The 144179-nt window shown below is 40.7% G+C and overlaps 1 protein-coding gene across 1 annotated transcript; it reads left to right on the top strand.

Moving 5' to 3' along the window:
• Nucleotides 1-41995: 41995 nt before the first annotated feature.
• Nucleotides 41996-118002, top strand: LOC124607362. The gene is made up of 8 exons (XM_047139669.1): nucleotides 41996-43691; nucleotides 43781-45072; nucleotides 69234-69512; nucleotides 69829-70314; nucleotides 86893-87050; nucleotides 89965-90030; nucleotides 114674-114713; nucleotides 117355-118002. The coding sequence occupies exons 1-5, from the start codon at nucleotides 42336-42338 to the stop codon at nucleotides 86996-86998; spliced, it is 3519 nt and encodes a 1172-aa protein (XP_046995625.1). The 5' UTR covers nucleotides 41996-42335; the 3' UTR covers nucleotides 86999-87050; nucleotides 89965-90030; nucleotides 114674-114713; nucleotides 117355-118002.
• Nucleotides 118003-144179: the final 26177 nt, after the last annotated feature.

The following is a 144179-nucleotide window of genomic DNA, read 5'->3' on the forward strand; positions in this document are numbered from 1 at the left end:
TCCAATGTTTTTGTAAAATGTTATGAGGTGCCCCTGGCGCTAAGGTGGATAGGAGGAATTCGTCTGGATAACGGAGCGTTACTGCGAACAAGAGCAGCGTAGTATGAACAATCAGACCTCGTCCATGAGGCCTTGGGACTTTGTTGGAAACTGGCATGATCGCCTTGCTTTGGGCCACTTGTCCTGTCAAGGGTGAAGAGGTGTCGCCTCCACATGTTATCTGAACTTGCGGGGTGAGCTCAGTTATCTCTTTAGCGTGAAAATGATTGCGTCTCGCCTCAGTCTTACTTAACTTGTTGTACTAGTGTACAATTTTCAAGTGGTTCGACGTTTGCAATCGGTACATTGTCGAAATTAAGCGATGGCACATTATGTCATTCTAGTCTCTTCCTCGTGCTGTACTTGAAGCGTGTCCTTATCTATTGTACTTGCGAGAGCAAATGTCATATTTGTAATCAAAACCTATACCACTAGCACCATTAACGCGGCTACACGTCACAAATTTACATATTTTACCAAATAGTACAAATAACATGACAGTCAACTTATACGCTATGACCCTCAGCTTCTGAACGAATTTCACATTAAAAATCCATGACTCATTGCCATTAGTTGAAAACGCCAGGCAGGAAGAAGAGGTTGGAGAAGTAAAGAAAGAAAAGGGTGGGAGAGGCAGGATTACATCAAATTGTTAGATAAAATTATCAATCGTGGGAAATGAAAGACTGGCCATTCTACAGCAGGACAAAAAGCACCATGGAAAACTGAGAAATGAATTACGAAGATTATCTGATAAAGTTACAGGGAAATGGATGAAAAGTCAGTATGAGGAGACCGAAGGACCACAAGCACAAGGTAAATTACAAGAAACGTACAGAACAGCTAAGTAACCAACAAATAACTATCGAAGAAAAGTCAGGAAATAGGGTATAGTCAATAACAATCGAAAACTGAGACCACGCAAATAACAGGACAAACATATAATGTCAGGGAATTATATGAAACACAAGGAGATCGTACACTAGTATAATTGGAACATGAATTGGAATATGCCAAAGCAGACTGTGGGCCTAAGATATTGAGGTGGGAAATGGAGAAAGCCATTTAGGATCTCTGAAAGAGGAAAGTAATGACTGTAGTAAAATACCTGTTGAAGCACAAATGTAGCGCTAACCTGATAGACCAATCTTATCACTGGATATATGGACATTCTTCCAGGCGATTCAGTTAAAACTATTTTAGCGCCTTCCCCTAAGAAACTCAACACCACAGAATGTAAAGATTGTAGGATAAACTTCTGTTAAGCCACATTTTGAAGGTCATGTGTAGGCTTGTGCCCAAAACACTTGTGAGGACACTGACTAAAACGTAGGAGAGAATCATTTTGGATTTGGAAAAGGAACATGAGATCCCATTGGATATCCGAGGATTATAGGATGATGATTACAAGGTTTCTTGCAGTGCACTAGGTGCACTCCAGTTGTTCAGACGGTAATGTTACCCCGTACACGAGTATAGTTGTTGTTGTTGTTGTCTTCAGTCCTGAGACTGATTTGATGCAGGTCTCCATGCTACTCTATCCTGTGCAAGCTTCTTCATCTCCCAGTACTTACTACAACCTACATCCTTCTGAATCTGCTTAGTGTATTCATCTCTTTGTATCCCTCTACGATTTTTACCCTCCACGCTGCCCTCGAATGCTAAAATTGTGATACCTTGATGCCTCAGAACATGTCCTACCAACCGGTCCCTTCTTCTTGTCAAGTTGTGCCACAAACTCCTCTTTTCCCCAATTCTATTCAATACCTCCTCATTAATTATGTGATCTACCCATCTAATCTTCAGCATTCTTCTGTAGCACCACATTTCGAAAGCTTCTATTCTCTTCTTGTCCAAACTATTTATCGTCCATGTTTCATTTCCATACACTCCATACAAATACTTTCAGAAATGACTTCCTGACACTTAAATCTATACTTGATGTTAAACAAATTTCTCTTCTTCAGAAACGCTTTCCTTGCCATTGCCAGTATACATTTTATATCCTCTCTACTTCGACCATCATCAGTTATTTTGCTCCCCAAATAGCAGAACTCCTTTACTACTTTAAGTGTCTCATTTCCTAATCTAATTCCCTCGGCATCACCCGACTTAATTCGAACACATTCCATTATCCTCGTTTTGCTTTTGTTGATGTTCATCTTATATTCTCCTTTCAAGACACTATCCATTCCGTTCAACTGCTCTTCCAAGTCCTTTGCTGTCTCTAACAGAATTACAATGTCATCGGCGAACCTCAAAGTTTTTAATTCTTCTCCATGAACTTTAATACCTACTCCGAATTTTTCTTTTGTTTCCTTTACTGCTTGCTCAATATACAGACTGAATAACATCGGGGACAGGCTACAACCCTGTCTCACTCCCTTCCCAACTGCTACTTCCCTTTCATGCCCCTCGACTCTTATAACTGCCATCTGGTTTCTGTACAAATTGTAAATAGCCTTCCGCTCCCTGTATTTTACCCCTCCCACCTTTAGAATTTGAAAGAGAGTATTCCAGTCAACATTGTCAATAGCATTCTCCAAGTCTACAAATGCTAGAAATGTAGGTTTGCCTTTCCTTAATCTTTCTTCTAAGATAAGTCGTAGGGTCAGTATTGCCTCACGTGTTCCAACATTTATACGGAATCCAAACTGATCTTCGCCGAGGTCAGCTTCTACCAGTTTTCCCATTCGTCTGTAAAGAATTCGCGTTAGTATTTTGCATCTGTGACTTATTAAACTGATAATTCGGTAATTTTCACATCTGTCAGCATCTTGGAATTATTATATTCGTCTTGAAGTCTGAGGGTATTTCGCCTGTCTCATACATCTTGCTCACCAGATGGTAGAGTTTTGTCAGGACTGGCTCTCCCAAGGCCGTCAGTAGTTCCAATGGAATGTTGTCTACTCTCGGGGCCTTGTTTCGACTCAGGTCTTTCAGTGCTCTATCAAACTCTTCACGCAGTATCGTATCTCCCATTTCATCTTCATCTACATCCTCTTCCATTTCCATAATATTGTCCTCAAGTACATCGCCCTTGTATAGACCCTCTATATACTCCTTCCACCTTTCTGCTTTCCCTTCTTTGCTTAGAATTGGGTTTCCATCTGAGCTCTTGATATTCGTACAAGTGGCTCTCTTTTCTCCAAAGGTCTCTTTAATTTTCCTGTAGGCTGTATCTATCTTACCCCTAGTGAGGTATGCCTCCACATCCTTACATTTGTCCTCTAGCCATCCCTGCTTAGCCATTTTGCACTTCCTGCCGATCTCATTTTTGAGACGTTTGTGTTCCCTTTTTCCTACTTCATTTACTGCATTTTTATATTTTCTCCTTTCATCAATTAAATTCAATATTTCTTCTGTTGCCCAAGGATTTCTACCAGCCCTCGTCTTTTTACCTACTTGATCCTCTGCTACCTTCACTACTTCATCCCTCAGAGCTACCCATTCTTCCTCTACTGTATTTCTTTCCCCCATTCCTGTCAATTATTCCCTTATTCTCTCCGTGAAACCCTGTACAACCTCTGGTTTAGTTAGTTTATCCAGGTCCCATCTCCTTAAATTCCCACCTTTTTGCAGTTTCTTCCGTTTTAATCTACAGTTCATAACCCATAGATTGGGTCAGAGTCCACATCTGCCCCTGGAAATGTCTTACAATATAAAACCGGGGGTCCTAAATCTCTGTCTTACCATTACATAATCTATCTGATTCCTTCTAGTATCTCCAGGATTCTTCCATGTATACAACCTCCTTTTATGATTCTTGAACCAAGTGTTAGCTATGATTAAGTTATGCTCTGTGCAAAATTCTACCAGACGGCTTCCTCTTTCATTTCTCTTCCCCAGTCCACATTCACTCACTATGTTACCTTCTCTCCCTTTTCCTACTCTCGAATTACAGTCACTCATGACTATTAAATTTTCGTCTCCCTTCACTACCTGAATAATTTCTTTTATCTCATCATACATTTCATGAATTTCTTCATCATCTGCAGAGCTAGTTGGCATATAAACTTGTACTACTGTAGTAGGCATGGGCTTCGTGTCTATCTTGGCCACAGTAATGCGTTCACTACGCTGCTGGTAGTAGCTTACTCGCACTTCTATTCTTTTAATTCATTATTAAACCTACTCCGGCATTACCCATATTTGAATTTGTATTTGTAACCCTGTGTTCACCTGACCAAAAGTCTTGTTCCTCCTGCCACCGAACTTCACTAATTCCCACTACATCTAACTTTAACCTATCCGTTTCCCTTTTTAAATTTTCTAACCTACCTGCTCGATTAAGGGATCTGACATTCCACGGTCCGATCCGTAGAACGCCAGTTTTCTATCTCCTGATAACGACGTCCTCTTGCGTAGTCCCCACCCGGAGATCCGAATGGGGGACTATTTTACCCCCGGAATATTTTACCCAAGAGGACGCCATCGTCATATAACCATACAGTAAAGCTGCATGCCCTCGGGAAAAATTACGGCTGTAGTTTCCCCTTGCTTTCAGCCGTTCGCAGTACCATCACAGCAAGGCCGTTTTGGTTAGTGTAGGAAGGCCAGATCAGTCAATCATCCAGACTGTTGCCCCTGCAACTACCGAAAAGGCTGCTGCCCCTCTTCAGGAACCACACCTTTGTCTGTCCTCTCAACAGATACCCCCCCCCCCCCCATTGTGGTTGCACCTACGGTACGGCTATCTGTATCGCTGAGGCACGCAAGCCTCCCCACCAACGGCAAGGTCAATGGTTCATGGGGGTAGGACGAGGATAGTAACATTAATTTATGTCTTTGTGGGCACTGCACCGCTGATTAATTATCTCCTTGCAAAGCTACGCAGTCACGCTGCCTGTGACAATCACAACCCATGGAGCGGCAGTGCCAGCGGGATGAGAGATGCACGCTTAAGTAACTGTGCACTAGCAGGAGTTGCGAGTTGCAAGTTGTAAGTCAGTTCGAATTTAGCTAGGGAGTTCGTGCAAAACATTCATCATGTCTTGTCATTGAGTGAGGTAGAAACAGTGATCAATAGATAGACAGTGATTAGTCTTCAGCAGAAACAGAAGAGCGAATAGGATTATCGTGTATGGACAGAGACCACCTGACAAGAGATTTGACTGAATACTGTTAGTTTGGAATTGTTCTTCGAGACAGAACATTAGTTTTCTTCCAATTTTAGTTCAGAGAACATTATTTAGTTTGTGTTCATGGAAATGTAATCAATGAGCTAAACCAGCATTCTACAGTTGTCGTAACCAGCATTACCAAAGTTGAGTAATATATTTCACTACTCGCTGTTCTGTGTTAATTTCCACTGTGTGTGTGCTGCTCTAGAACTCACGCATTTGTCCTACCAGCGCACCTGTATTAGTCTTTTTCAGTGGCAGCGAGATTTCCTCCAAAGTGGACGATCCCAGTCCACAACAAAATGCTGTCTTTAAGCAAAGCGATGTGTTCCAGACACTGACTGCTGCAGTCGACGACCCATTCCAACATAGCACCCACGACAGTGAGCTGCTTCTGTGCTCTGACCTATTTCTGTGAGGCAATGACCATATCCTGAGACGCTGACAACACTTCGATATTCTACCGTAGGGTGGAGTAATGTGACAGTGTTACGTCTTCCATATAATCAAACCCCTAACAACAGTATCTGCACCTCCCTGGGGAGATGCAGTTATCGTCTGACAGTTGGGCCTAGCTAGGACCAACCTGTGTCAGACGCTGCCGGGAAGACAATGATGTACCTGTGACGTAGCTGCCAACACTTTCACCGGGCCTCTAACCCTCGACTGCTGCCTGACAGCCAAAGCCCTTGGAAGTGCTGCTTTCCCCTTACCACCAAACCTCTACCCGCTTTCTGATGTCCCAGGGCTTGAACTAAGATTCCCCCACCCATGCACCACCAGTGCCTGATGCAGCCAGCCATAGCCACCCAATCTCTGGTGTGGAATTTGGGGCACTGAGTCGCTCTGTCGTCATTTCACCGCTTTCCCTGGGACAATGCAGATGCAGTGGCTGGGTCTTATTTCGTCTCTCACTGTACACGTCTGTTTAGTATTAATGTGACTATGATCCTGCCTAATATTTGGAAACAATAACTTTCCATTGTGGTCTGGCTTCGATAGGACAAGACTGAAGTAAGAATTGTACGACTGAATATTATTCTGAATATTGTCTTTGAAAAGTTACTTAAAATCACAACTACCATTTATGGGGCAGAACATGGTTTATATTATTTAAATTCTTATCAGTAGTATGGGCCAAAGGTGCTGTTCTTAACTTGAATATGAAAAACTATAAAGACTGAGAAAACATGAAAAATATCTTTATGAAGACGCCCTAAAGTCAAATAATTTTAGACGTTTCCTACTGTACTGAAAGAGGCGAAAATCAATATTTGAGTAAATTTGAATTTTCTGCATAGTGGTGCATGTGTTTGTCCACCAGAGATCTTCTTATAACTTGCAGCACCGCAGTTAGAAAATGATAGAAATGCGGAAATAATTAAAATCATGACATGGGAAATGCAAGATTTCTATAAATGAAAACTGGATGAATATCTGATACGCATAATAATCTTTATGTACACAATTTCACACATTAATCCCATTTCATCAGATACAGAGACTGAGAGTGATGGCAGCTACTGATCCCACTTTTTTATTGCATAAATACCGTTTTCAGGGACAACACTTCATACACGTAGTTATAATGTTCAGTGCACAGATTTTTTATTCACATTTGACTGTTATTCGGTTTTGTACTCAGATTTCACTCTTCCATGAAACGTTTCCCACATTGTAAATAAACTATCTCACTGGGATTCATGGTCACAAATTCTGTCCTTTCATTTGGGAGCGCTAGGCGCATACTTGTCAAATGTCTCTGCCTAGCATTTCATCTGAACTTCTCTGCCACCTTAGGACATAAACATTTTCTCTGCCATAGTTCTTAAGGTTACATTTTCATGTTTATTGCAGTGTTTGTACATAGATACACTTAAGCAACTCTCCATTGTCTTCAGTTTTATAGTGCAGTTCGTTTGTACTGGTACAAAATTTTACAACTGTTTACAGGTTTTTGAACTTTTCCTGGCAATGTTGGGGATAGCTTGTATATTATGGTATGCTGGGGACTATCTGCATTTTATGCTCCTCCATTTGGACAAGGGCTGAAGGAAAACCCCAGAAAACACCAGCAGAGCAGACAGGCTACTCCACAAGATTCTCACATGTCACCTATTTCAGTTATTATAGAACAAAATTTCAAAATTTGAATAAGGTTCAGAAAAAATTGAAACTTTTACAATTAATATCACTACAAACATTACTTTGGAAACAATAAAATTTCATCAATTTAAAGGCTTTATAATTTAGTCTTTTGATTATTTAACTGTTTATGCAAAATTCACAAGTGTTGGCACACACACGTATGACGAAATTTTCAAATTAGTGTTTTTGTTATTCATACACTTGAAAATGTTTGTTAATGTGGTGGCTAAATACAACAAAAATCTCCTTGGTTTACACAATAGTATTTGAATAATGAATTTTTATCAACTGTCATCCTCTTGAAGTATCATTGAATTTCGTTGAACGCCATCTATGGTTATCGTGGAGTAGGAGAGTCTGAAGAGTTGTTGAGGGAGGCACATGCTGAGGCCCAACCACTCAGCAAGGAGTCCCACTTCATCAACCAGAGGCTCCAGCCACTGTCCCTGGAGCGTAGCCTGGAGCCTACTAAGGGACAGCTGAGGAAGAAGGAGTATCGAGACCACGTAGCAGCCTTTGTGGCTGCCTTGAAGTTGCGGTCGCCTCCTCCTGTGGCCCCACCACCCAGCATTCCCTGACCTCCTTCTCCTGGCTCTGGTATTGGTACCCCATTGGAGGGTGTTATCTGGGGGGTTCCAACATCGTTACTGCATCACCTCCTCGTTTTCAGGCCCTAGGTCACATCATCAGCCTGGGGCCTGGAGCACCTCCCAACGTCCTTTGTGGGATGCTACCAGCCATCCTAGACGTAATGAGAAGATCTCTTCCTCTGATACAGGAAGGAGCTGCACAGCACTACCACCGGCCACCACCTCCACCACCTGCTCTCAAGAAGAAGTGGCGCAGATTGCAGTATGTTGTCTTCAACCTGTCATATTGCGAGAATCAAGATCACTGCATCAGGGGACTATTTGATGGGACACAATTTCAATGCTCACAACCTGTCGCTGGGTCCGCTGAGTTGTGGGTGAACTCAGAGACCAACGGGCAGGCTGCAGTCCCTGAATTAGTCCCTACTTCCTGGTTGCCGCGCCGTGGCCTTCTTGGACATCTGGGCACACACCAGTGCTGTTGAAGTCGCTGCATTTCTTTTTCCACCTCGTTCTGCTGCAGGTCCTGATGGCCTCTGTGCATCAAGGATGCGCTGTTTTCCTTCCAGTCTTCTCCTCAAGCTCTTTAAACTTTTTCTGCTTTCCCATGCATCCCCATCGCACCTCCTGTGTTCCCGTACTGCCTTGCTGCCTAAAGTGGCTGCACCAGCATTCTCCACTGACTTCCATCCGATCTCAGTCTGCTCAGTGCTGGCTAGGGGCCTTCCACAAGGTATTGGCTGGTCGCCTTAGATGGCTCTTTGTCGTGGATGGTCGCCAGCGGGCGTTTATTTCTCAGAATATGATGCTCAAGAACACCTTTCTGCTGGACTTGGCCATGACTGAGCCCGCGAGGTGCTGTCATTCTCTCTTTGTTGCATACCTGGATGTGTCCAAGGGGCTTTCGGGAGTGGCCCTGAAGTCCTATGGCTTACCTGAAGAATTCATTGGGTACATTCAGCGCTGCTATGAGGGGGTTGAATGGTTCAATGGTCATCTCTAGGTCTGGGAAGTCATCAAGTTCAGTGAGGCTGATCCATGTGATTAGGCAGGGGGATACTCTTTCCCATGTCCTTTTTAATATCTCTCTTGATCTTGTACTGGCTAGGCTTCCAGGCAATGTTAGTGCCCAGATTGGTGATTGTTGAGTTTATGCTGCTGCCTTCATGGAAGACGTTCTCCTGTTTGCTGAGACGCAAATTGGGTTGCAGGAAGTGGTAGGTGTGGCGGTTTCTGAACTTGGGGATCTCAGTCTCCAGGTCGATGCAAGGAAACGTTTCTCACTCTCTTTGGTTGCTCTGGAAGACAGCCATCTTGACGTTGCGTGGCGAGGTGGCACATCATCAACACTCAGGTCATTGCTGACTACCTGGACATGGGCAAGTGTCACCTGGAGAAGATCGCCTAATACAACATCTCGGCTACACATGAGGCAGTCCATGCTGCCTGTCCAGCGGCTAAAGATGTGGCATTCGTCTCAGTTTCCACCAGTTGGAGAGGGGTCTTGGCCCTCAAGTCAATGGAGAACCTTCTATTACATGACTTTCAGAAGAGAGACTTGAATGTGATACTAGTGTGTGTACTTACTGGGACACTGGCTTGTGCAAGGATATACGACCGTATGATGGCGTTTCGGCCAAGGGACAGGGTGGCGTTGGTTAGTCTTTCGTATAAGTGTTAAGTGTTGCGATGCTGCCCTCCACTCTGCCCAAAAGGCATAATAGGCGTTTTTAAAGTGTACCACCATCCTTTGTGAAATGTCTTCCTGTAAAATTTGTATGCATATCTAACTGCATTTTGTAATTGTGAAATTTGGTATAACGCCCAGTCAGAACACACTGTCAGGTCATGGAGCTGCATGGCTGGAACTCTTGTCAGTTGGAGTCTTGTGGGTGTTGCTCCCTGGTCTGGTGTTCGGCATTGCAGTTCGGCTCATCCTAAACATGTGCATGAAATTAAAGTCACATCATTGTATTATATTCTGACTAGAAACAGATATAATTTTGCTGTGAGACAGAACTCAGTATAATGATTATTCGCTATTATTGTAAACTGCAGAACCAGTTTCAATTACTGTCTATCACATGGCAGCTGCGTGTTTATGAGCGTCCTCACAGGCTGTAACATGGTTGATTTTCATACTTCATTCGTTAGGGAATTCATGAATAATCTGTTAACGATTGATGCACTCTTTAGTCTTTGTAAAACATAGCGCTTGCCACAGTGTAGGCACTATGTAAGTGTCCAACTACGGTGACTGAGTATGCGCCACACACTGTCTTAGAAACGTTTTTCCCCCATGAACATGTGTCACTCATTCATTAGGCAGAAATAAGCATTGTTGTCACAGAATAAGTTCCATCCATTCCAAACACATTGGCTCTTATATTTTGATTGTAGTCAACTAACACTGTTTTTGCGTAGCACTTTTGTTTCGGTTCACACAGTTACACTGTGTTGTCAGGCGAGATTGAAGCATCAATAAATACAACCTTCTCAGTCACCACTGTCCTTGCTGTACCTAAACGTAAAATGATGGCTTGCCACGGTTTGTACATCATACTGGCAAACGTACAATATTACACCTTCTCTCCCACTAACCACTATTAATTTACAGTCACAATTAGCGCAAAACCATTCATCCTGACTGCTGCCACTAATACACTTTACAAGTAAAGTTCACATTCGCACAGATTAGCAATTTACAGTATTTGTTCAATGTCAGTTTCATATATATGAAATAGTTCACATTTCGATACAGTTATCTGAGCATAAGCATCAATGTAAATAATGTAAATATTTATTTATATTCTTTTCATGTCTTACTGCACCATGTCAACTTTTTCTGATCAGTTGATCCTCAGAAATGGAATCCAGACTCTGGCCTGACTTTACCATGATTATCTCTTATTATTTGTTAACTAAAATAATATCTTGGCCTCATGTATTGCCATTATTAACCTACACGACTGCCATGCATGTTTTGGTTTATATTAAAAAATACTGCAAACTGCCTTTCCTACAATGAAGTTAAATTTTGACATAAGTTCCACAACTGAGCAAAAGCATGCTCTCAAGTGGCATGACTTCGTCTAAATCGGATATATCTTTTATACATGAAATTCTCATGGCATCAGAGATGACTCATGGCGCTTTTAATGTGCTAATAAGCCACACACATGATTGTCCTTCTATATAATTCTATCTGATCATTCTTTTCTTATATGGTTAGCATCAATGAATAGCACTAGTTACATATACAGTATTATAGGTTTAAAAATGCTTATACATTTGTTCCTTTAGGTGATGACTGCTAAATCAAAAATGAAAGATAAATGGAAAATTCTATTTACAAATAAGGTCTTTTTCATTATTAAACTCCTTTCCTTTTAGTTCAGCCCATTATCTCAAAACAGAAATATGAAGTTACTTTGTCTTAATATGCTTAAAACATGGCAATCTTCTGTCACATATGGACTTATTTGCACCACAGATGCACATTTTGCGTTCTTGCTAGGCAATTCATAAGCAATTAAGTAATTACCAGTCATTTACAACTACTACAAAAATGAAAATTTTTCATACACTTGCATAAAACACATAAACATGACAAAATAAAGCAATACGCAAACCCTATATCATCTGTACCTGGGTGTGTTACTGAATATACATCTTCAAATCTTTGTAAGGGTACATCCTTTTATCTTATTAGTTTCCGCATCTGCCAAAACACAACTTCAATTGTATGATATGTCTATTATGTTATAAGGTCTTATAGGTCATTTGCCACTTCTTGTCCCTTTTATTTAACAATGTTTACTTGTGATGGTTTTTTAACAATACTAAGTCGCATAATTGGTAATTTACTGTCTTTTGCACATGTGCAACATATTTAGCCTCTCTCATTTGTGCATATCTAGTTAAATTCCCTAGAAGTTCACTCACTTTATCCTCTCCAGAGTTATCCATTCCTGGCAGTCCAGGCAAAGGCAATAGCTATACATTCATCTCACGTATATCTGACCATGATCTCGGATAGTATGTAGCCCATCTCTGAGTGGGGTAGGTTGTTAAGTATGTTTTCAAATAGGGTTACTAACTCAGCCCATCTGGTGTGCTGTTTTGATGCATATGTTCGCAAAAACGATCAAACACTCGAAAAATCCTCTCCACTGGGCTGGCCTCCATATGGAATCTTGGAACTAAGGTATGCTTCACGCTGTGATCAGCAAGGAAAGCTTTCTATTTTAATTCGGTGAAGTATGATGCATTATCCAATAGGATAGCAAGACGTTTTCCAATTTTTGATATGTAATCTCTCAGGATCTTTTTAATTATAGCATTTGTAATTGAATTCTTCATTGTAGACAATGTTAAATATTTTGCAAATTTATCATACACTGCTAGCAAATATTGCACTCCATCCCTAGCTGTGTGCAAAGATCCTGCAACATCCACTGAGACTAAATTTCTGTAGGAATAATTACTTAGGTAGTAATAATGTGATAGAGTTCAATCTTGCTTGATCTATTGCTGTACTCTCCCTGCTGACATGTGACCATGGTCTTAAAATTTTGTCCACTATCTGCTTAAAGTTCAAAAAGTGACAATATCTGCCTATGGTGGCTACACATTTTCCAGTGCCTATTTGGGCCCAAGAATTGTCCATATGCCAGATGAGGCTTTCTAAACACATGATGGCTATTTAAGCACATGAGACTTCAGAATTAGTGCCCTTCCTATAAAATGTGACATCGTCTTTTACTTTGTAATGGTGATTTAACTCATCATTTAGGTTTTGTCTTATTGTTTGTTTAATCTTCCCCCATGTTGAAAAATATATTCCTGTAGTCTTGATCTTTTAACAATTGAACATCGTATTTTAATGCCTGCTCCACTAACTCAGCTAATTCTGGAAGACGTTGTGGAAATCTAGATAAGACATCGGCCATTATGTTATCTTTTCCATTAACATACATAATTCGAAAGTTGTATCTTGAACAGCTACTGTCCATCTGGCCAGCCTTGCATGCAGCAGTTTACAGGTCAACAAAAAGCTCAAAGTTTATGGGTCACAGAAGACTTTCTCCTGTTTTCCACACATGTATTAATGAAATTTTTGCAGAGGCTGCACTACTGTTAATGCTTCTAACTCTGTGTCAGAGTATGATCTTTCACAGTTGTATACAATCCTGCTTATGAAACCATTTATTCTTATCTGTTTCTATTATTCTCTTCATCTTGGAACAAACACGCCCCCACACCATATGAAGACATGTCTGTCTCCAGCCAGAAATCGTTTTTCATATTAGGATGGTGAAGAATGTCCGAGTTTATTACTGTGTGCTTAATATTTTTCAAAACTTTCTGGCATTCATCCGACCAAACCCATTTGGTATTCTTATATAATAGATTCAAACATTATTGTTGAGTATCTGGTAGGGCACAAATTGTTGGAAAAAGGCTATGAGGCCGATAAATACTTTAAGGTGTTTCTTTGTCCTCAGGTGAGGGAAATCCTCAGAGGCCTTCATTTTCTTCAGATAAGGACCTATTCCGAGATGAGAGATGATGTGTTGCAGGAATTTTATTTGCTCCCTCACGAAATTCGATTTTTCTAAATTTACCATTACACCAGTGTCTGCAGACTTCCTCAACACTCTTCCAAGTAAATGAGGGTGTTCTTCCCATGTGAAGGTGGCACTCAGCAAGTTATCAACATAAGGAGTTACCCTGCCTAGTAATTCAGGTCCTAATATGTTGTCTAAAGCTGTTATAAACACTCCCACACTCATATTAAGTCCAAATGGAAGTACCCTCAATTGATAACTCCTGCCTCCAAAAATAAATGCAGTATATTTTCTTGAGTCTTCCGTTAGTTCTACCTGCCAATAAGAATATTTTAAATCTTTTGAAATTTAACATTTCACTCCAAAGAATTTTTCAAGGTTTTCAGGTCTAGGGCGAAATGGTACTACTGTTTTATTAATATCCCTTGCATCTAATACAAGTGTGATCTTTTCTCCTGATTTTCCTATGGTGACCAAGGGAATGCTGTACAGTGATAAAGATGGCTCCATGATTCCCTATTGTACTATTTTTCGTATTTTGTTAATAACAACTTCTTTCTAAGTCCACAGTACAGAGTGTGTGGTGTGACAAAATGCTTCATGGGCACAGCCTCAATGTTATAGGTATATCCTTTAATTATACCCAGCTTTTGAGAAAAAATTTCTAGGTATTCTGATGTAGCTGATTTAGATTTTCCACTGTTGCTATTCCAATAACCGGATTACTTCACCTTAGAGCTAATAAATTTCAATCTCCCAAGAGCATCTACTCCTTCAGTGTTTGAATAACTACAGTTTTTGCCCCATAATATACTTCACCTTAGGGCTAGTAAATTTCAATCTCCCAAGAGCATCTTCTTCTTCAGTGTTTGAATAATTATAATTTTCGCCCCATAATACCATACTAATCTGTATTATTTGCAGCCCCTTGCACTTTATCTGGTTACTCTAACAGTATTTGCCATGTATCTCTTCATATTGCACCATATCCAGCCAGTGTTCCTCCCACTGTGTTCTTTAGGGGCTACTAAGTTACTCATTCGAAAGGTCAATTCGAGCCTTTTTCTCACAATGGAAATCGCACCCTAGAATGCAGGCCACTGACAATCCCTTTAACATGGCAAAAGAGCATTTGAAGGCTGCTTCTCTTATTATCATTTACACCTGCAACTGGTGCTTAATAATTTGAGACTATGCACCAATGGGTCCAATCACCTTCGGATTTTGTACTGGATATGTGGGATGTTTCTGTGCCCCACTTATTGTTTTGAATAGGTCATAAATTAGGACAATGGACACTGCTCCTGCCTCTATGCACACATCCTTAGGTATTCTACCTATTTTTGCTTATATCACAGCTTGTTTCACAGTTTCAGTGCTTTTTGCACTTAAGTGGTTCTGTTAGCAGTTCTGTCTGCATAGCAGTACCTTCGTTGTACTGCAGCATGTCTATGCTTTCATGCCTCCCTGAAGGTGTGGCCCCTCTCTACCTGTCAACCAGCAATGTGGCCAAAATCAATTTGCTGGCTGCAGGGAACCTGGATGATTCTCACCCGTCACCTCCATGATTCACACATTCTGGTTTGATTCAGGCCAGTGTGGTTGATTTGTATTCATGTTTTGCCTTCAATTCCTAGTATTATCTCAGTATGTATTGTTATTGTCAAGTGGTAGCCTTGCGTTCAGGTTCCACTGTGGTGCATAGTTGTTGTGCCATTGGTTTCAACTATTGTGCCTTTGCGGGTTGTCATTATGCCTGGGCTTAAATCCATAGTCATATCTCAATTTATGGTTAAAATTTGGGTGTCTATTTCCGTTCTGCAGGCACCCATTCCCTTGTTGATGTTCAAAATTTTTCCCATTGACATTGTTACAGTTAGTATTAAGGTATTTTCTTTCATTCTTACTCAGGGAAGCTTGGTTGTTTCGACACTCTTTACTTATTTTCATATTCTCCTGTGCGAAGTCTATAGATCTAACACAGAAAGGTACTTCTCAAGGTCATTCTCTGATATATTAATTAATTAATGGTATCTTTAATATAGCCAGGTAATCTTAATTTCAATTACTATGGATACCTAGGAATCACAGTGTATATGTCCACATGTTCCAAAGTTACACACATAAATACAATCACTTTAAACAAATAGCACAAAAGTGACATATACAGTTAACAGTTTGAAATATTCCACTGTACGTGATCATGAATGCTTTACAAAGATAAAAATCCCTTGTTTTTGGTAATGACTCTTCTTTCATTAATAATTATCTTAAGTGCAGAATTTTGGCAATATCCACTGTGGACAGTGTATTATCTGCTGTACTATCAATTGTGATATCATGCGAAAACAAGAGCTCATGTACTTTTGCTCTTACCTTAAGTTTTTGTGCATTCGTCCTTGGCTTTAAATTTTCTATTTCAGTACAGCGTATCTCTTATTTCAGGGTGTATCAGTTTTTTCTTCAATTTCCAGTGTGGGTCTTTCCTCACTATTTTTCAGGTTTAGCATGAAAGAAAAATTCCATCAAAATTAATACATGGAATATATGCATGTACTAATAATACATATATACATACACAAACACAGACCCAGACACACACACACACACACACACACACACACACACACACACACATTTATATATATATTTATTTAATCACGTCTATACGTCTATTTAGCATTAATCTGACTCCAAGCCTGCTTAATATTTGAGAAAAATAGTTTTCTGTTATGGACTGTCTTCCATAGGACAAGAGCAAAATAAAATTAAAAGTGCATATTATCTTTGAAAAGTTAGTTAAAATTACTTTATCACCATTAACCGAACGGAACATAATTTATGCTGTTTAAATTCCTGGTATCAACTTTCTTGGTAACCACCATCAATCTATTCGGAAACTCATTTTGCAAGTGTAATGTACTTGATCGTTTTTGTAGTGATTATACATTATGTTGGAATTGTTAACTCTAGAGTGGAAGGGTGAAAGGAAAACACAAACAGATGGGATGGATCTGATAGATCCAACATTCTATTCATATTACAAAATAATTAAGATATAAATTTTAAACAGCAGTGCCAGATGCATTTAAGTGGTTATTAGTATTTAAATTTACCCTACACTTCCTTAAAAATAAGGTTCTATTCCTCTAAAAACCTGAAAATTAAATTTTTCAGCTTCTAAAAATTCTTAAACATTTAAAACCATTTTCGGAATTTTAGAAGTGTTTGTCCATAAAACTTATGAATTTAGGGTTGTTACATGCAGTAATTCACATTATTACACATTTTAGTGCACAGTACGATCAAATAAAAATGGTTGTCATCGATCGAAAAGCCCATGGATGTACTGTTGGTTCATCGTCTCCAGTGGGCACAATATTTCGGCGATCAGGCATGTCGCTATCATATCTGCAGTTATGCGGATTTTGTAAAACGCTTCGACAACTTCAGGGTGAACGACTCAGATATCCTACTGAGTTTTGACGTCATTTCGTTATGCACCAGGGTACCTCTATGAGAGTCACTAGAGCTTATTGGTCAGAAACGTGATGAGAAGACCACCGACCTTTTCAGGCATGTCCTGACCTTCATGTATTTTCTGTTTAATGAAGAATACTATGACCAAACGGAAGGAGTCGCAATAGGCAGCCCGCTCTTGCCTGTGGTCGCGAATTTGTATATGGAGTACTTCGAGGAGGAAGCTTTGGCGTCATCCAAGTGGAAACCCACGGCTTATTTCCGTTATGGGGATGACGTGTTCGTCATCTGGCCCATGGAAGGGACCAATTCCTTGACTTCCTTACACATTTGAACTCCATACATCCCAACATCAGTTTCACAATGGAGACCGAAGCAAAAGGAAGATTACCATTTCTGCGCGTCATGGTCACGAGAATAGTAGATAGCACCCTAGGCAACCTAGAGGGAGGGGGGGGGGGTGTCTGAATGAAGTCCACACTTACCTGTGTTTTGCACGCAACCTAGCTGCCAAAGACGCGCACTATTATAGGCGCAGAGTGTGTGCACAAGTAGCTGGAACACCTTAGAACTGTCTGCAAAAACGGGTACCCAGAATGGCAGATTAGGCGCGGTATCCGCCTCACCATTACAGTACAACCTGTGGAGGTGGAAGAAGCCACGAAGGAAGAGGCAGTCACTGCCTTTATACCATACTCTGGCGGACTATCGGGAAAACTCGGCCGCATATTGAAGAACCATCGAGTAAAAACGGTCTTTTGCCCACCCAACAAAACACGAACGTTATTGGGAAGCATCAAAGACTATCTCGGTTTGCGGAAGACTGACAATACCAGAATTCATGTCATTGGTGGAAGACATATTGGACAGACAGTGTGCTCTGTTGACGATCGTTGCCAAGAACACCAGAGGCACACTCGACTGATGTGTCCCAACATGTCAGAGTACTGTTGGTCCAAGAATCATGAGATGGAGTACGAACATACCAGGATCTTGGCATAAGCTTCCAAATACTGGGATAGTATCATTAGAGAGCCCATACAAATTCGTACAGGGACGATCTTATCAGACGAGATTGTGGCTATATTCTTAGCAAGGCTCGGGGACCAACTCTTAGCTTAATTAAGAAGACTCTCTGCAAATGTTCGGCCGCGGATGCGGATCGTGGACGGAGCGGCTCTCAGGGGCAACGGATATACGTTGGCCATGCACCCTCTTGAGATCAGTTCGTCTGCGCACATGACATTGGCAACATGTTTTTTCGCCAAAATATTTTGCGTGTTGGACACTATGAACCGACAATACACCCGTGGACTGTTCCATCAACAAATACGCCTGGAGAAGCTAAAGAATCACATGGTTGTCATTCTGTACTGAACCGAGCGAGGTGGCGCAGTGGCTAGCACACTGGACTCGCATTCGGGAGGACGACGGTGCAATCCCGCGTCTGGTCATCCTGATTTAGGTTTTCCGTGATTTCCTTAAATCGCTCTAGGCAAATGTTGGGATGGTTCCTTTGAAAGGGCATGGCCGACTTCCGTCCCTGTCCTCTTACAGAACAACAGCCCCTAAAAAGATACATTTCATCGACTGTAAGGCATTCATCTGTTGTATAATGTAATCTACAGTTTTTTTGTGAATCCCTCCATAACATCACAATAAGGGCCAAATCATCATTTTCTTTTATGTTCCTCTCTTGTGTGAGTGTTATCTATTCTAACACATCTCAAAAGAAAAGGAAACTTCACTATGACATATTTGAGGAACGATTTCCGCTTCTGTGCCAGAAGTGTTCCAAAATTTTTACATATTCGTTTTGCCTTCATGAAGAATGCCAGACATGTACAAAGACTCAAAAGTGCATTAAACAACTCGTTTTTTGGTCACTTTTATAAGGAAATTTACATGATCTGTGCAAGTATTAATGCTCTCTGATATCAAATCGAATAAATCATGGCCAGTGAAAATCTTACAGCCCTTGATAATGGTGTCAGCATTCGTGGCTTCACCATTAACACCAGGAAAGTGCGTAAATATATTGTGACATCTGGTGTGAACATTCTGGATGGGTAAATTTTTCAGCCATTTATTTTGTATGTCTCTCAACAAATAGTAGGGAGGTGATTCACTGGAAGAGGGATCCCAACCAATATCACTAGTTGACAGATACTCTCAGTGTTAGTGAGTGAACCACTCATTAAGACCTACCTTAAAAAAAAGAAATACAGCCCACTGACTTTAAATGGACACATTTGTAGTTATGAAACCAGGCAACAGGCTATCCCACTTGTGACAATGCAGAACAACTCATAACCAAAAAAGTTTCTGCATGTTGGATATGGATGTACAATAAACTTACTGGTACCAGTTGAAGTTAAAGCAACAAAAATGCAGGGGCTGTTCAAGTAAAGTGTTCCACAGCTAACTATTTTTCTGGAAAATATTGTAAATGTTAATTAATCAATTAATAAATATTTACTTATGGCTGTCGAGTTGTGTGTTATGTACATGATTTCTTAATGTCTGTAAGGTATTTCTCTGTATTGTTTGCAACATGCTCCCATCATTTTTCATTCTACCACACATTATTTCATTTTACAGTAAAAAAGGCTGCATACACCTAATTAATGAAAGTATACATGTAATGCAATGTCTGTTATGTTCTTGTAATTTTGCAAAATCCTTCATTTAACACACTAAATTGTAAATATATGCAGCTGACTTGTCCAACATTGGACGTAGAAATTGTACAATGTTGTGATTTAGTGGATCAATAAAATACAATATAATGCATTCTCAATGATTTCGTTTCTGCCTAAGATTCGTATCTGGAGTTTGAGCACTAAAAGAATTCATCTAATGGAAGAAAAAACCTTGCAGCTATAGTAGTAAATAAGTTTATTTTATGGACTAGTTTCAGGACATTATGGTTCATTCCCAATGTGAGCAATTTGAAAGGATCTTATGGGCGCTCAAGGGCGAGGTTATCAGTGCAAAAATCCGAAGTTGTACAAGTCTTGTACATATGTAAGGTCAGATCACTGCACTAATGACAGTAATAAGACATAGCATTGCTGTATGAAAAATGACAAATGATGTTTCAAGAACGTGTGTGACACAATACAAAAGGATGAAATACTGACCATCCACCATGCCCCTCACAGTGGTTTGCAGAGTATAGATGTAGATGTATATTGCCAATTCCAAACTTCTGAAGATACAGAAACCTAGAATTGACCCTCAGTATTGCATATCTTTACTGATGTATATGTCTTGTATGTTACTTTTCAAGGGCGCATGTAGCCAACTCTTTTGACAATTTTAGTAATTCAGCTGTCAATAACCAAATAGGATGACTAAAGTCTCTCTGCTGCTTAATTTGTATACCACCAAATGAATTCTTTGCTTTGAACATGGAGATATAACGCTCCAAAACCAGCCTGTAAATAAAAGTATAAAGTAGCTGTATGGTCATTCCCCTCCCATCACTCTTATACAATGAAACTCAGGCTTGTGGACCTATCAAATTCGGCGACAGTGTGGATAAGCTTCAATAATAAATCTGAAAGAATGTTAAAATTTGATCTTTTTGTTATTTATTTGAACAGTATCGATGCACCAACGCAATCAATCCTAGATTTGTAACTGTCATTTCGTTATGTCCTATATGGATGACAAGCTATAACTGCGCTTTAAATTGGCAATTTATCTGAGTATACTCGTAAATTGCAACCAGTCTGTTTTCTGATGCGATTTATTGCACCACTAACTAGTTTTCGAGCCACTGTGGGGTCATCATCAGATGTTGATGTTAAGAGAAACGTTATATCGTGTACCAAGTGCAGCTAGATGCTGTTTTGATTTGCCCTGGATATCACGACGGGGTGCACTCACCATTACCACAGCGTCTGGCTGCATTTCGTCCACGTTCCTGTACACACCTGCTTCCTATGATGAGTCTGCAATGGCTCGCAAACTAGTGATGGTACAATAAACCTTATCAAAAAACAATAAAAATAATAAAGCGACTGGTTGCACATTTATTCCCAAATAAATTGCCAGCTAACACTATCATGTTTGGAAGTTATAAATCGGAGGTCAGAACCACGGTCAGAATAAAAAGTTGGTATCAACCAACGTCTACTCGTATCAACTATCGAACTTACAAGGAGGTTGGTACAGCAAAATGAAGGAGGTATATGATATGTAAAAGAGCGCTATTAACGGGAAATATTTCCTTACTTGCTGTTTTAAGAATTAGAAAAGTACGTTTGTTAAATCAATTACAACTGTATAACGATGCAAAAGCATGAAATACAATGAAAAGTGCAATCGTTTTGCATGTACAGTGCAAATAGTGTCTTCGACTATCTTTGACAGGATTCACTTCTAGAATCTTTGCTTCAAATGATAGTTGTGTCTTTGTGATATCAGAGTGTGAAGAAATGTAGTGAACGGTTTTAGTTGAAATTTGTTGTTTTGTAAGTATTTGTGTCAGCATTATCCATTGATCTAGGAAGATAAATGGCAGACGGCATTGAGAAGCGTTTAACGGATATGACTAAAGGAAGTCAAGATGAACCAGAGGAAGGCGAAATTTGTGATGATGAACCACAAGAAGAATTGAAGTCTGTAGAAGATCAAAATTTGTCTACGATTGTGCCATTGCTGAAAAAGTACTATCCGGGCACTTCTGACTTTGTTCCTCGTAGACAGTGGCAGTTTACGTCTCGTGAAGTCGGGGGATTTGTAAGGGAATGCAGAGGAAGACGGAAGAGCGCGCATGACAGAACAAATTTTACAAGACATGAGATAGTTACTTCGCCTTACCTGAGGCCATGGGGAAAAGGAGATCCAACTAGAACACATTGTGAGTGATGATTGTAAATGTTACATGTGGACAGTATGTAGTAAACATGTTTGCTCCTCGGTAGCAGTTAGCAAATACTGTGAACACGACCGTATAGTTTCACTATAAAGGGTCCAAGAATTTTGAAGTTAAGGCAAACGAATGCGAATTCACGTTAGTGTTATGAGTACTTATATCCGCTGTTTCATTATTTACAGTCCTTTGTTTACAGTGTAAGTATTTTGCTGCTGACGTATTTACAGGTATAGACATGCGATTAGTGTGCCTCGTATACGTTACTTGTTTAGTACTTTATCAGTTAATACCAGTTTACTTGACGTGGTTTGACGTGAATAATTTTCGTAGTTCGTTTGATGCAGGAATCAGTTTAGTTTCTTGTAGAGTGTAATTCTCATTCACTGTGTATTGGTGGCTTTTACTTTGTATTGCTGCAGCCTAGCAAGCTGCATTGGAAGGGTTTGCGAAGACTGGGAACATAATCTTGTCATCTGTGTATTAAAAAAGTCAGATAATTAAAGATATGAAGAGTTTTCCATGTTTAAAGCATGTTAAATCTTTGTGAATAATATTAGCCTAGTGCTCCTCTGAAATATCAGTATTGTGCTGATGAATTTATTGTTGAAAACTGGGAAGTGCACTATGTGTTTCACATTAATGGGAAAAATTGATACCATACACATACACTACTGTAAATCACAACTGGATTTAATTTTTGTTGACAGAAAGAATCAAGTTTCTTTTCCAGAGCTAACTAGTAAATTGTCACACTCAAACTGCACCATTGGGAATGTGGTAGTTGGCCATGGTAAATCTCTCTCTCCTTCCCTCCCCCTGACTAATATTCATTGTTGGCATTGTCCTGTTGGGTAATATAATAATGTCGCCCAAGCAAAGAGAGATCAGAACACTTGACCTCCCCTCTTAAAAAAATCCACAGCATTTTGTGGAATTTGGTCATAGTGCCAGACTAATTTGTAGAATCAGTGGCATACCTAGGTTAGGTTGAAATGCGACATAAGCAACAAACTGTAGTGAACATGTAGCTTTGAGTGAAATGAAATGGAGGGTGGTAGATGGCTGTATTCAAAGAGAGAAGAAATGACCAAGTGACAGTCTAATGTAAGGAGTGTATGTGACACTAGAAAATGTTCAGAGGCAACAAGGATACAGCTAACTGAATATTGTATTACATGAATTAGTATGGAGAGAGCTCTTTATCCATCAGTGGATATCAAATGGGTAACAGTATTATATTTTAGCTTTGTGCTTGATAGAGGCCAGTGGTGTGGAACAGTTGCCAGCTTGTACCCAAGCCATATGCTCAATGTTGTGTGCACACCAAGAAAAAGGTGCTACCAACTGTTATAACACTCTTTGTCAGAGATCAGGCAACATAGTTAGCATGTGGTGCTGAGAAACAGCTGTGACTGACTGACATATCTGGCCTTACTACTCAGTTCACCAAGACATCAATTACAAAGTTATTGTAACTGAAATCAAACAATAATGCAGCGTAAATTCTGTTAATTTTATTTATTTATTCATCCGTAAACAAATTTCTTTGTATGGATGTCGTCATTATACGTACGTATGTTCATTATTTAATCACATAAGCTATGTATATTACACACACAATTTATCATTGAATAACATAATGCAGAAGAACCTGCTTTAATCAAAAGAAATAGATCACAAGACTCCTCTAATACTTGGGTGGGTAAATTACAATCTAGAATGTCCACTTTATAATTGATTAACCTGATTATTTATTTATGCCAATTTTATGCTGCATGAATTCTCTAATCGAGTAAAAACTAGTTTTTGATAAATGTTCTTTAAGGAATGCTTTAAATTTACAGAGTTACTTTTGGCAATTTATTGTATACCTTGACACCTTGGTAAAACATAGTGGTTTGGCTTTGTTTTATTCATTCTGTCTAGCAATTACTGTTTCTGGTTTGGTGATCATGTATGCAGCTGTTTGCTAAATATTGCTCAATATTTTTGTGAATAAAAACTGTAGTTTGCAAGATATGTTCACTTGCGATTGTCAGAGTACCCCAGTTTTTAAATAGCTCACTGCAGTGTGCTCTTTGTGACTCTTGCTCATTATTCTGATAGCTCATTTTTGCAATCTGAACACACATTTCACATTTTGGGCATTTGCACCCCAGAATGTTATGCCATAACTTATTATAGAATGTATGTGTGCAAAGTATGTCATTCTCTGGCATGAACTATTGCATGCAGTGACTAATATTCGTAAGGCATAGCATGCTGTGGTAATTTTTTTCCCAAGCATCCTAGTATGTTCATCCCATTTTAGTTGTTGATCAACATACATACCCAAAAATTTTGTGCTGGCTACACATTCTATGGTTTCATTTTGAACTTTTTGTCATATTTGGTTTTTTCTTTATATAGAAGTTTGTTATTAGTCTTTTTCACATTAAATGTTACTTTGTTGTGATTCTTCAATTTCTCCAGGCGTATTTTATGGCGAAATAAATCTCGGGTGAATAGCCTGGTGTGAGTGTGAATAGGACACAGCATTTCGGCAATTGACCATGTTGCCATCATCAGGTGCGCTGATGTACTGACCGGCGGTGGGCCGGGGCCATGTACCTGGACCACGCGTGGGGCGCGGACCGCACCGGTTCATTGGAGTTGCCTGAGAGAGGAGCGGGAGGGGGATTGTCCTATATATACATGGCGCCGGCACACCGCCGGTCAATACATCGGCGCACCTGATGATGGCAACGTGGTCGATTGCTGAAATATTGTCCTATGCCCACTCATACCGGGCTGTTCACCCAAGATTTATTTTGTTACTTTCTTGTTATTTGACCAGTTGTGAACTGCCGTAAGTGCCTTTTCAGCTTTTACATTTAACATTTCTGGTGTCCTGTCTGTAATTATTATATTGCTGTCGTCAGCAAATAACACTGTTTCACCTTGTGTTACCCGCTTTGGGAAGTCATTAACATAAATGAGAAATAGTACTTGGCCTAACACACTCCCTTGAGGTACTCCAATTTTCAAATATTCTTCATCTGAAAGATGTTTCACCAAATAATTTGAGCTACTTGAAATTTGAGAAATCTCCACCCTCTGCACTCTGTCTGCAAGGTAAGATGTAAACCATTTATTTACAACTCCCCTGATTCCTAGTGCTTCAAGTTTACCTAGTAGTATTTCATGCTCAACTGTATCAAATGCTTTACTGAGATCTAGGAAAATGCCTGTTACTTGTCCTCCTTTATCTAGGGCTTCTAGAACAACTCTTGTAAATTGTTCTATAGCTGCTTCTGTTCCCTTTCCAGTCCTGAAACCGAACTGTTCTTTGCATAGGAGTTGGTATTTATTTAAGTATTCCATAAGTCTGTTTTTCATAATAGTTTCCATTATTTTTGAAAAAGAAAGATAGCAGTGAAACTGGTCTGTAATTCTCTATATTTTCTGTATCACATTTTTTGTGTATGGGAAGAATTTTTGCATGCTTTAGATAATTAGGGAAGCAATCTGATGAGATCGACTCATTTATAATGTCTGCTAAGGGTTCTTTTATGCTGCTAATGCAGTCTTTTAGTACACACATTGGAACTTCATCTAAACCTGTGGATGATTTACTATTGAATTTATGTACAATGCTATTGATTTCCTCTTCATTGGTGGGTAGCAGTAGCATTGTGAGAGATACATAGTTCTTTGCCATTGTGTGTTGTGTTTTAGGATGCTTTTCTTGCAGATTTGTTGCTATATTACTAAAGCAGTTGTTTATAAAGTTTGCCAGGCCTTTATAATTATCTATTAAACTACCTTTATTTCTAATTTTTATGTTCATCTGCTTTGATTTTGAGTTAACAGTTTCTTCTTGTGCTATATTCCAAATGCTCTGCTTTTATTGTTTGAGTTCTGTATGGTCTTTCCATTTTGGGTTCTCTTTTATTCCTGCAACAGTTTTCTGTATGTCCTCTTGTTTTGCATGTTTATTATTAGGTTATCCTGAATGAAGTTCACTTAGAGAAAAGCCTTGAACTTGGGGCTTGAAAATATCACTAATCATCTTAAATCCCTGTGGAATTCTGTTGATAGCAAGTTTTGGAGAGTAACACTCACTTTTGAGAACAGTTTACAAAAACTGTTCTCCATAAACATATATTATTTTCAATGTTAATTGACTGGGACCAGTTTCCTATTTTTAACAAGTGAACGTTTTCAGGGAATACAATCATACTATTTTGAAAGATCATCTCTCACAATAGCTTCTTCCACATTAAGTTTGAAAGGAAAAAATGTCATGGCTAGCACATCTTTTTGCCATTCTACTATGAGGGACTAGAAATCCCCTTCCTCCTTATTTGGCATCTGTCAAATATGATGTATAATATTGTTGGTGTTGCTTCAGTTGGTATGTCTTTATCTGGACGTAGCAGCTAGCAAAAAGGATACAGTGTACGATTCTCCATTGATCCTCTTCTTCTCCTTCTCCTCCTCCTCCTCCTCCTCCTCCTCAAAGCTTACCATCTGCATGTATTATGAGTTTTCTCTTGGAGCAATGTGACATAAGCATTTAGTGTGAAAACCATTCGAAAACTGATTTGTCATTAGGTTAGAAGCCAAACCAAATAATGAACCATGCAAACAACTATAGTTCAAGAAGTAAAAACAAAGTTTAAGTGTTTGTGCCATGTAGCCAGCCATGTGGTTCATGGAGGTTCTTTGTTGGTTTTCAAGGTATAAGAAAGACTGAAATGGTAATCAAGTGGAAGACAGATGGATATCATTAAAAAGTGTATGAGTAAAATGAATTCAGGTAACACAAAATTGAAATGGATGGAGAAGTGTAGAGGAATCTCGTATCTGGCAGAGGATGTCAAATGGTTGATGGTATACATAATTCTTATATTTGTTGGGTATTCTAATTATTGTATATAGCACATACTATGATCCGATGACATTCAGTAGATTAATGTAGCACATTCTCTGTTTTAGCGTTTCACAATAAGATTCACTGTTTGAAAATGATGAATGTGCCACATCTGTCATTGTGGCATTTGCGGTATCCTTTCTTTCTCCTACACAATCAGAATAATACATTCGAAATTTTGCCACAACAAAGAACATGAAAAATGTAAATTGCCCATGGATGCATGTAAAGATTTGATAGTTTTAACATTTATGGTTATGGTATTGGGAAACGTGTACTTCATACCTGTTAAGGTATTACACCATATCAAGAAATGAAAATTTGCAAAGAAAATACTTTATCATATAGACATATTGTGGATGATGCCAGAACATGAAGTGTCACACCAAGTCGTCTAGAGGTTCCCGCATGACCATCATAGATTTTGTTAAAAATTTTGTGTTCCCCATGGATGTAGGTACAGTTTTACTGTTGCCAGTACAATACTTGCAGAGGCAGTCATTTGTTTTACCCTATAGTGCAGCTATCGAAAGTGCACCTCTGAGTTTCTGTCAACTTTGAGACATGCTTCTGGCAGTATTTTCATAAGACACAAAACTAGGCCTCTTGTGCAACTTTTTGCACTCTTGTGTGAAATAATAAAGAAATATTTCTTGAGCAATTTTCATATAGATAATCTGAAGCAAAGTCTGCCAAAAAAATAGGTAGATGCTTGGAAAAAAATTAAGTTTACCTTTTATCTTTATGCAAATAATTGCAGGATTTGTCTGAAACTTTGCCTGTAAGGACAAGGTCTTAAAATATAAAATTTCATTCTCCTATTTTCCGAAAGATTGAGGGAAAAATTGATGATTTTTGTAAGCATGCAAAAAATAGGTATTTCTAGTCCACTTTAAAGAAAGTCTTCTTCTGGGTCTTTTAGACTGTTTTCATTAGAAATAACATGTTCTAAACCATCTAAATAATTGGATTTGGTTTTGCAATGTGAGCATATAAAGCTGAAATAAAAAACAGGAGGTACATTGAAAATATGCCCATATTCTGCTGGAACTCAAATTAAACCCAACATATTTTGGTACATTCTACAATTGTTTAGTACTCTCTGGTGAAGGTAATATCAAAAGCGCTGATGACAAGGAAGAAGAACTAAAAAGTGTGGGGGGGGGGTGTCTCACAACTTGTGACATACTTCACCTGTTTTTCTGCCATAATAACTACAGAACAGTCACATTGTTTAAATTTTGGTGAAGTTCACAGTAGTCCGCATGACATTTTTGGAAAGGATTCATGTTCTAGAGGACTATGGTTTCTTTTTTTCTGTGCAGTGTGCGATACTATTGATGTACTAATTTCATTCCTGTTTAAAGTACAGCATATTTTGTTTCCATATCTTGCAGTTTATGTGAAGCATTATTGTATAGATGTAAAAATAATATAAATGCGTTTCTGTTCTACATCGTGGCTTGTCCACAGCTGGATTCTTTAAAGGGGAAAAAAAACAGCGTCCCCACCGGCATAGGGGTCAAGCCCAATAGCTGTAAAACAGTAGGGTCATTTCCCTGTCTACTCACTAGGGACGCCCAGCTCGGCCACAAAAGATTTCATTGAAGTTTTAGGTGAACATTTGCGTATGTCTTTAGTGAACATTGGTGGAGCTTAACTTTTGTCGAAGCAACACTGGGTGAGATATAGTCACTTATTTATTACCAGGTGAAACTTTGCAGAGAGTGAGCGTGAATTTCTGGCGACTTCGAGCTCTCAGGAAGTGTTTGGACAGTAATGCCAGAAAATTTTAGCAAAATCACCCGAAATAATTGGCATCCGATAAAATTTCAGTGGTTGATTTGCAATATAGTGTCTTCAACATTGCTGAATACTGTATAGAGAATGTGCTTGAAGCTGCTGCAATGCTACTTCCGATACTAAAACTCATAATAGTGTCAGTATACCATGCTCCAGATAGTGACAGTGAATTATTTACGCAGGTCTTAGAAAAAATAATTTTACACTTTGAAAAGTTAAGCAAATATAGAATATTAATATTTGGAGACATAAACATTGCTATACGGCTAAAGACATCAAAGCAGCTTTATCTACAGAATATGTTAAGATCACATGATCTATATTGCATTAATAACAATCCAACAAGGCAGTTATCCTGTCTTGATAATGTTATCACCAGTGTTGAAAAATATCTGTATGAGCTAGGGTTGTTCAGTACTTATTTTCTTTCAGACCATGAGGGAATATGGTTAAAATTAAAAATCAATAAACCTATATCTAACTGTCCCAAAGCAAAGCATATCAGGCTACTGTAAGATCAAAATATTGACAACTACAGGGCACAGTTGCAGATGGTTAGATGGAATGACATCCTACTTGATAGTGAAAGTGTCGAGGATACATTTACAGTTTTTATCAATATACTCGCAGACATTTTTAAGACCTGTTGTCCTAAAGTTCTGAAAAGAAATACGGCAACAACCAGAAAACATGACTATACACCCAAGTGGTTCACACCCGCTCTGCAGAGGCTTAGAGCATTGGTTATGATTTATTATGAAAAATATAAAAATCATGGTGCAGACAAAGCTAGTTATATTAAGTTAAAGAGTAAATACAGATCAGAAATCAGGTTAGCAAAGTGTGAGGCAAATGACAATTACATTAATAATTCTGGCAACAAATGTAAAGCTGCATGAAATGTTGTAAAGACGGAACTGGGGAGAAATAAGAATTGTAAAAGTGATGACTGTGATGTGAATATCACACCAGATGAATTCGATGCCTATTTCGTTAATGCTTGTGACGTAAGTTCGTCTGCTGCAGCTGAGACAAACAATAAACGTCAACAGGACCTAAAGGAAGCTGTATCTTTCCTACAACATTTGTAACACATTTCTCCTACATGTAAATGGAAAGAGGTCCAGTTAAGTGATATCATGAGATCAATTGCAAAATTAAGAAGTTCAAGAACAGAAAACATTTATGGTCTTTCTAATTTTGTAATTAAAATAATAGGAGATATAATAGCATCTCCACTCTGTGTAGTTGTAAATTGGATGTTTACTAGTGGTTGTTTCCCAACATGTTTAAAAATGACAGTGGTCACACCACTACACAAAAAAGGAGACAAGTCATGTCCAAGTAATTATCGACCAATTTCTCTTATACCCATTCTATCAAAAGTAATAGAGCATTGCATGCAACTCCAAATCCATAAGCATCTATCGGCCAACAACCTCCTTAATGATTCTCAATTTGGATTCAGACCTATGTTATCAACTGTGAAGGCAGTGGAAAATATTATTTCTTTCACTTTGTCTGCATTTGAATCCAAACTTTCTGTAAATGCCACACTTGTAGATCTAAGTAAAGCTTTCGATTCTGTCAACCACAGAATTCTATTAAATAAGCTCTGCTTGTATGGTTTTGAAGGCAAAGTACTATCTCTGATTACGTCTTATCTGAGTGATAGAAAACAAATAGTAAATTTTAACAGAAAAAATCAAACACACTGGGTGTAACACGAGGTGTGCCACAAGGGTCTGTGCTTGGACCCTTGCTTTTCATAATTTATGTAAATGATTTGTCCAATATGATGCCTTGTAAGTCCATACTACATGCAGACGACACCACCTTTCTTACAGTCGATAGGGCCTTGGACATACTCAAGCGCAAAAGTGCAGAACAACTCAGAATATCCAGTGTATGGTTCGGAGCAAATGAATTACAAATTAACCACTCTAAAACTGTAAACATTCTATTCAGCCTATGTAACAATGACAACTGTAGTTCCTCAGTTAAGCTTCTTGGCATTCATCTGGACCCAAAATTAACCTGGGAAACTAACACCAATTATGTATGCAAAAAGTTATCCCGAGTCACCTATCTGCTAACTAAGCTCAGGACTTGTGTGATGGACAAGCTACTGCTAAATGCCAATTATGCCTTTTTTCATAGCCACCTCATGTATGCAGTACTGTTATGGAGCAACACCTCTGGGGCAAAAAGAATTTTTCTTTGGCAGAAAAAGGCCATTAGGTGTATTGCTGGAGTGAGAAACCATGTATCATGTAGAGACTATTTCAAAGAGTTAAAAATACTGACACTTACATCACTGTTTATTCTCTGTTGCTTGGTGCACATAAAGGAAAACCAAGAAAGCTATAAACTGCGCGAATCTGTACATAGTCATTACACACGCCAAAGGCAGATGATGGACATCCCAGTTACTAGGCTTAAAAAAAACCAAAACAGTTACACATACACTGGGATACAATTATTTAACATGTTACCACCTACTGCACACAGTGTATCACTGAATGTCTTCAAAAATATTACAAAAAGGTGGCTTGGACAAAAAGCATTCTATACAATAGAAGAATTTAAAGTATGTAATAAAAATGGTCTAATCTATTAAAACTGCTGTATGACATGACCACCATATTACATGAGCACTTCTGAAAATGTTATTGTATCATGCGGTTGTGCTTTATTTACATAATGTATTTTTACTCAATAGTTAACTGCTGTATGACATGACCACCCTATTACATAAGTTCTTCTAAAAATGTTATTGTACCATGCTGTTGTGCTTTATTTACATAATGCATTTTCCCCAGTGGTTAACATGTATTAAGCCTGTCTCATTTATATTTGTTAATGTTTTGTTTTAGCATGTGTATTGTATTACACATACAGTATCTCCTTTTGTCATTCTGCACAACGCATTTATGTTTAATGACTACTAAACATGTGCAGTATAAAACATATTTACTCATTCAGAATGTTAAAAATGTATGACTTATTTTGTAATTATATAATGTATGTAAAATGACATCAGTTTCATGAAAAATGCTTAAAGATGGATCAATCAATCAATCGTATGTGGGAGGGACTACAGGCATGACGAAAATGAAACTTTACGTGTAGTAACCTACCAACACAAAGTTCTAGAACATAACATTTCATTTGTTTAACACTTTGCGATACTGAATAAGCGCAAAATTGAAGTAAATATGTTAAAAATGCTGTGTCTTCGACCAAATTTTGCATGAAACGAAGTTCTATAAAATTGCGTAAGTGCACCTTGAACGTGAACTGTAACACGCAATAGGTCTGTAGCGCAAGGGTGTGCAATACAAAATTTCATTCAACTGCTGGTTTCCAATTGTCTACAAATTCGTCGAAAAGATGATTTTTGTGAAAAAATGAAAACACTGTTTTCTATTAAAAGCCAGTCTCTTTCAGAACAATGTAATTTAAGTGGCCCAAGGACAGTGGGTTTAATTTCCATCATACGCCAACAATGTTGTATAAATTGTCGCAAAGTAGCCGGAAAAATCACGCAGCAAATATCTTAACTTTGTCTTCTTATATCTCGTTGATTACGGGCATGAAAATATATGGACCTTTGGACGACAACAACAACTTAAAATACAAGGTTTTCCAATATAAAGTATCATTTATGTACTTCTTTTCATTATTTGCTGCACGATTTGCGACAATTTATACAACATTGTTAGCATATGTTGGAAATTAAACCCATTGACCTTGGGCCACTTAAAACGCGTTGTTTCGAATGAGACTGCTTTTGACACTTCTAAGGGAAAACGGCATTTGTAAAAGAAGCGTCGAATACATCCTATTTTCATTTTTTCACAAAAATCTTCTTTTCGATGCATTTTTAGAGCATTGGATAATAATTGAATGAAATTTAGTATTCCACGTCCTTGTGCTACCGACCTATTGCGTGCTAAGGTTCAACTTCAGCATGCAATTTACTCCAATATAAAAAAACCTGAAATTTAATTTTTTCCATACCGCGGTTTCGCGACCAACTTTGACTCAAATTATGTAGCCCGCCTTGGATAATCGAACTTTTTTATGGTTTTAAAGTCATGGTATTTGTGTTGAGCCCTGTTTGGAGAATTTTGTAGCTCAAGTTGTCTGCAAAAACAGGCCGAAAACACTGCATTTTTAACATTTCTGCAAAATCTTCAATTTTGTGCATAATTTTTTCAGCATTGGAAAGTGGTACATAAATGAAACATGTTTTAGAACCTTGTGTTGTTAGGCTACTACATGCAAAGTTTCACGTTCGTCATACCTGTAGTCCCCGAGATGTAAGAAACCAAACTTCGAAATTTTTTCGGGCAATTTTGTCTTAAGTAGTGTCTAAATGGGATTAGTAAAATTCTTTTTATTATTATTCTTAAGAGGACGCTTTAAGTTGTACAAGATGGGCAAGTTTCACGTCTGTCAATAAAATTTTGTCAGAGATAGAACAGCTCAAAGTTGAGAGAAATTCATGCTTGTTCTGCACAAAATCGCATCTCGGCAAGCATTTCTTCAACAAATGTTAAAACTTTTCCAATGTTCATTGGGGACATGCCTGAAGGTTCACATAAAACTTCAATATCTGTGATGGTCGAGCAGCAAAATGTTCCGATGTGGTGTAAAATGGGATGATCCAGCAGCCACAGGTGGGTTTCTTTACCACAGGTTCCCAGTCCTGATAAGGTTTTTTTTTCTGAGGCTAAAGCTAGAAGAGGTCTGTCTTAGAATAATCTGTTTGTCTCCCTCAAGCTACTTGATTTATTCTACAGGTTTCATTAATTTAATGTAGAAAATTATGAGGAAAGCAGTATGACTGAGGGTGCTGGAATAACTATGATAATGTGCTGTTCTGGAACCCAGTACTTGTCACTCTTTGATGGCCAATAAAATGAATTTGCTTGCCCATGTGCGTGCTTCACCCTTATTAAAGCATCCTTCTGTTCAACAGAAGTCTCAGACATTTCCAGTCCATCCTTCTTTTTTATAAATGCCTGCAGCGTATTGTCCTGGCTGGAGGTCCTTTTTGTTTGCAGGTGGTGCTGAGAGCATTAACGGCATTAAATTTGCTTTCATCAGCACCAAAGAATTTGAATGAAGTAAAATGCGTGTAATGTGGGGGAAGTGGATTTTTTTCCCCCCTCCAGTTGATGAAACAATAATTCAGGTCAGCAGCATTTCAAGTGATAATTTATCTTTTCTGGCCATAATTGGTGAGAATAGTGAAAGAGATTTATTAACATTGGATCTCCAGCCAGGACAATATGCTACACACATTTGTGTAAAGGAGTGGTGAATTGGAAACTCTGAGACATCCACTAAGCAGAAAAATGCTTTAATATTGCTGGCGGTCAAGGAGTGAGAAGTACTGGGTTCTGAATCAGCACATATTGCAGTTATTCCAACGTCCACATTGATGTTAATGGCCAGTGGTGTATGTAGTTCTCCTCACGACATTCTATGGCAAATTAATGAAATGTGTGTAAAAATTCAAGTACATTGAAGGAAACATAAGCTTAGGATCCTAAAAGAGGCCTCGCCTAACTTTGGCCTCTAACAGTGAAAGAAATGTCTCATCAAGTATGGGATCCTGTGTAAAGAAGTCCCTATCAGGTAAGGGAACCTGTGGCAAATAAACCCACCTGTCACTGCTGTTGGACTGTTGTACATGACCCCTATGCTGTTGGGGCTGCTGGTTTTCTCACTTTAAAAGAACCCAGCAGTGCACTAGCCACCATGGACAGTAGCAACACATTTATACTAGTTTTCATCAGTACAATAATGTTTCACATGAATCACAAGCTAAGAAAACACATAATATGCTATACTTTTAATGTTAGTTCATGAAACTAGTACATTAATAGTATTTCACAGTAAAAAGACATAACAAAGTTGTCCCCATCATGGATCCTTTCCAAAACATGCCAGGTAGACTGCTGTGAACTTCACCAAAATTTACACAATATGACAGTGGTATAAAACTTGCAGGCAGTTTATTCAATGTGTGTTGCAGCTATTGTGTAACAGTTTTACTGCCATGCTGTCCAGTCCTTTGTAATGCACAGTTAAATTTTGAAATTGATAACCAGTTTGGTTCTGTAGTTATCATAGGAGAAAAATAGGCATAAGTATGTCACGATGAGTTGCAAGAAGAAGAAAGTGGTGTGGAAGCAGAAAGATGTCTGTGTTTGTGAGTACCAGCTGGAGGCAGCTGCTCGGAGCTGACAGACACAAGCCAAATGGTTGTACCTGTGTTGCTTGATACACAGCAGAAGCAGTATACTTTATTACTGCAGTTCAGTGTATGATTTATACTGGTACAATACCCCCAAGAAATTTTCTCCTTTTACCAGCCCCCTTCCCCCTCCACAAACGTTTTGGTGTGGCAGTCATACCTTAAATTTATTGCCTATTATGTTGTAAAATGACTAAGTCTTACTAAATAAATAAGAATTAGACCAACCGCATGGTTTTGCCCTGCGTCCTGTGTCTTGTGTATCAACAATCCATGATCTAGACAATCAAGTCACAAGGACCCATTAGCTGGAATTTTTTATTTGTATCTTGTGTCTGTTTTTCACCCAAGAAGGGAAATTGGTCAGTTTCATTTGAAGCTGCACTATGAGATTCTTAGGTTATAATTTTTTTTTATTGAAATTGATGGAACATGAAACCTTTCTGGCAGATTAAAATTGGGTGCTTCATCAAGACTTGAACTTAGTACCTTTGCCATTTGAGGGCCAGTACTCTACCAACTGAATTGCCCAAGGGCGACTTAAAACTCAGCTACCCAAGGACGACTCACAACCTGTCCTCCCAGGTTTACCTGTGCCAGGTAATTTGGAAGGTGGGAGATGGGGTATTGGCAGAACTAAAGCTTGTAAAGCCAAGCCGTGAGTTGTGCTCGGTTAGTTCAGTTGGTGGAAGACTTCCCAGAAAAAGACAAATGTCTCGAGTTTCTTTGTTTGGCAAACAGTTTTAATGTGGCAGGAAGTTTCATCAATGAACACTCCACTGCAGAGTGAGAATTTCATTCTGGCAACAGAGCCTTGTTATGCATTTAATTTACTGTTTGTATAGAACATGTAATAATTTTTGCCATTACCTGTCAACTAATCTACTTTCTCCTCCTTGTGTTAGCAGAGAATATTTAAATCTACCTGGGAAGTGATTTGAATGGGGAAAAATTTAACGTACTTGACTGCATTAATTGATTACAAACCGCAGGCAAAATTGACAGCCAACATGTTATCTGATCACAGCCTTAAAAGTCGTTTCACTGCAGTAATTTCCTTCTGTATTATCTCTTAAAGAACTGAATGAAGTAGTGGTGTGACTAAGGCACTTGCATTCGCTTAGGTGGATGACAGAATAGTTCCTTCCTCATATATAGCCAGATTGTTGAGTTCTACACATGGATACTGATGGCAAACTACTTGTATTGAGATCACCGGTAAACATACTACTGTACACTTTATTAAACATCAGGTGGTACACGGCAGGACTTGACACAATAGTAGATACACACTGGCAAGTAGACAGTGAAGTAGGCACATCCTGTGAGTGAGCAAAGACAGGCAAAGATTGTGGCTCACAACATTCCACATTTTCGTTTGAGTGCTTTATACTAAACTCAACACCCCAACTTCAAGATATTAAAATGATTTTCTTAAAAACAGCATGACTGATACAGTTCTTAAATTCATAATTTTTTTTCTTAATCCTTTTGTCATTATGTCTGGTGGCATATCACTTCTTTGTAAGTACACTGTCCTTACAACTTTGTTAGACTGAACTTCCTTTAATTAGTGATGTCTAATATCAATATGCTTCAATATTTTATGATTTGAAGTTCCCGAGATAAGTTTAATGGAGTCTGATTATCACGAAATAAATTGTCACTTGCCATAGCCTATCAGTTAATGTAATAAATTTCTTAAATAAATGACATCACGACAAGTATCAGAAAAAACCAGGTACTCAGCACCTTTGCTAGAAAGAGCAACAGTCTTCTGCTTAGCACTTTGCCATGAAACTACAGAACCATGCAACTTAAAAATAAAACCAGTATATGTTTTTCTGTCCAAGGAACAATTGCTTAAACTGCATATGCAAAACCACTAGTACTAAATCTCGGTTTGTAAACTACAGACAGTAATCCTCAGTCTTCTTCAAATATCTCAGAATTCTCTTAGCACATTGCCAATGCTTGTTAAAGTTATGAATTAGAAACTGACTAAAATAGCTCACACTGAAAGAAATATCTGGTCTTATAAGTAGACACATAGGCCTACATTAAACTACCTGTTATGGCTTGATAAGGAACATTATCAACATTATTTTCTTTTCATTAGAAAATCTGATATAGTTTCAGTAGGAGCTTCTACAGTTTTACGATCTGTCATATTGAGTCTTTCCAGCTGCTCATTGTTCTTCTCATGACTTAAAGACAACATTTCATTAATCTTGTCATATTTTATTTCCATCTCTAAACAGTTTTTAGCTATTCTTAAATTCTTTACTCTGGATCCCAAACTTATGTTTCAAGAATTCAGTCTTACATGTCAGTTGATAAAGTAAAAGAATCAGTAACATAAAAAGCTATGATAGTAAAGAAACCTTTATTCTATGTTTCAAAAACAAGCAAGGCTCTAGTCTATACTGTTTGTAACCCAAGTAGCTCAGAACATCATTTACTCTTTGATTACATAATCTTGTCGCCAAAAATAGTCTTGCCCTGGCAGGATGGTGATTGGGTTCTGAGGCAGAAATCAAAAAAATGTGCCGCTTTCATAGAAGAAGTTGCAACTGCACTACAACTGGAGCTACTCGACAACTGGCCAAGAACTGACTAGAGCTGCAATCGGGTGGCCTCTTATCCAGGTGATCTGCAGTGCCTAGCTCGGGGGGTGTAGCACTCGTGTGGCCAGTGGTTGGGTGGCAACAGCCGATGTCACTAGTTGCTGACAGGAACAGTGGAATCTCTTAGTGGCAACCTGTATTCGTGGAGTGATTGCCCCCTTTGTGGTATCAACTGGCTAAGATAGCACAAAAATAAATCTCATAATATATCTCTTGTTTCATTTGAACTGCCTTTTTGATCTTGTAATCTTCTTCACTCCATATTCTTGTGGAACAAGTATTTGATCAGTTTCTTCCTCTGACTCACTTTCTTCTGAAGCATCATTTCCTCATCTTACCCCACTGAACTCGTGATTCCTTCATGATTCTGTATTTCAGTTTTCTTCATTTCTGTTTTCCAGTCGTCACATCTCTGCTTCTCGTTACATTACTTGCTTCAGGATCATAAATCCTATAGCCTTTTTTGGTATTGCTGTATCCCACTAAGATAATTTTTTACCTTTTTCTTATTTTGCTCTCTGCAACATGACCTTGCCTCCAGTTATCCTGAGATGCCTAATGTTTAGTTCCTTTGCTGTCCACAGTTCATAAGGAATAAAATATTATTCCCTAGGAATAAAATATTATTCCCTAATCTTGAATCTACAGGCCTCTTGCACAAATATACTGCACTATTAACAGGCTCTACAACAAAACATTTTATCAATTTGACCATTAATAGTATGCATTCTGCTTTTGTTGCCAGAGTTCTGTTCAACCTCTCTGCTGAACCATTTTGTTCTGGTGTATAACTGTTAGTCTGTTGATGTACAATCCGGTACTTTTCAACACAGTGGAAAGACTCACACGGCATAATGCTTCATCATTATCTCTCCTCACTATTTTAATTTTCCTTTCCGGGTGGCTTTCGACCACTTTCTGAAGTCATTGAAGTTTTCACAAGTGCCATCCTTTGTCTTTAAGGAACACACAAATCCCATTCAGCTGCAATCATCTTCAAAATGAGAAAATAATTTGCACAGCCTAATGACATAACTTCCATTGGTCCACAGAGATTTGCATGCATAGCTTAGTGGAGCTTTTTTTGCTTTGTGTGGAAAAGGCACTTTCGTTCGCTTGCCTTCAGTACATACCACACAGTTCTGCATACTAATACTGATGTTAACATCTTCACACACCATTCCAGCAGCAACACCATCTTTCATTTTTGTAAGGTTCTGTGCATTTAAATAACCTAGTCTTTGATTCCAACTGAGTGATCAGTTTTATATGCCAACAAGTTGCAGGGACCATTCCAAACAAATTACTTCTTTCAGTGTTCAGCTTATAAACACCATTAATAGAACCTGCAGTTGCAGCTGATTCTAGATTCTTGTTAAAAATATTAAGATGATCACTAAGAAATTCAACTGAGTTTCCTTGTTCAGTCAGCCTCCTCAGACAACACATTTGCTTTCAGTTGGACAACAAACCTCATTTTTCACTGTGATATAATAGCAAGTCTTTCCTACAACTTTTGTTAAATCAGCACTGGAATTTCTTTAATTCGCTGCCCCAATTTTATGCTCACTAACATCATTTACTATATTCTTCAACCAATTTTGATTTGCTGTGGGATGCACACTAGTGTCCAAATCAACATACCATACACTTCTATCAACAGACCTGGATAAAATCCCTGCAATGAAGATACCTGAGGTTCTGTTTTGTACAATGTCATTAATCTCACTGTTTGAGGCACTTTTAAAATGTGTTATTTCTAAATGATGACGCAGAAGACCCATTTCGGTGAAAATACTTTCGTTTATGTTCCAAACTACTCACTCCAAAGGCACTTCCATGTCGAGAAGCTTCCTTTTAATTGCATCTGTTGTAATAGGAATTTCTGAATGTTCAGTGGCCATAATCATAGCAGATTATTTTTCTGATAATCCTGCTAATGATAATGAACCAGTTCATCCATTACTACTCGCAATATCAGTTCCATGTAGGTTGTGACCATTTTCTATCCCTTCATTTAGTTCGCTTGTCATTGTATCACAGTTTTGATTAAAAAAGCCAAATATCCATAGTTTCACACATTAACCAAATATTTCATTGGTACGTTTATTGAACATGATAATTCTTGTTTTTAATAGTTGTATCCTGAATTTGGCCTGTTATCTGTTGAGAGTTCTATGTATGTGGATAATGCTGGTAAACTACTTGTATTGGAAACACTAGTAAACATATTACTGTCTGTACCCTTTATTGGACGACTTTAGGTTGCATGGTGTGAGAAATGACACAGTGGCAGAGTCCACAGATATTCATTTGATTGGTTTCGGCTAAACACACCTTGTGCTTTCTCTAATTATGTTTTTGACAGACTGCTAATCTTCTTCTCCTTGCTCTAAAATACTCATGTCATATGTTTACATAGAAATTCTACTTGTTAAAAACATGTATATCAAGAGATTTTAATTTATTTTCTGCTTAGCTAATTCTTTTTGTATGTACATGTCAAAAGTGTGTCTTGGCATTTTGTTGTTTAAGAACTAGTTGTAGTACCTTTTGCAAGAGCATCTTTCCTAATTTCCAGGTAATGCCCAAGAAAAGGAAAACAGGCATCATGCAAGAACTGAGGTAGCAAGAAGATGGCCATCGCGGAAAAAGCATAGACACTCTCTACATCAGTTAGCTGACTCGAAATGCCAGACAACTTCAGATCCTGTATCAGATCAAGAAGATATGCGCCGAAAAAGTAGTACTATTGATAGTAAAAAAAGTAAAGAACACGGTGACAAGAAATCCAAGAAAACTCATTCGAAGAAGCACGTGACGTCAGACAAGCCAAACAATTTGCAGACTACATCAGAAACTAACACATGTAATTCCACTGGAAGTGGGAACCTTGGAGAAGAATCTTGTGTGGAAAGTGCACTGAGGAAGCGAATACTTGCAATGATGGCTGCCAAGTACAGTATTGACGGTACTCATGAAGGAGGATCCACCAATGACAACAGTCCAGGTGTAGAGTCTGAAGAGGGAATTGAAAAAGTATCTAAAGAGAATGTTGATGCTCAGGAATGCACTGGTGAAGGAAGTTCCTCGGCAAATTATGAATTACCAGAAATTGAAATAATTGAGGTAGAAAAGAAAGTACCTGAAGTCATCACTTTGGATGACAGTGATGATGAGGTTCAAGAGGCACAAGTATCTATTAATGATGCTGATAAAACCCAAGAACTGAATAGAGTTGTATCCAGTCAGGAAAGATGTGAAGAGTTGCCATTATGTGACAGTTCAACGATGCAAGGGAGCATTGCACATGAGAACAGCCAGGATTGTACGAATTCTGAAGATACTGGAGGGAATGTTCAGGAAGCGAGACAGCTACAATTGGAAACACTTGTGGAGGAAGAGGGTAGTCATCAGGAAGAGGGCTTGTCGGAGCAAGGGAATGTGTGTCAGAAAGAAGCTTTGCAAGAGGAAGTGTGTTCACATCAGGTTGAATGTGTGCAGGGAGAAATGGCTGCTCAACAGAATAAATATGTGGAGGGGAACCAGAACTTACACCAAGATGTGACTACACTTGAAGTAGTTTCAAAAGCCAATGACAATGATGGAGTGATGGGGAGCTCTCATGAAAAAGATAGTGTGCAGAATGAACGACACTTGCATGTGGAAGAAAATGCAGAACAGGAAGAGAGTGAACAGCAGCAACAGCAAAGAAGTGAACAGCATGACACAACAGATGCAGTAAATGCTTCACAGGATCTGTTACCTGAAGATGAAGATCTGATACTATTAAGATTAGAAGCATTGCATTCCAGCAAAAATAAGGATCAGCGTTGTGTAGAAGACAGATCGAAAAGAGAAGAAGATGAAGTCCTGCAGTTGAGGTTAGAGGCACTGAGATCTGCTTATTTAAAGAAACATATGGCTAGAAAGCAGCATGGCTTGAGAATTAAACAGAGAAAAACTACTTCACCAAACAGTAAGTCTCCAGATCTATTAAGTCCATTAAATTCACCAGAACTTTATCCTGAAACATTGCCAAACAAACATTCAGAATTGTCTCACCAAATTTTGTCAGATTTGCCTCCTCTTCCACCAGACCCACCTCCTGATTTCAATTTAAGCACCATGAAGAAAGTGCAGGAGCCAGATGAAACTACAGCCCTTGTTGATATGGATGTATCCAACAGTGATGATGAAGGAAAAAGTGAAAGAAATATGCTTGTCACCTGCAAAAATAGTGTCACAGAAGCTTCTGTATCTAATGGAAGCTGTTTAACAGCACCAGGAACGGGATACTTGGCAGTATGCCCTGCCCCTGCAGTTTGTGAGTCTGTGACACTGGAAGATGCCCCAGACATGCTAATGCTTCAAAATGAACAAGCTGTTCATTTGAATCAATTGCAATGGTCACAACAGTTCCCTGGCTACAGATTCCCAGAACAAGGGCATTACAGCATTGGAGGTGCTGCCTTATACCCAACTTCTTTCTCTGAAGGTGCTCTTTTATCTTTACCCCCACCACCCCCACCTCCACCCCCTCCACCACCACCATCAGTTCCTCCTCTACCCCCAACATTGCCACCCCCACCTCCACCACCTCCTCCACCTACTGCAGTTCCTCCTCCGCCACCACCTCCAGGTGAAGAATCAACCAATTCGAGTGCTGATGTATTGACAGATTTTCAGGTGGAAGATGATTATGTCAGAGATGCTTCACGGGAAACAGTGGATGTCTCCACTTCAGAAAAACGTGAGTGTAATCCTGTTTTACACAATGTTTTGAATCAAGAGAACTTGAGTACTTTGAGTGTAAGGGAATCCAATCTTGAAAGCAGCAATTGTGAAATCAATCTGAAAAATGTTTCTGTTGAAGGCCCAGACATGCCTGACAAAAGTAACTGCCATTCACCTGCAAATTCTGGTAAACTGACTCCAGTGACAATGGTTCTGGAAGTCAGTGAGAAAATAGGTGATGAACCTCAGAAGGATGGTCCAGTTTCTCCTCACATTGCAGAGCAAGGCGTAGATGTCGGTGGAAACAATGAGATGGCAAATAGTGTAAACTTCCAGAAACGTCCTTTTTGTACGATGGAAGTGACTGAGGTGGATGTGCACACCGAGCCAGATGCGGACCATGATGAGGAGACTGGATTAAATGATGTCAGATCAGATAACACAAGTGAAGGTGATCCAATGGATTTATCATCCATGATAGTTTTGGATGAAGTAGGCCCCACTTCCTCCCCAGAACCAGAGTATCCTGAGAAGATTTGCCTAACAGTGCTTGATGAGGTGGGACATGTTGACAGTATAGATGAAAATGAAGAGCTTTTACGTACTAAATTATTGGAAAGTATATGCGAGAAGTCTAGATCAGCAAAGCAAAAAGAAATTGGCAGTGAAAGCCAGTCACAGAAGCCTGTTTCGAGACAAAGTGCAATAGTAATTCCAAAAAAGTTACCATCTGTGAAGCGTGAGAAGAGTGTGGCTAAGTCTGTACATAATTCTACGCTGAGGACAAGAGGGGCCTTCAAGCGCAGTCTGAAACCGGCATTTACTAGGAGAAAATATAGCTCTCTCAGTCATAGACAGGAACAAGGATCTTCAGATAGATTTAAAAAGCAGAAAGAGCTTGTAAGTTACAGAAAACCAGTTCGGAGATCTCAAACAAATAATGGTTCATTGCAAGTAACTGTTGCAATGACAGAAAGCAAGGACAATAGTACCAAGAGAAAGATAATCCCTTTTGATGGAGGAAAAGCTGTGGAACGATTTGTTATACGCCTTGATGAGGACACAGACAGTGGTGAAGATGATGGAGGCAAACAAACTGTGAGCAGTGGAGAACATAGGGTTGTTCATATTAGTGAACATGCAAACAGTAAATTACAGAACTCTGCTCGGTCCTCAGAAATATTTCCGGTTTCTGGCTACAAGGAAGACAGTCAAAACTCAGAACCCACTGCCTTGTTACATGTTGAGGGGCCACTCGCTTGTAGTACGTTGGGTACTGAAGTAGTTCCTGCCGCTAAAGAATTTGAAGAGAGTCTTGACATACTGCTGAAGCAGGCTAGATCAGAGGCAGAGGCACGTGGAATGGGAGAAGTAAAATGTGTTGCAACAGCAAACAATCCGATACAAATTCATACAGTGGCAGATAATTCTCTGGTGCCAGGTTTGCAACGAAAAGGCAGGACTGTTACCATAAGGGACAGCCCATTGACTGCAACTCCTTTGGTAAGTAAAATTTAAAATGGCTTTGATAAAAAGTATTTATTTTCCTTGAAATTACACTAAATCTTTTTTGTTGTGTTTTTTATTCACAGGCTGTTAGATTTCTTCCGTCATCACGACAAGAAGAATATAGACGTTTGAAGGAGCAGTTAGCTTTGAAGCAAAGGCAACTCCAAACTACTATTGCAAAGCCTTCACTCCAGCTTTCCAGTACTGAAGTAAAAGGGGAAACTATGACTGTGAAGAAATCAACTCACAAATTAATACGAAAGAATGTTGCTCCTGGAGGCAAAAGTGTAATGATGTCAAAGGTTTCTCCAGTTGTGGTAACCCAAGGTCATGGCACAATAGGTACAGTCTCAAAGCAGGTGAATACTACATTAATGAAGACAAGCCAAAGCGTAACTAATATCAAGGCTGTTGCAGGAACTGCGTCAAATGAAATCACTAGAATAGGTTCACCTAACCGTAATATTGCTGATAAATTTAGAAATTTTTCATTAAATGTAAAAATTAGTGACAGTGGCACTAGAATTGTAGAAGCTTCAGGAATAAAAGTAAATGCACAAAATGCTAATTTGAGAACAGGTACTAGTCTTCCTGTAATAGAGCAGACAGATCTCAGGAGTAATAGCATTTCCCCAGTTGTAAAGCCTCCAATGAACTATAGCCCTAAAAGCATAAAAATGGAGCGCACCTTTTCCATCAAGTCTAAAATTCTAGATATGCAACATAGCTCAGTTACATTGAAAAATAAGAATGTTGAATTACCTTCTGCAGGTAATCTCCTGAAGTCACCTAAGAATTTAATAGAAAGCAAAAATTCTCACAATGGTGGAAACAAAGAACTTTTAAGTAGTGCTGCTAAAACTTTAAGTGGTGTGCAGAAAGGGACTGATAAATCTTCTCCTGAGATCTTCAGTGTCTCAGCATCCACATCAGCAGTTCCAGCTAAGCAACAACCAATGATGCAGAAAGTGCCAAAGGATGTGCTAGAGAGCACTTCCTCTCAAGCAAATCAACCAATGCGTAAGGATGATAAAAGTGCACTTAACAGAACTGTACTTGAAGCAAGACAGTTGGAAGCTGCTGTTCGTGCAAAGTTACAAGATTATAGAAACAGGAAAAGCACGGTAGAAAGCAAAAAACAAATGGGTAACATAGCTACACAAGTTTCTAGCCCTATGCGTAAAATTTCTGTGGAGCAGAGAAAATTTAATGCGGGCAGTCTCTTGAATTCTGAGTGTGTTAAACACAAAAGTGTTGCAGAAACCTCAAGTACTTCGGACCAGTCGTGTGGAAAAGGATCAAATTCCAATACAGAACCCGACAAGGGAAGCAATGTTCAGCTGATGCAGCTGGAGAATAATCTTCTTAAGGAAAGGTGAGCAAAGAATTTGCTTAAAAAAAGAAATGTTACAGGTGTAATTTCCTTTAGTAAGTCTATGCCACGATTTTATCTGCAACCTGAAATTGCTTCATTGTCTAAACGATCTGTAATATTTTAAGAAGTGCTCAAAACTGTTGAAGAGCATCACTTGCATTTAGTTATTTCATATATCTGGTTACTTTGACAGTATTGTAAAAAAAATCCTTAAAAAAAGAGAAATCTTACTACTGAAACATTTCAGAACTTGAAGGTATTTTAATATAGAAGTTGAAAGATTTTAAAAAGAGAAGGTTAAATGGTATTGAAGTTGAAACAAAAAAAATTCAATTTAATTTGTGTTATCTGTAGTACTTTCAAAACTTCCAGCCTTCATTGTAATTCATGCACTTTTATTGCCTGCACCTGTTCTTCAGGTATACCATAAATCTAAATGCTCACATGTGTACATCTATAGTCTGCAAACCACCATGAACCCCTTGCGGCTCCGGGGATTAGAATAGGCCCGAGGTATTCCTGCCTGTCGTAAGAGGCGACTAAAAGGAGTCCCTCCCCCTCAAGGGGGTAGTTTGCGCCTGCGTCCGGAGACGGACGGTTCCACGACCTCTATTTGCGGTCATTTTGCTTTTTCACTTCTCGTTTCTTCCTTCCTTTGGTTGGCTCCTTTCGTTGCTCTTCTCCACCTCACTGTCTTCCTTACTCTTTCCCTTGCCTTCTTCTCCTTGCCTTCTCATTGCCTTCTTCTCCTTGCCTTCTCATTGCCTTCTTCTCCTTGCCTTCTTCTCCTTGCCTTCTCTGGTCTCCGCCTCGGCGTTTGAGACAGTCTGTCCTCTCTCTCCCTCTCTCTCTTCTTTTTCCTCTTCTTCCTTCCTCCCTGTGCGTGCCTGAAGGCCGACCCACGCGTTCGCACGCGTAGCCGGTGACGGGGTAACGCGTAATTCCCCGCCCTGGGTAGACATGTAAGGCACGCACGTACCCCCTGGTAAAGGCCAGGCCCAGGGAGGGGTGATTGCCTGAGCTGATACCTTCTGACCATGCCGATTGGTCCCTCCGTCTGTTTCTCGGGAGGTGTGACCTGAGGTGTAAACATTCACCTAAGGCGGGAGTGCCCTCTGAGAGGGTCCCCACAAGGAAGGAGCGCGCCATCTGAGACGCTGGCAATCATGGGGGATTCCTCCGCAATGGATTTCACTCCATCTCTTTCGACTTCTGCCCAAAAACGGAAACTTGACCAGCCACCAGTGACCAAAGTACTACTGCCTGCCCCACAGTTCCTCGTCGTTTCTCGATCTGAGGATGGAAAGGATTTTTCCTCTGTCAACCCTTTTGTTATCCAGAAGGGCGTAGATGCCATAGCCGGATCTGTCAAATCTTGTACCAGGTTGCATAACGGTACCTTATTACTAGAAACTGAGAGCGCCTTTCAGGCACAAAAACTGCTTCGGGCCACACTCCTGTACACGTTCCCTGTTCGGGTGGAGGCTCACCGAACTTTGAATTCGTCTCGTGGTGTGGTCTATACTAGATCCGTCGACGGATTGACTGACGAGGAGATTCAATCTTTCCTCGCTGAGCAGGGCGTGACGGCTGTCCATAGGGTCATGAAAAAGGTCAACAATGACCTTGTACCGACCCGGACACTTTTCTTGACCTTTGATAGTGTTAAGCTGCCATCGCGCATCAAGGCGGGCTACGAGGTTATTTCTGTTCGCCCCTATGTCCCGACACCTATGCGCTGCTACCAGTGTCAGCGTTTCAATCACACTCGACAGTTTTGTTCCAATGCGGCTAAATGTGTCACTTGTGGCAGGGATGCCCATGAGGGTGACTGTCCACCTCCGTCTCCTCGTTGTGTGAACTGTCAGGGTGACCATGCCGCATCCTCCCGCGACTGTCCTGTCTATAAGGAAGAACGCTGTATCCAAGAAATTCGGGTCAAAGAGAAAGTGTCCACCTCGGCTGCTCGCAAGCTATTGGCTAGTAGGAAGCCCACGCTGCTCCCAGCGGGGAAATACAGTACTGTCCTCGCCTCTCCTCGGACTACCAGGGAGGTGGCAACCCAGACATGCGATCTGACTTTCAGCACCACGGTCGTCCGTTCGGCCAGTGCTAAGATCGCGCGGGCGACGTCTCCTCTTCCTCCCATCACCCCACAGACACCAGCCCCTTCATCAGCTTCTGCTAAGACGAAGACCCAGAAGTCAGATGCACGGGCCTTCAAGAAGGAACCGTCCCATGCAGACTTCCTACGTACCTCGACCTCCCAGCCTTCGACCGGTACTTCCACCAAACGACCTTCCAAGAAGGCTCATAGGAAGCACAGTTCTCCTTCTCCGCCACGGCGCATTTCTTCTCCTGCGCCACCCAGCGGTTGCCGCCCCAGGCCGTCATCCGTTTCGCCTGGCCGCACCGCTGGTAGCCGAACATCTGGCCGTTCACCAGCGGAGGAAGCTCCCCCTCCCGGCCATCTTACCAAGATGGCCGATGAACCTATAGACCCAATGGACGATGACTGTCCGCCTACTGATAGCGGAGCAGTGCTCGCTCGAAGCCAGGCCCTCAGCGGCCTTCGAGGTGACCCCTTCTTTCATCTTCCCTTTTTTCTTACGATGGCACTTATTCACTGGAATATTCGCAGCATTCGCTCCAACCGTGAGGACTTGAAGTTGCTGCTCCGCTTGCACCGTCCGCTCGTCGTAGTCCTCCAGGAAACGAAGCTACGCCCATGCGATCAAATTGCCTTGGCACACTACACCTCTGTGCGTTTTGACCTACCCCCTGTGGTAGGTATTCCGGCTCATGGAGGGGTTATGTTGCTGATCGGGGATGATATTTACTACGATCCCATCACATTGCACACCGGCCTGCAGGCAGTTGCCATCCGCATTACTCTCCCCACTTTTACATTTTCCATTTGTACCGTTTAGACTCCATCGTCATCTGCCGTTACCAGGGCAGACATGATGCAGGTTATTGCTCAACTACCTGCCCCGTTTTTGTTCACTGGAGACTTTAATTCCCACCATCCCCTTTGGGGCTCTCCGGCATCCTGCCCGAGGGGCTCCCTGTTAGCAGACCTTTTCAACCAGCTCAGTCTTGTCTGCCTCAATACTGGCGCCCCTACTTTTCTTTCGGACACATCTCACACCTATTCCCATTTAGACCTCTCTATATGTACTACCCAACTTGCACGCCGGTTTGAGTGGTATGCACTTTCTGATACATATTCGAGCGACCACTTCCCGTGTGTTATCCATCTCCTGCAGCATACCCCCTTCGCAGAGGTTTCGAGCTCCGCTCATTACCACCCTGCCTTCCTCCCCCGCAAACAGGCAGAGGAGGCTAGGCCACCTAACTTCCGCTCCTCGAACCGTGAAAGTTATAATGCCCCATTCACCATGCGGGAACTCGAAAACGCACTTGCCTGGTCACGGTCCTCCGCTCCAGGACGTGATTCTATTCATATTCAGATGCTGAAGAACCTTTCTCCTGCGGGTAAAGGTTTTCTTTTTCGTACTTACAATCGCATCTGGACTGAGGGACATGTTCCCGCATGCTGGCGCGAGTCTATTGTTGTCCCGATTCCTAAGCCGGGGAAGGACAAGCACTTGCCTTCCAGTTATCGACCCATCTCGCTTACCAGCTGTGTCTGTAAAGTGATGGAGCAAATGGTTAACTCTCGTTTGGTTTGGCTGCTCGAGTCTCGACGCCTACTTACCAATGTCCAATGTGGATTTCGTAGGCGCCGCTCTGCTGTTGACCATCTGGTTACCTTGTTGACCTTCATTATGAATAACTTCTTGCGGAAGCGCCTGACCGCGGCTGTGTTCTTTGATTTGGAGAAGGCTTACGACACCTGTGGGAGGGCGGGCATTCTCCGCACCATGCATACATGGGGTCTTCGCGGTCGCCTCCCTCTTTTTATTCGTTCCTTTTTAATGGATCGACAGTTCAGGGTACGTGTGGGTTCTGTCCTGTCAGACACCTTTCACCAGGAGAATGGGGTGCCACAGGGCTCAGTTTTGAGCGTTGCTCTCTTCGCCATAGCGATCAATCCAATAATGGATTGCCTCCCAGCTGATGTATCACGCTCCCTTTTCGTGGACGATTTTACCATCTATTGCAGCGCGCAGCGTACACGTGTCCTGGAGCACTGTCTTCAGCGTTCTCTTGACCGTCTTTACTCCTGGAGTGTCGCCAATGGCTTCCGTTTTTCTGCCGAGAAGACGGTCTGTATTAACTTCTGGCGCTACAAGGAGTTTCTCCCACCGTCCTTACGACTCGGTCCCGTTGCTCTCCCATTCGTGAGGACAACAAAATTTTTAGGTCTTACGTTTGACAGGAAACTTAGCTGGTGGTCTCCACATGTGTCATATTTGGCTGCCCGTTGTACCCGTTCTTTAAATGTCCTCCGTGTTCTCAGTGGTATGTCGTGGGGAGCGGATCAAACTGTCCTCCTTCGTCTATATCGGTCGATCGTCCGCTCAAAGCTGGATTATGGGAGCTTCGTATACTCCTTTGCACGGCCATCCATCTTACGCCGCCTCAACTCCATACAACATCGAGGTTTACGACTTGCGATCGAAGCGTTTTATACTAGTCCCGTAGAAAGTCTTCATGCTGTCGCTGGCGAATTGCCACTCACCTACCGGCGCGATATACTGCTTTGTCGGCTACTGTCAATGCCCGACCACCCGTCTTATCGTTCCTTTTTTGACGACTCTCTCGACCGTCAATACGGGTTGTATGTCTCTGCCCTGCTACCCCCTGGAGTTCGCTTTCGTCGCCTCCTTCAACACCTTAATTTTTCACTCCCTGCAACCTTCCGAGTGGGCGAGAGCCACACGCCACCTTGGCTCCAGGCTCAGGTTCGCGTTCACCTTGACCTCAGCTCGCTCCCAAAAGAGGTTACCCCCGGTTCGGTCTACCACTCCCGTTTTGTCGAACTTCGTTCTAAGTTCATTAATATGACCTTCATTTATACAGATGGCTCAAAGACCAATGACGGGGTCGGGTGTTCCTTTATTGTCGGGGCACAAAGTTTCAAATACCGGCTCCATGGCCATTGTTCGGTCTTCACAGCTGAGCCCTTTGCCCTCTACCAGGCTGTTCTTTACATCTGCCGCCACCGACATTCTGCTTATGTCATCTGCTCCGATTCCCTGAGCGCCATCCAGAGCCTCTGTGATCCGTATCCGGTTCACCCTTTCATGCACCGGCTCCAACACTCTCTTCAGCAGCTGGTGGACGTTGGTTCTCCGGTTAGCTTTATGTGGGTTCCTGGCCATGTCGGTATCCCTGGGAACGAACCTGCAGATGCCGCAGCCAAGGCTGCGGTCCTCCAGCCTCGGACAGCTTCTTGTTGTGTCCCTTCGTCGGATTGTAGCAGGGTAATATGTCGGCGCATTTTATCGCTATGGCATGCCGATTGGGCTGCACTTACAGACAACAAGCTTCGGGCCTTGAAACCTCTTCCCGCGGCTTGGACGTTCTCCTCCCGCCCTTCTTGGCGGGAGGAGGTCGTTTTGGCCCGGTTACGAATAGGACACTGCCGGTTCAGCCATCGCCGTCTGCTGACGGCTGCGCTGGCGCCGTTCTGCCCAAATGGGCAATTGCTGACGGTCCGCCACATTTTAACGTCCTGTCCGGATTTTAACACACTGCGTCTTGATCTTGGCCTGCCATTTACTCTAGATGCCATTTTAGCGGATGACCCACGAGCAGCTGCTCGCGTTCTTCGTTTTATCAACTTGACAAACCTCTCTAAGGACATTTGATTATGCTGTTTTTTTTTTAATCCTATGCCTGTCAGTCTGTCTTTTATCGTGTTTTCCCTTTTAGTTGTTGTTTTAAACTTGTGCCTCGCGGTGCATTCTTAACGTAGTCTGGGCGCTAATGACCATTGAAGTTGTGCGCCCTAAAACCACAAAAAAAAAAAAAAAAAAAACCACCATGAGGTGCATGGCAGAGGGCACAGTCCATTGTATATCAGTTATTAGGGTTTCTTCTGGTTCCATTCATGTATGGAGCATGGGAAGAATGATTGTTTTAATTCCTTTATGAGTGCAGTAATTATTCAAATCTTACGTCATGATTCCTATGTGAGCAACACATAGGGGGGTTGTAGTATACCCCTAGAGTAATCATTTAAAGCTTGTTGTTGAAACTTTAATAGGCTTTCTCGGGATGGTTTATGTCTGTCTTCAAGAGTTTTCCAGTGCAGTTCTTTCAGTACCTCTCTGACACTGTCTCAAGGATTGTACAACTTGTGACCATTTGTGCTGCCCTTCTCTGTATGCGTTCAGTATCCCTTGTCCTTCTCTGGTACAGGTCCCACACACTTGGGCAATATTCTAGGATGGATTGCAAAGAGTGATTTGTAAGCAGTCTCTTTTGTAGACTGATTGCACTTCCGAAGTATTCTACCAATAAACCAATGTCTACCACGGGCTTTAGACAAAAGTGAACCTATGTGATCATTCCATTTCATATCCGTACAAGTGTCACACCCAGGTATTGGTGTGAGTCGGCCGAATCCAACAGTAAACTCGTTGACATTATAGTCATATGGTGCTACATTTTTTCATTTTGAGAAGTGCACAATTTTACATTTCTGAACATTTAGAGCAATTTGCAAATCTCTGCACCACTCTGAAATCTTATCAGATCTGACTGAATACTTATGCAGCTTCTCTCAGATATTAGTTCATTATAGGTAACTGGATCATCTGCAAAAAGCCCGATTTTACTGTTAATATTGTCTGCAAGGTCATTGATATACAACATGAACAACAAGGGTCCCAACACACTTCTCTGGGACACATCTGAAGTTACTTCGTCTGATAGTTACCCTCCATCCGAGATAACATACTGTGTCTTTTCTACCAAAAAATCCTCAATCCAGTCACAGATTTCTCTCGATACCCCATATGATCATACTTTTGACAATAAGCATAGGTGAGGTATTGAATCAAATGCTTTTCTGTACTCCATAAACACTTCATCTACCCGGGTGCCTTGATACAAGGCTTTTAGTATGTCATGTGAGAAAAGCGTGAGTTCGGTTTCACATGATTGATGTTTTCGAAACCCATGCTGGTTGGCATTGAGGAGGTCACTCTGTTCAAGATACCTCATTATGTTTGAAATGAGAATATGTTCTACGATGAAGTGCCAAATAAACTGGTATAGGCATGTATATTCAAATACAGAGACATGTAAACAGGCAGAATACGGCACTGTGGTCAGCAACACCTGTATAAGACAACAAATGTCGGGTGCAGTTGTTAGATTGGTTACTGCTGTTAAGTGATGGGTTATCAAGATTTAAGGGGGTTTGAATGTGGTGTTATAGTCGGCAGCGCACGAGTGATGGGACACAGCATCTCCGAGGTAGCGATGAAGTGAGGATTTCCCATATGACTGTTTCACAAGTGCGCCACATATATCAGGAATCCGGTAAAACATCAAATCTCCAACATTGCTGCGGCCGGACATAGATCCTAGAAGCATGGGTCCAACAACGATTGAAGAGAATCGTTCAGCGTGACAAAAGTACATCCCTTCCGCAAAGTACTGGAGATTTCAGTGCTGGGCTATCAACAAGTGTCATCGTGTGAATCATGGGCTTTTGGAGCTGAAGGCCCACTGGTGTACCCTTGATGACTGCACAACACAGCTTTACTCCTCAACTGGACCCATCAGTACCAACATTGGACTGTTGACTGGAAACATGTTTCACGGTCGGATGAGTCTTGTTTCAACTTATATCAAGCAGATAGATGTGTATGGGCATGGAGACAACCTCATGAATCCATGGACCCTGCATGTCAGCAAGGGACTGTTCAAGCTGGTGGAGGCTCTGTAATGGTGTGGTGTGTGTGCAGTTGGAGTGATATGGGACCCCTGATACGTCTAGATATGACTCTTGATGGATGACACTTACATAAGCTTCCTCTCTGATCACCTGTGTATATTCTTGTCCCTTGTGCATTCAGACAGACTTGGGCAATTCCAGCACGACAATGCAACACCCCACAGGTCCAGAATTGCTAAAGAGTGGATCCAGGAACACTCTTCTGAGTTCAAACACTTTCACTGGCCACCAAACTCCCCAGAATGTTATGAAGCATAAGTGGTATGCCTTGTAAAGTTCTTTTCGGAAGAAATCTCCACCTCGTCATACTCTTAGGGATTTATGGACAGTCGTGTAATATTCATGGTATCAATTCCCTCCAGCACTACTTCAGACATTAGTTGAGTCCATGCTCTGTCATGTTGCGGCACTTCTGCATGCTTGTGGGGGCCCTACATGATATTAGGGAGGTGTACCAGTTTCATTGGCTCTTCAGTGTAAGATTCTACAATAAATTGATGTCAAGAACGTTGGATAGTAGTGTTGTGGATCACTTCTACTACCGTTCTTGTAGATGGGTGCAACCTGGGCCTTTTTTCAAGAACTTGGCGCAGTTTTTTGTTTGAGGGATCTGTGATAAACTATAATTAGAAGAGTGACTAACTGGGATGCAAATTCAGTATAGAATCTGACGGGTTCCATCGGGGCCTGGAATTTTGTTCAATTTTAACGATTTCAGCTATTTCTCAACACCACTGACACAAATACTTATTTCATTCATCTCTTCAGCAGTATTAGGTTTAAATTGGGGCAGTTCTCCTGGGTTTTGAGGGCCATTCTCACAGGTTTTCTGTTGTAAAGGAAAATTTGAAAATGGCTTTTGCTTTGTTACCCTGAATTTCAGTTCCTGTCTCATTCACTTTGGGGCTACTTTGGTGCTGTTAACAGCCTTCACATATGACTAGAATTTCTTTGGATTTTGTGAAATGTCATTTAATACTATTTTGTTGCGGTAGTCTTGAAGGCATCATGCATTGCTTTCTTGACAGCCAAACGTGTTCCATTCAGCATCTCCTTATCTATAGCCCTACACTTTGTTTTACACCTGTTATGCCGCAATCTCAGTTTCCGTAGAAGTTTCTTTAAAGTGGCTGTATACCATGGAGGTACCCTCCCATTATGAACTGTTCTACGGGGTACATATCTATACAATGCATCGTCAACAATTCTTTTAAACTTGAGCCAGAGTTCCTCTACATGCTCCTGCCCTATGCTCAAAGTGCCAAGTTCCTTATTGAGATATGACACTACTGATTTTTTCCTCTAGTTTACTGAACATATATAACTTTCTGCTTGTTTTCATTGTCCTTTGTACTTTGGTAATCATTGTTACCACTACCACGTAATGGTCATTGATATCTGATTCGATGTGGACATCCTCAGAGATATCAGACCTGTTTGTTGCCATTAGATCCAGTATATTTCCATAATAAGTGAGTTTTCTAACTACCTCTTCTTGGTAGTTTTCACAGAAGGCATTTAGTAAAGTTGCACAGTATGGCTTATCACGCCCACCACTAACAAAACTGATTTTTCCAGTTAATTGTTGGATGTTAAAAAGTCTCCACTTATGATTACAATATGATTGGGGAACTTGCATACGAGTGAGTTTTCAGTTACAACAGATGAGTCTGGTGGGCGATAGAATTGTTTATCATTTTATGCCCACCCCTGATTCTGAGTCTTGGCCAAACAGTTCCACATGCAGCTTCAGTTTCTGTCTTGGTCGATTTGAGTTTCTTATCTACTGTGACAAATGCACCACGTCCATTTCCCATGTGCCTCTCCTTTCAATATACACTTAAATTTTCACCAAAAATCTCACTGCTTTCAATTTCAGGTTTGTCACCTTTCTGTACCTAGTATTATGTGAGCTTCACTGCTTTTCATGAGTGCTTCAAACTCGTGCACGTTGTTGCGAATGCTTTTGCAGCTTACCATTAGGATTTTAATACTTTCACCTGTGGGAGGAATTTCTTTTGATTGTACACTGATACTTCTGAGTTTCCTTCAGCTGTCGTTATCTGGATTGGATGGAGAGTCGTCTAATCTAAAATACCTTTGTGTACACCCTACACACAGTCAGCTACCTGAGTAGCAGCCTCTGGTTCAGTCCTTCCACTGGACTCAGAACCAAAGGGTCACAATCAGTTCTGTGGAAAATGATGCAATTTATGAGCTTTGTTAAAGCTCCATACGCAAGGCTGGTCTTTTCAACCTTCTCTGCCAGTCGCCATAATGACCCAAGGATGACCTCAGAGCCCAGACAACTGGCATAATTTGTTCAACATGTGCCACAATCTGCAGTTGGTTGCACCCTTTTCCCTCAATGACTGCCGGAATAGTCCCTTCAACATGTTGATTATTCATTGCCTCATCATCATGTGTTAATTTTGAACAAATATTTTGTAACATTTTTTGTTTGTTTGGTATGACACCTGCCAAAGATATTTAGTATACATCAAGTCATGGAACAAACAACATCATATGTTTTCATCGTGTTAACAATGTCGCATTTTGTACCAAAAAGTGATGATTTGTGGAAAGCATTAATTTTTTGTTTTCATTTGAAAAAAAGTGCTGCAGAGTTGCATCGAATGCTTGTCAAGGCATATGGTGATCATGCTCTATCAGAAGCAACATGCAAAAGATGGTTTCAATGGTTCAGAAATAAAGAGTTTGATCTAAGAAATGAAGAACGTGGAACACCACCAAGAGAGTTCGAAGACACCAAATTGCAAGCAATATTGGATGAAGATGATACTTTCAGTCAGAAGCAAATGGCAGCAATGCTAAATGTTGCACAGCAAACAATTTCTGACCATTTGAAAGCTATGGGAAAGATCCAAAAGTGTGGAAAACGGGTGCCACATGAATTGAATGAAAGACAGATGGAAAACCGAAAAACCATTTGTCAAATTTTGCTTCAAAGACATGAAAGCAAATCAATTTTGCATTGAATTGTTACTGGCGATGAAAAATGGACTTATTTTAAGAATTCTAAACGGGAAAAATCATGGGTTAATCCGGGACAGCCATCAACATCGACTGCAAAACCAGATCGATTTGGCAAGAAGACAATGCTCTGTGTTTGGTGGGATCAGAAAAGTGTGGTGTATCATGAGCTTCTAAAACCCGGTGAAACTGTGAATACTAACCGCTACAGACAACAGATGATCAGTTTGAACTATGCATTGATTGAAGAAAGACCAGAATGGGCCAGAAGACATGGCAAAATAATTTTTTTACACGACAATGCACCTGCACACAAAGCAAAACTGGTTCAGGATACAATCAAAACACTTGGCTGGGAGCTGCTACCCCACCCGATGTATTCACCAGACTTGGCCCCTTCCAACTACCATTTGTTTTCATCAATGGGACACGCATTGGCTGAGCAACACTTCGATTCCTACGAAGAAGTCGAAAATTGGGTGTATGATCGGTTTGCTTCAAAAGACGACCATTTCTATTGGTGTGGTGCCCACAAACTGCCAGAAAGGTGGTCAAATGTATAGAAAAAAATGGTCAGTACTTTGAATAAAATGTTTTTACTTGTCAGTTCAAAATTAGTGTTTCATTTTCACAAAAAATCGCTCATTTAATACCAGTACACCTGGTATGTACCATTTCCATTACTACCTGAGATAAATTAAATCACTAGCAAATACACACATATTGGCAGTTGAGTTACGCCTGGTCAGAATTAGGCGTATGTAGTTATATTGTTCCCTGAAGAATGTTGCTACATTTTGGCCAAATTTTTGTCATTTTGAATGACATTGGCTTGTATCACCAGAATAGTTTTGAATTGGACTTAATTTTTATAAATGATTCGTGACTCATCATAGGGTAATTACATTTGGTTTGATTTCTTACTGTCTTTTATCTTTTTATCGATATTACATGGAAAATATGTGTAAAACACTATGAGTGTTGACAACTTTTTGTTCGGAAATGAACTTGTTCCATTAACTCACAGTACTTGCTGTTGACGATTTCCACTTTACCCGTCATCTTCAATCTTACATTTAGTACTGAGTTTCTCTTCCAAGTTTGTTGCCAGGCAGTATTATTGCATTGTTCAGTGCTTTGTGTTGCACATATGGTGATTGCGTATTAATAAACTTTCCAATATTTGAGGATGAAGACAGTAGAACATTAACTGATAGTGTTTTCTTTGATGAAGCTCATAACAAGAAAATAACTGTATACCTACTAACTAGTGTCTTCTCTGACAATGATGCACAGTTAGGATAAATGAGAAGTTCCTTGCAGTATAGATACTATTCAGTGGAAATGGGCTAAAATAATTGATTTCAGGATGAACATCTTTAAGAATAGTGTGCAAAGATGAATTGGGATAAGATTTGTGATAAACCAAATGGCAACATAAAATTTAATCTCTAACATTATAAATTCATATCATTATTTGAGAATAGTTTTGCAAATACACTTCCCAGAAATGCCATTAAACAGCCACAAAAAAAAAAAAAAAAAAATAACATGGATCACTAGAGGGATTAAAGTTTTTTGTGAAAGGAAAAGAGAATTGTATATATCGGCAAGAATGAGTAAATGTCCTACAGTCATTGTACCCTTCAATAAGTGTGTAGAAGTACTAAGCAAAGTTATTGAAAAATCAAGAAACATGCACATTGTCAGAAATCAGTAATTATGACTAAAAACTCAAGGCTACATGAACTATAGAAAAGGAAGAAAGAGGACAAGAAGCCACAGAACAGGAAACATCGCTATTAATTTAAATGGGAGGGCTATAAGTGGTGATTCACAGGCAGCAAACATGTTTAATAACATTTTTTAACTGTAGTAGGAAATATAGGGACAAACAGTTAAAGAAAAAAACCCGGGGTATGTTGAAGAAGCAACTTACATAAAATTCGATCATATGGCTGTCTCACCTACTTCTTCCAAAATTAAGAAAATAAGCTCATCTGGATTTGGCAGAGTTTCCAACAGCCCCCAACTGTGTTTCCAACAGCCCCCAATAATAAGTGCTGCCTTTTCTGAAATATATAAGGTATCACTAATTCTGGCCATTTTTCCAGAGAGATTGAAGTATTGCATTGTTAAACCGCACTAGGAGAGATGTCAGTAACTACTGACCTGTTTCACTACTGTCATTTTCCAAAATTTTTGAGAAGGTGATGTATTCTAGAATAGTACCCCACCTTAGCAACAATAATATACTTCATAAATCACAGTTTCCATTTCAGAAGAGTTTCTGAACTAAGAATGCCATTCTCACATTCACTCAACAAATTTGAAAGTGCTAAATAACAAAACAGCACAAGCTGGTATTTTCTGTCTATCTACTGCAGTTGACTGTTTAAATCAATATCCTCCTGGCTATACTGAGGTTTCAGGATTTCGCAAGGCTCAATCTCTGTCCACTATTGTTTCTCATATATGTAAACGACCTTCCATCAATTACACAAAACTCAGAGTTGGTTCATTTCACTGGTGACACTGGTATTGTAATCAATAAATAAACACGTACATGCATGATATACATACATACTGGTGACAATTATTGAGCTATATGAAATAAAATTATCACAACTTTTGACCAATTGTATTAGGACATGCAAAGTGCGCTGGTTGGTCGTGGGACATGATGGGAATTGGTATGCGCCTGCATGGTTTTGTTTAGCGATGAAGCCCACTTCCACTTGGATGGGTTTGTCAACAAGCAAAATTGGCGATCTGAGAATCCACATTTCGTGATCAAGAAGTATCTTCATCCGCTGCAAGTGACTGCCATGTGCGATGTTTAGTCACGGAATTATCGATGTGATATTCCTTAATGGCACAGTGAAGGTTTTGGTAGATGATTTCATCTCCACTATCCAAAGTGACCCTGATTTCAATAGGACGTGGTTCATCCAAGGCGAAGCTTGACACTATCAAAGCGGGAAAGCGTCTGATGTCCTGGAGGAGCACTTAGGAGACCGTATTTTGGCTTTGGGGTACCCAGAGGCCGCTTTCATGCTCCTCGATTTGCTGCCATATTCTCCGGGTCTGAACACATGGGACTTCTTTTTGTGGGGCTGTAGGTAGACAAGGTGTACAACAATAACCCCAAAACCATTGCAGAGCTGAAAACAACCATTCAGGAGGTCATCGACAGCATTTATGTTTCGACGCATCAGCGGGCCATGCAGAATTTTGCTATTCGTCTGCGCCACTTCATCGCCAATGACGGCAGGCATGTTGGACATGTCATAACCCAAATCTGAATACCCTGCCCAAACTCTTTGTCTTTAAATATGTCTGCTTGTGTCTGTATATGTGTGGATGGATATGTGTGTGTGTGCGAGTGTATACCCGTCCTTTTTTCCCCCTAAGGTAAGTCTTTCCGCTCCCGGGATTGGAATGACTCCTTACCCTCTCCCTTAAAACCCACATCCTTTCGTCTTTCCTTCTCCTTCCCTCTTTCCTGATGAGGCAACAGTTCGTTGCGAAAGCTTGAATTTTGTGTGTATGTATGTGTCTGTTTGTGTTTCTATCGACCTGCCAGCACTTTCGTATGGTAAGTCACATCATCTTTGTTTTTAAATATACCTGTAATGACGTTTAGCCGGCCAAAGTGGCCGTGTGGTTAAAGGCGCTGAAGTCTGGAACCACAAGACCGCTACGGTCGAAGGTTCGAATCCTGCCTCGGGCATGGATGTTTGTGATGTCCTTAGGTTAGTTAGGTTTAACTAGTTCTAAGTTCTAGGGGACTAATGACCTCAGCAGTTGAGTCCCATAGTGCTCAGAGCCATTTTGTAATGACGTTTACATGTTGAATAAAGTGTGTGTACACTGTAGTTTGTGACTAAATTATGTTTTTTTATATAGACAATATGTTTCACCCTGTACATAACAGCAATAGAAGAAGTGGTAAACAATGTTTCTGAAAGTATTATTGAATAGTTTTCTGTAATGGTCTCACTTTAGATTAAAAAAATTTTTTTTAAAAAAAATAGTAATGTATTCCGTTCTTAACGTTTAAAGTTGCTACAAAAAATTGTATGTGTAACACATGAAGGAAAAATGACAACTAGGGTGCAAAAAAAATTTTAGGTGTCCACCTTGATGAGAATTTAAATAGAAAAACACATTTTGGAACCTGTAAAACAATTAATGTCACCCACCATTGCATTTTGAAACATTGCAAATCTTGGGTGAGACAAATTAGCAAGTTCACACGTTCTCTTTATTTTCACTCTGTAGTGTCATAAGGAACAATGTTTTGGGCAACTCATCTTTAAAATCTTCATTGCTCAAAAATGTGTTGCAAGAAAGTGTGGTGCTGACCTACAGTCATCTTGCAGGTGTCTTATGTCTTTGGACTACTGCTTCACTGTATATTTCTTCCCTCATGAAGTTTGTTCTAAATACCACAGTCAACTGCTACTCAAAAGGAACAATGATGTACATAATTACAAGATGTGGAAAAAAATTACATTCTTTACTCCATGTTAAGGTTGTCTTTGACACAAAATGGGACACACAATATTGCCACCAAAATTTTTGGTTGCTTAGCTAGTGATATAAACCGTCTGATAGACAGCAAAGTTAAATTTGAAAACAAACTGAAAAAGTTTCTCTGTGATAATTCCTTCTATTTCCTAGAAGAATTTCTGATTTTGTGATGTGTAAAAGGTGATGGGTAGGAATTAACAGCTCACAACAGAACTAAAAAAGGTGGATGAGAAAGCCTGTAGCCAGGTTTACAAATTAGCATTTTTGAATGTATAAGACTCATTCTACATCACATAAAAATGATCGACAGAATTTGAAACTTCTACTACAGGCATTTTTACTGTTGTGAAGGTATTTTCACAGAAAAAAAGGTAGTTGAGGTGACAGCCTGACTGTATCGTAATTGAGTTATTACTCTTTTTACTGTCCACTGGAGACCATACACCAAGGTATCCAGAAAATTTCCCAAAAATCAGAAATTTTGTTGGTGTTTGGAGTAACTCTGTAGATCTTTGCTGCTGGGCTCTTAAGAATTATGAAGACTATTTCAGAAATCTACAACCTGAGGTGGCACAGTGGTCAATGCACATCACTTTAATTTGGGGGAAGATGGCTTCGAAAGAAATGTATGTTCCTTTATTATTTCAGTACCAAACATTTTAATTCCTATGACAGTCTGACACAAGTAATCAATAACTCCCATCCTCAATGATTTTTGCTGCATGTGGTATTTGTATCAGGGCAGCATATTGTATGATAAACACTCAAACAAGCTAACCTGTGGCCAGGGAGACGGGACCTGAGCTCTGCAAATTAGCTTGCTTCCATCACTGTTTCCATTGATGTGCTGAGGGTATCAGACATTTCGTATGATAACTGCCAGACGTTGTAGAATTGCATTGGGATCTGAAAAGGCTTTTGATACAGTTTTGAAGAAGCTGTGAAATATAATTTTTTTGGGGAGATGGTTGTTGATTACGAATTTCAACTTTATGATCTTGAATTTTCCTGAATAATTTAAAAGAAAGATAGATGTGGAATAAGCCGCTTTCCTCCAGGTTTTGTGGTCATAGATTGAAAAAGATGCATTTTTGAGTTAAAATCATTTGGTACCAAATAAAGCAGGAGTGGAGTAAATTATCTTGTAATTCTGAGTCTAATGATTTTCTGTGTTGGCACATTGTTTTGGAGTAGACATACATAGAAGTAGTGAGCTGGTAAGCACTATCGGCCTTATTTACTTTTCTTATTTGTATTCTTCCTTGCTTACTTTCTCTTCCTTTCTTATTTCCTCTTCCTTTCCTCTTCAGCTTTTCTATTGAAAGATTTTCACAAGATCTCAAAGTGTGGCTGTTTTGATGCCATCACCTTTCTTGTGCTATTGTCCCCTACTTGCCGCAACTGTTTCCACGAGGAATTGTTAGTCCTCTTCCTCCTCCTCTTCCTCCTTCTCTTGCTCCCCCACCTCCCTCCTGTGCTTTCCTTGCGTGGATTGTTTTGATAGATGCCGCAGGGAAAAACTGATGAGTTTGGAGAGTTTTATTTGTGATAGTGTGTTGGAGAGTGGAAGCACAATAATAGAAGTGAACCAAAAAGGTTTGCACATATTTTGTAAAAGTAGTTTGGAAAGGAAGAGTGGGGAGGGAAGTCATCACATAAATAATAATTTGTTAAAATTAAAAACTTTTCAATTTTTAAAACGGTTTTGAGTGTGTACATTATAAAACATTCAATGACTAGTTTCAGTTGACTAAGCAACCATCTTCAGATCTAATAACAAGCAAAGAACATAAAATTGGCTCAGTCAAACAATGGAAATACCAGATTGGAATATCACACAGTGTGTGTGTGTGTGTGTGTGTGTGTGTGTGTGTGTGTGTGTGTGTGAAGAAGGGTTTGGCAGAAAACTCATATGTGTAGCAATCTTGTTGTTGTGCCTGTCTGCAACTCAACATATCGTCTTTACAGTGAGTAGCAGTCTAATTAAATTTGGCGAACTAATCTTGAGCTTAAAATAGTTTTGAAAGTTATGAATAAAGAAAAGTACCACTCGTGAAATGTCAGCATATAGCATATTGAAAACCCACCATTTATGTTGCTGGGAGCTACTGAAGAGAGCAGAAGTGATAGTCGGATAACTGTAGACTATGTATAAATTTATGAAATTACATCAGAGAGATGATGGGTGGAACATACTGAGTCGTATGAGTAACACTTCCAAAATAAACCTGAATAAACAAGCAAGGGGAAGAAGTATTTCAAAGTCTATAGGAACAACAGAAGCAAAACAAGTGTTACATAGTGAAAATTATTACAAAGATAAAAACAATAATAATACAATAATAATAATAATAATAATACAGGGTGTCCCAGGAGGATTGGTCAGAATTCAGGGATATGACAAGAACATTCATCAGAAGCAAAAATAGCGAGTAAACATTAGCTGTAAAATGCATGCAATGCATGCTCTAGAACTAGGAGCACTTGGTCATCTTTGCTATTGTGAAACACCACCTTCCACTGAACAAGTGCTCGCAGCTCTTAAAGTGTGCATTGTAGTATCCATATTTGCTGGACAGTTTTTCTTGTTTTGGTAGGTACTACTGCCTCCAGAAATATGGAAAGCAAAGAGCTTGCAATAAAAGAGATTTGTTTCACAGTATTGAAGTTGTCGCACTCATAGCTCTAAAGGTATGCATTTTAGGGCCCAAGTTTATTAGAATTTTTCTTCAAAGGATCATTTGCGTCCTATCCCTGAATATTCACCATTCCTCCTGTATACAAAATGAAATATACCGTGCTTAATGAGATTAGTATTTTATACATCTTCAGTGACTGTAGTCATATACAATGAAATAATAAGCAACGAGCTGTGTTAAAAGAAATGTAATTTCTTAATGAGATTGCAGACAATTAGAAAATGTATGTACATCATTTTCAACAGTGAGTAACTTGTCAAAGGCTGAGAAACACTTTTTTTATACTAGAGGTGGTACAACATTACTTATATTCATTCTGCATTTTCAAACTGTTGTGAGTTTGAGGTTTAGTTTGTAAAATGTAACTTAATGCAGTGTTCTGTTCTTTGCTTGTCCTCAGATCTGAAGATGGGTGCTTAGTCAACTGAAATTAGTCATTGCATTTTAATGTTTTATAACGTAGGCAATCTAGACAATTATAAAAAAATAATGTAAAAGCATTTTTTTAAATTTTAAGAAATTTATATTTGATTGCTTTCTTTGTTTCTTACAATGTCAGATCTAACTAACAGTTCATGAAAATATCAAACAGTGTATCAGTGAGAAGTTTACTGTCACTCTCACAAAGAGGATTTGACAAGACCAGGCCGAGAATTCATATATAATAATAATAATAATAATAATAATAATAATAATAATAACAAATACAGAATACCCCAAAAGACATGACAATGTAGCAGAAATAATACATCAACAGCTTGCCTTACAACATAAACTTATAAAACAGCACGTTCCCACATACAAGTATGCACCACAAAATGTACTGGAGAATGATGAATACAAATTATACTGGAACAGAACCATTTTAACAGATAAAACACCACCACATAACAAACCTGACATCATACTCACTAATAAAAAGAAGAAATTAACACAACTAATCGAAATATCCATACCCAATACAACAAATATACAAAAGAAAACAGGAGAAAAAGGAAGTTAAGGACATGTGGCATCAGTATAAAGTTGACATTATACCAATTATACTATCAACTACAGGAGTCATACTACACAATATCCACCAGTACATCAATGCAATACAGCTACATCCAAACTTATATATACAACTACAGAAATCCGTAATTATTGATACATGTTCAATTACCCGAAAGTTCCTAAATGCAATATAACATGTACCGTACAGTTAAAAGGAAGTCACACTTGATCAAGGTCCGCCGTCACTTTCCATTTTTGACCAGACATAACGTCTGAGAAAAGAAATAAAAAATGAATAATAATAATTTGAATAAAAACTAGTTGCTTTTGGTGTGGATCAGTGACACAACCACAACTCCTGAATGATTAAAGCAGACTTCACAAAGCTAAACACAATTTTATGTACAGAGTGAGAAAAAAGTGCAGGAAAACATACCAATATCAGTTAAGAAGGCCAGTGATGAGCTTAAACAAGGCATAAAAATTGTGCTCAATCTACTTCTCCTAGTTTCAGCAGGTGGGCATGGAATAGCATTCTGCTCAACCATTGCGACCTCTGGTTGTTCCAGGAGTGAAATTCAGCCATCTGTGCAAATATTTTTTTCTTCTCGTACAAATTCTCAGGATTGTCAGTTTTCTCTGGAGAAACTGATGGACAATATTGAAGGTGACATTTGGTCTGGCAAAAAAGAAGCTGTGAATGTGCAGCTTCCTATAATGTGTGAAAGTGAAATACTAATAGCTTCATATCCAAATAATTTGCCAGTTTTTGTTTGAAAAGAACGGGTTACAGATTTACATTGAGTTGCTGGTGTTAAGAGAAATCTTCAAAAGCATATGGTTCCAGACTTCACTAAAACATGGTACCTGCCACCAGACAATTTTCTGCAAGGATACAGATAGCTTGTTCCTGATGCTTGTGCCTTAGTTGCTGCTGCTGCTGCTGCTGCTGCTACTGCTGCTACTGCTGCACTGAAGCAGAAACATCAGTTCAGTAACATGGAAGAAAACACAGTATTAAGAGAGGCCAAATTAACTTCTTTTGCCATTGCAGGAAGTTTCCTCATTGTATAAAATATGCCTCATGGAAGTTACTTCCTAGTTAAATTCTGTTAACTTACACTAAAGCTTTGTTCGACATCAACCATCACAGTGTGTCTCTGAAAGTTTGTGGGCAACACTTTCCAGTTTGTTAATGGCAATGTAGAGCTTACATTCAGTTTTGTGGTGGGCACAATGCTTCAAAAAATGGAAGTGAATGTATCATCCCAAAAATTGTAATTGCTCCATGTAGATCTTTGTAATATTTATCTGTCTTCAGAAGGTCTTCCTTCCATGCCTGAATTTTTGTGGCTTCATATTAAAATCAAAGACCCAGCAGAATTTCCAGGGTGATCGGCACTATTGGAAGAAGTCATCAAAGTTGTTCCATGTGAAATAATTGTCACAGCTTGTTGTATGCAATGGAAAATACAAGAATTTTGTCAGAATTTGTGTGGTGACATTTGGTAAGGCATTGTATCGAAAAGCTCAAGATATCCTAGCAAGCTGACATAGAAACAGTCTGATCTTTTTAAAAAAAAGTTTTAATATTTTCAGGGTAAATCAAAGGTGAAAAATTTGAAATTCATAATCAGCAGCCTAGAAATCATAAACGGGCAGATTTTCAAAACTACTCCAAAACTGTTCAGGTAGTATCACTAAGACATACTTTTAAATTATTTTCGTAATGGACTGATTTTCAATGTGAAGATAAAAGTATTTATGTAAAATGATGTAAATGTTGGTTCTTCAGATATTCAGTTTCTGATCTTGTGGTTTCACTTTCCAAAATTTATTGGTCATCATGTTTGTAAACAATTTTTCTGGTAATTTTAAGTGGTTACTAGTTTCTTTAATGTGTGATGCAAGGCTACATATCATAGTTGGCACTTAAATCTTGCAGAGAACTCAGATGAAGCAAGAAGTCAAACGGGAACTGCATTTTTTAAAATAGGAACCTCCATTTTTTATTACATATTTGTGTAGTACATAAAGAAATATGAATGTTTTAGTTGGACCATTTTTTTTGCTTTGTGATAGATGGCACTGTAATAGTCAAAAGCGTATAAGTATGTGGTATCATGTAACATTCTGCGAGTGCAGACAGTATTTGCTTTGTGATACATTACCCGTGTTAAAATGGACCGTTTACTAATTGCGGAATAGGTCGATATCATGTTGATGTATGGCTATTGTGATCAAAATGCCCAACGGGTGTGTGCTATGTATGCTGCTCGGTATCCTGGATGACATAATCGAAGTGTCCGGACCATTCGCCGGATAGTTATGTTATTTAAGGAAACAGGAAGTTTTCAGTCCCATGTGAAATGTCAACCATGACCTGCAACAAATGACGACACCCAAGTAGGTGTTTTAGCTGCTGTGGCGGCTAATCCGCACATCAGTAGCAGACAAATTGCACGAGAATCGGGAATCTCAAAAATGTCGGTGTTGAGAATGCTACGTCAACATCGATTGCACCCGTACCATATTTCTGTGCACCAGGAATTGCATGACGACGACTTTGAACGTCGTGTACAGTTCTGCCACTGGGCACAAGAGAAATTACGGGACAATGACAGATTTTTTTGCACGCGTTCTATTTAGCGACGAAGCGTCATTTACCAACAGCGGTAACGTAACCCGGCATAATATGCACTATTGGGCAACGGAAAACCCACGATGACTGTGACAAGTGGAACATCAGCGACCTTGGCGGGTTAATGTATGGTGCCTCATTATGGGAGGAAGGATAATTGGCCCCCATTTTATCGATGGCAATCTAAGTGGTGTGATGTATGCTGATTTCCTACGTAATGTTCTACATGTACATTTATACTCCACAAGCCACCCAACAGTGTGTGGCGGAGGGCACTTTTTGTGCCACTGTCATTACCTCCCTTTTCTGTTCCAGTCGCGTATGGTTCGCGGGAAGAACGACTGTCCGAAAGCCTCCGTGCGCGCTTGAATCTCTCTGATTTTACATTCGTGATCTCCTCGGGTGGTGTAAGTAGAGGGAAGCAATATATTCGATACCTCATCCAGAAACTCACTGTCTCGAAACCTGGCAAGCAAGCTACGCCACAATGCAGAGCGCCTCTCTTGCAGAGTCTGCCACTTGAGTTTGCTAAACATCTCCGTAACGCTATCACGGTTACCAAATAACCCTGTGACGAATCACGCCGCTCTTCTTTGGATCTTCTCTATCTTCTCCGTCAACCCGATCTGGTACGGATCTCTCACTGATGAGCAATACTCAAGTATAGGTCGAACGAGTGTTGAGCAATACTCAAGTATAGGTCGAACGAGTGTTTTGTAAGCCAGTTCCTTTGTTAATGGACTAAATTTTCTAAGGACTCTCCCAATGAATCTCAACCTGGTACCCGCCTTACCAACAATTAATTTTATATGATCATTCCACTTCAAATCGTTCCGCACGCATACTCCCAGATATTTTACAGAAGTAACTGCTACCAGTGTTTGTTCCACTATCATATAATCATACAATAAAGGATTCTTCTTTCTATGTATTCGCAATACATTACATTGGTCTATGTTAAGGGTCAGTTGCCACTCCCTGCACCAAGTGCCTATCTGCTGCAGATCTTCCTGCATTTTGCTACAATTTTCTAATGCTGCAACTTCTCTGTATACTACAGCATCATCCGCGAAAAGCCGCATGGAACTTCCGACACTATCTACTAGGTCATTTATATATATTGTGATGTTACTACAATATTTTTCACTGCATGACAAAATGGCAATGTACTTCCAACATGATGGATGTTCGGCACATAGCTCGCATGCGCTTGAAGCGGTATTGAATAGCATATTTCATGACAGATGCATTGGTCATCGAAGCACCATACCATGGCCCGCACGTTCACCGGATCTGATGTCCTCGGATTTCTTTTTGTGGAGAAAGTTGAAGGATATTTGCTATCATAATCCACCGACAACGCCTGTCAACATGCGTCAGCGCATTGTCAATGCATCTGCGAACTTTACGGAAGGCGAACTACTCGCTATTGAGAGGAATGTTGTTACACGTATTGCCAAATGCAATGAGGTTGACGGACATCATTTTGAGCATTTATTGCGTTAGTGTGATATTTACAGGTAATCACACTCTAACAGAATGCATTCTCAGAAATGATAAGTTCACAAAGGGACATGTATCACATTGGAATAACCAAAGAAAAAAAATGTTCAAACGTATCTACGTTCTGCATTTTAATTTAAAAAAACCTACCTGTTACCAAATGTTCGTCTAAAATTGTGAGCCATATGTTTGTGACTATTGCAGCGCCATCTCTCTCAAAGCGAAAAAAGTGGTCCAACTAAAACATTCATATTTCTTTACGTACTACATGAATATGTAATAAAAAATGGGGTTCCTATTTAAAAAAGCGCAGTTGATATCCGTTTGACCTATGGCAGCGCCATCTGGCGGGCCACCCATAGCGCCATCTAGTTTCCCCCTTGAAGTTAGATAAGTTTTGTTCTTTGTAGTTTTTTTGTTTGACACTTATTTCGTGAGATATTTTGGCCTGGTCACGATCATTGGACCACACACACACACACACACACACACACACACGTAATGTGTGTATAAGCAGAAAAGAGCTATGGTGGCTGTTGAAAATTGGTCTGTAAGATACGTTTCTGCCAAATATGTTGGCTATAAGTTTACATGTTCTTTCTATTCTGATTTCGAGTGTGGTTTCATTCATTCAGTTACATCTATACCATGCTCCATTTTTTGTGCTGTGCTGCCTTCCCTTTTTTTCTGATTCCCTCCTGGAAATTCTGATAGCTGGAGAATTAGTGGTTCAGATTTGATTTCTCTCTGTCAATCCTGCTTCAGTTGTACATAGTTTGATGCTGGTTAATAGACATCCCTTATAAGTTTCAGTACTGTTAACTCTCTTTTGCTTCAAGTAAAAAATTATATTACAATGTACTTTTTATTGTTTTAAAACAAAACTTGTAATTAAATTCCTGATTTGTCAAAGGTGTGCAGTACTGGATGATATGAGTGAACTATCGAACTTGCTGCAGCAGATAGAAAAAGAGAAAACAGTGGAAAGTGATTGTGAAGATGAGATAGAGCAACTAAGGGCTAAACTGCAGATGGCAGAAGAAAGGCTGTTGAAACAGAAGAAAATTTTAAGTGAAATGCGGAACCATGCAAAAGAAGCTAGGCAGCGTATAAATAAAAGATTTAATAATTATAACTCTCTTGTGCGTGAATGTCACCGTTTTGGGCAGAAAACTGTTGGAGGATCTTACAAGTAAGTGTATAAAGAGTGACGCATGTGTCATTCACATTTTTGTAAGTTTACATCTGCTCTTCGTTTTAATGGTACTAAGTATTTCTATTCAAAGCAGTCTGTTAGAATTTTTGTTTTTTATTTAAAAATTAAATTTCCTGATAGTGTTGGAAGTTCACTCTCACTCCTTGTTAACCTGTGACAGACCATTATGCCAAGTATTGGTTAATGTTTTGGTGCTACTGTACATATTCATTTAAATCTCTCTTAGTTACTTGGTGTAGATACAGAAAGTACAACAAATGAATCTTGGAATAATCCTATTTGATACTTACAGGGTTCCATCAGGATGTAGCCAGTTATTAGTAGAGAAAGTGAAGCAGCTGTCTGTCCAAGCTAAGAGGCTAAATTCCAAATGCGCAAAATCAGGTGATGAAACCTCAGTTACCGAAAGTCCATTGTCTGGTGTTGAAGCTAGTGATATGTGCGAGATCAGTTTTGATGAAAGTCAGTCTGACTCTCCTGACTTAAAGACAGGAAAAGTGAAAGGTTCTGATTCAGAGGATGTAAATGGTATTGACATGCGGTCTCCAGTCAGAAATGCAGATCAAAGTGGACGGACTGAAGCAAGTGTTGAGAGTAGCCCAATGGAAAATAGTGCAGATAAAAAAACTCAGAAATGTTACATCGAAAGTGAATTGAAAGAAGTGACAACTGGGGTGAAACGTAAGAGTAGTGATGTTTGTAGTTCTCAGTCAAAGCTACACACACCACGCAAGTTACAGAAATATGTTTCCCCTTTGGAACATATCAAGACTGACAGGTGAGTGTCTCCTACATAATTATTCTAGTCAATTTTTGGCACCTGCTCGGCTGTTAACAAGTAACGTAAATGTAGAATTTGCTTACAAAACTGCTGTGACATATGTTGGTCAGTTTTTCTCTAGTTTTCCAAAGTGTATGCAACATTGGAGTAAAGCTTGTATAGGTCACTTATACTCAGTAGAGATTACAGAACCTGGAACACAATGTAGTCACTATCCTGCATTAACTTGTAAATGCTCCATTATGATGTACAACACATGATGATGGGAGGGGGTAAGGAGGAGGGAGTGCCGTTAGGAGGGGGGCTGTAAGCAACTGGGACAGCTTTGTTACGTGAGATTTTCCGCCACTCCAACAACATTGCCCTCATTATCTGATGCTTTCCACTTTGGTGAATCTTTCTCAAAACGTGATACCTTTCTGTTTCACTGTCCACCAGTGCCGGAGGAGGACGAGGATGAAGGGGGGGGGGGGGGAGGAATGGGGGGGGGGAGTGGGAGGGGGGGGGAGAGTGAGAGAAACACTTGGGGATGCACCTCTTCATTTTCTTTGAGATAAGTTAATGGGATTGGTCTACCCATTTAATTCTGATTACCTCACAGGATTTCCCCAACAGATCTATTATTGTGCACAGATGATGATTTGCCTACATTCGTACAAAGAAATTAATCCTCCGACATGAAACTCAAATTAATCATACAGTAATTATTTTTGAATACATTGTTCCTGAGCTGTTTTACATTCTAAGAGACAGTCCGACATATTTCTATTCCTGGCTACCACACACTGAACAAAATGTAAGTACTAATAGAGAATGGCATGTTTGTTTCTGCAGATACATGTATTGTACTGGAATCCTTACAGCAGATTAAAAAGCTTGCAATCACATGTCATGTACAGAAAGCTTTTTGTGCATGTTTAGTTGATTTCCTTAAAAGATGTGTGAAATGAGAAATTCAATATTATTACCCAGATTAGTGCTGTAATACTGGATAGAACAATGCAAGCTCTGATTTTTTATTTCTTTTTGTGTTTGTGTTGTAGCATAACAGAAATTCCATAAATGTGAACATTGTATCAATGGAAATCCAAGATTAGTGTAGAATAGCAGGCAATACCTTAAAATGAGAGCTGTTATCGCATTTGTCTGTGATAAGATTTCATTTCATTTGGCAACAGAAAATTTAGATGAATGTAACTTGGATATATAAAGATTTAGAACTAGATTCGTTCATAGTCTGCTTCAATACATAAGGAAGAACTGAAATGATTTGAGACTTCAAGAGAATAACAGAGATTCTCTCTCTCTCTCTCTCTCTCTCTCTCTCTCTCTCTCTCTCTCTCTCTCTCTCTCTCTCTCTCTCTCTCTCTGTGTGTGTGTGTGTGTGTGTGTGTGTGTGTGTGTGTGTGTGTGTAACTACCCTGCCAACCAGACAATAATTAGAAAGGAGAAGTGAAGAGAAAAGTATGCATGTACAACCATTTCCTAGCTGCCAGGTTTTAGTATGGTGGTGTGCTGAAGAGGAACTAGAATTGCCCGTGTAGTGAACCAAAATTCACTGCATATTGGTACCAATATATGATGAACTTTGTGTATCCCTACATTCTTATTGACATTTGCCTTTGCTACAAAACTACGTCAAAACACTTCTTTGATTCAAGCAACCCTCAGTAGTGTGGCATTTGAAGTGAATGATAATTATTTTTTTCTTTCACCTAAAACCTAATTTCTCTCTTAGTGTTTCTGCTACAAAACACGCTGATTCAGCAACCTATCGCAGATCTGTTCTGTTTGGGTGCTGATAAGGAATTCAGTGAAGCAAAGACCCAGCCTTCGCGTAAACCTTGCTATAGCATAATTTTTGTTCCTGAGTGAAATTGTCTACTAGACTACACAGTATTAGTTGAATTGAATGTTTGTAACGAATGAAAATCTTGTGCCAGACGAAGACTTTGATCACATTCTCCAAGTTAGACATTACTCTTGTGAAAAACAAGAATTGAATTGAATAAACCGCTTATGCCATTTAGGATTAAACCTTAGGCTGTGGCTAGTGGCAAACTCGCTCATTTATTTTCATAGAAGTAATACTCCAGTATACTTGCAGGAGTACTGCTGTAGAACTGTAGTGGAGAGGTAGAGGGGAAAGGTAACAGTGACTAGAATTTTTGTGTGTGTAGTATTTGGTTTACAAAATGTTGTGTGTGAGTCAGAAGTTGTGATTAAACTCCAGCTCACTTTTCCTAACATCTATCACAAAGCTTTAGTTTTTAGAGTACCTATGTTTGGTACATTGTGCTAAGAATCTACAAATACTTTTTCACAATAAGTGAATTTTTTTTTCTCCTCCTCCATTCTGACATGGGCACCATAAAAATGATAGAAGGTACTACTCTAATGTAGCTGAACCACTGATTGGACAAAAAAAAAAAATTCTGTTTCCTGTTTTATGATATAAAAATGACCAGTGATCTTTCTTGATACAGACCAGGCTTCTCTGTCTGATTTTGAATTGCCTTGTAGTCTTTTCTGCTTGTCTTTATTTCCCTCCTACTACAATTAACTGTGGTATGATCCCCATTAAATGGGTTCAAACCAGCATTTTTTTCTAAATTTCACAGTAGTGCATGCAGTGTGATGAAAAGTTGGGGGGTGTGACACCTAAGTATCTTGTGGGAATACTGCACATAAAGTATGCAAAATTCAATGTTTCAGCACATTGGGAAGGCAGTGGGAGGGATGGTGGTGGTTGCTGTCAGGTACCAACTCCTTGAACATTAAGTTGTCACTCTGTAACTGCCAAAGCTGTGAATACCCCAGAATGCCAAGGAATGTGTTACATATCTGAAACATAGGGACACTGGACAACAGTTTCCTTGCTGAGCAATCATTGCTGTGGTGGGGTGGAGCCCATATTAGAGAATCCCCAGTTAATGGGTGATACAAAGGTGGAAAAATTTCAGTGCAGAGAATCAGATTGTTTTATGTTGGTGTTTCTGCAGCAGTCTTCTCTGAATGATATGATGCAGAAAAATAACTGAAGAGATTGCCTACTGTGGGAAGAGAACAGATTCATGAGGGGAATACTCACTACAGGAATACTTGCCACAGTTTCTGATATGTGTTATGATAGACAGTGAATCTTTCTTGGTTACGAAACCTTTACTCCTTGTAGAGCAAATTGAAGACAATTGGGAGAAGGTACCTTAATAGACAAAGGAGATCTGATCACAACAGTGCCCCTATTTAATCACAAGCGCTACTGTCCTGCAATAAACTTGATGACATTCCTGCGACTACCACTCTTTAACATGTTTTAAAGTGTAATTTTCTTCGTGATCTCATATTTGACATATGATGAGTTATGTGCAAACCTAGAAAGAGAGGATCACCACTATCAGCTGTGTCTTGCCCTTGTCATCAGAAAAGTAAAAATGGTACATATGCTGCAAATAAAGGCTTAGCAACCTCTCTTCCTTAATGGTATCAGATGGATGCATTTTGGCTGCATGTCATCCTATTGCATGAACTACACAATTTGTTGCAAATGCAGGTGGCCATTTCACGAGAACACCCCTTTGAACTAACTGTGAGAAGTAATTTTTCCCCCTTTTCACAGAGTTGCTAAGATTTAAGGGAAGAATGCAAGTGCAATGAGTAAAAGCTGTTGATTTCTGTAATATATCAGAAATACAGAAAATAATGATGCCTGCATCCCGACCACACGACTTAAATTTTGTGCAAGCTGTTAGGTAACCCACTTGCAGCAAAGACAAATGCTCTGTCCCCCACCCTCTTCAGTGCTGTGTTTCAGTCACCCGCAAGTACCATATTTTACAAACTATAAAACACACTTTTTTCTTCAAAAAATTGCCTCAAAACTTCAGGTGCATCTTATATGCGAAATCAGTATAAAAATGTCCAGTGTCTGATTTAAAATTTCTGTCAGTCTTAAAATTGGCCATATATTCGATGTCGTAGGAAACCTCTATCTGGCAGCACTGGATTCAACTGACAGCACCTGTGCACCAATGCGACTAATACCAGTTGCGGGGATTTACAAGCTTGGTAACACTGTCTCCCTCACGCAGTGCCATCACAAACCCAGAACACTTGTCTAGCCTGTGATGCGTCATTGCAGCCTATGGTGTTAGTAAACTTGAATTTAAAGTTATTTGTGTTATCAGTAACAATATGATATTTTTCTTAGTAGCTATTTTTGTAATGGTAAAAAATGAAAGGTATTCATATGATGCGGCCTATAAATTGAAAGTAATAGCATATGCAGAACAACACGGAAACAGAGCAGCTAAGTGGCATTTCGGCTCTCCACCAACAGAGAAAAACCGTTTACGATTAGTGGGCTAGTAAAGAACTGAAAAAAATGAGGAAGACTAAATGTGCAAATAGAGGACTGAATGCAAAATGGCCAAAACTAGAAGATGACATATTGAAATGGATTCAGTGAGACCATCAAAGTGGCATTGAAATTAATGAAAAAATTATTCAAATATATGCTTGTAAGCCAACGGTACAGTGGATTTAGCAGACTTGAAGCTTGGAGTTAGTTAGTGCTCCAGGTTCATGAAGCATCATTGACTTAACATGGGAACCAAAACCAAAATATCTCAGAAAATGCCACAAGAGTGTGAAGAGAAAATATTATCTTTCCATCGCTTTTATTATTCAACATCGAAAGAAAACCAGTGTGGAACTAAGCCAAATAGCGAACATGGATGAAACTCCCCTCACATTTGATGTGCAGAGTAACAGAACTGTTGCCTTGAAAGGTGCTAAAACTAACCATAAAAACCAATGCATGATGGATGAAACCCAATGTGAATTCATATAGAAGTGGGTTTTAAAACAACGTACAATCAAACAAGTGTGTCAGTGGATAAAACAGTTGTGGTTTAGAGTGATAGAAGACATTATTGTTAAATCTTTCAAGGAGTGCGGCATAAGTAACGCTCTCAGTGGTAGTGAAGGCGATGTTATATATGTGGACAATGATGATGACTAAGAGGGGGGAGGAGGAGGAGGAAGTGGAGAAAGTTCAGATTATGATTTTCAGTGATATTAAGGGTCAGTTCGGTTTTATAAACTAAGAATTTTTTGTAATCTGGCTTTGCTGTCTAATAATGTAAAACCTTATTTTTTTAAAACTTACTTAAAAATTAAGGTGCGTCTTATAGTCTGTAAAATACTGTACACGTGTTTACATGAAGGAGTGACTCATCCACCTTCACCCCTCCTTTTTGCCTTCGCCTACATTTGCTCTAGAGACCCACTTCCCTCACTCCCTGAACATGAAAGAACTGCCAAATCCCGTGTGGCAGTTGTCTTCTCCCTACCTTTTGGATTCTGCCTCTGTTGTAGGGTTATGCTGTGATGTGAGACAGTGGCTGAAGGAGTCGCAGACAACAGAATAGGCTGTAGAATGTGTGCTCTTCTTCAGTATAGGATTCTTAATGTGACACTTCATGTTTTGAATTAAAACTACATAAGGAGAAAGGGAAAAAAAGAGAAAATGAAATGATTAACACTGAAGACTTTGTTAGCTTAGAAGATACTGAACAAAAGAAAATCTAAATTTATAATATTTGCAGATTTAGAGAGCTCTTTTGACAGTGCTGATTGAAATACACTCTTGGAAATCCTGTTGGTAAGGGGTGAACTACAGGGAGTGAAAAGTTGCATACAACTTGTTTAGAAATCAAACTGCAGCTGTAAGAGTCATAAGACATTAGAGGGAAAAGAAATTGGTAGTTAAGAAGAGAGTGAGATATGGTTATAGTTTCTCTCCATTGTTACTCAGTCCATACATCGAGTAAGCAGTAAAGGGAACCGAGGGGAAATTTGGAGTGGGCATTTCAGCTCAGAGAGAAAAAAACAAAAAACTTCGTTTGCTGCTGCTGATAGAATTTTGTCAGAGATGGCAAAGGACTTGGACTATAAGTTATTTGGAATGATCATGTCATGAAATATATTAAAAAGTGCATAAAACAAGGTAATGGAATGTAGTTGAATTAAGTGAGATGATGCTGATTGAATTAGATTAGGAAATACAAGACTAAAAATAGTAATTATTTTTGCTATTTGAGCAGCAAAATAGCTGACAAATGCCGAAGTAGAGAGAATATAAAATGCAGTCTGGTAATGGCAGGAAAAACATTTCTGACAAAGAAATTCGTTAATATCAAATTTAAATGTGTTAGGCAGTCATCTGAAATATTTTGTGTAGAGCATAGCCTTGTATGGAAGAAAAACTTCGATAATAAGTTTAGACAAGTTTATAGAAATATAGTGCTATTGAAGTTTAGATGGGTATATTGAATAACTAATGAGGAAATGCGGAATGAAACAGGGGAGAAAAGAAATTTGTGGCACAATCTGACTGAAAGGAGGGATTGGTGTGGTTGGTAGGACACATTCTCAAGCATCAAGAAATCACCAATTTGATAACTGAAGATAATGGAGGGGATTTTATAGTGTAGACAGAGGCTAGACTACAGTAAGCAGGTTGAAATGAATATTGGTTGCAGGTGTTGATACAGAGGTGGAGAGGATTGCGCAGAATAGATTAACTACATCAAACCGGTCTTGTGACTCCTAATTAACTTCTACCAAAATCTGTGTATGCATTTCTGCCAATGTAGACCTAGTCATCTACAGTTAGAATTTTTCCGACACAGTGAGTTGCCCAGTGTAATTGAGAAATGCCATTTTCTAAGACAAGTACTTGCTACCAAGCTAACCCTTTTACAGCTCTACAAAGCACTACTGTCATATGCATACTGGAAGCCTGGGCAACATGTGGTGGCCACAGTGGTGTTCTGACTGGAATCACCACTGTGGATGCAGAGTGACTGCCAAGTCCTGTAAAACAGCATCCCGATACAGCTGGTGATTTTCTTATTGGTGGATTAGCCTCCACCAGCTACTACTTAATTGTGCTCTACATATAAACGGTAAACCACAATTTCTGAACTACTACATTCTGTGCTATGACAAGGAGGAACGTTTGTTGTCAAAGAGACTGGTCTGCAGTTCCAGTATTTATCAATTTGCAGTCTGTTTCTTCAGAGTTACATCTGTATCTGCTGAATCTGTATGCCTATGTTTATCACTTGATCCAAAGGATGTGATACACCTCAGCTCTGCAAAGATAGTGACTTTTGATGCTCACTTAGTAGTCCTTTTAAAAAATAATTGGTACTGATTGCTCAATTGCTCAAGAACTGAAGTCCATGCACACAGATCAGTGGCAGCAAACAGTGCTTCTTGCTGTGAATGAGTGCAAACTGAGTGCAGTATTTCCACAGTGAAATTAAGCTCTATGTCATATATTTACTCAGTTATTTGAGTTTCATACTTTGTAATGATTTCTTAACCAGCATGCTGGCTGTAAATCAGCACCACTATTTACATCCTTTGATGTTGATTAGTCATTATCTTATCTCTGGCATGCAAGATAAGCAGCTATTCATATTGTTGTGGATTCTGATAGTGACTGAAGTTCAATAACACTTAGTCAAGGTGGTCACTGAAGGGGGACTCCCTGGAAATAGTGGTACTGTAACCTGTGAGCAGGAGGTGACGCTGTATAACTAACTCCTGGCGATGTAGAGCAAGCCACTGCCGGGAAGTTTTATGTTATTAGAGGGGCAACAGCCATGTGGCAGTCTTCCTTTAGATCATTTTGCCTAGAAGTTAAATTATGTCACTTTCTTGTTGCTCGTGCGACATTGCTCCATGGACTCATCTTTAGAGAAGTTGTCCCACCTTGCTACAGTTGCAGTGTCCTGTTGATAGCAAATATGTCGTTAGTATATCAGTTTCCCTGCTGTCCGGCAATCCTTGAAACTACCAAAACATGTTACATTGTATCCTACAGTGCGGTTTGTGTACTTTTGTGACATGGCTGACTGACATGTAGCTCATCACTTCAATATAGTGTAGTGTCACAAACAACTGAAAGTTGTAAGAAAGAAATACAAAGAAAGTTATAAGCCACCTTCAGGGTAGGTGTCCAAAGATTTTCGATGGTGACACTCACTGAACTCTGGCTGCAGGCTCACTGAAGACTGCTGCAGAGGCCTGTCAGGGCCGATTGTGATCACACGCAGAGGGATACACACACTCGGTGTGATTGGCTGACATTGAGCTGCTTTCTTATTGGTTTGCAGAGCAAGATGATGTCATCCGACATTTGACACATCCTCCTCAGATACCAATCAAAGGCTTCCCCATGTGCTGTACACTGTGTAGGAGACTGTCGATGTCTGCCTTGCCGAATGGCTGTGCCTGCAATGTAGACCGCAGTTGACACCTCTTTGCTGAGGTGTGTTGTCCAGCAAGGCACTGGAGATGTAACGTATACTTTTGAGCCATTGTCGATGCGGTCTTGCTGGTTGTTGTATAGTATCAGAGGGGTGATCAACCCTACCTGGTCCCTGATCTTCAGTTTTTTAAGCTTGTGTTACTATTTTTCAACCTATGAGCATCTTTGTACTTTTTCTGGCCATTTTGTTGATTTGATCATCTTGCCAACATTTTCCAGTTATCTGGGGAAAAAGGGGGACGAGGTGGCACCTGTTACATGGCAAGCCTCAGGGTGCTTGCAGTAGCTTTTGCCTCCCTCACGTCACAGTATTTTATTCTTTCTTCCATGGCTGTTTCACTATTCGTCCTACCTGTTTCATCATCCTGGATTAATTTGTTAAGTATTAAATCAGCTAATCACACTTTCCTTCTAGAGGAAACTCTTTGGCTCAATAATCGCAGTATCAAGAGTTTGGTGACAACCAATTTGGTCCCATTAACACCATCAATCCGATCCCTTTTTGCTCAGTATTTTGAAGAGCTCGTCCTACCTTAGTTTTGGTATTGAGGAAAGTGACTGCAGATTGTTCATTATGTATTTCATATTTCGAAGGTGAATGCGAGTTCTTACGTATTAACACTGACACACGAAGGGGCCACACTGTCATCCAGCACAGAATCAAAAATTCCGTAACAGGTTGTTTGTGAGGGCCTTCAGAATTACATTGTCCAGTCACATTAATTTGACCAGCTGTCAAAAGCCTGAATAACCACCTATTGCAGTGTGGACTGCTGCGAGACGTGCAGGAAGTGTCAGTGAAGTCTTACACTATAGCTACAATGTCATCACCTTCTCTGTCAATGGTGCCTTCCTCTGCTATGCCTCTTACAGTGGGCCCTCAGAGCCACCTGTTGATACCTTCGCCCTCTCCCCCCTGTCAGTTTTGACCCTCCTGGTGCTTCCACTGCATCCAATTTGGGAACATTGGCTCCACCTGGCAGGGGCGCGGGTCCTCATCTGCAGCTGGTGGCTCCTCATCCTCATCCAGCTTCTTTAGCTCCTGCTGGTCCACAGCTAGATGCCACTTGGTGGCTGAAGGGACCACAGGTTGCTGTATGTCGAACTTCTCGTTCCTCTCCTGTACCTGAAACAAATTCAAGGAAACCTTTTCAGTACTCGTCTTCTAAGGAGAAAGGAGGGCAAGATGGGCAAAAAGAAGTCCTCTAAGATGAAGGAAACTCTGGTGGCCCCCATGTCATATGATTCTGCATGTACTCCTTCTGTCCCCAAGATGCAGATCCCAGTGGCCCCTGATGCACCAGGTCTCTCCAGGCCATGTGCCACAGAATCAGTCAGTGTATCCCCTGACATCTCAAGTGGTGGCAGTACATGACCCCCCACCCCCTCCGGTCCCTTCATGCGCCCACAGTATTCGGACTGTCTTATCCTCCAGTGGAATTGTAACAGATTTTTCCACCACCTGCCAGAGCTACAGCCGCTTTTAAGCTCATACTCTGCATTCTGTATATCCGTCCGGGTAACATGGTCTCCAGCATTTCTAACCCCTGCAATTCGTTGCCACCGAGGTTATTTTAGGAATTGCACTGACTATGAGAGGGTATCGGGTGGAGATTGTATGTATGTGCTGGACCCTATAAACAGTGATCTTATGCCTCTTGATACTCCACTGGTGGCTGTGGCTGTTCGGGTACGGACACATCAGAATTTTGCCATCTGTAATGTTTATCTCTATCCCGATAATGTCACAGCCAAGAATGCACTGTCTCTCAACTCCTCCCACCATTCCTAGTCTTGGGTGACTGCAACACGTTGTGGGGTAGAACAATTATCGCTGGCAAGACATTGAAACTTTACTGCCACCACTTGATATTTGCCTCTTGAACTCCGGTGCCCCCACACTTCAGTGTGGGTACACACAGGACTTACTCAGCCATTGATCTCTCATTTTGCAATCCTGATCTACCATCTGTCCACTGGAGGGCCCACGATGACTTGTGTGGTAGTGACCACTTTCCGATCTTTCTGTCCCTCCCTCGGCATTGCTCTCCTCGGCGCTCAGCCAGCTAGATTTTCTGTAATGCTGACTGAGATGGGTTCACCTCTGCTGTCATCCTTAGGTGCCCATTGCAAGGCAGTATCGATGTGGATGTTCAGCATACAATGGCAGCAATTATTTTGGCAGGCAACAAAGCCAATCCTTCTTCCTCGGCATCCGCCGTGGGAAGATGGTACTCTGGTGGACCCCAGAGATCGCTATGGCCTTTAGAGATTGCAGCCGGGCTCTCCAATGCCATAAGTGGCTCACTTCACTAGAGCACCCCACTGCCTTTAAACAGCTCTGTGCCTATGTTCACTACCTCATAAAACAATAAAAGCAAGAATCCTGGCAACAGTACGTTTCCACCATTGGATCACACCCTTTCCATTACAGGTATGGGCAAAGATTAGATGACTCTATGGGATCCAGTTCCCTGCAGGTATATCAAGTATTTCCATAGATGATGCCATTTATACTGATCTAGACACTGTTGTCGAACATTTTGCTGAACATTTCGCTTGCACATCTGCATCTGAGAACTACTATCCTGCCTTTCGGCTCATAAAAAATGGGGGCAGCGAAAGTGCTTAACTTTTACTACCCTCCAATTGGAGCCATACAATGCTCCATTCAATGAATGGGAACTTCCAGTGCCCTAGCTCATTGCCCTGATATGGTCCAGGGCCAGACTGCAGCCACAACCAAGTGCTGAAACATCCATGAGTTGATTGTCAGCATCACATCCTTGCTCTCTTTTATTGGATCTGCAATGAGGGTGGGCTCCCATTTCAGTGGCGAGAAAGCATGTTAGTTCTGTTACTGAAATTGAGTAAGAATCCCTCGAGATGAGCAGTTATAGCCCAGTCAGCCTTACCAACTTCCTCTGTACCTGTAAGTTGCTCGAGTGCATGGTGAGCAAGCGGTTGTGTTGGCTCCTTTAGTGTCGGGACGTTTTGGCTGCGTGTCTTGGGCAGTGTTTGCAAAGGCTGCTGATAATTTGGTTCACCTGGAGTCCACCATCTGGAGGGTCTTTGCATGTTATCAGCACCTCATTGCTGTCTTCTTCAACCTACAGAAGGCTTATGATATGACATGGCATCACCGCATCCTTACCAAATTACATGAGTGGGCTCTCTGGGGTCCACTCCCAATTTTTGCAAGAACTTTCTGTTGCACCGAATGTTCGAGGTTCAAGTGGGTGCTTCACTCAGTACCCTCCACATATCCAAGCAAACAGGGTCCTGCAGGGCTGTATACTGAGTGTTCCCCTCTTACTCTTGGCTGCAAGTGGTCTAGTGATGGCTGTGGCTCTTCAGTGTCACCCTTCTTGTGTGCCGATTTTTAATTTTATATTTGTTCCTCTAGTATGCTTGTTGCTGAGCATCGCCTACAGGGTGCCATTCAAAATGTGCAGTCATCAGCTCTCACCCATGGCTTTTGGTTTTCAGCCACCAAGACTTTTCATGCACTTCTTTCGCTGTCGTATTGCCCACGCACACCCAGAGCTTTACCTAGATGTTCAATTACTCCTTGTAGTTGATATGCACCACAGTCTGGGACTACTCTTAGATTCCTGGTTTACGTGGCTTCCCCCCCTGCGCCAATTTTAGTGAAAGTGGTGTCGACACCTCAATACTCTTCGCTGCCTCAATAACACTAGCTGGTGTGCAGATCGCTCTATTCTTTTGCAGCTCTACAAAGCCCTGATTGTGCCCTGTCTTGATTATGGGTGTCTTGCATATGGTTCAGCATCACCCTCAGAATTGCGGATACTGGGCCCCTTTCGTCATTGTGGAGTCCGATTTGTGACAAGAGCCTTATGAACTAGTGCTGTGAACAGCCTACTAGTCGAGGCTGGAGGCCCTCCATTATGTATCAGATGCCAACAACAGCTGCTGAATTACACAGTACGTGTTTGTAGCTTCTCTGAGCATCCCAGCTACCATGTCCTTTTCCCTGGAAGGGGGATTCACCACCAACAACGGCATTCCAGAATTGGATTTACAATTGCTGAACATGCTAAGTGTGCCCATCCTGAACTGCAACTTCCTCCTTTGTTGCCTTTGGACAGGAATACATCGTGTTTGCCCCCATGGGTTGTGCTCCAAGCTTAGATTTGCATCGAAGTCTCTTTTGGTTCAAAAGATTTTTTGCTGCCTGTTGTTGGCTGTCCTTCAGAAGTATCTGGGTTCGGAAGTGACATCCACTGATGGCTCAACAGTCGATGGACAGACAGGCTCTGCATACACACTTTCACAGTGTAGTGAACTCCATTCTCTGCCAAATGGCTGCAGTGTCTTCATTGCTGAATTGAGGGCCATTAAGTTAGTCTTTAGCAATGTTCATTTTTGCACTGGCAAGAGTAGTAGTGACTCCCTTAACAGCCTTCAGGCAATAGACAAGCACTACTTTCCTCACGCACTGGATCTTGTCTCAGACCTCTGTCAAGCTGGGTTACCAGTCATTTCTGTTTGGACTCCTTGTCATGTTCGGATTAGGGAAATGAATGAGCTGACCGGTTGGCCAAGATTGCCGTCAGGATGCCGATTCTGGAAATGGGAGTCGCAGAACCGGACCTTTGATCATTTACATGCTATCGATTGTTGGAAGTCTATAAATTGGAATGGTCTGATCTTCCCAAACAAACTGAGGTCAATTAAGGAGACCACAGCCATGTGGCAGTCTCCCCTGCTTGCTTCTTGCAGGAAATCCACCATCCTCTGTAGACTCCGCATTGGCCGCACTTGGCTGATAGATGTCCACATTCTCAGACATGAGGATCACCCTCACTGCTGATGCGGAGCTCGTCTGACGGTGGCCCATTTAGTCATAGATTGCCCTAATTTGGCTGCATTGAGGTGGCATCTTAATCTTCCTGACATGCTCCTCGTGGTGCTGGCAGACGACACCAGCTCAGCCTACCTGGTGTTACATTTTCCCCTTGAATGTGATTTGTATTCATCCCTGTAAGGTGGGGCTTTTTGGTGCCATTGACTGCCTGTGGGGTTGGTGGAGCACCCATCTCCAACACTCCTCCCCCTCTCCCTACTGCAGGGGAATATAAATGACACCAGGGTGTGATAAGATGAATTAGAAATAACACTGGTTGGTATTTGAAGATGGAAAAAGGAAAAACTGTGTAAGGATGTGGAAGAGGTGTGGAAAATGGGCAAGTTAAAATGCTAGATGGCTATATGGTTGTGTCTAACAATTTGAAGGTTTGGAAGATGAGAGTCCAAAGGGAAAATTATACTTCCAGCTGTAGAATGGTTCTGTTACATGGGGATATTAGTTTGCAATTATTGTACACATGAAAATAAGTTGCCTCATGTCAAATGAAAAGACCAATTTGTGGAGCAGGAGTGAATAGACGTGGAAGTAAAATATGGTAATCTGCTTCTTAAATAATGTTGAAATGTGATGGAAAGTTTGGATGGATACAGGGGTATTGTGCACTGCAGTCAGAATGGTTGCAACTGCCACTGCAGGGTGCCACAAAAATTTTGTGACCATACTAGTGGAGTTGTAAATGGGCATGCAGTAGAAAGGCAGGAATGAAAACATGGGGAACATTATGGATTGACAAAAAGAGAGGGAAAAACAGGTGTGGTGTCCGTGCTTGGAGGGGAGTAATGCTTCATGCTTTCAAATGAGCTATGTCTGTATTAAAAAGAATCTGGCAACTGTAGATTCTTTCCTCAGCTATTGAAATAACGACACAAATTTGACGAATATGAGATGAAGAGAGAAATGTTCTATTATGCACTTGAAATGATTAACGGTGACATCAAAAAGCAAGGGTACAAACACTCTGCACAGCTACAAATAAATTCAGCAGAACAGACATGTCAGTTAACATTCAGTGACTGTCATTCAGCATGTGTGCAAAAGAGAAACATGAATTTTAGAATAAGGTACTCTCAACACCTAAAGCATTGAAATGAAATTTTGTGTGGCTAGGGCCTCCTGTCGGATAGACTGGTTGCCTGGTGCAAGTCTTTTTAGTTGACGCCACTTTGGCAACTTGCATGTCAATGGGGATGAGATGATGATGATGATGATGATGATGATGATGATGATGAAGAAGACAACACAACACTAAGTCCCTAAAGCTCTAAAAAGTGGAAACACATATACCACATTTGAAAGACACTTCATACAACAGAATCATCACCCTAAGTGGTAACAATGCATAGACATATAATGCCCACCTACCACAACCCAGAAAAATCAACTGCATTAACTTTGAACATTAAGGTAAGTCAACCATCTCACTTGAACAAATTATTTTTCAGGTTCTAATTTATGCCTCAAATTTCTGATCAAGATTTTGCCTACTTGTGGTTTCCAGTAAATCTGTGATTTCAGTCCATGGGTTTCGAGCTATATTGCAATTACGATATTGTGGATCATCAGGATGCCACAAACTCCTTTTCCCTTGGACTAAACTTACCAGTTTCTCACAGTTCATATGTAGTATGTGAGAACATTGGCAAATTCGACCAAAGAACTGATATGAATTTCACTGTCTGTCATCCGTAGTCTGTGCATCGGGGGCAATGATATCGTCTGTATTCTGAACGCCCACTGGCATACTGACTTGTAAAGAACAGCTGTATTCGGTCAGTGTCTTGTCATCGGTTGAGTCCACTGTTGTTGGTGACATTGTGACCACAGCCCAAGGCAACTATATCTGTCTGTGATCCCAAGAATTCCTTAAACAGTTAATTTAGTATCAGAACATTCAGCCTCATGTTGGATATGATTTAAATGATCATTAACAAAATTAAGTGCATGATGTTAGTGTTGTAGATAATCTGGTAGTAACCTCACTTGCTTTTCATTGTATTATAACCCCTTCATTGTTGATGCGAGTATAAGAATTCTGGCGTCTGAACATCTTTTAATAATACATCTCCTACTTGTGGCACACAGCAATTGTAATGTGTTATGATAAATAGCAGTTGCCATTTCTATTTGTTGTGGTGGAGGTGAGTCACTTATTGGTCATCATAACCTACATAGCCATATTTTAACTAAATTTTGCATGTAACAAAAGTGCTACTACATTTAATGGTTTAGTAGTGTGACTTGTAAACCTGCAGTAATTATTTTGTTTGCCTCTGACCGAGATTAGAGGCAAAACAGTTTTTCTTAAAATGTGTTATGATACATCTTCTGCACTTTATCCAAATAGCTATCCTTTTATTTTGTCAAAGATCATAGTCCTTAGTATACCACTTTGTTGTTCTATTTGTCAGAATGTAATTCAATATTATTTATACATTTGTACTTTGACCATAAGTATTGCGCATTAGAGATTGTGAATGGATGAGAGGCATTGACACAAATTATTCATTAGAAATTGCTAGCTTAATTACAAAAGACAGACGTAAGTTTGTTGGAAGGTATTGAGAGATTTTAATGGATTGGCCCATGTGAGTTACTGACATATTACAACATTGTGGTTTGAAGACTGACATTCTGACAAAACATACCATGAAATGTTTTCAAATCTCAAAGCACTATAGGAGAAGTGCTCAGGTTTGAAGCTTTCTTTAGCTTAAATATGCAGGATGTCTTATTGCCCAAGAAAGTATTATTATTATTGTGATGTAGTATTCTGCCTAGTGGCAGGTCTGTGTCTTCGTAAGGAGAATTTCTGATGCCAGTGTCCCCTGTCTTCAGCTTCTTCCTTCAGTCTGCTGTATCTCTTTCCATCTTTCATGTCATCCAAAAGTTGAATTATTCTTCTCCCTGATCGTACCATTGCTTAATTTTCCCTTCAGTGATACTCTCCGACAATACCCTCACCATGCCGATGGTGCCTCTGGTTCCTTTTCCCTTTCTAAATCCAAACTGGTCCCCTCCTATTACTACTACAATTTTTTGAGTATGATTATTCTCAAATAGTAGTTTGTACTTGGAAATTTTACATGTAGATTCTCGTCACAATTCAATTTTGTATGTATTTCAATCTCTTAAAAGCAGATATTCACATACTTTTTTTAGTAAAATTGAAATTAATTCACACTTAAAATTTTGGAAAGAATCATTAAATTACTTCAGGATTGAAAAAGGGATATTGATCATAATAATTTATGAAGTGGTGGTTGCATTTATTTTCATAATAGTGGAAATGTTTCTGTGCAGTAATAAATAAAGTAACAAAACTTATGTCTTTTTACAGTGGTTTGGGTGTGGATCCCAATGTGGTTCTATGTCCATATGAGCTTAGTGGAACATGTCATGATGAAGAGTGTCCTTACCAACACCAGCAGCAGGCTATTCTGTGATTGCCTTCATTTTGTACAAATGCATCCTGTGTCTTTCATACTGTAAATAGTTGTAAGTAGGCTGTACACAGTTACTTTATTTATTTTTGTCATAGATAAATATTACCTGCTTTTGTAGCTTGTAATATTACGTTTTACAAAGTTTTTGGTGGGATATTGGATCTCTTGTGAATGGAAAACAGTAATTATATACATTGTTTTTAATGTTTTAAAGTTGTTCTCAGTAGTTCTTCCATCAGTTAAAAATAACCTGTTGAACATGTTTGGTGATTGTGAAAAAGCACCTGTAAAGTCAGTACATTGTAGAAGTAAGTGTTCAGTGCTTTAATCTCCAGTATAGAAACCTCTGCTCTGCTATCAAAACTTCAGATGATACTTATTTCCAAGTTAGTAATAGGAGTTAATAACATTGATGTAGAAACAATGTCCAGAGATGATCTGGAAACCATAAAATACACGGTGAGTCATAAAGGAAGAAAAGTATCGTGTTCCTCAAACATTATCTGTCTAATGCATCAACTACTATTTAGTTTTTGCACTGCACTTATTACTTTGGAAATTGAATTCAAATGAAATGTAATGAATTTTGGAAAGAGGTCCTACATTTGCGCATTTTATACATTTTGTTAGGTCAGTCAGTATCCTTGGATTGTACACAAAAACTAAAGCTCTATTAGTAGTAGCATATGATCTTCTGGGCTTGTTGGAGCTAAAGACGTCCACATTACCATCTACTGTGCCATACGATTGTGTCCTTCATAGCCCATGTATAATATTGGCATTCTTTGAAGTATTGTAGACATGATATATTATAGTGAAATCCAGTTACATCATTTCTTCATGTGGGAAGATGGGAAAAATACTTTCAACTAATTTTTGTAGTGTAAAATTATTTTTTCATTTGTGTCTTCCCTTGTAATGTTAAAAGGACTGTAATCAGATAATATAAAGTGAGCAGAAGTCATTGAACACCTGTTGAACATATTTGGTTATTGTGAAAAGCACCTGTAAAAAAGTCAGTACATTGTAGAAGTAAGTGTTCAGTGCTTTAATCTCCAGTATAGAAACCGCTGCTAGCATCTTACATATTCCAGGAATCTTCCACTCAGCAGTGATCAATGCTTTCACACTTCAGTGGTTATGATTAATACTTGCTGTATGCTTTGAAATTTGAAGACTAATTTTATCACCACATAATTGATAGCTTATGTGTATCATGTGAAATAATTAAGGACATGAAAGTCAGCTAAGTTTTATATTTTTGAGGTTTTATGAACCACTTAAATTTTTTTTGGAACAGTTGAAGATCATATGTGTGCCTTACACAAACAGTATCATCCCCTATCAAATAATCAGATTGCGATCAGTTTGTGAGTTGGCTCCCACCTCTGCCAACTCAAATATTTCAGAAAGATTGTAACCCCAGATAGGTTTTGGGATTGGCACAACTAAGGATGTGGACAGATTGAATTTTTGAAAAAAAATGTGCTCTGTATATTGTGATTTGGTAACAGCTGTATGCTGTGTGATTGATTTGAAAGAGACTCACTTATTCTCTGAATGACTGCAGGTTCCATGCACACAGTATGTAAAAATGAACATTGCAAATTAGTATGAAATTACGTCAAAGGTGGATCAACACCACATCAAAATGTTGCAACTTTTCTGCTAGAATTGCTGAAAAATAGAATTTGTAATACAATAAATATTTATGTAGGCATGTGTTACAGTTGATTCATAAGAAAGAAACACATAAATAACTCATAAGCTTGTATATTATGAGATTACCTACAGCTACAGATCTTGATGCACATTGCGATAGCTGAAAGCCAAAAGCGAGGTGTGAATGGCCAGCCTTCTCCTAGCTGTCCTCTAAAATATTTGAAGGCTGTGCCTTTTATTAGCAAAGCACAATTGTGGACATTTATATTGATGCAAATGTTGATACACACATTTGAAAAATGAATTTTTGTAGAAAGGGCTATTACAAGTTGGTACAGGCAAGATAAAGATGACAAAAAGCTTTCTTGCTTGCACCCCCCTAGCCACTGCCCCCTCCCTCCTCCCCCCTTGATCTTTCTTTTCATAGGTGTCTGAAAATCGTCAGTTCTTATCCGGGAATTGCTATGATAAGAGAGTTGTCAACATAATTTTTTATTGAGGACTGAAATACTTCTGGAATCATCATGGAGTGAAAACGAAAACATCCGTAATCGGGGCATTTACTTGTGGCTGACAGCATGATGCATAGAAAGTGTTTCCTCTAACATGATGTTGTAAGTTGTGCCCACACAGCACGCTGATGTTGATGTTGGTTACAGATTTAAAAATAATAGAGGTCAGTCCATGTAAGTTAAATTCATTTGAATTTATTTTTTGTTTTGATATTCTTATTTTACAGCAGTAAAAACAAAAATGTGTTTGGAACGACATGTTTCATCACTTACATGCCCCATGCCTTTTTTAATCTCAGTTTTATGAGAAGTGGGTAAGGGATCGCATTGCTTGCCCCAAAGTATTTGAAATTTCAGGTTACATGCTGATGCATCAGTATTGTTATACAACGTGAAGTCAGCTTCCAGTGATGGTTTCCCTTCTTTCAGCACACATACTACAAAAATGCCAACAAAGGTTCTGTGACCCATTCTCATGAAACCTAAGGAACACCACTGTACATTGTGTATGAATTTTGCATTTGAGGTGGTGGTGTGGTCATTTTTGATAGAAGCAGCAAAATTTGTGCGCCCAAAAATATCAATGTATACTCATAAAGTTTGTCAGTTTGAAGTACGGTGCATGCTACATTAGGTAGGCAAGTCTATCACAGAGTGCCAGACATGTCAGATGTTCATGACTTTTACTCACTTTACATCATTTTGATGAAAATAAGTTACTTATCTCTTAGTCTGTTACAGTATCAAAGAATTTGTTCAAATGCATTGTGACATTAAAAACTGCCGCGTTAGTTTATTATGATTTCAGATTGCTGCCATAGTACAATTATTGGAGCCATACCTGTGAGACTGAGACAGGTCGGTAATATATGTGACTATTAATATATTAAATACATCTGCCAAGAATTCTATCCAATAATTGCATGCTTAGCTTGTCAACCAGCTTATGAAGGAGTGCTAAAGATCAGTATACATAGCAGTAGACTTACTTAATATACATAACGAGGAATCTGCATAGGTAATACCAGTTTTTGCATCGTCTGAATGACTCTCAAATGTGAAGTACGATTATTGGTTATTCTTTCAGGTTTGTGAGAACTGTACAATTAGTATTTTTATTTTTTATTGGGATTGATAAGTAAGTTTAGATGTTAAATAAATTGCACATCACTGCATTCTAAAGCAAATCATAGGGATTGGTATCCTGTTTGGTAATGGGAATCATAAGTTTGGCATTATCTTTTGGAGAGTCTGATACTAGGCTACAGAAATAAAATAAATAAATAAATAAATATCTGTTAAAGTTTCTTAATACTCTCTCCATTGGTGAAGACTTTACTATTCATAGAGCTGCGCTACATGAATGAGATGGGTCTCCGATAAAACATTAGGAGGAGATAAAATAGAATTCCGGTCTTCCTATCCTGCTTTCAAATCCTAAGGGATTTTGATGAACGCAGAAGGCCAATGCGATGATGGCTCTTTTGTAATGAGGCCTCACTACCTTCTTCATATACAATACTGGTGTTTAATTGATATGTGGAATGGCTGGCAGGCAAAGCTATGAGACAATGTCTTTCCCCGAAACTAACAAACATTATATATATCAATATAATAGAGGGAAACATTCCACGTGGGAAAAATATATTTAAAAACAAAGATGATGTGACTTACCATACAAAAGCGCTGGAAGGTCGATAGAAACACAGACAGACACATACATACACACAAAATTCAAGCTTTTGCAACAAACTGTTGCCTCATCAGGAAAGAGGGAAGGAGAGGGAAAGACGAAAGGATGTGGGTTTTAAGGGAGAGGGTAAGGAGTCATTCCAATCCCGGGAGCGGAAAGACTTACCTTAAGGAGAAAAAAGGGGTATACACTCGTGCGCGCGCGCGCACACACACACACACACACACACACACATACATATATCCATCCGCACATACACAGACACAAGCAGACATTTCAAAGGTCTTCTTGTGTCTGTGTATGTGCGAATGGATATGTGTGTGTGTGCGAGTGTATACCCCTTTTTTCCCCTTAAGTCTTTCCGCTCCCGGGATTGGAATGACTCCTTACCCTCTCCCTTAAAACCCACATCCTTTCGTCTTTCCCTCTCCTTCCCTCTTTCCTGATGAGGCAACAATTTGTTGCGAAAGCGTGAATTTTGTGTGTATGTTTGTGTTTGTTTGTGTGTCTGTCGACCTGCCTGCACTTTCATTTGGTAAGTCACATCATCTTTGTTTTTAGATACACACACACACACACACACACACACACACACACACACACACACACACTTGTCTGAAAGCTTAGTGACAGTTTCGCTCATGTTTAATTGAATATCGACCATTCAGTATGTTGACTAAGTGCTGAGTGATTACCTTTACTCCTTCCATTGCATGCTGTATCTTTGTAATTTAATCTAAATGCACAGGACATGTACAGCTGGTGATGTGGTACCGAGTGAACTACACAGATAAGCAAACCTAACAAACGTACTTTACTAACATGTTTCATTAGTGAATGCAAGGACTGTCCAGAAATAAATTTCCAAGGGGCATTAATTAAAATACCAATAGAGGTGAAAAAAATTATTTGAAAATCTCAAATCTACACTTTTGCCCCCAGGGGACTCACATCTTTAAAGTAAGTACATGGTCACCAGCCCTTGCAGCACTACTTCCCTTTCCATGCTGCAGGTCCATCTTTCTACTATTTGTTTTCCCTCTCTGCCTTTCTACTGAATGATCTTTTTGCTGCCGATTGTGGTTGGATGTGGTTTGTGTTTTGTGCACTCGTTTCCTTACCTTCCAGACCTCTACAATTTTTCATTATTAATTTTATGGTCCCCTCCTTGGGTTTGACTTGAGACTTTTTTTCCTAAATTTTACAGAAGTGTGGATCATGCAGGGAATGTTGCCCAATGCGGCATATATTCCACTTCCAAAACTGAGCGTGGTAGCCGTTCCATTGTGGGAAGTGGTCTCAACTATGTGCTCCTCATGGCTGGTGTCCGACAACACTTTATTGGTCAGGTAACTGTTGGTGTGGCTGGGTGGCACCCATAGGGAGAGCTCCTGTTTGGCGTGGGTGGTACCATGGCTGAAGATTTGCACACTGAGTAAATTAAACTTTTTGTGCTGGTGGCCGCACGGCTCAGAGATGAGATGAGAATATGGTACAGGGTGTCACTTTCCATGGCTATGTCCTTTTATAGATTGATGATGAGTTGCGTGCTAATTTGGAGCAAAGAGGTGTGCATTTTGTCTGTTGTGTTCAGTGGTGAGCAGAAGACAACAGAGTGCATAATGGAGACTGCATCTTGGTCTTCGAAGGTGACTCGCTGCCTGAGGTGGTCAAGGTGATAGTGTATCACTGTGATGTCAAGCCGTATATTCCTCCTCCATGTGGTGCTACAAATGCATATGATTTGGGCACACATCTTTGCATTGCAATGCCAACACAGTGTACAGGGATTGTGGCTGTTGGTTGCACATGAATGCTCCTCTGTGTCAGCTGTGAGGAGCACCATTCCTCCTTGTTCACCAGACTGCACCATTTCCAAATGCAAAAAGAAAGTCCAGGAATGCAAGACCTCTGATTACCTCACGTATCACGAAGCCAAGAAGAACTATGATAGCCTACATATTATGTTATGACAATGACATATGCTACTGCTACGATGATGTTGTCCACTTTAGTAACAGTGGCATCGCCCTCCATGTCTTCTACGTCTGGCCAGCAGACTACATCCACTCCCCTTGTGGTTTGGGGGGCTCCTCCGACTATTTGCCTCCCATCCCCCTGTAGGAGTGCCCAGTGCCCACTACCTGTCCACAGGGGATGTCAGTCCCCAACCCCCAGCCTGAGAAGCAACTCCCTCCCTCATCTGGCACTCGTGATGAGGAAGGGATCCCTCAGGATGGTCCTTCCCAGAACACTGCTGACCTGCAACCGAATACTAGCTGGTGGCTGAAGGAACTGCAGGTTGCAGGTCATAGGACTTCACATTCCTCCTCTGTCCCATAATACGAGGCAGACAAGCCCTCGCATAAGGCTAAATCATCTGAGGACAGGTAGTAGTCCTCGAAAAAGAGGGAGTTTCTGATGGACCCTGTGTCACCAGATCCTGCATGTTCTGCCTCTGAATCAGAGGCAGCGTTCCTGGTGGTTCCTATGTCCCAGATCTCCAATACACCTTTATTCGGAACAAGTGTCTATTGGCAGTGTATCTTCACAACCAGTGGCAGCAGCTGACACTGAGGCGTCAACTGTCTCCTTGGTCCCTTCACGCCCCCGCAAGATAGTGACAGTGTGGAACTGTATGGTTTTTGCCACCACTTGGCTGAGTTACAGCATCTTTTGTGTGCGTCCCCAGCTTTTTGTATCACCCTCCAGGAAACTTGCTTGTCCTTCGCAGCTATCGGGGCTCTCTTGAGAACTGCACTGACACTGAAAGAGCATCAGGTGATTTGCACATACATTGTAGGCTGCAGCTGTTCATGTGAAGAACCTCTGGAATTTACCATCTGTAACGTGTGCCTTCCTCCTGACGATAAAGTTTCCCAGAACACATTTTCTGCACTGTTGTCTCAGCTTCCCCCACGCTTCCTAATATTGGGTGACTTCAGTGCCCGGAATCCTTTGTGGGGTGGAACTGTGACCACTGGTCATGGTAAAGCTGTCGAAAACTTGATCCCGGAGTTCGACCTTTGCCTCATGGATACTTTTTACCCCACACACTTCAGTGGGATGGATGGTCTCCAAAACTGATTGGGATGCTTCCACCACTGCCATTGCTGTCGGCACCCCGGCACATGAAGGTACTGATGTGGTTGTCCAGAGCAGCACTGCAGCCATTCTAATGGCAACTGACTCAGCATTCCCCTCTTCTTTGAGATCCTCCCATCAGAAGGCAGTAATTTGGTGCACCCCCAAGATCGCTGAGGACTTTAGATTGTAGGTGGGCTCTCCAGTACCACAAGTGACATTAGTTGATGGAGCACCTTGTAGCCTTTAAATGGCTCCGTGTCCAGGTCTGTCACCTCATAAAACGACAGAAACGAGAATGGTGAAAGCAGTATGTTGCTACCATTGGACCATGTACCCCTCCTTTGCAGGTTTGTGTGAAGATTTGGCATGTATATGGACACCAGTACTCCATGAGTGTACCTGGTATTATGAATGATGATGCCTACACTGATCCAGACACCATTGCCAAACTTCTTGCTTTTCATTATGTTCGAGGCTGTGTGTGTGAGAGATGTGCTCAAGCCCTTATCCCTGCCAGGGGCCAGGGCCAGACTGCACCCACAGCCAAATCCTGAAACACTTATCAGTGGATTGCCAATGTCACTTCCTTGTCATTTTTGATTGTATAGGGAGCAAGGGGCGAGAAAGTGTGATCGTCCCAGAACTGAAACCGGGTAAACACCACCTTGAGAATCACAGGTATTGCCCAATTAGCCTCACTAATGTTCTGTGCAAGTTGCTCGAATGTTTGGTGAGCCAATGGGTGTGTTGGTACCTCGAGTCTCGGTATCGTTTATGTGGGGGTCCTGCCCACTTGTCGCGTATAGGGATGCTATGTTCTCGAAATGCTATACAATAATTCAAGCAAATAACATTAGTAGTTTTATTTCAATAAAGCAGATTGACAATACTTAACTTGTGTGTACAACAAGTGTCGCAATCAATGGACAAAATGCAAACAGTAAAGTTCTTTGCTATAGACAGTGCCCAAACAAGCAAAGGATATTGATCACTAATAACTTTTCTGCGAGTGCCGGTCTACAACTGTGCTAATACTGCCCAATACTCCGAATACTGAGCAGCCAAGGCTGGCAGGAGCGGCACTTATATTCTTCTCTTGTAGAGGCCTCCCGTCATGGTGTGGTCCTAATCAGCACACCATTGGCCAACGTCGTGTCACCGCCTTCTTTTCTCTTGCGTTTATAATCTTCGTTCCGGCGCTTGTGGTTATGGCAGAACAGTTTGGCTTCGTCCTGTGATCATTCTACTGCTGACAATTTGGTCTGCTGGAGTCCATTATTCAGTCAGCTTTTCCTAAGGTCAGCATCTTATAGCTGTCTTCTTATACTTGCATAGGGTTTAAGACACAACACAGTGTCACCACATCTGTGCTACCCTCCATGAGTGGGGTCTCTGTGGCCAGCTTCTGATTTTTATCTGGAACTTCTTGTCTCACTATTCTTTCCATGTTCAAATTGGTGCTTCTTACAGGACTCCCCATATACAAGAGAACATGGTACTACAGGGCTCAGTATTGTGTTTCTTTTTCTACTGGCTAACAAAGGTCTAACTGCAGCTGTGAGATCTACAGTGTCACCCTCCCTGTATGCTGACAACTTTTGCATCTACTATAGCTCCTCAACTGTGGGTGTTGCTCAACATTTGCTGCAGGGTGCTGTACGAAAGATGCAATCCTGCGCTCTCACTCATGGCTTCCAGTTTCCCATTGCCAAGAAATGGGTCATGCATTTCTGTCACTGTCATACTGTCCATCCCCAACCAGAACTATTATCTTGAGGACCAAGTGGTCAGTGTAGTGGAGTCGTAACGACTTTTGGGGTTGGTCTTCAATGCTGACATGACTTCCCCAATCTTCACCAACTTAAGCAAGCATGCTGGTCACAATTTAATACTCTTCACTGTCTGGTAATGCCAGCTGGAGTGCAGACCGCTCTACACGTTCGCGGCTGTACAGAGCTCTGATCTTGTCATGTCTTGATTATGGAGTGTGGCATATGGCTCAGCATCGCTTTCAGCATTGCGGATGCTGGACCAAATACACCATTGTGAGGTCCGACTTGTGTGAGGTACCTTTCGGACCAGTCCTGTGAGCGGGTATTCGTGGAGGCTGGCATACCTACCCTTCAGATCAGGCGTCAGCAACTACTGCTTAGCTATGCAATACAAATTTGCTATTCCACTGTCCTTTTTCCTGGTATGGAGATCTACCTCTGACAATAGAGGCCAAGGTCTGGAGTCACGATCATTGTTCACAAGCATTCTCTGCTCTGAACTCTCACTTTCCCCACTGTAGCCTCTAGTCAGGGGAGGCGTTTACCCAGTTCTCGAATCTGCCTTGACCTCTCCTTTGTAATGAAAGACTCTATAGACCATATGATTTTTCGTCGCCCTGTTTCTGGATGTCCCTACACATTTCTGTGCTCAGATGTGGTTATACACTGATGAGTCTACAATGAACAGGTGAATCGGTTTTGCCTAAACACATGCAAGATGCTGTGAACTATGCTCCATGCCAAATGGATGCAGTTCATTCACTGCAGAATTGGTGGCCATTGCTCCAGCCCTCAGCCACCTTTATTCTTGCACTGACGCATTTTTCTTAATCCTTGAGTACTTCTCAGGCTGTTGACAAGTGCTACCCTGGACACCCATTGGTTGTGACTGTCCAGGCTCTCTCCACATGATCTCCACCATGCAGGACAGTCAAACACCTTTGTGTGAACCCCTTGTCTCACTGGGATCCCAAGAAATGAACATGCTGACTAGCCAAGTTGGCTACCATGATGCCGACTTTAGAATTGGAGGTACAAGAATTGGGTCTTTGGTCAAATCTACAAAGACAGTTATCAGAGGCTTGGAATGTGAATTATTGTGCCTTGGTTTCTCCAAATAAACTGTTAAGCATAAATTCACCACAACGATGTGCCATTTTTCCCTTTTTGCTCCACTTTTGCATTTGCATTGGCCACACTTGGGTGGCCCACACTTACTGGACTGCCCTAATTTGGCCACCTTACTGTGAAACCTTAAACTTGCTGATACACTACCTCTGGTGCTAGTGGACGATGCCAAAGCAGCTGATTTGGTTTTATGTTTAACCACAAAAGTGGTTTTTACTACTGTCTGTGACATATGACACATTAACCTTGTTGGCTGGTGGAGGAATCTCAGAGGTGCCCTGTCACCTGCTCTGACCCAAGGGCCACTATGGCTACCCTTGCTCAGTAGTCCAGCCTGACTCTTGCCCTTCCCACCTTCTTAAGTCTTCTTATTCTTTTATATCTATTGTTGGTTGACAGACTCATCATCATTGGTCTCTCTCCTGATATTTTATCTTGCCCGTGTAGCTAGTTTTCTTGTTGTAATGGAGGGTGTGGAAGCACTGGTTGAATGCAGAGGATGTTCTCCGGTCACATAACATGTTCTGGGGACCTCCAGCTGCTTTCTGGGCAGCGAAACTTCCCACTTTTACCCTATTAGCCTTTTACTGCTTTTTCCCTTCTACTTGCTTGTATACATGGCTTTCTGATTCTCTGATACAGTGGAGTCCATTGGGAATTTGTCTTTTATGTACTTCCTCACCGGAGTTTCCTGGCTTTACACACGGAGGATTAAGGCACCAATGATCATGCAGTTTGGTCCCTTCAAGTCCCATCAATCCATCCATCTACACTTCTGCATTATTTTCTCACATGATCTCCATCCAGCTTTAACCATTTATCTCTGTTTGTTGATCGGTTCTTTTTGACTGAAATTCTACCACCTTACAGTGCAGCCAGACCATGATAGTGTCTAGAAGTTCCTTAATGAAATTAAAAGTACTTTTGTCCAGTACAGTTTCTTATGTGTAGAAAGGAGCAGAAAGTGCTTGGAGTAAAGTCTAGGCGGTAGGATAAATGTGACACTCAGTACGCGGACTTTGTTAAGAAAATTATGATGCTGCTGTGGCCGGGCCCTAAAGGCAGCAGTATTTTATGTGGAGGTCATTTATTAACCACTTGAAAGGTGTGATAAATCCATAAATCTGGAAGTTGATTGTAAAGAAAAGTAATTCTGAGGTGTAGATTCAAGATTTTTTGAAATTAATTACATGTAACTAATATTTTCTGTATAGCCTGTTAAAGATTAACATATTTCTCTCATAATATTTATACATAAAAAATATAAGCTGAACAAGGCAAATGCTGTTTTAGGTTAGCTTGGTATTGTTTGACATTGTGGAGGTGGTTTTGCCATGTTTACCTCAGCTCTAGAAGTGACCCAAGAGGGTCTGGGGTGGTATTAGTTAGTGATCTCAAAATGTCAAACATTCATCTGAAAATCTTATTTATAGAGGAAAAATTTGGACTTTTGTACCTACCTGCGCTGTCTAACTACTTGGAAGTACGTGATCAGTGTTACTGAGGACAAACTTCTGTCTTATAGGTGAACCAGCATGAAAGACATTGTCCATGTTAAAATTCATTGTAGCAAATAGGTGTACATACTGAATATATGTTGTTCCTGTGAAATTTGTTGCAGACAATATTTTACATTTTGTGTGACAACACAGTGATATTTGAATAAGTACTTACAGTGATTATATAAATGTGCACATGGGGTAAGAGTAAACAGTAGTTGTTGCCCCTTCGACCCCACCTTTGTTAAAAAGTAATCTTGAGTAAGTTGCAAGCATCCTAAATTTTGTTAATCACCATTAGTTACAAAATTTATTTTCTGCGTAAGTGCACATTATAAAACAACTGTGTATTTTGGATCTGTCAGGTATTGTTGGAGTAGGCAACTTGCACCAGCTGAAGAACCCAACTGGGTCATTCTTCAAAATATTGTGCAGGAAAATTAAATTAATTACTTAGTTGACAACACAAAGGTACACAATCTATACAACTCTAAGAAAACTAGAAAAGTCAAACAGCAGGGGCAGTCAAGACATTTGAGCATGGACTGCTCAAATGAGTGTAAATTAAGTCTAATGTAGTTGCTGTCTACATGCAAAGTGTCCACATTGATATCCGTGGAACTTTCACCCAACTACACGCTCCGTACAATTCAAGCGAGTGTAAAAGCCAGATGGAGACCTCTGATGAGTATGCGTAACAATTTAGCACACATACCCTGGAAAACACAACTGGATTGGTCATCAAAATATTGTCCAGATAAATGAAATCAGAAACTTGGCTGAACACCTGAAAGCACACCATTAACTGTTCTCTACTGTGTTGTTGGACAAAGAAAACCAAAATCACCCATGAGAAAAAGGAATTCGAAGTATACTTAGTTTCATAGGTTGAAGTGAGCCAAGCCTAGATCTATCATAAGCATTCGTTAGATTTTGGCAATGTGCTATGACAATATGTATAATGTATGTGGATGATATGAGGATATTTGAAGTTGCTGTGTGGAAGTGGTAAAGGATAGTCCTGTGAGTTATTAGGCACAATACTAGCCAAGGTTACACAGTGGTTTTGGAGAAACATGCCGTTCTGTTATGTTTCTAAAGTAATATAGAGATTAACAGTTTCTCACTTGACTAGCTTCTGGCAAGGCAAGTTTCACAACAGACTGATGAAGTCACCACTTCATAAACTAACTTTTAACGAATGTAAAGACCTAGGATGAAAAACACCTCTGGTGAATTAATAGTGATCATTTGTATTGAGCCAAATATTAAATGTAAGAGCATGGAATGTGAACAGATCAGCTTCCTGTAGTAATTTTAGGGCTCCTATGAATTGTCCCAGAGGATGCATTGGTGCGTGGTGGTGGTGGTCAGCCCGAAGACTGGGCTCCTGTGGGTCTCCACACTTCTCTCTGTTCTGTGCATGTCTCCTTGTATCTGAATAATTACTGCAACCAACATCCATTTTAATATGTTTAATGTGTTCATTCACTGGTCTCTCTTTACAATTTTTACCCCTCCCTGATCCTACATTTCCTTCCATTGTCCTATCATGCGATCCCTTTTTAGTCAAGTTATGCCATAAATTTATTCCCCCCCCCCCCCCCCCCCCCCCCCATTTTGATTCAGTACCACTTCATTAGTTATTCGATAAGATTGAATATCATTCAGCATTCTTCCGTAGCCCCACATTACAAAAGCTTATCTTCTTTTCTTGTCTGAAATGCTTATTATTGGCATTTCACTTTGTAGGAGGCTACTCCAGAGCCAAATACTTTTCGAAACAACTTCCTAACACTTGAATTGTAATAGATGTCAATAAATTCCTTTTTTCCTTAAATGGTTTTTTTTGCTATAGCCAACCTCCATTTTATAACCTCCCTACTTTGTCATTGTTAGTTATTTTCCTGAACGAACAGCGAAACTCATAGACTACTTTCAGTGTCATTTCCTAATCTAATTTGTTCAGTATCACCTGATTTAATTCAGCTACATTCATTTACCTTGCTCCACTTTTATTAACATTCGTGTAACAACCTCTTTCCAAGACACAGTGTTCATTAATGTGACTTGCTCTTGCAAGTCTCTTGCTGTCCCTGACAGAATTACGGTGTCTTCGGGAAACCTCTAATTTTGATTCCTTCTCCCTGACATTGAATTTCCGTTGCATATTTCTGTTTGACTTCTTTCACAGTTTGCTCAGCGAACAGGTTGAATAACATCGAGGAGAGGCTACACCCCCGTGACACTCCTTTCTGAACTAGTGTTTCTCTTTTATGGCCTCAGTCTTATAACTTGAGTCTGTTTGTGCTATAAATTGTCGATAACATTTTACCCGTACTACCTTTAGAATTTCATATACTGTATCCTAATTAACTTCCTCAGAAGCTCTCCCCTGTTGGTCTGGGGATTAGAAAAGCCCCGTGGTATTCCTGCCTGTCGTAAGAGGTGACTAAAAGGAGTCTTACACCTTTCAACCTTTATGTTTTGGTCCCCTGTAGGGTTTGACTTCCATTTTTCAAAATTTTCTCAAAGAGCGAGCCAACGGGGGAATGACGCCTTACGTGGTGCATCATGTCCATCGTGCATTGAGATCTTCAGCCCACTTTCTTGTTGTTGCATTGCAGTTGCACCCATTCTACATCTCTTGGGCAAGGACATCTTCCTGGGTGCGTTTTCCACCATGCACCACGCAGTGTCACTTTCTGTGCCAACGACCATGGACTTCTTTTGCATCTTATATCCAGCACGGTAGCCGGTCCATTATGGTGGGGCCGCTATGTACCCTGTTGGTTGTAGCCCCCTGACAACACAGGGATCGCTCTGCTGATGCCCGCGCTGTTAACTCCCCACGTATGCCAAGGAGTAGATGCCCATCACCCTGGGGCATCGGGATTCCCAGCAATGGCCATCCTGCCATGTGGCCTTTGCTGCAGCAGGGTGGTGCCCGTGGGGAAGTCCCCTGGTCGGAGTGGGTGGCATCGGCGTATGACACGCCATGAAGCGTAATACATAATCACATGCTGGTGGTCTGCCGCCAGCAGTCTCTTAAGTGGGCAGTCTTATTTCAGTGGGAAGAAATATGACTTCAAGTTGTTCCCCTCCCTGGTCACACCATGGGAGGGCCACTAGGCTAAGGCTGGCAGTGTAGTTTATTCGCCCTGGTACCTCATATGTACACGAGTTGATGGGGAATCTTTCATGTCCATGAAGCCTTAGTTTTTTGTGGAGCATTTGAAGGAAAGGTTGGGGAGGTGGAGGGCTTGTCCAAAATGAGTTCTGGGTCAGTTTTGATAAAAACAGCATCCTCTGCCCAGTCACGGGCATTATGTGCTTGTGGGAAGTCGGGGGATGTTTCTGTTACCGTCCCGTCTCATAAGTGCTTAAATATGGTCCAGGGTATTATATTCCACAGGGACCTTCTTTTGCATTCTGACAAGAAGCTGCGCACCAGTTTAGAGCGGTGAGGTGTTAATTTTGTCTGGCGCATCAATCGGAGTCTGAGGGGTAACAAGGTTGCCAATGTTACCTTCATCTTGGCTTTCGAGGGTGGCACATTGCCCAAGAAGGTCAAGGTGATGGTCTACCGCTGTGACTTCAAGCCATATATCCCTACCTCTATGCAGTGCTTTAAGTGCTGGAAGTTCGGCCATATGTCTTCTTGCTGTACTTCCAGCCCCACCTGTCGAGATTGTGGATGTCCATTGCATCTCAATGCACCATGTGCCCCACCTCCCAACCTGTCAACTGCGGAGAGCATCATTCACCTTACTCACCAGACTGCAGGATTTTACAGAAAAAGGGGAAAATCATGGAATATAAGACCCTCGACCGACTGACCTACACTGAGGCTAAGAGGAAATTTGAGCGCCTACATCTTGTGGCAATGACCTCTTCATATGCCGCCACTACGAGAACAGTTGTCGCCCCATCAGTTCCTCGAATTCCTGTCGCCTCTCAGAACTGGGAGACTACACCTGCTCTCTTGATGGTGGGGGGCACTTCTCTCTCTGTTGCTCCCGCACCACCTACTTCAGGAGAAACACCCCCCCCCCCCCCCCCCCCAACCATTGGAGATTTTAGTCCCCACTTCTGAGCCAGAGAAGCATAAGGCTTCTTCGGCTCCTCTCACTTGGACGGGGTCCCTTGGGTCACTCCCTTCCCAGGTTTCTGCTATTGGGAAAAATGACACCCGCCAATGGCTGAAGAGTCCAAAAGCAGCTGGTCGTCCTGGGGACTCATTCAGTTAAGTCCTTCCAGCGAGGGAAACCCAAGGAACAGTGCGAGAAATCGGAAAAGAAGACCCCAAGAACAAGGAACTTGTGGTGGCACCCACACCACTGCTACCACCAAGCTCTGCGTCTGAGGATGGGGTGGAGATTCTGGCATCTGCTGAGGACCTAGATCTCTCCGGACCCTCAGACACAATGGATATAGCCTGTCAGGCAAAAAGTTGGGTGGCAGCAGGTGACCCTGATGCGTACACTGCCTCATTGAGTGTTCCCTGTCTCACGATAAGATCATCCTCCAGTGGAATTCCGGAGGATTTTTCCACCACCTGGTTGAGCTACGGCAACTGTTAAGCTTTACACCTGCTTTCTGCATTGCCCTCCAGGAAACCTGGTTCCCAGCAATGCAGACCCCTGCCCTCTGTGGCTATACGGGATATTACAGGAACCGTGGCGACTATAATAGTGTGTCAGGTGGACTTTGTGTTAATGTCCTAAACTCAAACCCCTCTTGAAACTGTGGCTGTCAGAATACGGACTACACAGGAAATAACTGTCTGCAATGTATATCTTCCTCCAGATGGTGCAGTACCCTTCAATGTATTAGCTGCAATGATTGATCAACTCCCTGAACCTTTCCTACTTTTGGGAGATTTAAATGCCCATAAACCCCTTGTGGGGTGGCACTGTGCTTACTGGCCGAGATGTCGAAACTTTACAGTCTCAGTTCGACCTCTGCTTCTTAAATACTGGAGCTGCCACACATTTCAGTGTGGCTTGAGGTAGTTACTCTGCCATTGATTTATCAATTTGCAGCCCAGGACTTCTCCCATCCATACACTGGTGAGCACATGACGACCTTTGTGGTAGTGACCACTTCCCCATCTTTCTGTCACTGCCCCGGTCTCAACCCCACGAACGCCTTCCCAGATGGACTTTAAACAAGGCAGACTGGGAAACTTTGACCTTTGCTGTCACCATTGTATCTCACCCACACGGTAACATCGATGTGATGGTTGAGCAGGTGACAACAACAGTAGTTTCTGTGGCAGAAAACACAATCCCTTGCTCTTTAGGGTGCCCCCGGTGAAAGACAGTCCCTTGGTGGTCGCTGGAAGTCGCTGAAGCAATTAAGGAGTGTCGGCGAGCTCTACAGCAGCATAAGTGGCACCCTTCCCTGGAGCCTTCAAACAGCTCCGTGCTCGCGTTTGCCAACTTTTCAAATGACGGAAGCAGGAGTGTTGGGAGAGATATGTCTCGACCATTGGGTGCCGTACGTCACCTTCCCAAGTCTGGCCAAAGATCAAACGTGTTTTTGGGTACCAGACTCCAGCAGGTGTTCCTGGTGTTAACATAAATGGCGTGTTATCTGCCGAAGCAAACATGATTGCTGAGCACTTTGCTGGAGCCTCAGTGTCGGAGAATTCTCCCCCAGCCTTTCGCACTCTCAAATGGCAGTTGGAAGGGAAAGTCCTCTCATTCACTACACGCCACAGTGAGTCCTATAATGCCCAACTTATGAACTGGGAGCTCCTCAGTGCCTTTGCACATTGCCTCGACACAGCTCCTGGACCAGATTGGATCCACAGTCTGATGATTAAACATCTCTCTTCTGACTACAAGCAACATCTCCTCTTCATCTTCAACCAGATCTGGCGCAATGGCATTTTTCCATCTCAATGGCGGGAGAGCACCATCATTCTGATGCTCAAACCCAGTAAGAAACCACTTTATGTGGATAGCTATCGGTCCATCAGCCTTACTAACGTTGTTTGTAAGCTGCTGGAACGTAAGGTGTGTTGGTGGTTGGGTTGGGTTGGGTCCTAGTCACGTGGCCTACTGGCTCCCCGTCAGGGCGGCTTCTGCCAGGGTCGCGCAACCACTGATAATCTTGTGTCCCTAGCGTCTGCCATCCAAACAGACTTTTCCAGACGCCTACACTTGATTGCTGTCTTTTTTTATTTACGAAAAGCATATGACACGACCTGGCGACATCATATCCTTGCCATATTATACGTGTGGGATCTCATTCCTTCATTCCTTCATTAAGGAATAAATATACTGAGAATCTGTGTTTAATATGCCCAATTCTTTGAATAGGTTTCGACATGTTGTTATTGGATTTACACTACTCATTACTCTTATCATACGCTTCTGTACTCTAAAAATTTTTTCTCTGTTTGTGGAGTTAGCCCAAAATATGATACCATATGATGTAATGGAGTGAAAATTAGCAAAATATGCCAGTTTTTTTTATATTTATATCTCCTGTGTCTGACATCATTTGCATTGCAGACACAGACTTGTTTAGGTGCTTTAGCAGTTCGTTAGTCTATGCTCCCAAATGAATTTATTATCAAGTTGTAATCCCAAGAATTTTACACTCTCAACTTCTCCTATTTCCATGTCATCATATTTTATACACACACCAGAAGGAAATCTCTTGGAAGTTCTGAACTGCATATAGTGGTCTTCTCAAAGTTTAATGACAGGGAATTGGCTGTGAACCACTTATTAATGTCGGTAAAAATTTGATTAGCTGCCCTTTCTAAATTTATATTTGATTTACTATTTATTGCAATGTTTGTATCATCTGCAAATAAGACAAACTTGGAATCTGGTAATGTAACAGATGACAGGTCATTAATATACACAAGAAACAGTAGTGGACCTAGTATGAAACCTTGAGGAACACCACATGTAATTTCTTCCCAGTCAGATGATGTCCGATTACCTACTGCTGAAGTGTTACATATTGACACCCTTTCTTTTCTATTAGTAAGATATGACTGAAACCACTTTGCAGCACTACCAGTGACGCCATAATATTTTAATTTACTTAAAAGAATGCTGTGATTCACACAGTCAAACGCCTTTGATAGGTCACAGAATATGCCAGTTGCCTCTAATTTGTTGTCCAATGAATTAAGGACATTTTCACTGTAAGTATAAATAGCTTTCTCAATATCAAAACCCTTAAGAAACCCAATCTGTGACTTTGACAGTATGTTATTTTCACTAAGGTGCTTAAGTAGATGCTTGAACATAACCTTTTCAAAGATTTTTGAAAAAGCTGCAAAAGTGAGATTGGTCGGTAATTTGACGGCATTTCTTTGTCCCCTTCCTTTTGGAGAGGTGGGAATGTTCCTGCTACAAGTGATTGATTACACAAATAACTTAAGATATGACTAAGCTCACATGAACACTCCTTTATTAACTTTGTTGATATGTTATCATAACCACTAGAATGATTTGATTTCAAGGACTTTATGATGGATTCTATTTCTGTGGGTTAGAGTTGTTGGAGCCAAGGCTAGGCGTGTAATTAAGGAGAGCAAAAGGTCATGGGAAGTGTTCCTGGACTCTTGTTGGTTGTTCCTCTTGGTCTACAAAAGGATCAGAAGCCATCTAGAGGATTTCCAGTAAACAGTTATTACTGATAGCAGCAGTGCTGAAACAGGGGTTCTGAACATTTGGAGACATTGCTTAGACACTGGCATTTTGCGAAAACTACTGTGAATGCCAGACAAGATCTGGTGTGTCGCCACTACTGTGCGACTGTAGAGAGGGGCAATTTGGATTTCAGATCCCACAATTTTGAGTCCTTTCTCCTTGTGGGAGCTGGAATCAGCACTGTCTGACACTCGTGACACTGCACCCAGTCATGATCAAATCAGGTATTGCATGCATCGACATTTGCCAGCAGTGTCATAGGAAAAAATCCTCAAACGTTTTAATTTAATACGGCAGTCAGGTCAACTCTCCAGCTCAAGGAGAGAGGCAATTTTGGTACCTCTCCTCAAACCAGGAAAGGACTGCACCTGTCCCAGAGTATCGCCTTAACGAGTTATGTAGCAAAGACCCTGGAGCAAATGGTTAACCTTTGTCTGGTCCTTGTTAGAGACACGGCAAGTCATTAGCCATTCTCAGTGTGGATTCTGCAGAGTTTTCTCCACTGTCGACAGCCTGACACTACTAGAGACCCTACTAGAGGTGTCTCTTCAGCAGGCTTTTCTATGAAAATATCACTGTATCGGCATATTCTTGGAGATCAGTAAGGCGTACGATAATACTTGGAGACACTATATTCTCACACAACTGCGTCAATGGTGCTTTTGTGGCCACCACCTCATCTTCATATGGTCTTTCCTATCTCAACGGTTTTTTAGAACCCTAGTTGATGACACACTGTTGTTTTGAGAAGAAGAATGGTGTCCCTCAGGGCAGTGTTTAAAGTGTTACCCTCTTTGCCATAGCCATCAACAGTTTCATGTCTACGGTAAGGGGTCCATAAGGAGTCCACACAGTGCTCTTTATTTGTGGTTGATTTTGCTGTTTTCTGTTCCTCCTCCAGTATCACAGCACATTAGTTGCATCTTATGTTGCAGAGGCTGGAGGCATGGGCTGCGAAGACAGATTTTCAGGACTTCATCCTACATTTTAGAGACTCGTGAGGTTCTTGGGCCTCATTTTTGACTCTAAATTGTCATGGTTGCCACATCAGAGAGACCTGAAAGTCAGGACCCTCAGGGCACTGAATGTCCTGAAATGCCTTAGTCACGGGTCTTGGGGAATGGACAGGGTGTGTCTGTTACAGTTTTATAGGGCTTTCATGTGTTCGCAGCTGAACTATGGGTGACGGTGCATTGATCGGTGAGGCCTTCTTGTTTGAAGCTCACTGACATTATCCACCATGAGGGTATTCGGCTGACCACGGGTACTGATAGGTCTGTTAAGTTCCTTGCAGCTCCACTGTCACCTGCATACCATACTGTTGCTTGTCTGTCTCTGGAACGCCTTTTCTCCAACCTTCCATGAGCCACAATGCTGTTTAGGATCCACATGCAGTGTGTGTTGGAGTCACTTCGTATAGAGAAAGTACAATCTCAAATCCAGGGTTTTAATTGTCTGCCACCCTGGTTACCGCAGGGTAATTTTAGATTTAGTGCAGCACAGGGAGATTGAACTCCTCCTCCAGTTTTTAATGCGATATTTTCTGACATTTTGCATGAGCACGACAACTATGCAACTCTCTTAACGAATGGGTCCTAACAGGGGGACTCCATTGCATGCTCTGTCGGTTTCCCAGATTGTGTTCTAAATGTCAGACTGCCTTCCAGCTATGTTGATGAGACTAGATCCTCCTCACTCATCTTCGCATAGGACACAGCCCTGTGATGCATGGCTGCTTGCTCTGACGAGAGGACTCACCAATGTGTGGTGCTTGTGGCATACAGATAACACTGTGCCACATTTTATTGAGCTGTTCTTTTATTTTCTGACCCGCGGGCCATTGGGGATTTGCTGTTGGATCTGCCCTCTAGTTTAAGTAATGTTCAAGCAAATGTGGTTAGAGTTTTAAAGTTTTTTGAATTTCCCAACATGTTTCCCAAGATTTTAGGGAGATGGTTTTTAATGTATTAACAGGGTGACTGGCGCATCCATGTTTTTTGGAAGTGGTCAGCCTTTCTTTTAGTTTTGTGCCTTTCTTTTAGCTCCTTTCTTGTTTTACTTGTTTTAATCTTGTGAGAGCTAATTTTACCTTTTCTCTGTTGTTTTAGCACATGTGAGACAGTCATTTTGTGGTTGCCTCGAGTGCACGAGTGTGGAACAATTTTCGGAGTTGTAGCTATGTTTGTTTTAATGAGTGTAAGGGTGCAGATAACCTTGCCGTTGAGCGCACTCTTCGAATATTGGTCCATGTATGGCAAAAAAGAACTGTGTAACGGTAATACTACAGGTGCAAGTGTGCATTCCGACACAGTGCTCATGTGGTATCACCAATACGCATGCACCTGCACGCTATAGATGGAGCAAAAGGGTACGGAACTCGACAGAGGTCGCTTATGTAGTAGGTGTCTTTGTGCGTGTGTCTCTGCTAATTTTTGATATAAAGTTTGCAGTGTGAACTAGCAATCTCCAATGACGATGACTGAATGGTTGTCCAAAATCCCAAAGTACTTGTTGTGTACATAGTTCCGCGTAGCCAGCGCGTACACAACTTTTCCACTAGAGCGCGCCCCGCTAAGCACAACAGCGCAGGCACAGCGCTCTTCCGTCTCCGCAGTACGAGATGGCGCTGCCATAAAGACGGACCAAATTCTGCTTCCACCGATCCGTGTATTAATATGTAACGCAGCCAATGAAATTGCTGCTAACGTAGAACCTTTTCTCCTCGTGGATCACACTCGCGCAGTGATATCTGAAGGCGCGAGGTATTATAACGAGTGTACAGACCTCTGATTAGTCGGTCTGTGTTAGTCTGCATTAGTCTGTAGTCAAGTTTCAGTCTGCGCCTAATAAGATTATCATATTCCTGTACATAGCCATGAAGAGAAATGTATACACTCTTCGTCAAGTATCAGAGATATGTGAGACTAAGATTAACGTGCCAAGACCAAAGGAACTTCAGATTGTCAATTGTAAACAGCATCCAGAATAAAGTTACGTAATGTCTATATTTTTTATTATTTTAATAAATGTGTGTGAAAATTAATCGAGTTCCATTTAAAGTTGGTCACCGTCAATCCGCTACTCTAAGCGTGCAAGTGGCATTTCTATCGTCTGACCTAACGGCAGAAGATAAGCACGCCACAATAAGACCACGAGACATATTGCTGACACTTGCCTACTTCATTAGAGGGACAAGTCAAATAATCTAATGGTGTGTGTACCGAAGGTCTTACAGTACACCCACCACAGTACTCTATGAATTTACTTCAAATTTTTATGTATAAAGAATAGTGCAACGTTGTTAGGAAACAGGAAAGTTGTATATATGGCCTACCATTGTATGATAAGAACTACTACAGAATCAAAATTTGCAATAACAATGAAGCTCAAGGTCAGAGGGGGATGCGTAATAGGAGGACAGAAGGGTGGAAGGAAATGGACATAGGAGATGGACAGACAAGGGTGAGAAGGAAATTAGGACATAAATCCAATTCCTATTCATATAAGAAGTGTGTGTTTTCTCTCTTTTTCTTTTCCATTTAACCAAAGAGAGCTATGGCAACATGTTTGTAAACAGATAGTATATCATAAAATCAGTCCCCTTTAAAAGTACTAGAAATATTTTGATAATATCCTCACAGATAATTAACTTTCTATGTGATCACAATAGTAAATATTCAGATATTTTTAGTAACTATTAGTAATTATCACATTGCTAAATGTTTTATATGGAGGCATGCATGTGCATGCATATGTATGCGCGTGCGCACGGACACACACACACACACACACACACACACACACACACACACACACACACACACACACACACACACACATGCTCAGGGACATACTCGGAACCTATGTCTGGCAAAAACTATTCAATAAACAGAAAGGAGTCATATGAGAACACCCCTGTCAATGTACCTACAAGTTTTTCTTTCATTTTATGTTGGCACGATGACTATAAAATTTGAGGTAAAATTATGGTTAGATCAGCAACAATTAGTTATTGAGCTTTGTGTATAACAATGTAAGGGTTACTGTCGTGACTCTTCTCAGTCAGTGTCCTTGTGATACCATTAATTCAGTCACATACTTTCACTTCCATTTAAATGCTATGTTTACTTCAGAATTTTCTGCTTATCTTTGTCTTACCAGTTATAGCCATCTTATCTTGGATGCTCTGGGACTTGAATCTTGGGTTTCTGTTCACTATTGGTCCCCGATACAGAATTATTCATAAAATTGTTAGTTTCTCCATGGTTTTAATAAAACACAGTGCAAAAGTGAAACTGATTTGGTATTTATTGAAATACATTATTGAGTTCACAATTATAGACAGTCTTTATAAGTTTGTTATCCATAAGGTAAAAGTTTGTCTGTTTACTGTGGTTCACATACTTTGTGCTGGAAATAAGTGTCAATTACAATGATCCTTAATGGTAATCTCATTATTATGCACATAATATGTTTTGAGAGATTTTGCTCCATTCATGTGAGAATTTTGAAAACTTCCTTGGGTAACAGAAGAAATATTGAATTTAATTGATGAAAGGAGAAAATATAAAAATGTAGTAAATGAAGCGGGCAAAAAGGAATACAAACGTCTCAAAAATGAGATAGACAGGAAGTGCAAAATGGCTAAGCAGGGATGGCTAGAGGACAAATGTAAGGATGTAGAGGCTTATCTCACTAGGGGTAATATAGATACTGCCTACAGGAAAATTAAAGAGACCTTTGGAGATAAAGAGAACCACTTGTATGAACATCAAGAGCTCAGATGGAAACCCAGTTCTAAGCAAAGAAGGGAAAGAACAAAGGTGGAAGGAGTATATCGAGGGTCTATACAAGGGCGATGTACTTGAGGACAATATTATGGAAATGGAAGAGGATGTAGATGAAGATGAAATGGGAGATACGATACTGCGTGAAGAGTTTGATGGAGCACTGAAAGACCTGAGTCGAAACAAGGCCCCCGGAGTAGACAACATTCCATTGGAACTACTGACGGCCTTGGGAGAGCCAGTCCTGACAAAACTCTAAAGTTTGGTGAGCAAGATGTATGAAACAGGCGAAATACCCTCAGACTTCAAGAAGAATATAATAATTCCAATCCCAAAGAAAGCAGGTGTTGACAGATGTGAAAATTAACAAATAATCAGTTTAATAAGCCACAGCTGCAAAATACTAACACAAATTCTTTACAGACGAATGGAAAAACTGGTAGAAGCCGACCTCGGGGAAGATCAGTTTGGATTCCGTAGAAATACTGAAACACATGAGGCAATACTGACCTTACAACTTATCTTAGAAGAAAGATTAAGGAAAGGCAAACCTACGTGTCTAGCGTTTGTAGACTTAGAGAAAGCTTTTGACAATGTTGACTGGCATACTCTCTTTCAAATTCTAAAGGTGGGAGGGGTAAAATACAGGGAGCGAAAGGCTATTTACAATTTGTACAGAAACCAGATGGCAGTTATAAGAGTCGAGGGACATGAAAGGGAAGCAGTGGTTGGGGAGGGAGTGAGACTGGGTTGTAGCCTCTGCCCGATGCTATTCAATCTGTATATTGAGCAAGCAGTAAAGGATACAAAAGAAAAATTCGGAGTAGGTATTAAAGTCCATGGAGATGAAATAAAAACTTTGAGGTTCGCCGATGACATTGTAATTCTGTCAGAGACAGCAAAGGACTTCGAAGAGCAGTTGAATGGAATGGATAGTGTCTTGAAAGGAGGATATAAGATGAACATCAACAAAAGCAAAACGAGGATAATGGAATGTAGTTGAATTAAGTCGGGTGATGCTGAGGGAGTTAGATCAGGAAATGAGACAGTAAGTAAAGGAGTTTTGCTATTTGGGGAGCAAAATAACTGAAGATGATCGAAGTAGAGAGGATATAAAATGTAGACTGGCAATGGTAAAGAAAGCTTTTCTGAAGAAGAGAAATTTGTTAACATCGAGTATAGATTTTAGTGTCAGGAAGTCATTTCTGAAAGTATTTGTATGGAGCGTAGCCATGTATGGAAGTGAAACATGGACGATAAATAGTATGGACAAGAAGAGAATAGAAGCTTTCGAAATGTGGTGCTACAGAAGAATGCTGAAGATTAGATGGGTAGATCACATAACTAATGAGGAAGTATTGAATAGCATTGGGGAGAAGAGAAGTCTGTGGCACAACTTGACCAGAAGAAGGGATCGGTTGGTAGGACATGTTCTGAGGCATCAAGGGATTACCAATTTAGTATTGGAGGGCAGCATGGAGGGTAAAAATCGTAGAGGGAGACCAAGAGATGAATACACTAAGCAGATTCAGAAGGATGTAGGCTGCAGTAGGTACTGGGAGATGAAGAAGCTTGCACAGGATAGAGTAGCATGGAGAGCTGCATCAAACCAGTCTCAGGACTGAAGACCACAACAACAACAACATGGGTTGTTTGTATAAGAACATGATTAGTGTTACAAAACACTGTGGTCGGAGCTGGCAAATCTTTCAAATACTTGCTACCACCATGGCCATCTCATCCAATTCATTGAATTAAAGTTCTATTGCTCCTGTTTCCTAAGTTACAACCGTGTGAGAAAGGAAAGGTGTTCATTGAAATTTGCAAAAGTGTTGGTTATTTTAATGGTGCAAATACATTTCAGAACACAGTTTTAACAAATTTCCACTGGGTAGGCACTGCATTATCACTTTATATACAGAAGTCTAATCCACTTGGAAGTGTGTCATGTAAAATGTCTTTCGTACGAGCAGATGTTGAATGAGGCAGGGGAGACGATCCGAACTGGCTATGTAAGAAGTCCAGTTAAACTGATAATGAAAATTAGTCATGAGTTAGGTAGATCACATTCCACCTTTTGGAGCATACCCAGAGTTTGACACTGGCTGATAAAGACTAACTCTTTGTGGTGACGTCTGAAATTTGTTACAGTAGTATAGTTTTGTGAAAGGTTAATGTACAATGATCCAGCGACATTCTGCCCTTGCGAAAATGTCAACTGTCCTAATACTGATATGTGGATTAGAGAACAGTCATTGTGGAAAACGAGAGAGGCTAACCAAAAGTGAACACGTTGTGTGTCTAATGTGTTATCTAGAGGAAATTCTTCCTGATTTTGTCTTTCAACAGGGTGATGCTCCTCCCATTTCCACATAAACGTCCATGAGCACCTGGATGCCACTGTACCAGAATACTGGATCTTTCTTGGCTGCAATAATTCTACCTACGCTGGTGCAGCTCTGGTTTCAACAGTTACTTGAGTTTACACTTAATGATTTCTTTTTGTTGGGATAGATCAAGAATATATACCTCGAGGTTTTTGAGATGCTTCCAAACCAATGAATTTTATTTGATTTAATGTGGTGTGAAAACGGGTTTTATGCGTACTTCAACAGTCATTCCCCTCCTTACTTTGACAGCTGGATGAGCTGAAGAACTATATGTCCTGTGAAATATGGGAAATAACCAAAGGTATGTTAGGAAACATTTGTGGTGATATACAACACCTGTAATACCGGGATGAACAGCAGCAGCACCGTGAGCGGCAAGTATGTGAACTACGCAAATAGACACACAACTTTTCAGCAACAAACTTAGTAAAGGCTGTCTATCACTAAATATTTTTGTGTATGCCTTTTCAGTGAAGTAAAGTCAGCCTTACTTTTGCACCATTCTTTCTTTATTAATATATTTTCTGCATGTTGTCTGTTTCCTGATCCAGAGTTTGGTGCGGCATTTTCTTTGCTTGACCACTTACACTTTTCCCCATTTCTAACTGTTCATATATGTGCATTCTCCATCTCAAGCGTGTCAAATTCCAAAAGCTATAGATTTGATTGATTTTGTTAGTCTTATTTGCATGCTAATCTTATTCAATACATTTGTCTCAAATATTAATATAATGGGCGATCAGAATGTTCTGTTTGAAGGTCGTACAATCCATTCGGTATGCCAGTCATGCAAAATGGCTATGAGCCGTGAGGCAATGCTGCTGTTTGAAGGTAACCATTTGGTAAAATGCAATATCCTGCTGCCTGAAGTAGTCCGTAACTGCCTGCTGCACATCCTTGTCTGACAGGAATTGTTGACCCTTAAAGATGTTTTTGGAGTAACTTCTGCATTACGACATTTGCGATATGAGGACATGTGTTATCACGCCACACCCTGTGGTGTACCATTCCACAGTTGTGGCTTTAGGCGCGCAAGCGTGCGCGAGCACACGCACGCACACACACACACACACACACACACACACACACACACACACACACACACACACACAGATATTCTTCATTCTCAGATGGATGTCTACAGGTGTTTGTTTTTGAGTAGCTAATAAAAGAAAAACAGCACATTGGTCCTGTTTGGATGCATTCGGTAATAACGTGGTCATAGCTCACGTTTCTACATTTAGTGCATGCATGTCAGAGAGACACGAATGCCATATAAATCTCTCACCACATGTCAGTGCTTATACACCCGTGTTGGAGTTGCACTACATTGCAAATAAGGTGCAGCAGAGATCTCAAATAGAAACTCTTTGATCGCCTCTTATTATTTTTAAACCTGAATAGGGCTGCCTTGGTTGTAGCTATTTTTAAATCACAAAAACTGTTGAATTTTTTTGTTGTAGATGCAGTTCCTCAACTGGTGAAAAGCACTGTTTCCCTTTGGTAAGTTGTAGTGTCATTTATCTATTTAATTAAAGTACTTAGTCACTTGGTTTACTGAGATTTTAGAGAATATTTTATTTGTAGTCATCAACTTGGCTTAACTTACTGTCGGGATATGCATGCTCATTATTCATTGTTATGGTAAGAAAAGAGGAAACAACATAACTAGAGTGGAAAATAATTTTCCCAACCAGTATGTTCTTTTTGCTTGATAAGAAGGAGACAGTGGGATTTTTGCAGCATATTAATCAAGAACAGCTAGTTTTTGTGGTTCTGAGTGAAACATCAGTAAGTAGTTCCCTGCACTGATAGTGTATTTTGCATGCAAGTCGTGTACTAATACAGTAATCAGGAGGGTACAGGGCATGGAAAATTTCAGGATTTACATGTGCAAACTATTGCTAGATCAATGTGCAGACTGGTGAAGGCAAATCTTGTCTAGTTATTGCATTTAGCTTTCCACTTGAATGTCAGAGATTAAACTGTCCATTTGCTGTATGATTTCACATCAGTTAAGAAACAAAAGGAAAAGGTTATGCCAAACTGAAAATGCCTTGAAATAAGTATGATGTGTGTGCCAATAACTTAAGATCAATGCTTCCCATTGAATGGTGGTGTGGCAGCTGTGTATCCAGAGTAAAAGAAACATGATTGATATGTTGATGCATGAACAATTTCCTTGGCTAATAACCATAATTTGTTTGAATTGTGACAAGATGCATTTTGAAAGAGGATGTGATTAATACTGTGGATTCCTGTTTGAGAGAAGTTTTTAACCCTGTCCTGCATTCTGCTTTAGGTTTTCTCTGGCTTATGGTAAATAATAGGTGGTTCCCCCAAAAATTGTGTTCAATTTTTCCTGATCTCTTACTCTAACTGCTTTGTAACTTTTCCTCTGAAAGTTATTTCTGTTGTGTGATGTCATCCCCCATCTATTGTTAACATACATCAACATATTTAATATGTGTGTACTTATGTCTAATATCCATTGTTATCTTAGCATTTTATAATCTGTGTACCACAACAATTTTCCATCAAGTGCTCACTCCACTATCACTTGTATGTATGTTGTAGCAGATGCTCCCTTAATGTGTCCCTTCTTGTGGTAAGAATTTCCACAACTGCATTTTATACATTTTTTGTTGTTGTGCCATATTATTTCGCAGTTCCTGTCCATTTAAATTTAGCTTGATCCTCATTGAGTCAGAACTTCTGTTTTTCTAACAAACTGGTTTTTGCTGGCATATTAAACTCCAGCATTCTTTGCCATCTTGGAGCAAGATATGTGTCATTTATCTTTCTGTAGATTCTGTTATTGTCACCCAAATTGAAAAATCTAACATCACCTAACAGATCTGATAAAACATATGTCAATGGTGGGCAGTGAAAGCCTCATTACTTCATTTTGTTAAATTTTGCAGGTGAAGCGAAAACGATTTCTTAAAAAGTAATGTAAAGTGATACAGAAAGTTGCTCCATGTGTAACAGTACAGTAGAAGTGTAGTTATTGACAGATTAGAGAGATCCATGCACTTTCAAATCTCTCTTAGGCTATGGAGTTACTGGTTACTGGAATTAAAAGTTTTTACAGACAGATGGAGTTATGAGGTTTTCATAGCCTATCATCAATATGTTTGCTCTTTTTTGGGCCTACATATCTTAGAAGACATACAGAGCTCTTCCTTGTTAGTACATGAAGAGTTGATGGATATGTTACTTTTTCTGTTGTATTTTCGAGTATTACTACCTTGCTTTTAGTGTTGTATTGAGATCTTCATAAGGTAACTTCACAACATAGAATCCAGTCAGTTTAATTTGACGGCATTAATTTTGTGTGTGTGTGTGTGTGTTTGTTTTTCTGCATTCTGTATTATTAGAAAAGCACACCTACCATACTCTGTTTCTTGTGACACATATTAATTTTCACTTGTTACTTAATTTATGAAGTGTAGTATATTTTTTAAAATAATTTTTATGTTTGCGCACTTCATTAAAAATTGTTCTGTTGAACTGTTTTATGTGCTCACATAGCTTAACTTAAGCACAGACTTAACTGTTTTTAACAGTATTGTTTAGGTTTTTATAATAACTGATCAAAAAATCCATTTTTTCCGCAGAGGGTGTGATTAAATGCAGTGCACCATATAATGACAGCTTTATGCAGCATGTAATTGTAAATATCTAACTTCTATGAGATTTCCACAGGTTGTAGGCTCTAATGCATAGTATTAATTTTTGTTACATGATTTATGCACCAGTTATTTGATTGCTTGTAGATCATAGTCAACACATAACTCAGGCACCTTTATGTGGGATGTATTTTTAACTTGTGTGCAAATTTCTAAACTAATTTTATTTTAATAGATGATATTTACTGTCTGTAACTTGTACCTTCAATTTCCATTGGGTGATGAACAACTGTACTGTGCTTTGTGGTATTTCATGGTTTACATGTTTTCATAGACAATGTATTGTACACAACATTTTTGTTTATTTGCACATAGAAATGTATGCATTATGCTGATTTGTTAATTTCACAAGTTTAAATACCTCCATCGCTAGGACACAAAGTATTGTATGGAAGTTCCGATGTCTTGGAAAGATTCTACAACATTTTAAAAAGTTGATTTGTTTTCCCAAGAGTAATGACGGTGGTTGCTGTGCTGGATGTGTGATGGCTTTATTAAACTGCCATCTACAGCTGGGATCAGAAGATACCAATTTAGAAGAAAAACTGGAACTGACAACTGCATATGAATATCTCCTTTTTTGCAGTTGACTTAGACAATCTTGAAGAAAACCAATTTCATAAATCTTCTTTCATTGGCTTTTTTTGTGAATGAAATTTATTTATGAAACACAAGGACATGGGATAAAGTGTGTCTGATAAACAATGAGAATGAGGATAAAATTGTCCAACTTGGCTGTGGCCGTGCATATTGTGTGTTTAGTGTGAATCAAATTAACAAACTAGAACTACGAAAGTTCCTGACATTTGAAATAAGGAGAAATTGGATCTGGTAAGGTTCAGTCAGAAAGGGAAATGACAGATACTGCCAAATAATACTTCATTACCTGCTGAACATAAAACAGTAAGATGCAAGAAGCAATAAATAAGAGATCCAGCAACAAGAGGACAAATCGTAAGTGAATTATTAGACCGCCAAAATTAAGTTTATGATAAGTAAAGCATAATTATTTATTTTTTCATTTTGTATAAACATGTATATACTCAATACCTGTATCTTTTGAAGATGATTTTTATAAATATAGAGACTTTTAAAGTTAACCTTTGTTTTTTCTTTCCTTTCTTTGGAAATATTACATCCTAATACCTCAATCAAACAATGGAAAATCCAGGATGGAATGTAACAATATTATGAAAGGAAAGTTGCTACTCACCATATAGTGGAGATGCTGAGTTGCAGATAGTTCCAACAAAAAGACTGTCACAAATAAAGCTTTCATCCAGTAAGGCCTTCATTTGAATTTGAAAAAGTGCATAGATTTCATGAAAGACTGAGCAAACGACTATAAACAGGAAATACTGAGATTTTTAGGTTCAGAGCCCATGAATCTTAGACTTCTGGCTTCACTGTTACTCACCAAGTGAGGTGACGTTGTGATTAAGATGTATATGGGAGCAATGGGGTACTAATTTTGACCTAAACGTTGTGATGTAGCGTTTCAGTACTTTCTGTATCTATTCAGGGAAACAGGATTGAAGCATCTAACAAACCCACATTTGATTTCCTTTTTCATTTGAGGAATAGCCCGTAACTACAAAGATATTTGCATAAATTGGACCATCATTGCTACTTGCGTATTAGAGAACATTCTGTGACTTTCTATGGTCACTGGATCCTGAAGTGCATTGTCCTATTTTTATCTGCTTTTTAAAAAAAATTATTTTTGTATTCAGAGCTTTTTCTAAATCATATTGGAACTAGGTCTATAAATGCATGACATTTGAGACAATTTATTTCAGCTTTCATTTTCAGTTGTTTTAAATTGCTCACAAATTTCACATTTTACAACTTATACATGCTGCATATATGTTTTCAAGTAAATTATCTGTGGAGTTAATTTATCCATAACAATATTACTGTTATAGTAGTGTGCACACAAGAAAGCAGATGCTGGGGCAGTGTGCAGTGACAAGGAACAGTGTACCATGTGGTGATCCAGCCAATAGTGTCATTCTTCTGCATCTGCCTGTGCGTTTTGGGGTGCAGATAGAACATTCAGTTCTGATTTTTGTGTTAGCGTAGGTATGGTGGTGTTAATTAGTCACTAGTTCATTATGGGTGGCATAAAGCAGATATAAGAAGTATTATGTTCAGAAGTGACAGCAATAGTTTTCTGAGCATGTAACTTCTACTGGAGAGAGTCGGAAGCAGAAACAGTGGCTCGGTGTGTGCTAACTGCAACATTGCCAGTTACCAGGATAGCCAGTGGTTGGAGCTTGAAGCATGGGATAGATAGGGAGCACATTGACAATGCTGCAGAGTATTCTGTGGCCCCCTTTGTGCAGGATGCATCACACAATCATCATCTTATGTGTACACCATTAAGCAGGAAGTTAACAATCTTCAGGAAAAGGATAGTTACACACAGCAGCTTGCTCTGTTGAGGACTCTTGTTAATGGTTATTGATTTTATGCAAGTGTTCTGTTCAGAATGTACAGGATTCTATGGTAGTTGCACTTATTTTCAGTTCACCACCAAGGGAAGGAACCTATGTCACTGCAGTATACAGAGTGTTACAAAAAGGTACGGCCAAACTTTCAGGAAACATTCCTCACACACGAAGAAAGAAAATATGTTATGTGGTCATGCTTACTTTCCATGTTAGAGCTCATTTTATTACTTCTCTTCAAATCACATTAATCATTTAATGGAAACACACAGCAACAGAAGGTACCAGCGTGACTTCAAACACTTTGTTACAGGAAATGTTCAAAATGTCCTCCACCCCCCATCGCATGGAATCCCTGATACGCTGATGCAGCCCTGGAGAATGGCGTATTGTATCACAGCCGTCCACAATACGAGCACGAAGAGTCTCTACATTTGGTACCGGGGTTGCGTAGACAAGAGCTTTCAAATGCCCCCATAAATGAAAGTCAAGAGGGTTGAGGTCAGGAGAGCGTGGAGGCCATGGAATTGGTCCGCCTCTACCAATCCATCGGTCACCGAATCTGATGTTGAGAAGTGTACGAACACTTCGACTGAAATGTGCAGGAGCTCCATCGTGCATGAACCACATGTTGTGTCGTACTTGTAAAGGCACATGTTCTAGAAGCACAGGTAGAGTATCCCGTATGAAATCATGATAACGTGCTCCATTGAGCGTAGGTGGAAGAACATGGGGCCCTATCAAGACATCACTAACAATGCCTGCCCAAACATGCACAGAAAATCTGTGTTGATGACGTGATTGCACAGTTGCGTGCGGATTCTCGTCAGCCCACACATGTTGATTGTGAAAATTTACAATTTGATCACGTTGGAATGAAGCCTCATCGGTAAAGAGAACATTTGCACTAAAATGAGGGTTGACACATTGTTGGGTGAACCATTCGCAGAAGTGTACCCGTGGAGGCCAATCAGCTGCTGGTAGTGCCTGCACACGCTGTACATGGTACGGAAACAACTGGTTCTCCCATAGCACTCTCCATATAGTGACGTGGTCAACATTACCTTGTACAGCAGCAACTTCTCTGACGCTGACATTAGGGTTATCGTCAACTGCACAAAGAATTGCCTCGTCCATTGCAGGTGTCCTCGTCGTTCTAGGTCTTCCCCAGTCGCGAGTCATAGGCTGGAATGTTCCGTGCTCCCTAAGACACCGATCAATTGCTTCGAACGTCTTCCTGTCGGGACACCTTCGTTCTGGAAATCTGTCTCGATACAAATGTACCGCACCACGGCTATTGCCCCGTGCTAATCCATACATCAAATGGGCATCTGCCAACTCCGCATTTGTAAACATTGCACTGACTGCAAAACTACGTTCGTGATGAACACTAACCTGTTGATGCTACATACTGACGTGCTTGATGCTAGTACTGTAGAGCAATGAGTTGCATGTCAACACAAGCACCGAAGTAAACATTACCTTCCTGCAATTGGGCCAATTGGCAGTGAATCGAGGAAGTACAGTACATACTGACGAAACTAAAATGAGCTCTAACATGGAAATTAAGCATTTCCGGACACATGTCCACATAACATCTTTTCTTTATTTGAGTGAGTGGAATGTTTCCTGAAAGTTTGGCCGTACCTTTTTGTAACACCCTGTATAACGTACTTTCTGGGACAATGTACACCAAATTATGTAACTTGTATACCAATCCAGAAATTGAAAGTGAATTTTAAATTTTTGCTCCAGCATCTGAACTTCACCTCGTAGCACAACACAGTTTTAAATTTTAATTTTGCCACTGAAAAAGGTGAATAGAGTGCTGTATATGAATACAAAAACACAGGATAATAAATATTAAGAGGTTTGATTAGCAGCTATAAAAGTAATTGATTCTTAACAGGACCTCTCCAGTAAGCAGTTTTGAAACAGTGGTAGAATTTTGGACTAAACCACAGTTAGGTTTATTTCACTAACTGTAGTGTGGACTAACTGTATTTGATATAGTCATTCACTGGAGCACACCAACTGAAATACAGTGCTGATGCTCTCAGTTTAGAGTCCTATGTTTTTCATGGTATACTGCAGTTGTTTTGAATGGTAAATAGGAGAAGAGCTGGTGCTTCAAAGTTATACACTGTGTGTGTGTGTGTGTGTGTGTGTGTGTGTGTCATCTGCCTCGCGTTAATGGGATGTAGAATTAAATTTTCACTACCGTAGCTGCTATACTGCATCATGTTCAGGTCACAAGCCAATGACTATGCCTGCGTGACAGGAATCAAAGGAGTATGGGACTAGATATTGTATAATTTCACAGATGAGCAATTGTTGGAACATTAAGAATTGTGTAAGATAGTCCTCCCAACTTTTCCATTTCAGATCCTCTGTTGTAGTGCAATTTCAGTGTAGTTAGGATGTGAGAACACAGGCTTTCATAATATAATTGCCAAAGGCTGTAGAGGAATGACAAAACGTGAAATTACCTGGAACTTTATGGGCTGTATGAAACAGCAGCTAGCTCTGGAATTTGTAATTAAACATGTTGTGATATGTGGTAAAGTGTCATATATAATGCTTGTTTGGGTACTAAGTGTATATATGCACAGGAAAGAATACAAATCTGTATTGACAATGCAGTAAAACTGTTTCCTTTTTCTCACCACTATGGAATTTTGCTTGAAATTTTGGAAGTAGTGGCAGCTGTGATGGGGAAGAAATACAGTTGAGACACTGCAGTGTGCTGGCAAGAGACAGGAAGGCAGATGATGACACGTGAGTTTCTGTAACATTTGATGACATTAGGCAATTGTTTTGAGAAACTACTGTGCAGTTGCAGTCTGATGTTCCATTAGGCAATTGTTTTGAGAAACTACTGTGCAGTTGCAGTCTGATGTTCACTTTGGTGAATGTAAGAACCAAATTTAGTAGGCCTGAAGGATCAGATGTTTTATGTCCGGGAAGCGCTTGTTATTCTTTTGTACTTAGTTTAAAAACTATTTACAGGTAACATATATTACCATGATAGTCATAATAAAATTTTGGTATTTTTTGCAGATATTGCTGATTATAGTCACAATGATAATAGCCCACTACTTAAAAGTTATCCAAAAGATTAGCTGCACAGAAATAGATGTTATGCAAATGCTGCAATTATTTGATGACAAAGATGAAACCGTAACTGATATATAATCCCGAGTTCACAATGACTGATAGTGTAAAACATTCAGTTTAAACTGTAGAAAAAATACTTAGGAAAATAATCAAACCATGGAAAATCCAGACAAAGGCCTTGTTGGCTGAAAGCTTATTTGTGACAATCTTCGTGTTGTGCATATCTACAACTTAGTGCCTCCACCATAAGGTGAGCAGCAAGTCTCCTTTTCATAATATTGTTCGATTATAAAGATACGTTTTTGTCACGACACGAATTTTACTTCATTCTTTCATATAAGACAGCAAAATTCTGTGTAAATTGTGTTCAAGGAGGTGAAATACAGGATGGTTATAATTAAACTTGTGCTACTTGAGAGGCTCCCATGAAAAATGAGCGATTGCAAGACAATGAAACTTAGTGGAAACATTTGTAAGGACATGTGGAAGAGAAATAAGTAAATAATTGAAAGAAACACATTTCATGTGAGGGTAACATTTGTTATTTGTGTACCATGTTTACATTACAGGTTATAAATTTTGCCCCGTGTGACAGACCACCTGTATCCATGACAGTCTGGAACCACATTAGAGATTCCATTTCACAATTGTTTGCAACACTTTTCAAATGGTGGGCCATGAAATGTTCAAGGATCTTGACACAGCTAGTGCACTGCGTGAAGATCGCACTTTGCGTCCAGATTCTCATCCGTGGCAACAGTAATTTCATCAACAATTTATGGTGCAATTGGATCTTGGCTCCCGGGAACAGTTCCCAAATCATCAGTAAATTCGAATGTCTGAATCGTGGCCTCCAACTCTAGTGTGGAAAGATGACCTCTCCTTACTCTTTTAATGCATTGTTGCGAAGAGTAGCAGCATTAGTGCTGTTGTTTTGATGAATGAGCTTTACTACTAAAGCCCTGCTCACCTTATCCAGACACATGTTGACTGTCTGCAACTGTAATCCACACTAATTCCTGCGTTTCAACCCTACAGTACCTTACCAAATTGTGATACAAACACCACTGACAATGGAAAACCTGCAACACACAGTCTGAAAATCATTCCTGTAGAGTTGGGTACCCATACGCAAAAATAATTATACATCTATAGTCACTCATGTAGCAAAAGTTTAATAATAAGCGTCTTGTATTTGCTACGTGAGTAAATGAAAAAGTTGCAGATGGAAACACAAATGAATAAAATTCTTGGGATCTCCAAACACATTTGCAGCAAAAAAAAAAAAAGGGTGTCCGAGTTTATAAAATTAATATTTATGTGCTTGCTGTGGGGAACGAATATTTATAGATCTTCTGTGTAAAAGACCAGTCCAACAAATGTACTAAAATTAAAATTAATTTGTCATGGTCTGTTTTGGACTTGCATCACTTTCTTTGATGCTGATATCTGCCTTCATAAAAGCCAGCTACAATCTTTGGTGCACATAAAGCAAATTAATAAACAGCAGTTCTTAGACTTAGGCAGTTTCCTTTGTGCAGTCGTGGAATGTTCCTTCCCTTACAGGATTGCCAACAGGCCAAATGTATCTACTCGAATGCAGACATACAACATATATACACCACTAATGACATGTGTAGCTTCACTATTGACTGAAGTGGTCTGCTTAATGCCATGAATTGACTTCTGGGAGGTGTAGGTTTCAGATCCATTCCCATCTATTCAGATTTAAGTTTTTCGCAGCTTCCCTAATTGTTAAAAGCGCAGTGTCAGGAGTTTTCCTTAGACCAGACATAACTGATACTGTCATATCTGAGCATTTGCTCAGTCACTAGTGAGATCATAACAAGATGATAAAGCCTAATCTTAGTTCCTTTTTCTTCTGCTGTCACTGCACGTAATTGATTCACCCGACACAGATCAGTTAGATTTTCTGGCTCACTTCAGTAAGGAGTATAGGCACTTGCTGATCCCTCTAAAACCTGTGCCTCCCTTGTTATTCAGTTCTTTCCTGTACTAGGATTCATAGACCAACTTCTTCAGCAGGTGTATGATTTTCTGGACTTGGTCTTGAAATAAGGTCTACCCAACCTAAAATTACGCCCTACACTGTGGAGAACAGTTTCTCATTGTCTGTTTACTATTCATGGCACTTGGAATCTTCCTCCTTTTATAGGCATACTCTGCAAACCATTGTGAAGCACATGGCAGAGTGTACTTAGCAAGGTACCTCTTGTTAAGTTTTCCTCCCATTCGAATTGCTTAAGGGCCATGGAAAGAATTAATGCATGACATCTCTGTGCATGCTCTACTTAATCTAATATGGCCTCCATTGCCCTTATGGCAGTGATACATAGGGGATGATGAATATTACTAGATTATTCACTTAATAGTGGTTCTTGAAACTTTGTAAGTACACTTTCATGTGATAATTAACCTTTGTCTTAAAGCATCTGCCAATTCAGGTTTTTCAGCATTTTCATGAGTTAAACAAACCTGTGACCATTTGTGCCACCCTTCTTCATATACATTCAACTTTCCCTGTTAGTCCTATTGGTATGACAGTCCTAGACACTTCAGCAATCTTCTGAAGTAGTATGTACAAGTGATTTGTAAGCAATGTTCCTTGCAGATTGCGTATTCCCAGTATCCTGCCAATGTCTTACCTGTGATGGAGCCTGTGTGATCATTCTATTTCATATCTCCACAAATAGCTACATCCAGGCTTTGTAGCATTTGACTGATTCTTATTGTGAATCGGTGATAATGCAGACATACATCACTGGGTGTTTTTGTCTTGTGAACTGCATGTGTTCACATTTATGTACATTTAAATAAAGTTGCTAGTATTTGCACCACTTTCAAATCTCATCAAGAGCTAAATATTTCTGTGGGTTTTCTTTTCTACAGGTAGTACTTCATTAAAAGTGATTTATCATCTTCAGAAAGTCTGAAGATAGTGTTAATATTGACTGCCTACATGAACAAGGATCCCAGCACATGCCTCTTAATTTCTGTTGTCTCCCTATCCAAGATAACATTCTACATCCTTCTTACTAAAGAAATCCTCAATATACTCACAAATCTTGTTTGATAACCTATATAATCATAGTTTTGTTAAAAACATAGGTGAGGTACTGAGTCAAATGCTTTTCAGAAGTCAAGAAATACTTCATCCATCTTCTTTTGTTAATCCATACATTTAAGGTAATGTGAGAAAAGTACCCGTTGGGTTTTACACAATCAATGTTTTTGGAATCCATGGGGGGGTGGTATGGAGGAGGTCACTTTGTTTGAGGTAACATAATATTTTAGTTCAGAATATGTTCTAAGTATCTGCATCAAATGAATGTCAAGTCTATTGAACAATAGTTCTGTGGATCACCTCTGTTATCCGTCCTGCAAACAAGTGTGACCTGTGCCATTTTCCTGTCAATGTGCACGGTTTTTTGGTCAACAGATGTACAGCATATTATGCTTAAAGTGGAAGCCATTTCAGCTGCAAATTCTACATAGAATCTGACAGGAATGCCACCAGGCCCTTGAGCCTTATTTAATTTTAGCTATTCTTTAATGCTGTTGGCAGTAACATCTGCACCACTCATCTTTGGAGTGGTGTGAGAAGTAAGCTGAGACAGTACTTCTGTATCTTTCTGAGTAGAGGAACATTTGAAAATTTAATACAGCACATCTGCTTATGTGTTTCTACCAGCTTCCCTGTCATCCATTAGTGTCTGGACAATATTTTTTGTGCCACTGACAGCTCTTACAAAGACCATAATCTATTTGGGTTTTGTCAGATCTTTTGTTAAGATTGTTATGGAAATTGTTGAAGGATTTTATGCATTCCCCTATTGACAGCCACAAATGTTTCATTCAGTCTCACTCTACACTAAGCTTTATATCATGCCCATTATGCAGCAGGCACTATTTCTTTGGAAGTTTATTTACTGTGATTCTGTACTATGAGGGTCCCTTTCATCATGAACTATACTACTACACACACACATGTATTCAGAGCATGGTAACTATTCTTTCAAACTTTGGCCACAGTTCTTATACATGTTCCTATCCAGAGGCAAATGTTGAGGCTTCCTCCTTGAGATAAGATATGATCGCCTCTTTTATCATTTTCAGTAGTTTTGAGCTTACATACTGGATATTTCACCTTGCAGTTTTGAAACTTTCTGACAGTTGGTAAAAATTGTGTGGGGCCAAAACACAAAGCCAGAACGTCATTACTCTTTTGCAGACAGAGATTTTACCAATTGGATGGCATCATGCCTTAGAAGCCAGATGTGGATCATCAGTGTACAATTATCCAATATTTCTTGAGACAGGCGGAGAACTAAAAATGACCAAGTTCACAATCACCTGCTGGAATAAGACAGTTGCGAAAATCTTGTAAAATTATGAAGATGCAAGATGTTTTGAGACTCCATGTAAGACAGCCGAGAGAAAAAGGCATTGTTCGGTGTAACGTTGGACTTTGTTTTGAAGGCAAATAAAATGTGTGTTGTATTTCACATTCTAATTTTATTATTTATACAGTTTTGTGAACAAAAATTTGGACAAATCACTTTCACCTACAATAGAGTTGAACAGTAATATAAATCTGACACTGACAAGTTTGAACAAATCATTCATATCATTAAATAAATATCACATGTTCATTTTTATGCAATATCCTGTGACACTTGTCACAATTCTGCCGTTTAATTTTCCTGATTTATACCTAAAACCAATTCAAACATAGCACAGACAATGTTCTGCAAGAAAAAGTTAAGGTCGGTTGATTCTGTAAAAAACATTCTTTGCTGAATGTAAGTAATGTGAAGGATGTATTGATTGATAGTACTAAATCTTTGTATCAATGTCGGGGATGTGTTAATTGATAGCGGTTCATCTTTGCATCAACATCAGGATAACTTTGCCGTTAATTGCATTTCAACAAAATAAGAGGTTTTCAGTTAAAAAGCTCAATTGTAAAGAACATTGTGTGCAAATTGCAAGGTTCCTGCTTTGAGTCCCTGCCCAGGACACAGTTTTAGTTTCGAATTTTATTTTGTAAGAAACTGTGCTTCGCTTCCTCCACCGTTGATGAAGCTGAGCCATTGCCTCCTCCCCCTCCCTCCTCTAGCTCAGATCCAGGGCACACCCATGGAAACAAGCTCATGAAAAGGCATTTGCAGCAGAGTTGGTTAAATGTCCCCGACAATGGCAATGGGCTTGGTGCAGGCGTCTCACTTAATCAGGTAATGCAGTTTTGCATATGTCTTAAGCCAATGCCTCATTGGTGTCACAGAAGTATTGACTACTTCTGTTTTCAAAGTAGAAAGCTGACAACAGTGCTGCCACTGATGATCTTTTGTCAACTCTACTATAGATGTAACAGCATTTGGATACAGCTGTATTAAGTGTAGCTTCAAGACTTTGGGAACTGCATCTGTGTGGATAAATTTAGTGATGACACCATGAACAGAGAAGTTTTTTTGGAGTTTAGTTAAATTTCAAAACTGTAGCTAATATTTGTCTAAATATTGTATAGCCAGCAAGTGCAATTATCTTAGCAATAGAAATGGAGACATGTATGATGAATGCCTAATTAAAAAACATCAGAGGGATTATTACTCATTTCCAGGTAACTCACTATTGCACACAGTACCAATAAAAAAAACCATTTGAAAGTATCAAAGACCAGCTTTTGCTTTTTTGGAAACCTGTGTGAGTGAAAGAGCTTTTGTTGTCCCCATCCCGTAAAAAATAGATCCTAATTGTAATACTGTCTTGCACTGTTTTTATGGATAATGTAACAATTTACAAGTTGTAATTGCACAAAAGAGGAACTGCAGAACAATTAGTAACTAAAAGAGTATCAAAATTAGAAGTTTGTGTACTCCAACACAGTGTTGAGGCAAGTTTGTCAGAGATAGTAGTTTTCCTTGTAAAGCCCAAGAGATAGTTATAAAGCCACACACATCAACATGAATAATGTTAACTTTTCTGTTAAAAAGTATTTACAGATCCCTCTAAAATTGGCCTGAAAACTGTGTACATATATTGTATTCCAGCTACTTCTATAAAGACTACAATGGAAATATAAGAGTAGTTTATACTATGAATATTTACTTTACTGTTCAGCAATGGTTGGTTGGTTGGTTGTGGGGATTAAAGGGACCAGACTGCTACGGTCATCGGTCCCCAGCAATGTCAGTCATAATTTTAAATATCTCAGTGTTATGGAACTATGAACCTTTCTTGGATGCAAGGGTGTCTGCTATGGACCTATCCATGAGTAACCTAGATCACCATCCAAATACTTCAGCTCTCCATAAATCTCCTGAAAAAGTACTAGAATATAATCATACAGTAGCGCCTTAATAGACTGTAGAAAACTAGCAGTATTAAGTTGTTAGGTGTATGAATAAACAGATGAGACAGAGGTGCTATAAACCATTGACATTGGGGACAAAAATCTACTACATCGAGGGAGGAAAAGAGGAAGGGTAAGAACGCTCTCAGCGCGCGCGCTTTCGTGCGTGCGCGCGTACCAGTTCAATTGCTGATGAACGTTGTGGAATGGGTTGGTACCTCAGTGTGCGCGCCTGTGTCGCTGCAGTAGTATTGCTAACATGCTGACAACAGAAGTGTGTAAAGAACGAGATTTGTTGGAATTTTATGAGTCTGCACCAAATTCAGCCCACCCTCTTCCTGATCATTAAGTTTTAAATGCTACGCTGGAGCCTAACTGTTGGCTTACAGGGTAGAGCTGGCACTCAGTATACATCAATTAAAAACCTTAGCAACCTATTCCTCGTTCATATTGGGCACTTTATTCATAATGGTCCGACATGATTGCACAATATTATACAGGGTGCAGCAAAAAGATTAATCCAATTAAAAAATTATGTTGTTTGAGATGTGTATGTGAACGACATACTGTTGGAAAGTACAAACTTTCGAGTTTCACGAGTCCGCAGAATCCGTTCACCGTGCAGCTCGACAACTCAGAATGCTCCCGAAGTCTGTCTGGCGTGTGTTGCGTCGACGTTTACACATGAAACCATACAAAATTCAGCTACTGAAAGCTCTTCGTGAATGTGACAAACAACAACGTGTGGAGTTCTGTCATTGCGTTCTTGGCAAGATGGAGGATGACATTTTCTTCCACGCTTAGTGTTTAGTGACGAGGCAAAATTCCATTTAAAAGGAAAAGCGAAACGTCATAATGTGAGAATATGGGGTACGGAACAACAACATGAAGTTGTATAGAGAGGGACTCTCCAATATGTAATGTGTTTCGTGCAGTTTCAAGGGAAAAGGTCTATGGTCCATTTTTATTTGCCGATAACACTGTTACAAGAAGGACATGTCTCGATGTGCTTGAGAACTTTATTTTCCCACAGTTGGAGACTGATTCGAACTTCATTTAGCAATAGGATGAGGATAGGGCGCCGCCACTCTGGAAGTGCGGGAGTTTCTAAATCAAATGATCACTGGACGCACTTGACCAAATGATTTAGCCCCACATTACTGGCCTGCAAAGTCGCCGGACCTGACCGTATGTGATTATTTCTGTGGTGTCACCGCCAGACACCACACTTGCCAGGTGGTAGCCTTTAAATCGGCCGCGGTTCGTTAGTATACGTCGGACCCGCGTGTCGCCCCTATCAGTGATTGCAGACCGAGCGCCGCCACACGGCAGGTCTGGTCTAGAGACTCCCTAGCACTCGCCTCAGTTGTACAGCCGACTTTGCTAGCGATGGTTCACTGTCTACATACGCTCTCAATTGCAGAGACGACAGTTTGGCATAGCCTTCAGATACGTCATTTGCTGCGACCTAGCAAGGCGCCATATTCGGTTACTATAATTACTTCAAGAATGTATTCTGAACAGATAATATTGTGAATCAAGTACCGTCAAGAGCGACTTTCATCATTAATGGATTAAAGTGAAGATCAAACTAATTACGTCCGCTTTCTGAATTCTCATTCCTTGTAATGTTCCAGACCTCACGCCAGTATAGTTCTCTCCTCATGCCAGCCTGCGTGAGATAATACGCGTGCATTTCGGCCTCCACTCGTAACACGGTGATGGCTCTTCTGCTAACACAAAAATTTCTTGTGGGGGGTTTATAAAAGACTCTGTTTATATTCCTCCATTACCGACAAAAATGAATGAACTGAGTCCTCTCATAAGTAATAGAACCCAGTACGTTGTCCTCGATGGTGAGTGTTCATCGGAGGTGAGGGTATCATCTGGAGTGCCCCAGGGAAGTGTGATAGGTCCGCTGTTGTTTTTTATCTACATAAATGGTCTTTTGGATAGGGTGGATAGCAATGCGCGGCTGTTTGCTGATAATGCTGTGGTGTAGGGGAAGGTGTCGTCGTTGAGTGACTGTAGGAGGATACAAGATGAATTGGACAGGTTTTGTGATTGATGTAAAGAATGGCAGCTAACTCTAAATATAGATAAAAGTAAATTAATGCAGATGAATAGGAAAAAGAATCCCGTAATATTTGAATAGTCCATTAGTAGTGTAGAGCTTGACACAGTCACGTCGATTAAATATTTGGGCGTAACATTGCAGAGTGATATGAAGTGGGACAAGCATGTAATGGCAGTGGTGGGGAAGGCGGATAGTCGTCTTCAGTTCATTGGTAGAATTTTGAGAAGATGTTCATCTGTAAAGGAGACTGCTTATAAAACACTACTGCGACCTATTCTTGAGTATTGCTGGAGCATCTGGGATCCATATCAGGTCGGATTGAGGGAGGACATAGAAGCAATTCAGAGGCTGGCTGCTAGATTTGTTACTGGTAGGTTTGATCATCACACGAGTGTTACGGGAATGCTTCAGGAACTCGGGTGGGAGTCCCTAGAGGAAAGGCGGCGTTCTTTTCGTGAATCGCTACTGAGGAAATTTAGAGGACCAGAATTTGAGGCTGACTGCAGTACAATTTTACTGCCGCCAACTTATATTTCGCGGAAATACCACAAAGATAAGATAAGGGAGATTAGGGCTCGTACAGAGGCATATAGGCAGTCATTTTTCCCTCGTTCTGTTTGGGAGTGGAACAGGGAGAGACGATGCTAGTTGTGGTACGAGGTACTCTCCGCCACGCATCGTATGGTGGATTGCGGAGTATGTATGTAGATGTAGATCAGCAGCTGTGGAAGCTATAACTCAAGACATGCTCGCTGCAGTGTGGGAACGATTTGAATACCGCATCGACGTATGCCATTCATCTCAAGGGGGCATACAGAACACCTATGAAAGGATATGAGAAAAATATTTTGGAGTTTCCCGTTCATCAAAAAACAAAATTCATTGCATACATTCATTCAAAAATGGTTCAAATGGCTCTGAACACTATGGGACTTAACATCTGAGGTCATCAATCCCCTAGACTTAGAACTAGTTAAACCTAACCTAAGGACATCACACACATCCATGCCTGAGGCAGCAACGCGGTTCCGGACCGAAGTGCCTAGAACCGCACGGCTACAATGGCCGGCCATATGTTCATCAATTTCAGAAATATAGATATGCCAAATCGAATGATACACACTGTATAATTCACAATATGACTCGTTTTGGCTGATTGCCATAATCAGATGCCAATGGGTAATTCAAATCGTAACTGGACTATTTTTAGCTATACATTATACATAAAATATTGAAATAGCATTTTAACAGCTTCTACTTACTCATGGCTGAGACTATAGAAAACTCTAAGAAAACGGTATATAATAAGTATAACGTGGCTATGATATACCGGTACCATTAAGAATATTCTGATACGAGTATCAACGTCAAATGCTTTGTACATGCTCGTACATGAACAACTGGCCTTGGCCTTGGGCCTGTACTTGGGCAAAGTCGAGCTGTAACCGGTACAGGGCGGTGGTGTCCAGTATCACAGATTCAGTGCGATAGGATATTCATAATCCGTAATTAAAACTGTTTCACGTGGCTAGCGTGAGTGTCTAGCAGTACAACATGAAATATAAACAATATTTAACAATAATATTCATACTTAGATTAAAATGTGTAAAAGGGATATACTGTATACTAATAGTTCCAGTACAAGTACACTTCTTAATATGAAAAGATAAATAAAACAAGGCGTTGTGGGAAAGTTGAATAAATGAAACAGTACGGTAACTACTTAATAAGAAGTCTCGGTGGCTCATAGCGCATTTATGAGATTATAGCCGACATCCAGTCTGGAACCGCGCGACCGCTACGGTCGCAGGTTCGAATCCTGCCTCGGGCATGGATGTGTGTGATGTCCTTAGGTTAGTTAGGTTTAAGTAGTTCTAAGTTCTAGGGGACTGATGACCTCAGATGTTAAGTCCCATAGTGCTCAGAGCCATTTGAACCATTTTATATCCGACATCGCAGTAAAGAGAAAGCCGCCTCATGTTTTGGATTAGATACACAGTATAGTGGTGCTAATGACTAAAGTAGTTCGGGAGTCTGTGCGAATGGGAACTCAAGGAGTTAAGGTACCGATACCGTGTGACAAATACTAATCGTTTGATGTCTATGGATACAACACTTGACTGCTGGCATTCTGAGATGCTCAAGAGTGAGAAGAAATAGGAGAAAATGAAAGAAAACGTTAACAATATCACTCGACGTACACAGTCGTCATGCACAGATTTTTCTCTTTAATTACAGACTGGTATATCCTGTGTCTCTGTGTCAGGATAGTACTATATTATATCAAGTCCAGGGGAGTAATTGGATTGGGGTAGAAAGTGTGACATGCATTGCTGTAGTTCTCTCTGTTCTAAAATAACGTGGAAAAGAGAAATGTACAATTAAAAGTCATTCTGATCGAAAGGAGAAGCCACGCTACGTACATTGTAGTTGTACCGATAATAAATACCGTAACAAAATGACCTACAAGCAACACGTCTGAGGTAAAAGAAACATGATCCCGCAAACTCCCGTCACTCAGTACTGGAGTTTTGAGCCAATAAAGTAAGTTTCGAATCTATAAAGAAATACATTAGTACTGTACTTCCTTCAGAGTTTGCAACTATGATTGTCCTCATGGCGAACAACATGTAAAACGAATGTAATTGACAGGATTTAGCCCGGAACCGCGCTGCTGCTACGGTTGCAGGCTCGAATCCTGCCTCGGGCGTGGATGTGTGAGATGTCCTTAGGTTAGTTAGGTTTAAGTAGTTCTACGTTCTAGGGGACTGATGACTTCAGATGTTAAGTCCCATAGTTCTCAGAGCCATTTGAACCATTTTTTGACAGGATATACTTTAAACGAAAAAAAATAAAAAATAAAAATCGAAACTTAGAGGAGTTCAAGGAGCATGAACGGTGGAGCTGCGCAAGAGACCAGGTACATTTTCACACACACACACACACACACACACACACACACACACACGCACGCGCTCACGCACGCCGCAGCTGAAAGACTCCATTCAAAAACGACATAGTGCGACATTAAAAACTAAAAAAAAGTAAGAGCTCACATTCCATAATGATGTACTAGCTTTTTAATAGTCAAATATGACCGTCATTAATATAAATATCCATATCATTCTGATTATCAGCAGCTGTATAGCGAAACTAGTCCTCTGAGCGAGAACTGAATGGGTTTCAGACTGTGCCAATACCTCACAGCAGCTGACAGGTTTTCGATAAGCGTTGACTTAGTCAGAATACCACGCCGGGAGAAACCAAGCATTTTTCTTCATGGGTGGAAAAAGGCTATTTATCCACGGAAAACTAACGGAAAAATTAGCTGCTAAAAACTCACCATGTGCATCAGGATGGCAGAAAACGAGTGTCTTGGCAGTGCAGGGATCAACATTCTACGGGATGTATGTGTTACACTTCACAAAACGGACATCGTCCACATTCAAGAAATGTTCGAAACATACCATTAACTTTCACCATCAATATCGAATGAAAAATGGAGCACCACAGTGATCACAAAGTTTCGCCCGTCTAGATCGAAGGCGAGCCAGTTTGGAGGACTTCAGTTAGTTCTAAACTCTTAAACAATGCGTGTAGAATCATATTGGTATAACGGGTTGTTGACAGCTGGTGGAATGGGATGGCATGCAACCGGCCGCGAAATACTAACACTGTCTGTCGTGGAGCTCGTCATGACGCTGGCTATCCTTTAAGGCGTAGCTGTAGATAGTGCGATAATATGAATGTTTTATACGCACGAAAAAACAAACATCCAGAGGCTGAATTTGTCCAATGATTCCAGGTGGTATGGATTACATGTCTTACACTTTTCAGGAGGGATAGCCGGCCGGTGTGGCCGTGCGGTTCTAGGCGCTTCAGTCTGGAACCGCGTCACCGCTACGGTCACAGGTTCGAATCCTGCCTCGGGCACGGATGTGTGTGATGTCCTTAGGTTAGTTAGGTTTAAGTAGTTCTAAGTTTTAGGGGACTGATGACCACAGATGTTAAGTCCCATAGTGCTCAGAGCCATTTGAACCATTTTTCAGGAGGGATAATTTGTTCTAAAGGAGTACAATTTTTATACGCAGACCAGGAATCAAGCGGGTCAGAAGCAGTGCTCATACCATAGTTGTAGTTGTCTTACACCCACTCTCCCACTGTTGCTTACTGTGATGAATGTGTTTTCTATTTCCATTGCAAGATCTCACACACGAGAAAGAATCGTAGGGGCAGAGCACCTCCAACCTCTCGCAGCACAAAGAAATAACTCTCCAGCCAATTTGCCATCCAGATTAACAGTCGGCATAATTGTATATGAATGGGTTAAGGAATTGATGTTAGCTGATCTCGATACAAATCTCTTGGTACCTCTTATTTCATATGCATTTCCTCTTCAAACCCCGATTGGTCGGTGTTGAAAACAAACGCCTTACTAAACGATGGTATAAATTTATCTTACCTACAAATTTTCGGCCGATTCCGTAGTTTGCTGTGCATCGTCAAGTTGGCTTTTTGTTTGAAATCTCGTTACGTTACATCTTCCGATTCTGTAGCACTGTTTAAAGTTACGCAGCCATCCACTGCTTCCCTTGAAATCTTTGTGATCTACGTCGCAGCGAATTTCATGAGCATAACATAGTAGGTCACAGTCATGCACATTCTGTAAATTGTGTCAAGCAAGCATCCTTGAAACGCGCAAACACCAATTTTTGTGACAAGTGCGCCTTGTCCTCCCTTGAATTTCCATAGTTTTTCTCGTGCACTACAGGGTCATATTGTTGCAGATTTATTCGAAATCTGTTCATAACTTTTTTTTTACTATGCCATGGGTGATCTTTCATATATGTAATTACGTTCAGTATCCGCTCCTTGGTCAACGATTGTCCCGTTTCGCTGGAGACCGAATTTGTGGCACACTGTCCGACAAGGATGATGAACTACGTGACCTGACACCTGTTTCAATATAACTTTCACTAGTTAAGCACGTATCGTTGTCATTGTACTTCCCACAGCTGAGCGTGTACGACACCACACATCCCACTGAATCATCTTGCAGAAACGCTAACATTTCTTCTGCCACTTCTTTCTCGCTCTGCGAAATTCCTTGCGTCCCCTTCTGACGAAATGTCAACTTTGGCAGCCGTGGTTGTAGACATAATGTAATGTTTGCTTTGTTCCTCCTTGCCATTGCTCTGTTTCGTATCAACACAACAAGCATTGTAGCACTGTTGTGAGTTAGCTGTCGAGTAAGCAGCTCAACTACACTCCGCAGCCTCATGCTGTGCTCACCATTGAACTGGCTACGTCTGGTTCCGCCCCGTGTTAACCACTAGCAGTCAGTATTGTGGCTGCATGGTATACAATATATTGGGCGTCGAATGCCGTAAACGTCATTGGCCTTTTGCGACTTCGTACTCAAGTGGTTTCTTGTAAGGTATGGTCGCCTATATCACTTTTACATTTATTTAAGTGGGCAAGGATACAAGCACATGAACATTCAAAGTATTAAGCAGATTTCTACACTATCTATGAGATATGAAAAATATTTAGAGCAACCGATGAAATGTTTCAAAGGGATTGTAAAAATAGAGTGCAATTTTTGGCTTAATTAATGTCTTCAAACTCAAATAATGATAATTTTCCTCCGTAGTTGAACTATTTGCTTCACTACTGAAAAAATTACTGCAGAAACTCCGTGGCTCTGTAAAGTACCTCAGTCCCTTGACTGTGAACGAAGTTGTTGATTTAGTGACGAGAGAGTCACACACGAAGTAATTAAAAGAGATTCGAGCACGCAGGTTTTTTCGTTTCGTGTACGATACAATGCGAGACATTGTATTAATGAAATCAGTCAGATAAGTGATGTTTTTCACCATATTAAAATCGAAGATGATACTGGAAGTCTTTCAGAGATAAAGATGTGCGAATTATTAACATCGCTCGTCAGTCCCGAGGATCAAAAAATGGTTCAAATGGCTCTGAGCACTATGGGACTTAACATCGATGGTCATCAGTCCCCTAGAACGTAGAACTAATTAAACCTAACTAACCTAAGGACATCACACAACACGCAGTCATCACGAGGCAGAGAAAATCCCTGACCCCGCCGGGAATCGAACCCGGGAACCCGGGCGCGGGAAGCGAGAACGCTACCGCACGACCACGAGCTGCGGACCCCGAGGAGCAGTCTGCATTAGGATTCCAACGTCAAGTAACCGATTCACCGATTCTGTAGGACTAAAGAATCTAGATCTGAGCCTCTGTCATGAGCGGCGAGTACAATAGCGCAAAAAAAAAAAAAAAACCAGTAAATTAATTATCATGTCATGCCTGTTTTCGTCCATTGTGCAAGACGAAATTTAAATTCAGTCATTAATCCTTTCAGACCCTCTCGTTACAGTTGTGTACATTACCTTTTACTGAGTCTTAGCTGGGACAGAAGTATTTTTTTCCCAATGGAAACGTGAGTTACACATTTGTGATTGCTCGTCTTTCCGTCGTGCGGAAGTGCTGCCAACTATTCGGCATCACTACGACAATATCAGCGAGTCAGTACAGCAGTACGCAGCAGCTCGTGACTACCAGAATACACGGATGTGGATGGTTCGCTGTATTCCACTTTGTAACTGAATACTGTTAGAGTATTAGTGACTTAACTTGACTTACGAGGGTTGTTTTTTTAAGTAAGGGCCGTTTTTATTTGTTGTGGATTGGCAAGACAGCCAACCCACTATGAGAGGAAGCCGAAAGGCACGCGTTTTAGCTCACGCAGGCTGGCGTGAGGTCTGGAACAGGTCAAGGAAATGAAACTAACAAAAAGGACGTAGCTGTGGAATACTTAACTTTAATCCATAAATGGTGAACATCGCTCTTGACGGTACATGTTTTACAGCATCAATAGTAACTGGTAATGGCGCCTTGCTAGGTCGTAGCAAATGACGTAGCTGAAGGCTATGCTCGGCAAATGAGAGCGTATTTTGTCAGTGAACCATCGCTAGCAAAGTCGGTTGTACAACTGGGGCGAGTGCTAGGAAGTCTCTCTAGACCTGCCGTGTGGCGCCGCTCGGTCTGCAACCACTGATAGTGGCGACACGCGGGTCCGACGTATACTAACGGACCGTGTCCGATTTAAAGGCTACCACCTAGCAAGTGTGGTGTCTGGCGGTGACACCACATTCCTCCCCCGCAAATCGGCGTACGGTTGTGTTATAAGGCTTCCGCCCGCCGTGGGGAGAACCCCATGTTGACGTATGCGACGAGGTGGGGAGCCTAACAACAGGCGAGGCTGTGCCACCCGCACCATGCCATTCGGACCGAGGGGAGCTAGGAAACGCCTGAAAACCTACTCCAGGATGCACGCCAACATGCGGTGTATGCGCCCATAGAGAGACAGGAGGGGCCGAAGGGTCGACCTCCATCGGGCCGGGCCTCCCGACGGGCGAAGACGCCATATGGTCCGGAGTGGGCAAGAGGTCCATGTCGGAGGACAACTGGTCACGGGAAGAGAACGGCGGCGCATGACCCAGGGAGGCGCCCGGCGGCTGCAGCGAAGCGTTCACTGCGGGCGTCGCCGGCTGGAGAACAGGCGGCGGCGGCGGAGCGTCGCCATGGGGCAAAATGGAAGGCAGCGTCGGTAACACCTGGGGCTGAGGCGAGCCAGTAGATGGGTCCCCAGGGCGCTGACCGGACGGCACCGTCGCTGAAAGCAGACGGGGAGCGGCAGATCCCGGGCGACGACAGAGGCGCAGCTGGTTGAGATGCCGGCGCACCTCACCAGAGGCCCCCAAAACCAGATACATAGCGCGTCCGAGGCAGCGAAGAATGCGCCCTTCAAGCCAACGCCGTGAACCTCGGTAGTGACGATAGTAGACAACGTCGCCCGGAGCAAAAGCAGGCGTCTGCCACTGCACAGGAACCTGATGCAGCGGATGTAGCAAAGACATCAAGGTTCGATGAGGACGACCGTGGAGCAACTCAGCCGGCGAGCGACCATCTCGGGGCTGAGAGCGATACGAGGACAAAAAGAGCAACAACGCGTCCTCCCGAGAATGCGACTCTTTTAACTTCAACATCTGTGACTTGAAAGTCCGGATCAATCGTTCAGCGGCAACGTTTGTCTGAGGCGAAAACGGCGCGGATGTCAGATGTTGAATACCAGTGGCCTTGCAGAATGACTGAAATTCTGCGGACATGAATTGTGGGCCATTGTCAGAAACAATAGTCTGTGGAAGACCTTCAATGCAAAAGATAGCGGATAACACTTGGATGGTGGCAGATGACGTCGTGGAAGACATCCGGACAACAAAAGGAAAATTACTGAACGAATCTACCACAACCAACCATCGAGCATTCCAGAACGGACCAGCAAAATCGATGTGTAAGCGTTGCCAAGGGGAAGTGGCTTTTGGCCATGCAAAGAATTTCCGCGGCGGTGCTGATTGTTGTTCGGCACACACCATGGAAGAAGAGCACATATTCGCAATCGCGGCATCGATTCCGAACCAAGTACAGTGCTGACGAGCAAGTTGTTTCGTTCTCACTATACCCCAATGTCCTTGGTGGAGAAGCCGTAAGACAGAGGACTGCAACGAACGTGGGATCACGACCTTGGACTGATCATTATCAGAACGCAACAGCAAAACACCACGTCGTACAAAAAGTCTCTCCTTGTGAGCAAAAAATCGGCGAACCAACGGATCCTCGATCCGTGACTTGGACAAGGGCCATTGCGTAGCAACAAAACGCAGAACGGTAGCAAGGACAGGGTAAGCAGCTGTGGCTGTAGCTACACGACGAAAATCAATCGGAAACGATTCGACCACGTCATCGGTTTCCGCATCAATGAACATGCAAGCAAGTTCGGAATAATCGAATGCTCTATCCTCAGCAACAGACAAACGGGACAACGCATCGGCGTTTCCGTGCTTAGCAGTGGACCGATACAAGATATCATAGGCTGCAAGAGGAAAATAGACCAGCGAATGAATTTCTGTGCTGTACGTGGAGGTACAGGCTTGTTCGGATGGAAAACCGATGTCAAAGGTTCGTGGTCTGTGATGATGGTAAAGTGACGACCATACAAGAAATCATGATACTTAGTAACACCAAATACGAGAGCCAATGCTTCTTTCTCGATCTGTGAATAATTTCTTTGCGCAGATGAGAGCAATTTGGACGCAAAGGCAATAGGGCGATCGTGCGATCCATCTTTGTGCGCAAGCACAGCACCGATCCCGAAACCCGATGCATCCACCATCAACAAAAGGGGTTTCTGGGGATCGAATGGCGTAAGGCAAGTATTGGAAAGCAACGCCGATTTCAACTGGCGAAAGACGCGTTCGCATTCCGTCGTCCAGACGAACGGAACACCTTTACGGCGTAAGCGATGAAGCAGAGCTGAACTGGAAGAGGCGTGCGGCACGTATTTGTTATAATAATTAATTTTTCCGAGCACACTCTGTAGCTGCTTCAAATTCTGCGGCGTAGGCAAGTCTTGTATGGCACGGAGGTGCTCGGGACTGGGATGTGTGCCTTGGGCATTGATTACACGTCCCAGGTAGGGTAAGTCACGAGCAAAAAACACACATTTGTCCTTCTGCAAGCGAAGACCATGTTGTCGCAAGACCTGACATAATGTTCTGAGATTGGCTAAATGTTCTTCTTTCGTCTGTCCGGAGATCACAATATCGTCCAGATAGTTTGCTGCAGTAGGGACCGACGCACAAACAGTTTGCAGATATTGCTGAAACAATGCAGGGGCGGATGCACACCCAAATGGCAGTCGTTTGAATCGATACAAACCAAGATGTGTGTTAACCACCAAAAGGTGCTTGGATTCTTCGTCCACCGGTATTTGCAAGTATGCATCTGCTAGGTTCAACTTCGAAAAATATTTACCCGGGCACAGTTTGTCAGAAAGATCTTCCGGGCGGGGTAAAGGAAAAGTTGCAATCACTAGTTGTGGATTCACTGTTGCCTTGAAGTCCACACAAGGTCTCAATTTTCCGGAAGGTTTTGGCAAAATTACTAACGGTGATGCCCAGAGAGAAGCGTGCACACATTCAATCACACCTTGTGAGTCCAAATCGTTTAATGTTCTTGCGACCTCATCACGCAATGCGTGGGGAACATTGCGCGCTCTGAAAAATTTCGTTTGCGCGTTTACTTTCAGTTCCAAATGTGCTTTATAGTTCTTAGCGCAACCAAGGCCCGGTGCAAAAATGTCTGCAAACTCTTCACATAGACGAGAAACACTGTCTGAAGGCACAGTCTGGTTCACTGATAGGCCCTGATTTACTATAGACAAGTTAAATAACTGAAATAAATCGAAACCAAACAAGTTCACTGCAGAAGAAGAACGAAGGACGTACAATGACACAAGTTTTGTTTGTCCTTTGTATGTTGCAAGAAGGCTGCACTGTCCTAACACAGGGATCACTTGTCCTGAATAACTACTTAACTTAACATTTGCGGCACGCAACGGAGGTGTGCCCAGCTGTTTGTACGTGTCGTGATTGATCAGTGAAACTGCAGCTCCGGTATCGAGCTGGAATGGTATCACTTTGCCGTTAATGTCCAAGTCTACAAGCGGCTGTCTCATGCAACGTGAACTGACACTGGTACAGAATCACTTGCGACTTGACGGGATTTCTGACAATGTCGACGCACACTATTGGTGGGACGAACACAGTCACTGGTAGAGAGAGTGGCTCTGGGCAGAGTGGAATGAACTACATGAATTTCCATGGGCATAGTTTCACAAGCCAGAGTATCCTTGGTTCGATTCCGATTCCGGCGCAAAGCAAAGGGCCTGGAATGGTTGTGAGTGTCCGATCTGAGCTTTTTCTGGCAAACACTTTGAACATGTCCTTTTTTATTACAGAAAAAGCAAATAGCCTGGCGTGATGGGCAATTCTCTCGCGAATGTCTAGTAGCACACCGCGGGCATGATTTTAGCACTGCATTTGCTTGCCTGCGTGGCACACGTGGCTGAGAGCCTGGTGGCAGCTGCGCGGGCGGGCGCGAGGGCTGTTTACTGTTCTGTGCAGCGCGCCCGGCGGGCCGGCCGGTTAACGTGACACATGGCTGGGGAAGTTTCAAATGATTTCTGAGCAAAGTCAAGTGTGTCCTGCCGATCCAATATGTCCATCACTTGTTCAAGGGAGGGATTGACTAGTTTCAAAATTTGTTCCCTTATACGAACATCAGAAACGTTCTGTGCAATTGCATCACGTACCATAGTATCTGAATAAGGGAGTCCACATTGACACTCAAAAGCACAATCCCTAGTAAGGCCTTGCAAGGTTGCAACCCACTCCCGATTAGTTTGACCGGCCGTACGTTTTTGAAATACGCATCTAATGCAGACAAAATTTCGTCGTAGGACAGTGTTGCTACGTCGCGTCGGGGAAATAATTTCACTATCACACGGTACGTTTGGACGCCTACGGATGCTAATAAAAAAGGCTGTCGCTCGTTACCTTGAATTCTGTAGGCGGCGAGGCTCCAAATTGGCGTGACCACTCCGTCCAGCTTTCCAGTGCAGCATCAAAAGGACGAAAAGTTGGTGCAACAGCGTTTTGTGGCTGCGGTAGCGGTGGAGCGGCGGCCGCCGCATCGATTTGCATCACACGTTGACCCTGGACGAGCTGTCCAAGGGCATCCAGTAAGGCCTGCGTCTGCTGATTCTGCAAGCGATAAAATTCGGACAGTACATCTGGAGATGGTGGCGAAGCCATTACACAAGTAAATCAGGGCAATATAGTTAAGAACACAGAAAACCTCGTCGCCAAAATGTTGTGGATTAGCAAGACAGCCAACCCACTATGAGAGGAAGCTGAAAGGCACGCGTTTTAGCTCACGCAGGCTGGTGTGAGGTCTGGAACAGGTCAAGGAAATGAGACTAACAAAAAAGGATGTAGCTGTGGAATACTTAACTTTAATCCATAAATGGTGAACATCGCTCTTGACGGTACATGTTTTACAGCATCAATAGTAACTGGTAATGGCGCTTTGCTAGGTCGTAGCAAATGACATAGCTGAAGGCTATGCTAACTATCGTCTCGGCAAATGAGAGCGTAATTTGTCAGTGAACTATCGCTAGCAAAGTCTGTTGTACAACTCCGGCGAGTGCTAGGAAGTCTCTCTAGACCTGCCGTGTGGCGGCGCTCGGTCTGCAATCACTGATAGTGGCGACACGCGGGTCAGATGTATACTAACGGACCGCGGCCGATTTAAAGGCTACCACCTAGCAAGTGTGGTGTCTGGCGGTGACACCACATTATTTTTTAAAAAAAGATACAAATACTTTTGTAAAAAAACTTTTATTTTCTGATTCTGCACACTTTTACCTATTTTTATACATAGTTGCCTTGTTTATTTAAGCACTTGTCATACTGTACAACTAAGTTTTTAATTCCCTCTTCAAAGAATTCGGCCGCCTGCTCCGACAGCCAAGAGTTCACTACCGCTTTCACTTCATCATCGTCATTGAAGCGCTGCTCGCCAAGATGGTGTTTCAGGTACCGGAAAAGGTGAAAATCGCTAGGAGCAAGGTCGGGGCTGTATGATGCATGGTCCAATACTTCCCAGCCAAAAGAATCAATCAAATCCAGAGTCTTTTGAGAGGTGTGGGGCCTAGCGTTATCGTGCAGGAGCAAAACTCCTTTTGTCAGCATGCCACGCCTTTTGTTTTGATTTGCTCTGCGGAGCTTATTTAGAGTTGCACAGTAGGCATCTGAGTTGATTGTCGTTCCTCGTGGCATATAGTCCACTAGCAAAACACCGCACCGGTCCCAGAACACAGTTGCCATAATCTTGCGGTTTGACAGCGTCTGTTTGGCTTTGACCTTGACAGGTGAGGTTGTGTGTCGCCATTCCATCGATTGTCGCTTGCTTTCAGGAGTGATATGGGATACCCATGTTTCATCTCCAGTGACAATTTGATCCAACATGTCATCCCCTTCTTCCTCGTAACGAATCAAACAGTCCAATGAAGTGGCAAATCTCTTCCCTTTGTGGTCCTCTGTGAGGAGTCTGGGTACCCACCGAGAACACAGTTTCTTAAAGTTTAGGTTTTCAGACACAATTTTGTACAAAACCGATCTTGAAACTTGTGGAAATTCCAAAGAAAGAGAGGAAATTGTGAATCTTCTGTCTTCACGAATCTTTGTTTGGACTGCAGCCACCAAATCATCAATGATCACAGAGGGCCGGCCTGAGCGTTCTTCGTCATGGACGTTTTGACGGCCATTTTTA

The sequence above is a fragment of the Schistocerca americana genome, chromosome 3 (assembly GCF_021461395.2).
Source record: "Schistocerca americana isolate TAMUIC-IGC-003095 chromosome 3, iqSchAmer2.1, whole genome shotgun sequence".
Lineage (NCBI taxonomy): Eukaryota > Metazoa > Arthropoda > Insecta > Orthoptera > Acrididae > Schistocerca > Schistocerca americana.

What these genes read in the sequence shown, in the direction of transcription:
- LOC124607362 (XM_047139669.1), top strand. Translation starts at nt 42,336, where the DNA reads ATGCCTGACAAAAGTAACTGCCATTCACCTGCAAATTCTGGTAAACTG. An exon ending in CATTGACTGCAACTCCTTTG is followed by an intron (nt 43,692 to 43,780) that starts GTAAGTAAAATT and finishes TTTTATTCACAG; the next exon opens with GCTGTTAGATTTCTTCCGTC. An exon ending in ACTGTTGGAGGATCTTACAA is followed by an intron (nt 69,513 to 69,828) that starts GTAAGTGTATAA and finishes TGATACTTACAG; the next exon opens with GGTTCCATCAGGATGTAGCC.